This window comes from Pongo pygmaeus, chromosome 21 (assembly GCF_028885625.2).
Source record: "Pongo pygmaeus isolate AG05252 chromosome 21, NHGRI_mPonPyg2-v2.0_pri, whole genome shotgun sequence".
NCBI lineage: Eukaryota > Metazoa > Chordata > Mammalia > Primates > Hominidae > Pongo > Pongo pygmaeus.
The window spans coordinates 40,419,846-40,564,024 of record NC_072394.2 but is presented as its reverse complement, the minus strand read 5'-3'; the positions used below and the strand labels follow the sequence as shown (position 1 = coordinate 40,564,024).

General features: G+C 42.8%; 2 protein-coding genes across 5 annotated transcripts; one reads left to right on the top strand and one right to left on the bottom strand.

Annotated features, from left to right (window-relative positions):
* Positions 1–31,246: 31,246 nt before the first annotated feature.
* Positions 31,247–91,268, bottom strand: RPRD1B (regulation of nuclear pre-mRNA domain containing 1B). 2 transcript variants are annotated; one of them, XM_054467813.2, is made up of 7 exons: positions 90,618–91,268; positions 84,146–84,275; positions 76,249–76,382; positions 66,074–66,186; positions 64,207–64,333; positions 57,431–57,606; positions 31,247–33,884 (listed from the first exon to the last, which is right to left on the bottom strand). In XM_054467813.2, exons 1-7 carry the CDS (start codon positions 90,766–90,768, stop codon positions 33,735–33,737), a joined length of 981 nt encoding a protein of 326 aa, XP_054323788.1. In that variant the 5' UTR covers positions 90,769–91,268; the 3' UTR covers positions 31,247–33,734. The 2 variants fall into 2 exon arrangements, with proteins under 2 accessions (XP_054323788.1, XP_063515124.1); XM_063659054.1 differs by lacking the exon at positions 57,431–57,606 and having other exon boundaries at positions 90,618–90,768.
* On the top strand, positions 90,998–141,871 carry TTI1 (TELO2 interacting protein 1). Of its 3 annotated transcripts, XM_063659051.1 has the most exons (10): positions 91,214–91,312; positions 105,591–105,730; positions 108,410–108,476; positions 110,845–113,187; positions 118,304–118,501; positions 121,927–122,075; positions 125,431–125,571; positions 127,783–127,987; positions 128,274–128,361; positions 141,111–141,871. In XM_063659051.1, exons 4-10 carry the CDS (start codon positions 110,886–110,888, stop codon positions 141,292–141,294), a joined length of 3,267 nt encoding a protein of 1,088 aa, XP_063515121.1. In that variant the 5' UTR covers positions 91,214–91,312; positions 105,591–105,730; positions 108,410–108,476; positions 110,845–110,885; the 3' UTR covers positions 141,295–141,871. The 3 variants fall into 3 exon arrangements, with proteins under 3 accessions (XP_054323787.1, XP_063515121.1, XP_054323786.1); XM_054467811.2 differs by lacking the exon at positions 108,410–108,476 and having other exon boundaries at positions 91,217–91,312; XM_054467812.2 differs by lacking the exons at positions 105,591–105,730; positions 108,410–108,476 and having other exon boundaries at positions 90,998–91,312.
* The last annotated feature ends 2,308 nt before the right edge of the window (positions 141,872–144,179 follow it).

Below are 144,179 nucleotides of genomic sequence, written 5' to 3'. Positions count from 1 at the left end.
ATAGATAAATAGATACACACATATATGTGTGTGTATCTACCTATTTGTGTGTGTGTATATATATGCATACATATGTATACATGCGTATATATATGCATACATATGTATACATGCGTATATATATGCATACATGTGCATACATGCGTATACATGCATACATGTGCATACATGCGTATACATGCGTATATATGCATACATGTGTATACATGCGTATATATGCATACATGTGTATACATATGCGTATATATGCATACATGTGTATACATATGCGTATATATGCATACATGTGTATACATATGCGTATATATGCATACATGTGTATACATATATGCATATATGTATATGTATATATGTATGTGTGTATATATGTATATGTGTATATATGTGTATATATGTATATGTGTATATATGTATATATGTATATGTGTATATATGTGTATATATGTATATATGTATATGTGTATATATGTATATGTGTATATATGTATATATACGTATGTATATGTACATATATACACTCACACACATCTATATAGCTCCTGATATGGGCCAGGGCCAGGTGCTGATTTAGGTCCTGAGGACAGGCTTGTCCCAAAGAGCATTCAGACAGACCACCAGTGTGAAGTGAGAGGTGCCAGGAGGAAAGGACTAGGGCTCAGAATAATGGGGATCCATATATATACACACACACACACACCCCATATGTGTGTTTACATATCTACACACACAGTATATATGCACACATACACTGTGTGCATTGCATGGATGAACTAGGTCCTACCACACACACATACTGTGTATACCCACACACGCACACACACACAAGGTGTCAGTGAAGATGTGGAATGGCAGGACTTTCCTCCACAGCTAGGAGGAGAGAGGAAGCTGGTGCGGCCACTCTGGAACACAATTTGCAGTCCCCGAATCTTCTGAAGTGGAACATTCATCTCTCCCTGTGAGCCAGCAACTCCCCTCATGGATGACTCAACAGAAATGAGCCCTTATGTCCCCCAAAAGACACATGCAAGAATATTCATAGCAGCTTTTCCCCCAGATATCCCAAAGCTGAAAACAACCCCAAAATGCAACCCTTGCTGAGTGGACATAGAAGCTGTGGTATTGTCATTTCAAAGGCCGCTATAGGAATGAGAGGAAACAAAGTACAGCTGCATGCAGCAAACGTGGTTGAATCTTGCTAACATGTTAAGTAAAAGATGCCAGACTCTTGCCAGGCGCAGTGCTCACGCCTGTAATCCCAGCACTTTGGGAAGGCCGAGGCGGGCAGATCAGTTGAGGTCACGAGTTTGAGACCAGCCTGGCCAACATAGTGAAACCGCATCTCTACTAAAATACAAAAATTAAGTGGGTGTGGTGGCACACAACTGTAATCCCAGCTACTCAGGAGGCTGAGGCAGGAGAATCGCTTGAACCTGGGAGGCGGAGCTTACAGTGAGCCGAGATCACGCCACTGCACTCCAGCCTGGGTGACAGAGTGAGACTCCATCTCAAAACAACAAAAAAAGGTGCTAGACACCAGGGCACGCACTGGATGATTTCAAACACATAAAGTTCAAAACCAGGCAAAACTCATCTATGATGTCAGAAGTCAGGCGAGTGGTTATGTTTAAGGGATGGATAACAAGAAAGGGTTACCGAGAGGCTTCTGGGATGCTGGGAATAATGGTCCAATTCTTTTTGTTTGTTTGTTTGTTTGTTTGTTTGAGACAGAGTCTCCCTTTGTTGCCCATGCTGGAGTGCAGTGGGGCAATCTTGGCTCACTGCAAGCTCCGCTTCCCGGGTTCAAGCGATTCTCCTGCCTCAGCCTTACGAGTAGCTGGGACTACAGGTGTGTACCACCATGCTTGGCTAATTTTTATATTTTTATTAGAGACAGAGTCTCACCATGTTGGCCTGGCTAGTCTCAAACTCTTGACCTCAGGTGATCCACCTGCCTTGGCCTCCCAAACTCCTGGGGTGTAAGCCACCACGCCTGGCCTGATTCTTGACTTGAATGTCAGTTTACATGAGCATGTTGAGTTTGGGAAAATTCATCAAGCTATAGACACGATTTGTGCCTTCTCTGTATGCATGTTCTACTTTAATGAAACTCTCTCCTCCGATGGTATAAGGTTTAGGCCTCTTAAAACTTGACCTGGTGATGGGGGCAGGGAGTGAGACCTCAAGAACAAGAAAGGAATAGGGGAGGTGGGGGTGGGATTGTTTGGGCGAAGGCAGGAAGACTGGAATCACATAGGGGCAACCAATGGGGGTGGGGGGCCAAGAGCTAGAGGGAGGTTTGGTTTCTGATTGTTCTGCACTGAGAGTCAATCAACTTTTGCCCAGCCAGGCCTAAAGCCAAGATTTGTACACCAGCCCTGCCCAAGCTGAGCGCCCTGGCACCACCAGACCCCACTCCCCTTGGAAGACAACTCCCTTTTGGCCAACTCCCCCTTCATTCCTTCCCAGACCTGGCCAATCCTGCTTGTGGAAACTCTGAGGAGCCGCCCCACACCCAGTTTGTGGCAGCCACCCAAACACTCATCACCACTCTGACAATTTTTCCTCTTCAATCATGAGTCTGATTTTTCTTTTTCCTCTTCCCTGTTTCATGAACCCAAGCTTTTGTGAGGCCCTCTTGGAGGCAGACTTCAAGCTTGATGATGTCGCGTCTTGTTTCACTGGGGGCCCTGGTGGCCCTGGCGAAGTGGATGGTGCTAACCTATTTTACAGATGAGGAGAGTGAGGGCCAACAAGGTGAAGTGACTTAGGGCCAAGATCACCACCCAACAAGGGACAGAGCTGGATTTTAACAATAACTACAGGCTGGGCGCAGTGGCTCACGCCTGTAATCCTGACACTTAGGGAGGCCGAGGCAGGTGGATCACGAGGTCAGGAGCTCAAGACCAGCCTGGCCAGCATGGTGAAACCCTGTCTCTACTAAAAATACAAAAAATTAGCCGGGCATGGTGGCACACACCTGTAGTCCCAGCTACTCGGGAGGCTGAGGCAGGAGAATTGCTTGAACCCGGCATACGGAGGTTGCAGTGAGCCAAGATCGCACCATTAAACTCCAGTGTGCGACAGAGAGAGACTCCATCTCAAAAACAAAAACAAGCACAAAAACAAAAAAACAATAACTACAGTAACAACTTCACCCCCACATGTCAGCACTAAGCAGTGGCTGGCTCTGTGCTAAGCACTATGAGTATGTGTGCCCATCCAGTCCTCACGATGAGCCAGTAAAGGAAGCTGCAATTATTATCAGTCCTGTTTTTTACAACTGGGTTTTGAAGTCTTACAGGCACAGAAAAGTACAAATTATAACAGCCTGATGAGTTTCCACAAACTGAACCTGCCCATGGGACTCACCCCACATTACAAAACAGAACACAAGATATAATACCAAAAACATTGGTAATAAAGGAGAAGACTGATAAACTGGACTTCATAAAAATTTAACACTTTTCCATCTCATAGAATGTCATAAAGAAAGTGAAAAGACAAGCCACGGGATGGGGGAAACATTTGCAAATTATATATCTGAGTCTAGCATCCAGAATATATAAAGAACCCTTGCAATTCAACAATAGGAAGGTAAATAGTCTCGGTGCAGTGGCTCATGCCTATAATCCTAGTGCTTTAGAAGGCTGAGGCAGGAGGATGTCTTGAGGCCAGGAGTTCAAGGCCAGCCTGAGCAACATAGCAAGACCCCATTTCTAAACAAACAAACAAAGAAAACAATTAGCTGGACCTGTGGCACATAATAGTCTCAGCTACTTTGGAGGCTGAGGCAGGAGGATCCCTTGAGCCCAGGAGTTTGAGGCTGCAGTGAGCTATGATGGCACCACTGCACTCCAGCCTGGGTGACAGAGTAAGACCTTGTCCCTCTGCCCACAAAAAGATGGGCAAGGGATTTGAATAGGCATTTCTCCATAAAAGCTATACAAATGGCTAATAAGCACAAGAAAATGTGCTCATGTTCAACATCATTAGCCACTAAGAGATGAAAATCAAAACCACAGAGAGATGCCACTTCACCCCCAGCAGGATGCTATGATGTTGCTAATATGTTATGTGAGCTATAAATAAACTTTTGTGCAGGCCACTGAGATTTGAGGGTTGTTTGTTACTGTATCAGAACCCAGCAGAACCTGGCTGACGCAGTCTCTGACGCAACAATGATAATCCTGTAATTTATGGCTTCGCCTGAAGAGGATGAGTGTTTTCTTTTTTCCTGATGGAGAAGCTGTGGCAATCCATATAATAAAGCGATAGGAGAGAGGGCTGAGGTTTGTGGGGAGGAGAGCAACATAGGAAGAGGAAAGAAAAACTGTATAGGCTGGGGCAGAGGAGGAATGCTTTTGTCAACAGTAGAAGGAGGATGACGTTTGACTAAGGAAGGAGAGGAAAGGATGATAATAAATGGATGCTGAGGATATGGTTTCCCTTTATGTCCTTTGAGAAACAGTGTGGTGCTCCCTTCTAATTACTTTTGGCTGCTGAATTGGGCTTTGTGTGGAACATAGTCATGAAAACATGTAACTGTGATATAATAGTCAGTGCCATAATTAAAGCATTTACAGAGGCTAATGGGCCTCTGTAAATAAGACAGATAATAACAAGTGTGGGCAAGGAGGTGGAAAAATTAAAACCTTCATACACTGCTTCTGGAAACATTGAATGGTGCAGCTGTTTTGGCAACAGTTCGGCAGTTCTTCAAAAGGTTAAATATAGAGCTATCATCTTACCTATCAATCTCATTCCTGGTGGAATTACAGAATAAAAAACATATGCCCACATAAAAGTTGTACACAAATATTCACAGGAGCCAAAAAGTAGAAACAACCCAAGTGTCTATCAATGGATGATAGTAACATCCATTCTTTGAATGCAGTGAATAAAGGAGTAAACAAAATACAGTATGTTCATGCAATGGAATATTATTCTGCAATAAAAAGGAATAAAGTACTGATATATGCTACAACATGGATGAAACATTAAAACGTTATTGTAAATGAAAAGTGCCAGTCACAAAAGACCGCATATGGTACGATTTCATTTATATGAAATGTTCAGAATAAATAAACAGATAGAAGATGGATTAGTGGTTGCTTATGGCTGTGGTAGTGGGAGGGACAGGAGGATAAGGAATGACTTAATGAGTAGTTTTCTTTTAGGATGATGAAAATGTTCTAAAATTAAATTATGATGATGGTCACACGACTCTTAAATATACTTAAAACCATTGAATTGTACACTTCAAACAGGCGGACTTCACGATATATGAATTATATCTCAATAGAGCGTGTAAAGTAAAAAGATAGTCCATGCCTTTATTCATGCTGTTTTCCTACTTGAATTGCCCCTACCTTCTCCTATGTCTTTGGATATCCAAAAGTAACAGATTTCTAAGGCCTGACTCAGATGCCATTACAGATTTCCTTAATATGTTCCAATCAGAAGCAATTTTTCTCTCCTCTGAACTCCCACGCCAATTCACCATCATTCACTCAGAGATTATTTAAAAGGCACCAATCATGTGCCTGGCATTTTTGACATTTTACATGATTACTTAAGGGCCCATTCATCTCTGCTACTCTACTACAAACTTTGAGAGAGAAGATTGTATCTTACCTCCTGCATACTCAGAACCCAACAATGTGACCAGCACACAGTTGGCATTCAAAGAAGGTATGTGGAATTCATTCTAAATATCCTTTTTCTCATATCAGCCTCCCCCCAGGGAAACAGGTCCTTCATGGAAGGTTCCAGGCCTGATTCATTATTGCATGCCCTAGAGAATAGCCTAGAACTTAATAGAAGTTTGTTTGTTTCTTTGTTTTTTGAGTAAACATAAAATGATTAAATGATGATGGCTTTAGTTTCTACCATGACTGTCCAGCCAAAGGTTTTAAAAGGAGATGAGACTTACCTCCAGATTTGGGAGGATGGGTACAGATAAGTGAGGATTAGCAATCTAGATGGGGAACCGCAGGCAGGAAGGCATGTTACCTTACAAATATCTACTGGGAACAGAAACCATGAAAAGTACCAGCAGAATTAAAAGAGAACCAAATACTGATGGTTGCACAACATTATGAATGTATTTAGTACCACTGAACTATAAACTTAAAAATGGTTAAGATGGTAAGCTTTATGTTACATATATTTTACAACAATTTTAATAACTGAAAAAATAGAGAAATTCAAATAGAACTTCTAGAAATGAAAAATACAATAACTGAACCATAGAAGTCGATGGTTGGGTTTGATAGAAGATTAAACAGAGCTAAAGAAAAACATGAGTGAGGCAGAAGATAAATGATCCAGAATATAGTACAGAGAAGTAGATAGGTGTAAAACATAAAAGAGAAGTTGGGAGACATGGAAGACAGGATGAAAATATCTGACATCTATTTAATAGCAGTTTCAGAAAAATACAAGAGAGAAAATGGGGCAGACACACTAACTGAAGAAATAATGACAGAGAACTTTCCAAAACTGATGAGAGGTACTAATCCACAAATTCAAAAATCCCAACAAATCTCAAGGAAAGTGATAAGAATAAATCCATGTCTAGACATCACAGCAAAGCAGAAAAACATCACAGACAAAGAGAAAAATCTAATGAGCAACGAGAAAATATGAAAAATAACCTTTAAAGAAATGACAGAGTGATGAAGACTTCTCAACAGCAACAACGGAGCCAGGTGATAGTAACATGATACCTTCAATGTGCTGAAAGAAATTAACCACCCAACTAAAATTCCATGCTCATCAATATGTACTTCAAGAATAAGGGTTAAATAAAGGCATGCTCAGACAAAAAAGAATAGAGCACGTTCTGCTTGTTGAAACTTGCTAAAGTGTACACTTTATGTAGAAGGAATATGAACCCTGACGGAAGGCTTGAGATGAAAGGAGAAGTGAAGAACAAAGAAACTGATCAATCCATCTGCCAGTCTAGCTGAGCACTGATTACATAAAACAATAACATTAATGTCTTGTGGAGTTTATCTTTTTAAAAAAATAATTAGAATACACCAAAACTATGGCGTATATGTCAAATTAGAGTAGCAGTGTTCTAAGGCCTGGAAGAAGAGCAATGGTACTGATTATATTTAGACTTCAGTTAGTTAAATATTCATGTTGCAATTTCAATGATAACATTAAAAGAATAAAAACAGTGTGTAATCCCCAAACTAGTGGAGAGGGGAAATAGAATGAAAAAGTAATCAGTTCAAAATGGGAAGGAAGGAAGGAAGGGAGAAAAGGAGGGGGGGTAAGAAGAAAGGAAGGAAGGAGGAAGGGAGGGAGGGAGGAAGGAAGGAAGGATGGAAGGAAGGAAGACAGGGAGGGAGGGATGGAGGGAGGGGAGGGGAGGGGAGAAATCACAAAATAAGCTAGTGGGTTTGCACCCATATACATTGATAAATTATATTAAATATCAAAAGACCAAATGCTCCAGTTGAAAGATGAAGATTCATGAAGATTAATTAAAGAGAAACAGCACAAAAAAATTAGAAATAAAAAAATGGACATCACTATAGATGCTGCCAACATTAAGAAAAAAGAGGCTATTTTGAAAAATTTTGATCCAATAAATTTGAAATTTTAAGCGAAATAAGCAACATACTAGAAGGTACAACATTCCAATTTTGATTTAAGACAAAATAAAAAACCCTAGATAGTCCTTTAACAGTTAAAGAAATTGAATCAGTTGTTAAAACCCTTCCCATAAGAAAACTTCAACCTCAGATGGCGTCATTGGTAAGTTCTATCTAACATTCATCTTTGATAATCTCTTCCAGAGAACAGAAAAAGAGTGAATAAACTCCAGTTCATTTTATGAGGCTGAACTACCTAGGAGGCTGAGGCTGGGGTATCCCTTGAGCCCAAGAGTTCAAGGCTGCAGTGAGCTATGATCAAGCCACTGCACTCCAGCTTGAGTGACAGAGAATGAGATCCTGTCTCTAAAAAAATGAATAAATAAAAAATAAATATTAGCCTCCCAAAATTCAACATTATTAAAAAATACCACAACCCCCTAGAATTCATTCTCCTCCCTGCAGCCAGAGGGAGTTTCTCAAACATAAATCCAATCATGCACGCCCTTGCCTAGCCATTCAATGTCTCCCTGTTGTCCTTACCATGAGCTGCATGGTCTGGCACACTCCTGCCTCTCTCTGTCAGTTCCCCAGTCACCCATTCTACTGTAACCAGACTGGACTTTTGTGATTTCTCAAAATATCCCAAACTCTTTCCCTCTTCAGGGCCTTTGCACAAAGCTATTCTGTGGTGTTCTACTTATTTCTTATACTCTAAAAGTTAGAGACATAACATAGTAATTTATTGCTGGGCGCAGTGGCTGACGCCTGTAATCCCAGCACTTTGGGAGGCCGAGGCAGGCAGATCACTTGAGGTTGGGAGTTTGAGACCAGCCTGACCAACATGGTAAAACCCCGTCTCTAATAAAAATTTAAAAATTAGCCAGGCATGGTGGCGGGCGCCTGTAGTCCCAGCTACTCGGGAGGCTGAGGCAGGAGAATTGCTTAAACCTGGGAGGCAGAGGTTGCAGTGAGCCGAGATCACACCACTGCACTCCAGCCTGGATGATAGAGCAAGACTCCATCTCAAAAACAAAAACAAAAACAGAACAGTAATTTATTATGTTTCTGGGGTTGACTGTGTCCAGTTCAGTATTTCTTTCTGCAGTTGCAGTCAGATGGGGGATAGGGCTGCAGTCATCTGAAGGCTCGAGGGCTGGATGTTCAAGACAGCGCATTCATATGGTGGGCAGTTGATGCTTGCTGTTGGCTGAGAGCCCAGTTACATGGTTGGCCACTCCATGTGGCTTAGAATTCTCCCAGCATGGCAGCTGGATTCCAAGAGGAAGTGGCCTAAGAAACAGAGTCCTAAGAACCCAGAAGCAAAAGCTACTGGAGTAGTTAAAGGTTACATCCAGAAATAACACAGCATCACTCCTGCCTTATTCCATTGGTCAAAGCCATCACAGGTCCCACCCAGAATCAAGGCTGGAGAAATAGACTCCATCTCTTGCTGAAGGAGTGGTGAGTCACACTGCATAAGAGCGGGTGTGATGGGAGATACTGTTGAAGCCATCTTTGGAAAATGCAGCCTGCCATAGCTAGTCTCTTCTTGTCATTCATGCCTGCCCTTAAATGTTTCATGCCTTTCCCTGTCCACCCTATCAAGGGTAGTCACTGTGTCATGTCACTCTATTTTAATTTTTGTCATAGCACTTATTATCATCTGGCATTACGTGATATCATTGTATAATATTTGCCTTTCTACAGCTGAACCTAAGCTCCTTAAGAGCTGGGACTTTGTCTTGCTCAGTGCTATGTCGCTCCCTCCTCATGAGGGCAGGGCACATGGTAGGTGCCCAGAGACTTACTGAATTATTGAATGAAGCTTCTGGGGGAAGGTTTGCACTCGGCAGGCAGAAAGCTCTTTTGAACATCCAGAGATGAACCTTGTGAGAACAGGCTACTGCACACGTCATTGAGTTCCCTGTTACCGGCAGGGTTCATGCAGGGACAGGATGGGCTGCCTCCAGGAGTGCTAGAGAAAGAACTTGGACTCAGAGGGAGAGGCTGGTCCTTCCCCATGCTGGACCTCAGCTCTTCTCACCTTGGGAGCCAGCCTCTCTTCTTTTCTTTGGCTCCTCTTAAAGTCAACCTGATCCCTCTGGTTCTCTGGGGATAATGAGCCAGGATTTATGGCTCCACTTCAATCCCTAATATTGTCACTGTCCATTCAACCTCCCCTAGGCTCTGCTTTCACAGAAAACCCACAACGGTTATTTCTCCTCCCTTTCCCCTAACCCCGCCCCACCAGGCTTATCTTCCTATTTCAAGTTTTCTGGCAGAGAACACAGCTCCCCGTGTGGTGGGCATTGCGCTGGAGGCCTCTCCACACACAAACTTGAGGGAGGTCACTCTGTTACAAGCCTCCAAAGGCACCCTATTGCCTAGAGGAATGTTTTCTCCATACCACAGGCCCCTTTGATTAAAGCGAATCCTTCCTTGAACCACCACCACCACCACCACCACCACACTGAGCTCTCACTGTGTGCCTGGCACTGTGTTCTGGGCTTTGCCTGTTTGATCTCACTGAATTCTCCATAATTCCTCAGGAGAGAGGGGTTATTATTGGCTCCTCAGGTCACACAGTATGGGGACTTGGGACTGGAACATTCTCTGTTCAGACCACACATTTGTGAAACACTGCGTGACCTGGTTTTGTTTTGTTTTTGTAACTCTGTCTTCCAAACAAAATTGTACTTGATCCCCTAATGGCTCAGCACAGAGTAGTAGAGCTGCTTTCGGAGGAGCGGGGAGTAGGGGGGTCAGGAGCCCTGCCTCCTCAACTCTCCCATCTTCTTCCTCGAAGCAGCTCCCCCAAACCACGGAGGCACCACATCCATCAAGCTCCCCATGGTGGGGCCAAGGAAGCAGAGCGGATGATCAGGCGGACTCTGGAGTCAGAGAGCTCTGTGCTTTCCAGCTACACAAACCTGGGCCTCGGTTTTCTCCTGCAGCATGGCACTGATGGGCATGCTTACTTTGGGAGGGTTACCATGAGGATTAAACAAGATGGGGATGGCAGGGCCTTATCACCCAGGAGGTGCGCCTTGCATGTGGGCCTGGTTTATCAGCAATCTCTGGGGTTTAGGGGAGCTCCTCAACACCTCCCTCTGGACTCAAAACCACAGGCCCAGGGCCGGGAGCTGAGGAGTTAAGGCAGCCCTGACCCCTGCCGGGGACACAGGCCGATCAGCTGTGCCGGCCCTACTCGCAGCTGGTGCATCGTGGGCAGATGCAGGGAGGCAAAGCTGCTAATGAATCTGTCAGTTTCCAGAATGTCCCTCCTCCCGCCACCCGCCCCCCACAACAGAATGCTCCTGCCCTGACAGGCGCCACAGGACGGCTGAGGCCCAGCTGGCAGCAGACCCAAACGTTGGTTGAACCACTGGGTAACTCTGTAATGAACGGTCCCCCAAGCTGGAGGCATTAACCTTGCTGCCCACCTGGAAGTCTGGGCTCTGGGGTTAACCCTTCCCTTCCCAGCCCCAGCCCCAAGAGCTCAGCTCGTGGCAGAAGGGCTGTACTGATTACCCATTGCTGCTGAACTGATGACCCAAAAACTTAGCAGCTGGAACTAATAGTGGTTTCTCTGTTTCTTTGGCTTCGCTGGGTGGTTCTGACTCAAGGGTTTTCTCGAGGTGTTGGCCTTGGTTGTGGTCATCTTAAGGCTCGGCTGGTGGAGGGTCCAATTCCAAACTCATTTACTGCCGGTTGGCAGGCCTCAGAAGAGCTATCTCCAAGATCATCTGTATGAGTTCAAGGTTACAGTGAGCTATGACTGTGCCACTGCAGCCTGGATGACAGAGTAAGAAGAAAGAAGAGAAGAGAAGAGAGAAAGAAAGAAAGGCAGAGGGAGGAAGGAAGGGAGGGAGGGAGGGAGAAAGGAAGGAAGGAAGGGAGGGAGGGAAGGAAAGAAGGAAAGAAGGAAAGAAGGAAGGAAGGAGGGAGGGAGGAAGGAAGGAAGGAAGAGAGGGAAGGAAAGAAGGAAAGAAGGAAAGAAGGAAGGAAGGAGGGAGGGAGGAAGGGGAAACATCTGTTGAATTGAAAAAAAGATTTAAGTCCTTGTGCAGCTGATAAAACTACAACTTTGAAACATAAATTCGTTGGAATCACAGAACTCCGGGGCTCAAAGGGGACTCAGAAACCATCCGGCCAAACTGATTTTCTCATTTTCAGAGGAGGAAACTGAGGCCCAGAGACAGGAAGGACTACCCAGGCTGCAGTCAGTAAGGACAGAGATGAGAGGCCGGGCCTCTGGGGTGACCCCTTACCTGCTGTTTTCCATCAGTCACAAGCCCCATCTACCTTCTGTCACCACCTAACCTTCACCACTGGCATTTGACAAATGCTAACAGGTCACTCCATCAGCCATCGGCACAAAGGCTGGAAGTCACTGGGAAGCCTCCTTTCTGGTAAATTATTTTCTCAGTTTTGGAAATACCTAAAGATGCACAATCAGTCTAGAAAATAGGCCAGGTGCCGTGTCTCAAGCCTATAATCTCAACACTTTGAGAGGCCGAGGCAGGAGAACTGCTTGAGGGCAAGAGTTTGAGACCAGTCTGGGCAACATACGAAGACCCTATCTCTACAAAAAATGTGAAAATTAGCTGGGCATGGTGGTGCTTGCCTGTACTCCCAGCTACTCAGGAGACCAAGGCCAGAGGATTGCTTGAGCCCAGGAGTTTGTGGTTACAGTGGGCTATGGTCACACCACTACACTCTAGCCTAGGCAACAGAGTGAGACCCTGTCTCTTAAATTAAAAAAAAAAAGGAAAAGAAAGAAGGAAAGAAAGAAAACAATCATTTACCCCAAATCAAGAACCGGCTCTGCTTTGGAAAACTCTCCACTGTGAGCTTCTCCCAGGTGGAGGCCTAAACTTGTTGAGCTGGCAGGGGCCACAGACACTCTAGGCTAATTCCAGAAGGGGTAACTGAGGCCAGAGAGGGACAGAGACTTTCCTGAGGTCACACAGGTCATCAGTGTCAGGGCTGGGACCAGAACTAAGGCCTCTTCACCCTCAGGCCAATGTTTCCACACTAGGCTGCAGGTGGCAGGCCAGGATGAACTTGAAGAAAGCTACAGACTGTGACCCAAGGCTAACAGAATTTTCTTATACAAGGGGTTCTTACTAAGACCGCGGTCAGCTGCGTAGACTCCTGCCCTAGATACTCAGCAGAGAGTAACTCTACTTGCAAAAGTGGCAAACTGGTGTTCCAAAAAGATCCAAATTAGTTTCCAACATTTAAAATCGAGAGATTCTTACATACAAATCTAGGTTTTCAGCTTCCTCTTAGAAAAATCGGACAATCTGGCGATGCAGTCCGGCATGCCGACACCTGGCTGACCTGAGCAGTGGCTGTCTGCAGAGGCAGGAACACCGTCTGTCTCTCCTGTCCAAGTGGGCCAAATTCCCTCCTCCTCACTGCCTTCTCAGCCTTTGTAGGCATTGGAGATTACAGCCCCTCTTCTACTTGAGTTTGCAGAATACCCTCTATAACGTACTTCCCAGGTAAGTGGCTTCTTTTGCTGCCTCCAGGGACCAGGAGTTCACTACCAGTCTGTTCCATTGTTGGCCGCGTAGATGATGGTGGGGGGAGCTTGACTGAAACCACAGCATCTCTGAAACCGTGTATAACGGTCATGCTACAATGTAATCCCAGAGCCTAATAAACTTTATTGCCTCATAACCAGAACTCTCCGTGCTTGTTTTGGCTGAGGAGATAAGAAATCTACCACTAGGAATGGCTTTACACACTTGTAGGCCATTGAAATAAAGTCCAGACACCACTGCATTCCGGGTAAACTAGGGGTCAGGTCTGGATGGCCTTTTTGAGGTTTCAAAGGCAACCATGGCAAATATCAAAAGAGAGTTTGGAGGTCCTACCTACTTTGGGTTCTTAAGCAATGACGGCTCTCATATAAATTGCTTTCCCATGACTCAGGCCAGGCCGAGCTGACTCCTGACCTTGCCAGGAGCTGTCACCACCATCCCTGTGTCATAATCCACGGGAGGAAGCGGGGAGGGTCTCATAGCAATGTCAGGCCACTGTGCACTTCATCAGGAAGCGGCCTGGGAAATTTGAGCAGACACTCTTTATAAAGTTCTTGGCGAGCTTCAAAGTTTGGAATGTTAAAATAGCAAGTGTGTTCCTACCACACTTATCAGCAGTCCAATCTCAAAGCCAACAGAAATATGAGTCTGGACTATTGGATCTGGGAGGGGCCTTATATGCTTCATCTCATCCCATTCTGCACCTTAACCAAGAAGCTCCTTACAGCATCCCAGCTGAGAAGGGTCAGCCAGCCTCGGTGGGGGCAACATGTCTTCCTGGTCATGGGGCAGAAGCCCTCCCCACTGGAACATCCGTCTCTTGCCCCAGTTTTATCCTCAAGGCAAGAACCATTTTTGTGCTCCATGTTCATCCACAGCCATTGAGCCCCACTGTCCTTGCTTTTTCTTCACTTACAGGCTAAACTGTTCCCCATCATCCATTCCTTCCTGGGAGGACTTGGTTTTGAGGCCTGGCCACCCTCCTGCAATTGGCCAGGGTCCTTCTCCAGGATCTTCTTGCAACAGCTGTGACCTTAAGCAGACACAGTTCATACTCCAGGACCTCCCGACTGGGTCCAGCTGTGCCCCATCTCAGGCTGTCACTCTCTGAGTTTGCACAGATTGTTCTGTATCAGCAAACAACTTGTATTGATTTGGCAGATATATAGCTTGTTACTTGAGCAATAGCAATTCATGAAGTCCCCATAACTTTATGAGATAGAGCCTATTATTATCCTTCCCAGTGTACAGATGATGAAACCAAGACACAGGGAAGTGAAGTCACTTGGCCAAAGAGCAGGTTAGGTAATGAGATCCAGACTTAAACTCAGATCACTGGGGTCTGGAGCTGCTGCCTGTAAGCATCCCAGTGCTGTCTCTCATTGCAGTTGTTCATGTCAAACATGGGGAGAAGGCTTCCAGGGAGATGTGGAAATACTTAGGCCTTCCCGATACGTCAGCCCCATGCCAAGAAGTGATTTGTCCCAAGTCACCCAGTTCTGCAGTGATGAAGTAGGGACTTCAACTGGGTTCCAAATTCAGGGCTCTTTGCCCAAGACAAGAGCATGTGAGTGGACTAATCTGATTTAATTGAAGTAGAAACAAATCCTCCAGGGTAGCAATGTCACAGAGATCCTATCCAGGGAAGCAGAATGCATGTAACCTGGCTTTGAGCCCGGATGCAGATCTGACAGGCCATAATGACACAATGGGCCCCTGGGCCAAGGAGAGGAGAACTGCCCAATCTAAGTATCTGAGAGTTTGAAAGAGCACATGTTAGGAAATACACAGAAACCTCATTAATTCAGAGCCCAATAACTCAAAAGCCGTCATGATCTCTGCGGGCTGAAGTGCATATCACATCAATCTGGAGATCGGCAAACTCTTTCTTGTAAGGGGACAGAGAGTAAAGATGTTGGGAAAGGCAGACACAGCCTGCTGGCCCTTGTGTGGTTGCATAAGAGCCTGCCTCTGGCCTGGAATATTTCCATACAGGAAAGTAAAGAACCCTCAAAGCCTGTGCTGGGTATATCACCTCTCTTGGAAATGTCTTTTCCTGTTCTGGGCTTGATGTGTACTTTTTTTTTTTTGAGACAGAGTCTTGATCTGTCACCCAGGCTGGAGTGCAATGGCGCGATATCGGCTCACTGCAACCTCCACCTCCCGGGTTCAAGCGATTCTCCTGCCTCAGCCTCCCAAGTAGCTGGGATTACAGGCACCTGCCACCACGCCCGGCTAATTTTTGTATTTTTTATTTTTTTAGTAGAGATGGGGTTTCACCATGTCAGCCAGGCTGATCTCGAACTCCTGACCTCAGGCGATCCACCCCCCTTGGCCTCCCACAGTGCTGGGATTACAGGCGTGAGCCACCATGCCTGGCTGATGTGTACTTCTTTAGTCTGCTTAGACACGGGTGTCATATGACACCTGGCCAGCCCACTGCTATATGTGTTCCTGGCAGAGAGGGAACAGGAACAGAGTCCCTCACCTGCAGCACGAAAGGGGGGCTGCAAGAGTGCAATAGTGAGCACTGGTTCCCAAGTGAGACCCGCTGGCCATGGGGGACTGATGCTATTTTCTTTTTTTTATACTTTAAGTTTCAGGGTCCACGTGCACAACGTGCAGGTTTGTTACATATGTATACATGTGCCACGTTGGTGTGCTGCACCCATTAACTCGTCATTTAACATTAGGTATATCTCCTAATGCTATCCCTCCCCCCCTCCCTCCACCCCACAACACGCCCCAGAGTGTGATGTTCCCCTTCCTGTGTCCATGTGTTCTCATTGTTCAATTCCCACCTATGAGTGAGAACATGCGGTGTTTGGTTTTTTGTCCTTGCGATAGTTTGCTGAGAATGATGGTTTCCAGCTTCATCCATGTCCCTACAAAGGACATGAACTCATCATTTTTTATGGCTGCATAGTATTCCATGGTATATATGTGACACATTTCCTTAATCCAGTCTATCATTGTTGGACATTTGGGTTGGTTCCAAGTCTTTGCTATTGTGAATGGTGCCACAATAAACATAAATGTGCATGTGTCTTTATAGCAGCATGTTTTATAATCCTTTGGGTATATACCCAGTAATGGGATGGCTGGGTCAAATGGTATTTCTAGTTCTAGATCCCTGAGGAATCGCCACACTGACTTCCACAGTGGTTGAACTAGTTTACAGTCCCACCAACAGTGTAAAAGTGTTCCTATTTCTCCACATCCTCTCCAGCACCTGTTGTTTCCTGACTTTTTAATGATTGCCATTCTAACTGGTGTGAGATGGTATCTCATTGTGGTTTTGATTTGCATTTCTCTGATGGCCAGTGACGATGAGCATTTTTTCATGTGTCTTTTGGCTGCATAAATGTCTTCTTTTGAGAAATGTCTGTTCATGTCCTTCGCCCACTTTTTGATGGGGTTGTTTGTTTTTTTCTTGTAAATTTGTTTGAGTTCATTGTAGATTCTGGATATTAGCCCTTTGTCAGACGAGTAGATTGCAAAAATTTTCTCCCATTCTGTAGGTTGCCTGTTCACTCTGATGGTAGTTTCTTTTGCTGTGTAGAAGTTCTTTAGTTTAATTGGATCCCATTTGTCAATTTTGGCTTTTGGATGCTCACTGTTGAGGCTGATCTTGCTCTGTCTCTTCTCTACGTGAATAAAGCATTGTGCCATCCAAGGCCTGTGCAAGTGGCTTTCTTGGCAATCCCAGCACCTGCAAACCATGCAGTAGGTTGACATTCTCGGACTGCCGCTCCTAGTGGCAGGCATTAGTATGCTTTGCTATCCTCTGTGCAGTGGGACTGCTTACCCTGGAGGTGGTAACAGGTGTCATGTGCTCAAAATATTTTAGATATTGTGGGCCACCATACAGCCTTCATCTCAACCACTCAACTCTGCAATTGTATGGCAAAAGCCACCACAAACAACACATAAACAAATAGGTGGGGCTGTGTTCTAGTCAAACTTTATTTACAAGAACAGGCCAAGGGAAGTTTGCTGACTGGGGCACTAGCTATGGGAAAGGCACATCACCATAAACAAGCCAGGCTCTCACAGACTGCCAAATCCACTTATAAGAACTTATCAGGCCAGGTGCGGTGGCTCACACTTGTAATCCCAGCACTTTGGGAGGCAGAGGTGGGACGGTTGCTTGAGGCCAGGAGTTCAAGACCAGCCTGGGCAACATAGTGAAATCCCATCTCTACAAAAAATTTTAAAAATTAGCCAGGTGTGGTGGCTTGAGCCTACGAGTTCAAGACTGCTGTGAGCTATGATTGTGCCACTGCACTCCAGCCTGGCTGGCAGAGTGAGATCCTGTCTGAAAGAAGTAAAAAATAAAAGAACTTTTCAAACACTTAAGCAGTACCCGTTTGCCCACAATGGATCAGCAATCTTTAGTGACTCATTAAATTAATTAATTAATTGTGTCTTGAGACGGAGTTTCACTCTTGTTGCCCTGGCTGGAGTGCAGTGGCGCGATCTTGGCTCACTGCAACCTCTGTCTCCCGGATTCAAGCGATTCTCCTGCCTCAGCCTCCAGAGTAGCTGAGATTACAGGTGCCTGCCACCATGCCTGGCTAACTTTTGTATTTCTAGTAGAGATGGGGTTTCATCCTGTTGGCCAGGCTGGTCTCAAACTCCTGATCTCAGGTGATCCATCTGCCTCAGCCCCACAAAGTGCTGGGATTACAGGCGTGAGCCACCACGTCCGGCCGTCTCATTAAATTAAAACAGTAATATTTCTATAGAGAGAAAGAGAGAGAGAGAGAGAGAAGCAAAAAGAGCTCTACTTCTCAGCAACTTTAGCCCTAGTCCTTTTGACATAACACAATTACTACACTTGTGCCAACTCCATCGTCTTTGAAGCCCAGTGGCATTGCTCATCTTGCCTGAGCCCCCACCACACTGGGAGAGGTGGGTAAAGCACAACCCTCTCATGTGAGAGATGAGGACACTGGGGCACAGCGTAGTCATATATCCCAGATTCCAGAATTAATAAAGTACAAGTTAGTTCTCAAATTCACATCTTTCAGGTTATAAACTTGAATGTCCTTTCTACTGCCCAACATTCCTTCCCTCACAACTTTAAGAGTAATCAAATTATTTCTTTTAAAATAGATGATTGTTCATGTAACTTTGCATTAGATAAGCTCAGATGAGTGAGATTTTATCGTATAGGTTCCCTGTAGTTTGCTGTAACAAACAGCAACAAATCAGGAGGCAGGAGGCAGCAGCAGGACCTTGGAGAAATATTTCCTATCTTGGACCTCAGTTTCCCCTGGCGTAAAACAAGGCTGCAGATCTTCTACGTCTGGCATTCTCCAACAAGCAATACCGGGTGATGGAAAGAGAGCTGGAGACAAGAGGGACTTGGGGCTGAATCCCCGTTCTATCTATACCAGCATCACACTCTATTGGGAAAGTCACAACATCTCTGAGCCTCTGTTTCCGCCTCTGTAAAGTGGGGATATTGTGAAGTCACAGGATTATTGTGGTTAATAAATGGTGGGGAGGGGGGAGGAGTTTACAGTTATAGCCCAATAACTGGCTCATCACTTCACCGGTAGTCAAATGTTCATTACGCTTCGGAACCTCGCAGCATGATTTGCAAATATTCTGGGGTGGGGAGGGGGGTGCTGTCTTTCCTTTTTTATAGGGTCCAAATGAAGAATTTCTAGTTTTTAATTTTGAGAAAGTCCAATTTATGTACTTTTTTGTTGCTTGTGCTTTTGGTGTTATATTTAAGAAGGCTTTGCCGAAACCAAGGTCATGAAGATTTACTCATATTTTCTTCGAAGAGGTTTATAGTTGTACTTCTTACTTCTAGGTCTATGATCCATTCTGAATTGATTTTTACATATGGTGTGAAGAAGAGGTCAAACTTCATTCTTGTACATGTGAATATTCAGTCGTTCCAGCACTGTTTGTTGAAGAGGCTATTCTTTCCCCATTGAAGAGTCCTGGTGCTGTTGAAAATCAATTGGCCATAATGTGAGGATTAGTGTCTAGACACTAAATTCCATTCAGTTGATTTATGTCTGTCCTTATGACAGTACTACACAATCTTGATTGTTGTAGCTCTGTAGTAAGTTCTGAAATTGGGACTCACAGTGTGAGTCCTCCAACTTTGCTCTTCTTTCTCAAGATTGACAATTTCCATATGAATTTTAACATCAGCTTGTCAATGTCTACAAAAAAAAGGCCTGCTGGAATCTGGATAGGAATTGCATCGAATAGGTAGATCATTTTGGGAAGTATTGGTTTTTTTTTTTTTTTTTTTTTTTGAGATGGAGTCTCACTCTGTCGCCCAGGCTGGAGTGCAATGACAGGATCTCGGCTCACTGCAACCTCCGCCTCCTGGGTTCAAGCGATTCTCCTGCCTCAGCCTCCCGAGTAGCTGGGATTACAGGTGCCCACCACCATGCCCAGCTAATTTTTGTATTTTTAGTAGAGATGAGGTTTCGCCATGTTGGCCAGGCTGGTTTCGAACTCCTGACCTCAGGCGATCTGCCCACCTCAGCCTCCCAAAGTGCTGGGATTACAGGCATGAACCACAGCGCCAGGCCGTATTGGCATCTTAATAATACTGTTTTCCAATCCACAAACATGGGATGTCTTTCTCTTTATTTAGGCCTTCTTTTCTTTCAACAATATTTGTTATTTTCAGAGTATGACTTTTGCACGTCTATTGTTGAATTTATTCATAATTATTTATTGTTTATGATGCTGTTGAAAATGAAATCATTTTCTTAATTCTATTTTTTCTATTTTTTCCTTTTTGTTTTTGGATTGTTCATTGCCAGTGTTTAGAAATACAATTAATTTTTTTTGTATATTGGTCTTTTATCCTGCCGCCTTGCCGAACTTGCTTATTAGTTCTAGAAATTTTTTAGTGGATTATTTAGGATTTGCTGTACACAAGATCATGTCACCTGTAAATATCAATAGAATATCAATAGTTTTACATCTTCCTTTCCAGTCTGAATGTCTTTTATTTCATTTTCTTGCCTGATTGCCCTCACCAGAACATTCAGTACAATGTTGAACAGAAATAGAGAAAAGCATCTTTGTCTTGTTCCTGATTTTTTTTTTTTTTTTTGATTCGGAGTCTCGCTCTGTTGCCCAGGCTGGAGTGCGGTGGTGCAATCTCGGCTCACTGCAAGCTCCGCCTCCCGGGTTCACGCCATTCTCGTGCCTCAGCCTCCCGAGTAGCTGGGACTACAGGTGCCCGCGATCATGCCTGGCTGATTTTTTCTTTTTTGTATTTTTAGCAGAGATGGGTTTTCACCATGTTAGCCAGGATGGCCTCGATCTCCTGACCTCGTGATCTACCTGCCTCTGCCTCCTAAAGTGCTGGGATTACAGGTGTGAGCCACCGTGCCCAGACTTTTCCTGATTTTTTTTTTCTTTTTTTAGTTTTTAGGAGACAGGGTCTCACTTATGCTGCCCAGGCTGGTCTCAAACTCTAGACCTCAAGCAATCCTCCCACCTCAGCCCCCAAAGCACTGGGATTATAGGTATCAGCCACTGTGCCTGGCCTGTGCCTGGTCTTAGGGGGAAATTTTGTAGTTTTTTTGTCATTAAGTGTGTTGTTAGCTCTGAGTAGTCCATAGATGCTATTTATCAGGTTGGAGCAATTCTCTTCTATTCCTAGTTTGTTGTCTCCACAAATTCTGATATGTTGTGTTTTAATTTTCTTTCAGTTCAAAATACATTCTGATTTCCCTTTTGATTTATTTTTTATCCATATTTTGTTTGGAAGCATGTTACTTAGTTTCCAAATATTTGGGGATTTTCCGATCTTTTCAGTATTGATTTAAATTTTTTTTTTTTGAGATGGAGTCTTGCTCTGTCGCCCAGGCTGGAGTGCAGTGGCGTGATCTCAGCTCACTGCAACCTCCACTTTTCAGGTTCAAGCAATTCTCCTGCCTCAGCCTCCTGAGTAGCTGGGATTATAGGCACCCACAATCACGCCTGGCTAAGTTTTGTATTTTTATTAGAAACAGGGTTTCACCATGTTGGCCAGGCTGGTCTCCAACTCCTGACCTCAGGTGATTCGTCTGCCTTGGCCTCCCAAAGTGCTGAGATTACAGGCGTGAGTCACTGTGCCCGGCCTTGATTTTAATTTTAATTTCACTGTGGTTAGAGAATGTACTTTCTTTCTATGACTTGAATCCTTTAAAAATTTTTTAAATAAAAATTTAGTCAGCTTGCTAGAGAACTTTTGAATTTATTGTTTTATGGCCTAGAATATGGCCTATATTGGTAAATCTTACTTGGACACTTGAGAAGAATTTGTATTTTGCTGTTGTTGGGTAGAGCACTCTAGAAATGTCAATCAGGTCAAGGTTAACGGTGCTGTACAAGTCTACCATAATCCTGACTTTCTGCCTACTTATTGGTCTTAGTCTGCTCAGGCTGCTGTAACAAATACCATAGACAGGATGGCATAAATAATTAGCATTTATTTTTCACAGTTATGGAGGGTGGAATTCTGAGAACAGAGTGTTAGCATGGTTGGGTTATGGCGAGAACCCACTTCATGGCTTGTAGACAAGTCACCTTTCTGTGTCCTCACAGGATGAGGACAGAGAGAGGGAGCAAATTCTCTTGTGTTTCTTCTTATAAGGGCAGTAATCCCATGATGAGGGCTTCACAACCTCATTACCTAATTTTCTTCCAAAGACCCCATCTCCATATACCACCATATTGAGGATTAGAGTTTCAACATATGATTTTTGGAGAGGAAGGAGGACACAAACATTTAGTCCACAGCATTATTCTATCAATTATTGAGAGAAGGATATTGACATATCCACTACAATTGTGTATTCGTCTATTTTCTTTGCAGTTCCATCAGTTTTTCCATTATATTTTTTAAAACTCTGTTATTAAATGCGTGTTTAAGATTATCATGTCTTCTTAATTGACCCCTTAATTATTGTGAAATGACCTCATCTATCCCTGATAGTATTCTTTTCTCCGAAATCTAGTTGGCCTGATATTATTTAGATTTCTTTTGTCTAATGTAGGTATGATATATCTCTTCATCCATTTACTTTTAAACTATTTGTGTCTTTATATTTAGTTTGTTTCTTGTAGGTAGCATATACTTGGTCTTGCCTTTTTAAAAAATCCAATCTATTGGCTGGGCACAGTGGCTCACGCCTCTAATCCCAGCACTTTGGGAGGCCAAGGTAGGCGGATCATGAGGTCAGGAGATAGAGACCATCCTGGCCAACAAGGTGAAACCCCATCTCTACTAAAAATACAAAAAATTAGCTGGGCGTGGTGGCGGGTGCCTGTGGTCCCAGCTACTCGGGAGGCTGAGGCAGGAGAATCGCTTGAACCTGGGAGGTGGAGGTTGCAGTGAGCTGAGCTCATGCCACTGCAATCCAGCCTGGGTGACAAGGCAAGACTCCGTATCAAAAAAAAAAAAAAAAAAAAAATTTCAACCTAGCTCTGCCTTTTCATTGAGATGTTTAGACTATTTACATTTAATGTGATTACTGGTATGATTAGGTTTTAGTCTATCATCTTCCTATTTATTTTCTATTTGTCTAATCTGTTCTCTGCTCATTTTCCTTTTTCTGTCATCTTTTGGAATAACGGAATAATTTTTACAATTTCATTGTATCTCCTTTGTTGACTTCTTAGTTACAACTCTTAGTTTTGTTATTTTAGTGGTTGTTTTAGACTTTTAGTGTTCTTGTTACCTTAACATATTGTACTTTCAGGTGACGTAACACTTCACAAAGACTACAAGAACTTCACAAGTGTATAATTCCATTTATCCCCTTCTGACCTGTATGTTGTTGTTGTCATACATTTCACTTTTTTTCCCAAATGTATTGTTATTATTTTTGCTTAGTCAATTGTCTTTTAAAAATATTCCTATGTAGTTATCATTTTCAGTGCTCTTTATTCCTTTGTGTAGATTTAGATTTCCATCTGGTATGACTTTTCTTCTGTCTGAAAAGACATTTCTTATTGTTCAAGTCTAGTGGTGATGAATTCTTTCAGTTTTTGTTGCTGTGATAGTCTTTATTTCACTTTCATTTTTGAAAGAAATTTTTGCTAAATATAGAATTCTAGACTGATGGTGTTTTGTTTTGTTTTGCTTTGTTTCTTTCAGCACTTTAAAGATGTCATGCTATTTTTTCTGGCTTACATAGTTTCTAAGAAGTCTGATGTCATTCTTATCTTTGTTCTTCTGTATATAATGCTTCTTTTTAACCACTTACCACTGGTTCAGCAATTTAACTATGATGTGTTTTAATGTGTGTAGTTTTCTCATGTTTATTCTTTTTGAGGTTTACTGAGCTTCTTGGATCTATGGTTTTATAATTTTCACCAAGTTTCTTTGACATTTCTTCAAAGGTGTTTTCTGTCTCTTTCCCTCTTTCCTCTCTTTCTAGTATGTATTTTTGATTCTTGGTACTGTCCCACAGGTTCCTCCAGTTAGTCTTTGTCCAGACTTTTCTCTGTGTGCTTTATTTTGAATAATTTCTATTTATGTGTCTTTAATGTTGTACTAATCTTTTCTTTTGCAATGTCCAATCTACTGTTAATCCCATTCAGATTAATTTCAAATATTATTTATCTCTAAGAACTTGCTTTGGATTTAAGTAGTATATATCCCATGTCTTTCCTCATTATGTTCATGTTTTCCTTTATCTCCTTGAGTATTTGCAATATTGATAATAGCTATCTTAAGGCTTTTGTCAGCTAATGCAATAATCTGTGTCATTCTGGATCTATTGATTTATTTTTCTCTTAGCTCTGGGCCATAATTTTCTACTTTTCTGCATGCCTGGTGACTTTTTGTTGGATGATAAACACAGTGAATTTTACATTGAGTGCCAGGTTTTGTTGTATTTCTTTAAACAGAGTTAGGCTTTGTTCTGCCATGTAGCTAAGTTACCTGTGGATCTATTTAAGGTCTACTATTAAGCTATTTTTTTATGGCAAGCTGTGAGGAGCTTTTACTCTAGGGATAATTTAGCCCTACTACAAAAGCATAATCTTTCTGAGGATTATACCAATGCTGTCTGTATTACAAGGTCTCTCTCCACTCTAGTTAGTGTAAACCTCAACTGTTCCCAGACTTTTTTGAGCTCTGGGAATTATCTGGTCTATTGCTTTCTGTTTGATCTCATGGTGTTTCATCCCACACATGTACTGATTGGAACTCACTTAAGGGCCAGAGGCCCCTCTGCAGAGCTCCTGAGCTCTGTCTCTGTTCAGATACTTCCTATTATTTATCCCTGCAAGTTCCAGCCACCTCAGTCTTCCTGACTCACTTAAGGGTCAGGGGACTGTCTGCGGAGCTCCTGAGCTCTGTTTCTGTTCAGATACTTCCTGTTATTTTTCCCTGCAAGTTCTAGCCACCTCAGCCTTCCTGAACTCTGATTTCTATCTCCTCAACTCAGTGACACGGTGGATCTCTGGTTCCCTATCTTTGTGCTGCACACTGGAAGTGCCCTGAATAAGTACGGTAGGCAATCATAGCCTTCTCTCTGTTTTCCTTCTCAGGGACTTACAGTTCTGTGTTTCCTATTGTCCAATGCCTGAAACACTTGTTTTATATATTTTGTCTGCTTTTATAGTTGTTTATGGTAGAGGGCAATTCCCATAGCATTTAATCCTTCATCGGTAGGAATGAAAGTCTCTTTGTCGTTTTCATTATTGATTTGTACTCCAAAATATCATTTAACTAACAGATGATGCTTTATTAAAGATTGGTAGAGACTTTTAAGAAAATTGTGTTTGGCTGGACATGGTGGTGCACACTTGTAGTCCCAGCTACTCCGGAGGCTGAGGTGGGAGGATCACTTGAGCCCAGGAGTTCTAGGCTGTAGTGTGCTATGCTGTTTGGGTGCCTGCAATAAGTTTGGCATCAATATGGCAAACTCTTGGGAGTGGGGGACCATCAGGTTGCCTAAGGAGGGGTAAACCAGCCCAGGTCAGAAATGGAGCAGGTCAAAACTCCCATGCTGATGAGTAGTGGGATTATACAAATTAACTCATAACAGATCAAAGACCTAAATGTAAGAGCTAAAAGTATAAAATCCTGGGACTAAATCTTCATGATCTTGGATTTGGCAGTGTTTACTTAGATATGACCCCGGAACAGGCAAAAGAAAAAATAAATTGGAATTCATCAAAATTAAAACCTTATGTGTATCAAAGGACACTATCAAGAGAGTAAAAAGACAACACACAGGGTGGGACAAAATATTTGAAAATCATGTATCTGATTAAGGGTCCAGTATCCAGAACATTTAAAGAATGTTTACAACTCAACAACAGAAAAGATAACTCAATTCAAAAATGGGCACAGGACTTGAATAGACATTTCTCCAAAGAAGATATACAAATGGCCAACAAGCCATTTGGCCATGTTGTTATAGCCAACCTGACAAGATGCTCAATGTCATTAGAAAAATGCAAATCAAAACCACTTCACACCACTTCATGCCTATTAGGATGGCTGTTGTTACAGCTTCAATTGTGTTTCCCCCCACCAGCCCCCCTGCAAAAAAATGTATTGGAGTCCTAACCCACAGCATCTGTAAATGTGACCTTATTTGGAAATAGGGTCTTTGCAGATTTAATCAAGATGAGGTTATTAAGGTAGGCCTTAATCCAATATGACTGGTGTCCTTAAAAGAAGGAAATTTGGACACAGAAACACAGGGAAGATGGCCATTTAGGAAGACAGAGGCAGAGTTATAGTTATGTTGCCACAAGCCAAGAAATGCTTGGAGCTACCGGGAACTGAAAAAGGAAAGAAAAAAAAAAAATCCTCTTCTAGAGGCTTCAGGGGAAGCGTGACCCTGAAAACACCTTGATTCTGGATTTCTAGTTTCCAGAACTGTGAGACAATATACTTCTGTTGTTTTAAACTACCCAGTCGGTGATATTTTTTTATGGAGCCCTTGGGCACTAATACAGCTATAATTTTTTAAATGAAAAATAACAAGTTTTGGCAAGAGTAGTGGTTATTTTATTTTTTTAATTTTACATGTCAACTTGGCTGGGCCATGGAGCCCAGATATTTGGTCAAATGTTATTCTGGATGTTTCTGTGAAGATGTTTTTGGGATGAGATTAACATTTAACTTGTTGGATCCAGAGTAAAGCAAATTATCCTCCCTAACCTGAGTGGGCCTCGGCCAATTAGCTGAAGGCTTTAATAGAACAAAGACTGACCTCCCCCTAAGCAAGAAGGAATTTTGCCAGCAGATTGCCTTTGAACTGCAACTCTTCCCTAGGTCTCCAGCTGCCAGACTACCCCAACAGATTTGGGATTTGCCAAACCTCCACAATTGTGAGCCAATTCCTTAAAATAATTTTTTCCCTTTCTCTATGTATGTTTTTCTGGAGAGCCCTGGCTAACACAGTGAGGATGTGGAGAAACTGGAAGGCTCATACATCGTTGGTGGAAATGGAAAATGGTGCGGTGCAGCCACTCTGGAAAACCATTTGGTGGTTCCTCAGTAAGCTAAACGTAGAATTACCATGTGATCCAGCAATGGCACTCTTAGGTATATACCCAACAGAACTGAAAACAGGTGTTCAACCCAAAACTGGTATGTTAAATGTTTTCAGCAGCCCAACTGGCTGTCGCGAACAGGTAGAAACAACCCAATTGTGCACCAACTAATGGATAAATAAAATGTGGCATATCCATACAATATTACTCAACCATAACAAGGAATGAAATTCTGATATATGCTACAACATAGATGAACCAAGCTTAAAAACATTATGCTAAATGAAAGTGAGGCACAAAAGGTCATATGTTGTGTGATTCCATTTGTATTAAATATACAAATAGGCAATTTCATAGGGAGAGAAAGCAGGTTAGTAGTTGCCAGGGCCTGGGAGTAGGGGATAATGGGAGTAACTGCTTAATGTGTACAGGGTTTCCTGTTGGGGGGGATGAGAATGTTCTGGAACTAGATCGTGGTGACGGCTGCACAACATCACAGATGTGCTAAATGCCACTGAATTGTACACTTTAAAATAGTTTTATATATATATATAAATTTTTTTTTTTTTTTTGAGACAGAGTTTCGCTCTTGTCACCCAGGCTGGAGTGCAGTGGTGCAATCTTGGGTCACTGCAACCTCTCTCTCCCAGGTTCAAGTGATTCTCCTGCCTCAGCCTCCTAAGTAGCTGGGACCACAGGCATGCACCACCACACCTGGCTAATATTTGCGTTTGTTTTTTTTTATTAGAGACGGGGTTTCACCATGTTGGCCAGGCTGGTCTTGAACTCCTGACCTCAGGTGATCCACCCTCCTCGGCCTCCCAAAGTGCTGGGATTACAGGTGTGAGCCATCGTGCCCAGCTAAAATAGTAAATGTATATGATATGTATTTTACCACAATTTTGAAAAATATGTTCACATATACATAGGATTATGAATTCACAATTTAATGAACTGAGGTTGTGAAAATGAACTTTTTAAGTAACAAAAATGGAAAGGTGAACCAAGAATTAAAGGTCCTAAAATGAATCATATGTGTGTAACCACCATAGTACACAAGCAGGATTGGGGAACTGCAATTGCAAAGCAACTTTTGTCTCCTAATGTCCCTTGAAATCCAATTTGTGGGGCTAATGTATCCTGTAACTCTCAAAGAAAAAACCAGGCCTCCATAACTTCTCTAGTCATTTTTATTTAAAAAAATTCCTGTAGTCACACTGAAAGTATAAAAACAGTCTCATTTCAGAGATGTAAATGTGCAATCCTATGTTACAATCAAAATAGCCTATCATGTGAAGGTGACCTCTCTGGGTCTGCTGGGGGCGGGAGGCCAGCATCCGGGAAGGGAGGCCTCCCTTGTTTACCGTTTCTGACCCTTCCAGGGACACAGCAGTGGGAGTGAAGAAGCAGCAAGAGACAGTCCTTAAGGTGTGGTGGTGGTGACTGGGTGCTGCTGGGCAAAAGTTTAACAAAGCTTAAAAGCTTCCTTCCCCCATGGGCTCCTCAGATGCTCCTTGGAGTGGTTCCTCCCCTCCCTCCCCCCAGTCTCCCATCCTCATCTCCCATCACCTGGGGTCTCTTGGGGTGAGGGTTTCTCCCTGGCTCTTTGCTCTACTCCTTCCTCAGCACTGCGAGTCTGAAGTTCGCCTCCTTGAAACCCCGGGCCTCTTGCCCAGGCTCTATCACCCCAGGATGCAGGCCAGTTCTTCTACATGCATGCTCTGCCCTGACAAACTCTAGGAGTGGAGACTGCACCCAGCCTCTCCTTTGCTTCATCATCAAACACTTAGCCAGCACTGGCATCTCATCCTTTGGACTTTTCCAGGCAGGGGTCTGTTTAATCCACCAGATCAGGGACACATACTAAGCTCCATGGAGGCCCTTTCCCCTAGCCTGGAGACAAAGCGTAGGTGGCACCCACTGCTCCCACTAGGGAGATGCCAAACACACCAGTGGCCCTTTTCAAATAATTCTCACCCCAAATCTTCTTCCTTTACCTCTTAACTCCTGACTCTTTTCATAACCCTTAAGGTGGGTGAGGGGGGTTGAGGATGACAGGTTTTTGACCACTCTGTTGTAAATGCTGCAGATGGTCTAGCCATGTGGTCTCTATTGCTCCTTCCAGCAGACATCTATTTTAATCTTGTTACGTGTTTATAAATACCGGCATTCATTCTTTAACATAGTAACAGCCACCGAGTCCCTAATTTGTACCAAAGCACTAGGCCCTTTTTACAAACATCTCAGTTATTAACAAGTATGTTCGTAACTACTTTATTTCATAACTAAGAATTTGTATAGTGAGTATTTTAAAATCTATGGAGTACATTACTCAGGTACCGAGTTTATTAAGATTCTCAGTAGGAAGAAATATTCTGAAAACCTAGTCACAGGACTTCAGATCTGGAAAGACTTCAGAGGTTATGTAATCACCCCTACTCATTTCCTGTAAGAAGCAGCTGAGGTCCCCAAGGGCTGAGTGACTTGCCCAAGGTCATCACAGTGAGAGGAGATGAGAAGATATGAGTTATCACTCATCACAGCTGCCTCTTATTCATAAAAAATACTAGATAAATGGGTTCCTGCTAATTTTAATATTTATCAAACCAATGGTAGAAATGAATTTTTAATGCAAAATAACTATTTCAGAGTCTAAAAAAATTGAACACACTGGGCTTTCAACACTACATAAAGCTGTATGAATACCAACCTACTGTACAGGAGAATAATGGATTCTTAATTGAATCTGTGCCTCAGAGCGGAAGCATGACTTTTAAATGGAAAATCCTACAGAGGTAGCAGTGAGAGATAAGCTTTAGCCAGATCAATTATTCCAGGAGAAAGTAAAAGAGGAAACCATGCTAGCAAATGGCTTTTTCTTAAAGATCCCAAATAAACCAAACACGAATTTTGTGCAGTGAACTATTGCGTTTACCCCCATCTTCCCGGTCGTGGCACTGTCTCCTGTGTCCTTATCTTTACAGACTATGGTCTCCAGGGTTTCCTAGGTATACACAGCACAATGGTGATACTATTCATTTCTCTTAACAAATAGTACTGTGTGCCCAGGATATGCCATCCAGAGTTCTCAGACTTCAGTCCCGTATGCTTCTTACGCAGCACAACAATCATACACTTTTAGGGCTTGCAGCAAGCCTAGAAATAATTTAGTCCAATACTACATTTCGCAGATAAGAAAGCTGAGGCTGGCTGTGGTGGTTCATGCCTATAATCCTAGCACTTTGAGAGGTCAAGGCGGGAGGGCTGCTTGAGCCCAAGAATTCGAGACAAGCCTAGACAACATAGCGAGACCCTATTTCTAAAAAAAGTCAAGAAAAGAAAAAAATTGGCCAGGCATGGGTAGATGCCTGTAGTCCTAGCTACTTGAGAGGCTGAGGTAGGAGGATAGCTTGAGACAAGGAGATTGAGGCTGCAGTGAGCTAAGGTTGCACCAGCCTGGGCAAGAGTTAGATCCTGTCTCAAAAAGAAAAAAAAAAAGAAAGAAAAAACTGAGGCCCAGAGAGGAAAATACCTTGCCCAGGAAGGTGACACAGAGAGTTAATGGCTCTAGTCACAAAGGATAAGCATTTTGACAGATTCACGGACTCTTGGGTAGCTCCGTCTTCAGCTCTGAAGACCTCAAAGTCATTCTGTAGCCTGAAGTGCTAATTAAACCAGAAGAATCACGGACTTACTATTTATAGGGAGGAGTGAAGAAATTAGGCCATGAAATCTGGGGACACAGGAGATCTTGTCTCTTGAGATTCACATGTAACATCCAACTTTCATATTTTAACAGAACTTGGGTAATGCAGTCTCAATTTTCCTAATACTGGACTTATTTGGGTTGCAGTCTTGATGAACCACACCTACTACAAAGGTTTTTGCACCATAAGACAAACAGATAACCCCACTTCTGTCAGATGCTGCCATTACCCAGTGGACAGGTTTATGATCCTTCCAAACATATCACTTGCTTCAAAAGGACCTAATTCAAAACCATTTTTGTTATTTTGAGAGCTTTAACCAGCAATACACAGTCAATGTGCTTTCACTCCATGTACAAGTGAAAAGGACAAAGGAAAGCCATGACTGTTTTTAAGAGACACACCACTTGGGTTCGCAATTATCTCACATTTTTCGTCTTTTTACTGTTCAGCGTGGCTTTCCCTGTACTGCCAAAATCAAATCACTCTCAGGAGGCCTACTGGTGTGAACAAAGGCGCTAAAATCAAAGAACTTCCAAGTTTTAATCTGTCAGAGATTGGCTGTGAAGTATGGGGGAAGAGTCATTTAACCTCTCTCCATCAGTTCCCACTTCTGTACAATGAGGGTAAAACTATGGCGGCACCTCTCATGGGTACTGTGTGGATTGCCTAATTAAAGCTAATTAAGCCCCTGGAAAGAACCAGAAAACACTACGTAAGTACTGAGTATTTATGTGCCACTAACAGACACAAAAACTCCCAAGGGACAAGATTCTGTGCAGACAGCACATTCTCTATTGGTGATTACTAATCACCCACTGCTTACAAAGAAAGGCACTGTTTTCAGTAACAGGGTAGTTTAAAAACAAATCACACAATGTTGTTCAACAACACCATCTTTATTCAAAAATATATATCTATGAGACATTTCAGAATATACTGCTGCCGCCAATGACAGCCTATACTTCTAAATAGTCCTAAATTAATATACAAATTTAAGCTTTGAAAATATTCTTTAAGAAAAACAAACAAACAAAAACAAGGGAAGATTGAAGACTTTCTGAGGAATATGACCTAAAGGAAAGGTCCTTTGAGGCCTACAGATGCCCTAAGAAAGAAAAAACACAAAAACAAAAACCACCCACCCCACCCACCAAGTCACCTCATACATACAAGGAGGAAAGTTCATTTAAATTAAACAAATGAAGTAAGCACACTTTGGGAGGATGTGGACAGCAGAATTAAGATTTAAAAAACGAAAGCATTTCATCAAAACAAAAAACTAACTTCCTCACAGGAAGTCCACTAGTAACAGGTATTAAGAGGCCAACACATTCATTTACATAATTGCTACAGTTTCATTTCTTACTTTTGCTGTAATAATTATGCACCAATTGCTGGTCAGAGACTCAGTTGGATAAAACAGAGCAGTGGGCTAAATCCATTCTGTTATATTTTCATCTAGTTGATCAGAGCAAATATCTACGATCCTCTTTTGGCTGGATTGTGGCTGGTCAGATCTCACTTCCTTGGTGAAAGCATAGAGTGTCCAAGATGGGCCTGCTCCAAAACACGCTCATCTAGAAAGCAGCACACCACGGGGGGCGGGGGAGAGGTTGGGGAGTGCAGCAGCAGCAAAGATTACAATTTATCTTGCAATTTTAGTGATGTCACCTATGGCCTCTGGAAGAAAAACCTTATAGACTCATTAATTTAACAGTGACAGAACGACAGGCAGTGTCAATAAGCAAACAACACACAGTCTGAATTCAAATCTGAATAACAGCTCAAACACTACTAGGTTGTACACAGAGTTAAACTGAGTATCTGCTACGACTTTTCATTGTTCTCACTTCATGACAAGCAGGAGAGCTTCTGGAAGAGAAGCCCGTTATGCTTTATAAACATAGGTTATGTTTCAATGTGTTTAACATGTAAAATTACATGTAATTTTTGGTGATCCTGGAAATAGCAACACAAATTAATGGAGATTACAAAGCCCCCTCCACTGAATTCCTTTTTATATAGTTTGGGTTTCAGCCTCTGGTCTATAACTCCTATTACACTATTGGGGCAAATCGCTTTCTGCCCTTTCCAATGTCAAAAATAAGCCTGCCAAATTAGAATGATTTACAATTGGCAGGCTGAACCTTTACTATAAGCAAGATAAAAATTGTCTCTAACTACATTATATAGTCATAATGTCAGCTGACATGATAATAGAATTAAAACCCCCAATTAATATCCCCAACTCCCCGCTTCCCCTGCCCGAGACGAGCTATTCAATAACATCTGATGCAAGTACTCCCCGTCATGTGGGGACAAGGACCTGTGCAGTGGCGTGACATGACAGACGGACCTGCTCAGCGTCCTATTTGCAGTGATGTTCGAGTTTAGCCACCGTACTGTGGACATGCACCCAGACAGCGGATTAAACATTAGTGTGTACCTTACTCCCAGAAGAAAGGGTCCAAGAAACACCCACACAGTGCCCAAATGCAGCACACCTGTGTGTGGGGCCTTCATCTTTTGGAGCCCACCAATGCCTGCCACCCCTAACAACTGCCTTCGCACCCACCAGGGATCAAGGCATTCTGTTTTTCGGAACGTGCTCCGACAGTGGAGAAGTGCAGCATGGGAAGGTTGTATCTAGGAACTTGAAGCAAATAAATTACTTTTAATTCATGCTTGTGATCCCTGTTATTCTGTCTCTGAACTGTGCCTTTATGCTCCAGATTAGCTTTGAATCTTATTGCTAGATTCTCCAATCTGTTTATAAAATAAATGCACCTAATCTTCGTGCATCACTAGGAGAAGCAATGGAAAGGGAGGATCAGAGATTTGGCAAACTCTTTATGGCAACGCTACGACAGCTGTGCCTCCAACCTTTTGGGGCAGATGCAGCTGGGAAAGCCAACATCTCCAGGACAAGTGCCTTAGTGGAAGCCCACACCGAACCTGAACAAGCCCAGCTCAGAAAGGAGAAGCTGCTTTCATGACAAAATGCTGTCATGAGGGACAAGATTCTTTTGAAAGCTTCCAGAAGTACACATGATTTTCTTAACTTCTTGGGTATAAGGAGACAGTTAAGAATGGAAAACCAACAGGGGGGCATGAAAATATGAAGTGGGAGAAAAAGTCTGTAGTCTTTGCAAATATGAATATAAACCAGATTCCAGTCGCCACTGTTCTGAACTGTGCTCAAGATGAGAGGCTGAAGAGGAGAATCAGAGTCTGAGGTTCTTTCTTGAGGCTGGGGGGCTGGGCGGAAGAAGGGATAGAACCAGGGGCTAGAAGGTTATTTCCAACCATGACTTGCCCTCTTCTTTCTGCTGGTACAAACAGAAATCTGGGACACGACACCCATCCTAGTCAGTTGAAAACAGGTCCCCAGCAGAGGGCAGGGGGGCTAAGCCCCCTGTGACGTTGGGCAGCAGTGAGAGGTCTGGCAAGCTCTGAATATGGGATTTCAGTTCCTTGCGGACCTGGGTTACTCGCGCAAGCTTCTGTTTGTATTCCTAAGGAGATAAAGAGAAGACAATACCATTAAGTGTGCGTGCCGAGGGCATGGGCGCTGCTGGAGCCGGGCAGCTACTCTCATCCTCGTGTTCCTCCTTGTCCCCACCAGCCTGCCCACCCTGTTCAGCTATATCGCAAAGCTAGGGCTTCAAATGCTCAAAAGGCAAAACTTTCTATCAAAAAAGGAATGCAGAGTGCCATACTGGCAACAGTGAATTAAACGGTATTCAATTTAGGGCTTGAGATTTGGAAGTAGAAAGAAGTAACACTTGGTATTTGCATTCTCTTTTTGTTGGTTCTCAAGTTTCAAAATGCCTTATAAAATAAAATAGACACCTGAGCGTCACAATTTCTTTGCGGACTCCACCTAGACATGGCAAGAAAAAAAACACTGAAGTTATACTTCCTATGTTAAAGCTTGGAGATTAACCCAAATTTATCATGTTTTGCAAACAAGCACTATAGAAGCTCAAAATACCCCACTGCTACTCCCTGTGACCAGGGCCTCCTCATTCCATGACTGAGTCACTGCAGTAAGTCCCTGGTGAGGCCTCCTGACCCCTAGGGCTCCTAAAATGCCACTAGACTTCTCTCCCGAAAGCCCAGCTTTCATGAAACCACTCCCTTGAGAAAGTGAGGCACGGCACCCCACTAGCTCCATGATCTGGTCCTTCAGAGCACAGTTCAAGGTCTTGCAAAATCAGCCCCTGCCACGGTGTGTTTCTCACAACCTCCTAACCCTCTTTGTCTGTGTGGACCATTTTTTCAGGATTCCCCGCAAGCCTGGAGGGGGTCTCTCTCTTCTCCTAGCCCTAGCAAAGCCTGGCCTCCACTCCTCTGCTCCTTGGACTATCTGGACTCCACCTTTCTAGGAAAATCCTTGCTCTGCATCCAGGAGACGACTCCCCATCTCCTCCTGCTCCAGAGCTCTCCCTCACACAGGGTGTGTACCTGAGCCCCTAGCAAGCTGCTCTATGCTCTCTCCATACATGTGAGACTTCTATGTTCCTCTAGAATATGAATCCCCTAATGATAGGAATGGGGCATATTTTTTTTCTTTCCTCAGCTCTTGGAAAAAGGTACTCTTGATAAATCTGCCAAGATATATAGAAAACAACCCTAGGCCATGTGAAGTCTGGGGCTGTTGGCCCCCTTGGGGCTTAGTTTTTGTCCTCTCAGTGTCTCTGCAAGGGTAAGTAGGTCCCTGAGGCTGGGCCCCTGCTGACTTAGAAAGCCCTTCCTGCAGGAATGTAACAAGAAGCCCTGGGCTGAGATGCAGAGGCCTAGGCTTGGTCCTGGTTCTGCCTCTAACCTGCTGTGTGACCGTGGATGTGTTCCCTTCTTCCATATCTGAAAGTGAGGGAACTGGACCATAAAACTTCTTTTCAAGTTCTAAATTCCTTGATACCAGATCCCTGATGCACACCTGAAGAGGCAGAGAGTAGAAGCTAAAGAATGTCTGGGAAGAATAATGAGGCAGGAAAAAGGTCAAATGGAGAATACTTAGTTCAAGTTGTAAAGACAAAAGTCCAAGCAAGGAGTGAGAGGAGGGAACCAGGCATATCCTCTCCCCATTACTGCAGGCAATCAGTCTCCCACCCGCAATGAGAGCTCCTCACGCAGTCTACAAAGGAAGAGAAAAGGGTAGAGAGTGAGCTCTCCTAGCAGCCCGTTTCTTTCCTTTGTAAACTTACCACAACTAAAATTAAACAATGACTTACATAAATGATTAGCAATGACTCCCACATTTAACTAGTAAGCTCCTGGAGGCCAGGACCAGACCCATCTGCTTCCCCCAGCACCCACCAGGCTCCGCAGTGTCCAGCAAACAGTAGGCACCCAGCACATGTGCCGAATGAATGAGCCATATCTAAAACATAACATCAGGTAAAAGCATACCACATGAAGTAGCTCCTAAGACTCAGACTTTGGTTAACAGTCACCTTTCACGTTCCTGAAGTTGAAAACTATTTTCAAATTTGAGGATCTGAACCCCCTTTCTCCCACAAGTACTTTTCTTCTTTGGCTGTTTATACTTCAAGGGAAATTAATATAAAGGATGAAGGCAACTAATTCTCTATTTCTGGACATGGATTCATCTAATAAACTTCTCCTGAATGGAAGGTATAAAAAGGGTAAAATAGCAAAACAACTACAGAACACTGACTTCCTGCCCCCTGCCTGAATTCTCTGACCAAAGCTGACAAATCAAAGCCACCTCGACTCAGAACCAACCACTCTTGGCAACTAGGGAGCCCTTCAGTTGAAGGAGTCCCTCAAGAACAGTTTGAAAACCACCAAGTCTCTAGAAGCTGAGCTGGGATCAGAATCCAAGACTCCTTACTCTTGGGTTATCATCAGACCAACCTGGCAAGTTCATTGAAGTTAAAATGGAAGGCACTTTGATCTAGTTAGATACCACCTTAAGTTCAACTAACTCTCTCCTAGGCAATTTCTTAAAAATCCCAGTTGTGGCCAGGCGCGGTGGCTCATGCCTGTAATCCCAGCACTTTGGGAGGCCGAGGCAGGCAGATCACCTGAGGTCAGGAGTTCAAGACCAGCCTGGCCAACATGGTGAAACTCCATCTCTACTAAAAAATACAAAAGTTAGCTGGGCAGGGTGGTGGGTGCCTGTTAATCCCAGCTACTCAGGAGGCTGAGGCAGGAGAACTGCTTGAACCCGGGGGGGCAGAGGTTGCGGTGAGCTGAGATTGTGCCACTGCACTCCAGCCTGGGCAACAGAGCGAGATTCGGTGTCAAAAAAAAAACCCAAAAAAACCCCAAAAAACCAAACAATAGTTGTTTCTGTTTGGAAGGGGGTATAGGGTGGGGTACGGGGGATTCCATCATGCTTAGGCTGATATTATATTCTGGACATTACCGAAGAAACTCATTTAACTAAAAAGAAATGTGTTCCACTCTTCAGGCCACTCTGGAAGTGGACGGATCCTGCCCAGAGCTCTTGATGCCACTGGGTGACTCTTCTCGCAGGGACGCCTATTGTAAGAGCAGGCGTCGGAGGAAGGAATCACTAGAGAAAGAAAGAGGGAGAGTGAGACTGTCACTGAAAAGGATTAATAAACATCAAGGCTGGCCTGGGCATGGTGGCTCACACCTTTAATCCCAATGCTTTCAGAGGCTGAGGCAGACGGACTGCTTGAGGCCAGGAGTTTGAGACCAGCCTGGGAAACAGAGTGAGACCCTGTCTCCACAAAAAAATAAAAAACACAAAACACTGAGGCTGGTAAAAAGAAAAGATCTGTAGGCTAAGAGGTTTAAATGTATTGGCAAGGATAACTGGGTATATACTCTGAATAACCAAATACAGGTAGCAACTGCCTTTAAAACTGTTAAAACATGTACCTGCTTAACTGGGACAGTCAAATGACCCAGATTAATTTCCTGAAGAGAGGCAAGCAGGCTCGAATTCCTGGCAAGCTCTGATTAGGTTAAACTGAGGCTATAGTAGTTTTTATAGTCCACTAAATAGACTCAAGTAGTAACTACTGTGATTTTCCACTCCCCATCCCTGCTTTTAAAAATAGATTCAGGCTTTCCAAACAAACTCATCTGTAAACCTTGCCATGGACCAACAAAAGAAATTAACAGTGACTCCAGGCTAGACAAGGTGGTTCACGCCTGTAATCCCAACACTTTGGGAGGCTGAGGCAGGTGGATCACTTGTGCCCGAACATGGCAAAACCCCATCTCTACAAAAAATGCAAAATTAGCCAAGCGTGGTGGCACATGCCTATAGTTCCAGCTACTCAGGAGGCTGAGGTGGGAAGATTGCTTGAGCCCAGGAGGCAGAGACTGCAGTGAGCCAAGATCACACCACTGCACTCCAGCCTGGGTGAGAGTGAGACCCTGTCTCAAAAAAAAAAGACTGACTCCAAACAAAACTCCCCCAAATACAACTCCAGCCTTCACCTGCCTCCAAATTCTCCGGTTCTTAAGCTCTCTCAGTTGGGTCTTGCAGACCCTCACTAGCTGACTTTCCAGGTTATTCTCTTTGGGTCTGGAGAGATGAAGGAGAAAGGTCTCAGGAAAATCCAAGAATCTTGTGTCTCAACTTACCAGCCGGCCTTCTCACACAAGTGCAGTTCACGAGCTCTGCTGCCACAGGGCTCCTCAGCTACTCCTGCTCTCAGAAGAAATCCGGGCCTCTTTTCCATATCCCATAAAAACCAACTCCAACGTGATGAGACCCACTCAGATTCTTCCACCTCGTCTAAGTGTGCTGCATCCCATCATCTCTTTAGTACACCAAGTACCACTCAGGTAGAAAAATGATGTGCCCAGGTGGTCACATGCTTCTTGTTTCAGATACTTTATTCAGGACTATACTTTAGTCCTGTATGTAACACAGGACTAAACCTTTCATCGAACACCCACGCTCCCCTGCCTAGAACTGGAATTCAAGAGCTCCAGTCCTGTGCCATTTACAGCTGCAGGACGAGCCTGCTGCAGCGTTCTTGCCCATCAGTCTCCTCTCCCCACCAGTGCACTCTTCTCAACCACAGCGCACAAGGCTCTCTCCAGCACTCTCATCTTCAGAGGGTGCCTTTCCTCCACGACCAATCTTATGCAAGAGAAGACATGGCAAGCCCGAGAAGACATGGCAAGCCCAAGCAGTCTGGTTGCTATTCCTCTCCAGCGCATGCATTATTTATACTGAGAAGTGGGGGGCTGAGGTGGGCCTTCCATTCAGTGGCAAGTACCTACTGCGGCAACCCTGCCCTAGCCCAGAAGAGCCGTGGGGGGCCCCAAATAGGGAAGAATCATATCTGACTTGCTGCGGCAAACCTGTGTCAGGATCCTCAAGAAGGGGAGGTGGAGGAGGTGGCAGGCACCTTCGAGAAACTGCCTGGGTTTATTTGACTGCCAAGAAATGTTTACAATGTAGAGGGTAAGGCCCAATGTGTAGTTCTGAGATAAAGCCTAGGATTTATGCTCCTGGCAAAGCTTTGGAATCTTGCCTCACAGACTCTCTAAACTTGCAGGAGAAAATGTGTCTATAACATTTCCCTGCTTCCTGTGGATCCATCTGACACCGTGAACTCCACCCATCACGGAGCACCCAGACAATCTGCTGAAGAGAGCAGGGCTTACACATTCTTTGCCTTTTTTGGTTAGAGAAGTAAGCCAGACCTGACACACTGCAGATGAGCTCTGGGATAAGCGGGCTAGAAATGACAGGGGCTGGCATTGCAATGACCTTTCCACAGGAATTTCATTTTCAAAACAAACAAAACTATAAGCGTTTCCTCTAGCAACACATGTAAGAAACAATGATCAAAATGTAAACATTATTAAACCTATTTTCTTTCTTGCTAAGTAGACGACTCCTGGAAATCTCCATCATCTTGCCCTGTTGTGCTACAGGACATATGGTATATCAAAATCACCCACTGCTCGGCTACCCCCAATTAAGAGTCATAAAGGGTTATCGTGCACGAAGCAGTTTACGAAGGCCCCTGTTTTAAAGGTGACCTGCCACACTGAATTTAAGTCAAAGGACTGCTTCATAGTATGGAGGTTGAGAGAGCCAAGCCCAAAGGGGAAGCTGACCCACACCCCACCAATATTTAACACACCCGCCAAGCCCCCTCATCCTGCCAGGAGGCTTACCCCTTGCTACTAAGGCCACAGGAACTACACTTGAGAAGCACAGCCTCTTAAAACACAATTTCATTCACTCATTCATTTATGTTTTTGGAAAATACAATATATGAATATTTGGATTGAAAATAAGAGTGCCGTTTTAAAATTTTCTTCAAAGATCCAATGCGGGAACAAAAAACCATCACTGACCTACACCTCTCCCCCAGCCAGCTCCACGCTCCCATATGACCTAGTGGCAGCTGCAACATTTCAAAATGATACATTCTGGGGTGTCACAGCACGGCGGGAGCTGCTGAGTGAGACACTGGGGAAGACACAAAGAAGAGAAGAAATTGTGGCTCCAATCCCAATACTCGGGGCCTCTCAGCTCCACTATCAAAACCCATAATAAAGGTACACACAAAGTATTTCCCAAAAGGAAAAACGACAAAATGCCTATAACTGGAAGAATGTTCTTGGAGCAGTCCGGCCATCCACGGGAAACGAAATGGGAGCGGGCTTCTTAAACCTGAAATTGTACCACAAAGCATTTTCAGGGCATTGCTTTCTCCCCAGAGGCTCCTCTACACAAAAGGTGATAAGGGAGCTTCTACTGGCACAACAAAATCCCTGATCTCACAGGGACATGCGGAAGCAAGGGGAGAATGAAAAGTCAGTGTCTATACTAACTAAAAAAAAACTAAAAAAGGAAAATACACTTTAGGACTGGACAATTTTCAAGCCTTAATATAATCATAAAGCTAAATATTTTCCATTTAACAGATGCTCATAAAATGCTTTAAAAAGATACGGATTAATAAATGGACCTGGATCCTTCAAAAATCCATACATTTATGGAATTGGGTCCCTCACTACATAAAACCAGTAAAACCAAAATACTAAAGTATAAGACAAACTATTTAGTTTTTTTTAAAGTAAACCATCAAAAATGTATGCTTTGCACAAGTTAACAAAGACCCCACAAACTAGCTTCTTTAAGGACTATCTTAATGGAAAGCCAGGTTATTGATTTTTGTGCAGACAAACATCAAAGGTACAGACAAAGGTTTCTCATTTTAAGCCAAATACTGGTAGAGTCAAGCACTCCTGGACGACAGCTGAGAAACAAAGGGTAGAAAGGAAAAAGACAAACTAACAGACAAAATTTTTTTTTTTTGTGCTTGTGTATTTGGTTGTATCACATAAAATTCTTTTAAGCAATGTTTATTGTAATTTTTAGTGCTGGCAGATCTGCCCAGAGCAAGACAGTCTGTAGGTTACTTACTACACTGGAATACAGCTCTCTCTATAATAAAAAAAAATTTCAATTCCTTTCCATTAGCAAACAAACAATCAGGTTATGTTTCCTAGCACCTCCAAATGACTGGGAGTATATCACATCTTTTCTACTGGACGGAGACGGTTGTGGCAGAAGTCAGAAAATACAAGTTCAGGCCGGGCGTGGTGGCTCACGCCTGTAATCCCAGCACTTTGGGAGGCCGTGGGAGGCCGAGGCAGGCGGATCACGAGGTCAGGAGACCGAGACCATCCCGGCTAACACAGTGAAACCCCGTCTCTACTAAAAATACAAAAAATTAGCCAGGCGTGGTGGCGGGCGCCTGCAGTCCCAGCTGCTCAGGAGGCTGAGGCAGGAGAATGGTGTGAACCTGGGAAGCGGGGCTTGCACTGAGCTGAGATGGCGCCACTGCACTCCAGCCTGGGCTGGGGGACGGAGCAAGACTCCGTCTCAAAAACAAAAACAAAAACAAAACAAAACAACAACAAAAAAAGAAAATACAAGTTCAACCTCTATACACACAAACTAGAAAACCTAGAAGACATGGATAAATTCCTAGAAACACGGAATCTCCTGAGATTGAACCAGGAAGGAATTGAAACCCTGGACAGACCTATTAACGAGTTCCAAAACTGAATCAGTAATTTAAAAACCTACCAACCAGAAAAAGCCCTGGACCAGATGGATTCAGAGCCAAAATCTACCAGACATACAAAGAAGAGCTGGTACCAATCCTACTACTGAAAGTATTCCCAAAAAAATCAAGCAGGAGGGAGTCCCCCCTAACTCATTCCATGAAGCCAGCATCATTCTGATACCAAAACCTGGCAGACACAATGAAGAAAGAAAACTTCAGGCCAATATCTGTGATGAACACAGATGTAAAAATAAATGAAATACTAGCACATCAAATCCAGCAGCACATCAAAAAGCTAATCCACCATGATCAAGTAGGCTTTATTCGTCGAATCAAGGTTGGTTCAGCATATGCAAAACAACAAATGTGATCCATCACATAAACAGAACTAAAAACAAAAACCACATCATCATTTCAAATTTCAACAGACGCAGAAAAGGCTTTCGATACAATTCAACATCCCTTCATGTTGAGTCCTCAACAAACTAGGCATCGAAGGAACATACCTCAAAATAATAAGAGCCATCTATGACAAACCCACAGCAAACATCATACTCAACAGGCAAAAGCTGGAAGCATTTCCCTTGAGAGCCAGAATAAGACAAGGATGCCCACTCTTGCCACTCTCGTTCAACACAGTACTGGAAGTCCTAGCCAGAGCAATCAAGCAAGAGAAAGAAATAAAAGGCATCCAAATAGGAAGAGAGGACGTCAAACTATCTCTCGTTGCAGGCTATATGATTCCATAGCTAGAAAATCCCATAATATCTGCCCAAAGGCTCCTAGTTCTGATCACTTCAGCAAAGCTTCAGGACACAAAATCAATATACAAAAACCAGTAGCATTTCTATACACCAATAATGTCCAAGCTGAAAGCCCAATCAAGAACACAATTTCATTCACAACAGCCACAAAAAGAATAAAATACAGCTAATCAGGGAGGTGAAAAATCTCGACAACAAGAACTACAAAACACTGCTCAAAGAAGTCAGAGACAACATAAACAAATGGAAAAACATTCTATGCTCATGGATAGGAAAAATCAATATTGTTAAAATGGCCATACTACCCAAAGCAATGTACAGATTCAATGCTATTCCTATCAAACTACCAATGACATTCTTCACAGAATTAGGAAAAACTATTTTTGCATACACAGCATCTACTAACAAAAACAAAACAAAGAGAAAACAATATTCTAAAATTGATTCTGAGCCAATAAAAAGCCCAAATAGCCAAAGCAATCCTAAGCAAAAAGAACAAAGCCCAGGGCATCACATTACCCAACTTCAAACTATACTATAAGGCTACAGTAACTAAAACAGCATGGAAATGGTACAAAAACAGATACAAAGACCAATGGAACAGGGTAGAGAACTCAGAAATAAAGCTGTACACCGGCTGGGCACGGTGGCTCATGCCTGTAATTCCAGCACTTTGGGAGGCTGAGGCAGGTGGAGCACCTGAGGTAAGGAGTTTGAGACCAGGCTGGCCAACATGGGGAAACCCCATCTCTACTAAAAGTACAAAATAAGCCAGGCGTAGTGATGCACGCCTGTAATCCCAGCTACCCACGAGGCTGAGGCAGGAGAACTGCTCAAACCTGGGAGGCGGAGGTTGCAACGAGCCAAGATCGCGCCACTGCACTCCAGCCTGGGAGACAAAGAGAGACTCAAGACTCAAAAAAATAAATAAATAAAATAAATAAGTAAATAAATAAATAAATAAAGCTGTACACCTTCAAGAATCTGATCTTTGACAAAGCTGATGATAACAAGCAATGGGGAAAGTATTCCCTATTCAATAAATGGTGCTGGGATAGCTGGCTATCCATATGCAGAAGATTAAAACTGGACCCATTCCTTTTACCATATATAAAAACCAACTCAAAGTGGATCAAAGACTTAATGTAAAACCTCCAACTATAAAGACCCTAAGAGAAAACTGAGGAAATACCATGCCTGACACTGGCCCTGGCAAGGACTCCAAAAGTAACTGCAACAAAAACAAATTGACAAGTAGAATCTTATTAAACTAAAGAGCTTCTACACAGCAAAAGAAACTATCAACAGAGCAAAAAGACAACTTACAGAATGGGAGAAAATATTTGCAAACTATGCCACCATCAAAGGCCTAATATCCACAATCTATGAGGAACTTAAGTCAATAAGCAAGTAACAAAAAACTCCATTAAAAATAGGTAAAAGACATGAATTGACACTTTTCAAAAGAAGACATACATGCAGCCAACAAGCATATTTAAAAAGCTCAGTATCACTAATCATTGGAGAAATGCAAATCAAAACCACAATGAGATACCATCTCATACCAATCAGAATGGCTATTAAAGAGTCAAGAAATAACAGATGCTGGGGAGGTTGTGGGGAAAAAGGAACACTTATAAAGGGCTAGTGAGAAGGTATATTAGTTCAGCTACTGTGGAAAGCAGTCTGGAGATTTCTCAAAGAACTTAAAACGGAACAACCATTCAACCCAGCAATCCCAATACTGGGTATATAACCAAAGGAATATAAATTATTCTACCATAAAGACACATGCATGCCTAAGTTCATCACAGCACTATTCACAATAGCAAAGACGTGGAGTCAACCTAGATGCCCATCCACAGTAGACTGGATAAAGAAAATGAGTACATATATACCATGGAATACTATGCAGCCATAAAAAAGAATGAGATCACGTCCTCTGCAGCAACATGGATGAAGCAAACCAAATACCGCATGTTCTCACTTATAAGTTGGGAGCTAAACATTGAGAACACATGAACACAAAGAAGGGAAAAATAAGACACCCGGGACTACTTGAGGGTGGAGGATGGGAGGAGGGTGAGGACTGAAAAACTACCTATCAGGTACAATGCCAATTACCTGGATGACAAAATTATCTGTACACCAAATACCTGTGACACACAATGTACCCATGTTAACAAACCTGAACCCCCTGAATAAAATAAATAAAAGTTGGAAAGAAAAAAAAAAAAAAAAAAAGAAAATCCAGGTTCCTATCCTACACTTCCATGTGCCTAGGATATAACATGTGACAAACTCACTGGGCTCCTATATATGAGATGGGAATGAAAACAACGCCTATGGCATGGGGGAAGCTTGGGTGAGAACAGGCACTTGCTAAACTGTTCCATTTGAATCAACAGATCTGATGGAGAAAGAACACTCACCCCTCCCATATTCTATTATTTTATGAGCAATACTTAATCTTCCTGATTTATAATATGTCAAGAAAAGACATGCAGAGTTGAAGAAAAAGAATGATTAATGGGATACAAGATCCTTTCTCCCAGAAACCATTTGATTATATCCTTAAAATTTAGCACATTTACTAGAAGCTGCCTTGAGAAAAGGAAAGGATCTTCGACTGAGGGCACCTCTTTTTCCTTAAAGGTCTACCTGTAATACTGGAAAACAAAAAAATCCCAGAATTTTTAAACTTGGTGGTACCACAGTCCAGTCAGTCCACCAAGCTATAGGCTTAGTGAGAAGAAGTCCATCGAGCAACAACCCCACACTGGAAAGAGTCCCCATCAAAGGCAGACACTGACCTTGTCTAGAGATGAACCAAGTGACATCGGTACTTGCCACCCTGAGATCAGGACAGTGGGCCAAGTATCAGGAGTGGGTTGGACATGCCTGAGTGACAATACAGACAGAACTTTATGGTCTGGTAATCATCTACAAACAGATTGACAACCTATGTGGTGCTCTGAAGGAAAAAGCTAGGGAGCTAAGACAGTGTATGGGGCTGGGGGGTTGGGGTGGGGTCTGAGGAAAGATTGCCCTGAGAAAATACTGTTTGACATGAGATACAAATGGTGAACACAGGAATTAACTAGGTAAGGATAACTGATGGAAAGTAAACAAGGGGAAGGGTGTCTTGGGCAGAGAGTGGGAACAGCATATGTAAGGCCTGAGATCAAAGAAGGCCAAGTGCAGACAAAATGCCATGGGACACAACAAGAGATGTGGCTGAGGAAGTCAGCAGGGGCCAAGTCATGGGGTGTAGGAGGGGGCCAGGCCAGCAGTTGGGCCCATAGTCTTTTTTTTTTTTTTTTTGAGACAGCCTGCACTCTGTCACCCAGGCTGTGCAGTGGCACGATCATGGCTCATTGCAGCCTTGGCCTCCTGGGCTCAAGTGATCCTCCTGCCTTAGCTTCCCCAGTAGCTGGGCATGAACCACCATGCCCAGCTAATTTTTTAATTTTTGATAGAGACGGGGTTTTGCCATGTAGCTCAGGATGGTCTCAAACTCTTGGACTCAAGTGATCCGCCTGCCTCAGCCTCCCAAAGTGCTGGGATTACAGGCGTGATCCACCACACCTGGCCACTGGGCCCATATTCCAAGAACTAGGAATAATGAGAAGCTACTTAAATGTTTAAACAGGGGAATGACATGCTCAGAGCTGCATTCTGAACACATCATAGGGCTGCCATGTGAAGAATGGATTATAGGGCCTAAGAGCAGATGTAGATGATCAGTCATGAGGCTACTGCAAGGATCCGGGGGTAGAGATGATGACAGAGTGGACTAAGGTGATGGAAGTGGAGACAAAGACGCAGAGAAGGGAGGTAGATTCACGAAAAATTGAGAGGGAGCAAAAACCACACTGGCGTGGCACCTACTCAGCTATGGAAGATGGTGATGGGAGGTCAACCTGGCAGAGGCATAGCAGAGGAACTGAAGGAGAGGCTGCGACAAGGAGGCCAAAACAACAGATTTGGGAGCTGAAAAAAAAATCAGGAGAAACACTGGATGAGGCCTAGTGTCTGATTTTGATGGATGGCACTGCCACTCTCCAAGCCAAGGAAAGACAAGGAAAGGAGAGGTGAGAAGGAAGGAGACAGTCTGTCACAGCCATACTGTTTGAGGTGTCTGTGGAAATGAGATACATGAGTCTGAAGTACAAGGAAGGGGTCTGACCTAGAGATCTAGAGGTAGGCCATCAACGTCCAGTTGGTAACTGAAGCCAGCCTAAGTATAAAGCACTCAAGGAAAAGGTCCAGGCCTGGCGCAGTGGCTCATGTCTGTAATCCCAGCACTTTGGGAGGCTGAGGCGGGTGGATCTCCTGAGGTCATGAGTTCAAGACTCGCCTGGTCAACGTGGTGAAACCCCGTCTCTACTAAAAATACAAAAATTAGCCAGGCGTGGTGGCGGGTGCCTGTAATCTCAACTACTCAGGAGGCTGAGGCAGGAGAATTGCTTGAAGTCAGGAGGTAGGAGGTTGCAGTGAGTCCAGATCGCGCCATTGTACTACAGCCTGGGCAACAGTGAGACTCCATCTCAAAAAAAAAAAAAAAAAAAAAAAAGGCCCAGAATGAGAAAAGGCTAAAGGAATGGCAACATTTACAGTAAAAGCATGGAGAAAAGCTTATTGAAGGATGAAAAAGCAGAAGAACCAGCAGAGGGTGGTACACAGAAACCAGAAATGCAAACACATTGTAATACAGTAATATTAAATGCTGCAGACAGGGCCAAAAAGAGAAAGGGAGCCAAGAGGCAGAGACTAAGAAGTACCTTTTGGGTTTTGAGATTAGACCACTGGGGACAGGGGTGGGGGGAAGGGGGGAAATTCTGAAGACAGCCACTTGGGTGGAATGTAGACATGCATGCCAAGCTGCAACAGGCTGAGAAGCAGAGGCAGCAAGGGAAGTGGATATGGTGGCAGTTATAAAGGGAGGGTGGTGCAGAGGGTATGCTCATGTGCATGTGATGATTTCTTTTAAACACTGGAGAGACAAAGCATGCTACATGCTGAGGACCTTCAGCTAGTTTACTGGAGACTTCTCATGTGGACAGGAAAATAAATTGGCCCTAAAGGTCCCATGTGACGAGGGAAGGCGGAAGCTAACAACTTCACATTAGTTAAGGTGTTGGAATCTGTTGTCCCAGGAAGGTAAATTGTTACTTTATCAATGAAAAGCCACATCAAAGATAAAAGGCTGGGAGGACCACTGGCTTCAATGGAAAAAGCCAAAAAGAACCTGGAATATGCAAAGCAGATCATCATCACTGCACCATAATTGGGGTAAATGGTATCTTAAAGGGAACAATTCCTACTGAGTCTATGCCCCACAGAACAGACACACTGTGAGCAAAAGGAAAGGACTGGGAAAACGACATCATGAGTAAAAGTGGGATTTGTCCATTCATAATTACTGTCCAAACCCCAATAATTCTCAGAAAGGCTGCTGGTAAATTTTTGTTGCATTGAAGTTTGCAAAGTTATTGTGCTTGAAATTCTCAAAGTAGCTACTGGCAGAATTAAGCAAAGAGAGCTGATCATACTTCTTCCTACAGATGTTTAAAGATAAAGGACCTCAATAAGGAAAAAAACAAATAAGGAGGCTTGCACAGCCATCATGACAGCTGGCTAGTACCATCCTCTTCACATAAAGCATGACGTATCTTTGGGGTTCATGGCTTTCATCTGCAAAGGTTTCACTTGACTCCTGATTATAACCAGAATACTTTGCCCTGGTCTCAGAAAATGATTCTTTCTGATCTATTTCAAGTCTAACATTTTAGAGACAGAAAAACAAAGTCAGAGATTAACTTCCAAGATTGCAAAGTATGCCACAATCCAATTTTAATTTTCTTCAAAATCCCAATTTTAAGTGGGAGTAGAAGGCCCACCTTAACAGTAGTAGGAACATTCATAAAGACTAAAATAGAACCTTGCTCAAAATAACTTGCACCCACTAGGTCAAATAGGCAGCTCAAATTTCTGCAATCTGAACCTTGCTCTCAAAATTATGCTCACTCAAGTCAATGTTATAGTAGAAGTATGTGCTATTTTCACACAGCTGTCTCAAATGTAAACAAGATCATTTAAAAGCCAGAAGAGAGCTCCATTAGTCTAATTAAACTATTCTGTGTTTACTCCTTCATAAAACAAAAGACTAATCCTTAACTTGTATAGAGGTTTATACAAAATAAGCTCACAATGAAGTCCTAGACTGATTAAGATGCTTTGGAAAAGACAAGAACTCCTACAGCAGGAACGCATTCTGGTGGCAGAGACCGTGAAATGTATATGACCTTCAGTGTACTTAAAAGAAAAGCAGACATCTGCACATATACATAGAACCACTTCTAGAAATCTACAAGAAAATAATCCAAATACTGAAAGTTAGTAGCCTAAAGCTAAGAGACAGAGACAGAAACATACAAGTGCTCAATACAAATAATCATTGACTATCCAACCACCGGTATTCAAGCAATCATTTACAATGTTTATAAAGTTTTTATTTACAAGGAAAAATAATCATGTTAAGAAAAAAGCATGACAGAAAATTATCTGCACGTTATCATTCAGTTTAATTTTAAACTAAGAGGAAAAGGAAATATGCAAAAATTAAAAATAGTTATCTCTGGGTAATGAAACTAATTTTCTTCTTTATACTTATTTGCTAAGTTTCCTCTGATGTATTACTTTTACAATCAAAAAAAGAAAAAAAACAAAAACAAAAACCCTGAGTACTAGTTGAATCAGAGTGAATGTTCTGGCAGGCAGGAGTAATAAGAGGCCCAGGTGCTGTTTTAACTTCATATTATATGCATTTCATAAATATGAAAAATTAGTGCTACATACACCAGCTGAAACTCAGTGGCACTGTTCCATCAAGCAGGGGTTACACTGCCTACAGAAGTTGGGCTACAAATATGAAAACGGTACTATGGATAAAGGCATGAATTCTTGCTGAGAAAGCCTTAAAACCGTGTCACTTTTTCAATGTAAAGTCTCAAAGTCTCAAATGTTGGCAAATCATGTTCTTAAGTCACTAAGTATGTGAAGTACATTATAACGTGGCATTATTTTCCTGGAGTGAAAAATAAGTATCATAGGTTTCACATTGTAATAAAGAAACACACACACACCCAACAGATAAAAGCTCCAGCTGTAAATTGGGCCTGAGCAACAGGGTCAGTAGACTAAAATGAATAAAAGAAATCCAAGGAACTCCAAATCACTCACAGAAGCCCACGCATCAACTCAATAAAAGTCCTCACATATTGGAGGGAAACCGGTGGAAAAAAAGAAAAGTAAAAAGAAAGAAAACTCCCACATCAAAGTAGGGGATGGAAAGGCAAGGGAGAGCAGTGAGCACACTACGGCCTGCTTCATGGGAAGGGACAGAGTGCAAGGCCCCGTAATCACTTGGCAGCAGAATGACCTGTTTCAACAACTATTCTAACAACCTGGGTGCTGATAGAGCTGCCAGCCTAGGGAGGACAGAGCTGAATACTACGGAAGGGCAGTGAGTTTAGGGGACTGAGGGGAGGGGGCCAGCACTAGGCAGGGCCTCTCAGCTCCCAGGAGAACACAGTGGATGATCACTGTAGTTAGGAGTCAGAAGATCCAGGTACTGGTCCTCACTGGCTTCCTCTGTGACCCTGAAGTGCTCATATAAACCCAAGGGCTCTTACCTAAAATGACGATTAGATCACCGGCTCCCATCTGTCCTTCCCGTAATGGGACACTGAGATACTGGCTTTGATCATCATAGGAAAGACGAATTTACTCCAAAGTTGACAACAAAGGAGCTCTCTATCTCCCCCTAGTGCCTGGCCTAATATTGAAACAAAAGCTTCTAACCATCTGTACCCTGCAGGGAGGTGCTGCCAAAAAACAACAATCTGCCATCGTTTTGGTTTAGCACCCCCTCAACCGTAGCCAAAGAATTTCTCAAGTTGTTATAACCACAATCAAACAGAAATATGAAGAATCATAAGGCAATGTTGGATTCTGAACCATTTCCCCCTTCCCAGCTGTATTGTCTGAAGTCAGAGGCTCTACTCCTGAGTAGTCATTACAGCCAAGGGGGAGGTGCCAAGCGAGGAGAAACACCAGCAGCTTTAAGTTCGTGAGCCAATTTCTCCCCTCCTATCAGAGCAAGAGCATGAGCATGGGTACAGCGAGGCAGGTACTTAGAACCTTGGTGGCAGAGTAGGTTCTTTCACACTTAGAATGCTTTCATGCAATCATTTTATGACCCCACATAAAATGTCATTTCTCTACAACAAGATTCTGGGGAATTGTTTAAATGATTAAACTTTGGCTACTATTCTGTGTAAGATGTCTTCCTGCTGTTGATGTTGCAGAATCAAAATTCTGAAATCAAAACAAAAGTACACATCTGATGAAGTTACCAGATGTCTGCCTTGGACTCTATTCTGGTCTGCAGCTAACTCTCTCTCTCTCTAGGTTTCTTCACCAATTCAGAAGTCTGATTATATGATCTCTAAGGTTCTGTCCAGCTCAATGATCCTGCTAATCACTTTACTTAGATATCCAGGCCTCTATGTGTCACTTTACTTTGTAAAGCTGATGTTGTGACTGTGCCCTGGTGACTCTGTTGAGTCCATACACAAAATACTCATATCTTCTAGAGGTGGGGGTTAACACTATTGAAAGGTGATACCACTGCCCTCCATCTGTGGTCCCAAAACCTAGACAGGGCCTTTATAGTATCAAATGCATCAGTAAATGACACTCTCCTAGAGTGCTTTTTAAAATTCTGCAGCAGAAATTGAAGACTTAAATAAATGTGAAGACATCCCCTGTTCATGAGCTGAAACACTTAAGATTGCTAAAATGGCAATACTCCCCAAAGTGACCCGCAGACTCAATGCATTCCCTAGTAAAACTTCAATTACCTTTTTTGCAGAAATGGAAAAGGTGATTGTTAAATTCATAGGGAATTGCAAGCGATCCTAAATAGCCAAAACAATACTGAAAAAGAACTCTGAGGACTCATACTTACTGATTTTAAAACTTACTACAAAACTACAGTGATGGAGATAGTGTGGTATGAGCATAGGATAGACATATACATTAATGGAACAGAACTGAGAATCCAGAAATAAACCAATACATCTGTGACCAATTGATTTTTGACAAGGGTGCTGGGTATTCAGGTGGAGTAAAAGAGTAGTCTCTTCAACAAATGGTGCTGGGACAAACAGATATCTACAGGCAAAAGAATCAAGTTGGTGCCCCCCACATCACACCACATACAAAAACTAACTCAAAACAGATTAAGAACGTAAATTTAAGACATAAAATTATAAAACTCCTAGAAGAAAATACAGAAAAAAATTGTCATGACCTGGGATTGGCAACAGATTATTACATGTGACACCAAAAGCATGAGCAACAACAACAAAAATAGATGAATTGGAACTCATAAAAATAAAAAACTTTTACACATCAAAGGATATTACCTAGAAAGTGAAGACAACTTATAGGAGAAAATAGTTGCAAATCATATATGTGATAAAGGTATATTATCCAGAATATATAAAGAACTTTTACAACTCGAAAAAAGCAAATAACCCAATTTGAAAATGGGCAAAGGAATTGAACACACATTTCTCCAAAGATACATAAACAGCCGACAAGCATACTGAAAGATGATCAGTATCGTTAGTAATTAGCAAAATGCAAATCAAAACCACAATGAGATAAACCTGCACATGTAGCTTGTCGAAAATAAAGAGACAACAACAAATGCTGACAAGGATGTGGAGAAACCGGAACCCATGCACATATGTAAAATGATGTAGCGGCTGTGGAAAACAGTCTGATGGCTCCTCAAAATGTTAAACATAGAATTACCATATGACCCAGCAATTCCACTCCTAGATTTATACATACCCAACAGAAATGAAAAGATATGGCCACACAAAAACCTCCACATGACTGTTTATAGCAACACTATTCATAAGAGCCAAAAGGTGGAAACAACTCAAATGTCCATAGACAGGTTGTAAACTGTGTCACATCCATACAACAGATTAGTGTTCTACTATAAAAGAGATGAAGTACTGATATATGCTACAACACGGGATGAATCTTGAAAACCTCGTGCTAAGTGAAAGAAGCCAGACACAATTATGTTTTGGAACTTGATACAATACTTTGAATGTACTAAATGCCACCAAAATGTGTGCACTTTGAAGTGCATGGTTAATTTACGTTATATGAATTTCACCTCAACCAAAACAATAAATCTGCAGCTTGGAACAAATTTCTCAAGAGCTCTTCCCTGTGTGGCATATCATCTTTGTGTGTGTGTACCATGTGGCATGTGTGTCAACACAGGACTATCTCCTTTCAGTTCTAGATCACTGACAGTCAGACACCACGATCTGAATAAAATTCACAGTTAAGGCCAGGCATGGAGGCACATGCCTGTAATTCCAACACTTTGGGAGGCCAAGGCAGGTGGATCACCTGAGACCAGGAGTTCGAGACCAACCTGCCCAACATGGCAAAACCCCATCTCTACTAAAAATACAAAAATTAGCTGGGTGTGGTGGCATGCGCCTGTAGTCCCAGCTACTCAGGAGGCTGAGGCACAAGAATCACTTGAATACGGGAGGCAGTGAGCTCAGATTGCTCTACTGCACTCTAGCCCTGGGCAACAGAGCAAGAGTCTGTCTCAAAAAAAAAAAAAAAAAAAAAAAAAAAAAAAAAATCACAGTTAAGGTAAAACTGCAGGTTCCTGACCTTTTTTCTTTCCTTAATACTTGTACAAATAGGTTTCTTTCTCACACACACACTCTTCCACATGCACTGATCATGCTAACAGAACGTCTGTATCATGCTTTATTCACGCTGACAAGACAGGAACCCTATCCAACCCACTCACGCTATGTCTTATGAGCTTTGAGCAGACATCTGGGAGTAATGCAGTCACCTCTGTCAACCACAAACAAAGCTTCTCTTTGCTCTGGAAGTGAAGCTGGAAGGCTTTTCTGGTATCTTTGGCCTTTGCCTTTCTGAATGGGCTTTCTTCTATACCCTCCACATTCTCTAACCTCCTCTTTGGGCTGCCATTTGTGCTTCCTTCCACGCGCCTTCTCCATTTCTAGGTTTTCTCATGTTCATGACAAAAACATTACCCACAGATTTTCAGCAGCATTCCTTCCACCCTTGCCTGGTGTTTAAGGGCCAACATCATAGGCCAAAGTCAATCATGACACCCTGAAGCAAAAGTCAAAAACAAACAAACGAACAAAAAAAGATGATTATCTCAGAACAAAGCATAATTCTACTTAAAGGAAAAAAGAAAAGTAGTACAAAGGAGAAAACCTACAGAAACTTCTAAAAATGGTTACCTTTCCGTACTAACATATTATTTACAACCAATCATTAAATCAGATTTGTTAAGCCACTTTAATGCAACCTTAAAAAAAAAACCCTTTTCTCTATAGAAAAAGGTTACATCAAGTGATGGATTTCAGTCACAGACCAAATATTTATTTCAGTCACAGACCAAATATGTTCCTGGCACTGTGAGAGCACTCAAAGAGCATACAGTCTAGCAAACTTTGGGAGACCTGCTGAAGGCACTGCAGTTTCAGAAACTGTCCATGATTTGATAATTCTCACATTTTTAATAAGCATCTGATCAAATTATTATTAGCATCTTCATTTTTTTTCTTGGTCTATTTCAAGGTAGACACAAGTGAGAATATTTTCCTTACTGACAACCTTTCTTGAATTCTACCTTAACCCCTTGTTTGCTGCTATTTCCCCCTGACTAGAGCATAAGCCCTTTGAGGGGAGAAGTGCATCATGCCCATCTTTGTACATCTGGCTGGCACAGGCTTTGCTGACTCCCTGAATGAATACGTAGCTTCTTAAAGAGCACAGACCTTAATCTCCCACTGGTGGTCTCCAGCACCTCCTTCCCACATCTGCCTTTGTCTTTCTTCAGATACCTGTCTGGTCCAGTCTAACTGTTCCCCATTTATAAACACGCTTCTCTTCTTCAACTGCTAGTCCCTTTTATAAAAAGGTTTTATTGCCTGACAGTAAGTTTGGACTTACCTTAAACCACCATCAGAATCGCCAAATGCCTCCTTAATCTACATTATGTACGATCAAGTGGTTTGGTTTTATGTCCACCTGTGTTTTTTATGCCAGAATATGATTTCCTTGAGGGAAGAAACACAATCTCTTACTTTGAGCCGTAATTCCCTCTCCTACATCCTAGGCTCTGAATCATCCCACGCCCTATCCTGATATGCAGGAGCCACCGACATAAAATTCCCAAGTGAAAGAGAAAAAGATGCTTATTACATAAAGCAAGATACGAAGTTAAAAAGGAAAGCACAAAAAACCTAAGTATATTAGAGCTTTGGGAAGAAAACAGACTCCCAAGCAAATAAAAACTTCTCCAAAGAGTTCTGAGAATTTCATGTATGTATACGCTAAAGGCAATGAAAGGATTAAAAAATAAAATCTTTAATTAGCATTCTGATTTGGAAGTTTTAAAACGGACTGGCTGTGTTACAAAAATGAATGTTAAAAAAGTGGGTAAACTTTATGTACTGCCCCATCACGCAGAGAGACTTTTTGGGCAATCTGCAGGAATTCACAGTACTCACGCATCTTTCAAGTGGCATACATTTATCAAGTTGGGCCACCACATGGATGTGATGGGACAGGACCAGTCTATTACAAAATGTGAGAGAAAAATCTTAGGTTCAGGAGAGCAGACTGCCTACATTTTTAGCAAGCGTGGATAAATAAAAGAACTAAAACCATCTCTCAAATCTTATACTGTGAAGCAGCCAGATCACTTGACGTCAGGAGTTCAAGACCAGCCTGGCCAATATGGTGAAACTCTGTCTCTGCTAAAAATAAAAAAAATTAGCCGGGCGTGGTAGTACATGCCTATAATCCCAGCTACTCAGGAGGCTGAGACGGGGGATTGGTTGAGCCTGGGAGGTGGAGGCTGCAGTGAGCTGAGATCACGTCACTGCACTCCAACCTGAGTGACTGAGCGAGACTCCATCTCAGAAAAAAAACCTTATATTGTATCTAGTCATTTGCTTTCTTTAATGCAGCAAATCGGCTCCATTTTTTACAATAAATGGTTCTGCTCATGTGCCTCAGAGACATGGTTTGAGATAAGAACCTTCAGTTCAGACTCTGTACTTTGGTTCCAGTGGTGGGGCCTTTCTGTTCCACTTCTTCAGCAATGGAATGCCAGCCCCATTCCACTGAATGAACCGGGCAGAGCAATGCAGACGGGAAAGTTACAGAACGCATCCAAAGCTCTAATCTGTTTCTCCATCTTAATGCCCTCTCGTGGTGTCCAGCAAACCACTAGTTCTACAAAAACCAGACTGATTCCCCAACAATACACAGAGCAGAGTGCAACTGTGGGGAGGGAAAACAGAACAAAGAGTTAACCAGCTCTACCAACCCGATCTCCTCAAAGACTCTGTCCTCTATGGTTGCTTGCAACGTTCTACCCAGCAACAGCTGCTCATGATAATCAATGTCTGACAGATCAGAGAAAGCCCTTAATGTGTCGCCAAGGGGCAGTTCAACAGATGGCATGGTGACTTACAACCAGAATCATTAATTACACTCTCTTATTAGTCCCGGGGCACAGTGCTGAAAATGCTTCCTCAGTGAAAGATGAGCATTTCAGATAAATGACCGTCTGGTACTGCCTGTAAAACTCCCTTTAGGATCTCTGGTCAGTGCCGATGTCTAAATCTAAGCCGTAGGATTTTTACAGCCCTTTCCCATCTTCCACATTCAAGCAGGCTACGAACGTGAAGTTCCTGCTACCACTACACAACACAGTTCCCAGAATCACTGCAGGTAAGGATACGGTAAAAAGTGCCTGCCACTCATTTCCCCTCAAGTCAGATGACCGTGCTGAAAGGCAAATACAATGATCTCAGCCTCAGAGCTAGCTCAATGTTCCCTCCTTCTGTGCCAGAGCACGTTTCCTGAGCACGGAGGTGACATGGCTCTCCCTGTCCCTTGTCTACTCTGAGTGGGATTTAAGAAGTATTTCTTGAAATACAACATGACTGGCTCTCTAACTCAGAAGTGTCCTCCTTCACAAAACCACTGGCTGCAACTCTTTTCCATATCTCTTAAAAAAAGAAGAGCAGACATTCCTGAAAAGGAAGTGCAGCAGCCCAGGGCAGCAAAAGTTCCCAAACATCCACAGTGCTGGCTCTGTTATCCCACGGGACCAAGTACTGAGGGTAAACCACCATGTACTTAATTACAAAGCCAAACAAGTGTATGGTGAGGAAATGTTTCTGAACTCCCTCCCCAAGGTCACTCGGACTAATGTCCTCAACCCAGGGTAGAAATGTGGTCTTCTTCTACAGTTTTGAGAACTGTGCTATATAAATACTACTGTGAAATTTAAGAGCTAATTACAGATAGATCTTGGAGGCAGACAACTTCTTGGCCGCAGCATGGATAAAGTCAGAAATAAACCTCCGAACAGCTGGGTGAGGTGGCTCACGCCTGTAATCCCAGCACTTTGGGAGGCTAAGATGGGCGGATCATGAGGTCAGGTGATCAAGACCATCCTGGCTAACACGGTGAAACCCCGTCTCCACTAAAAATACAAAAAATTAGCCAGGCGTGGTGGTGGACGCCTGTAGTTCCAGCTACTTGGGAGGCTGAGGCAGGAGAATGGCATGAACCTGGGAGGCAGAGCTTGCAGTGAGCCGAGATGGCACCACTGCACTCCAGCCTGGGGGATGGAGCGAGATTCCGTCTTGAAAAAAAAAGAAATAAACCTCCAAATGACTTGAAAGAAACATTTTTCAGCACTTCCCGAATACTACCAAACATACTCTTTGGTTTTCACTGATTTGCTATTCTTTTTGTACCTCAATTCGTAATTTTTTTTTTTAAAACATGAGTTCAAATGAAAGCAATATTAAGATCCTAAGGCTGTGATTAAGAGTTCACTGTTTGTTTCCTACAATCCAGTTTGTTCTGTCCTGGACAATAAGAACATGACTTCAATTTTTAACTGGGCTCAAATAGTTACAGTATCTGATGGATGTTCAGAATTCACATCTTGAATTTTTAAACAATAAAAATGTTGTTAATTAAAGCATAATAAAAACCTCCTAATGTGGGCTACAGGAAGGGAGACGTGAGCAGTCTGGGTCTGCCTTTCAATGCACTCACCTCTAGCTTTTTCTCCTTCTCCGACAAAACATCTTTCTGATTCTGGGTATACTCCACCAACATCCGAGCCAGCTGGCGACGGTCCTCCAGTTCTGCCGCCAGGCGCCCATTATATTCTGCTAGTAACAGACATGCTTCATCTACTGTTTTTGAAAGACGTTCAGCTGCCTCTTTGTCTAAGTACAAATGAGACCAAAAAATAGAGAAAATATACAAATCACATAGGTATGATTACAAACGTTTCTGGGGGAGGTTAACGGTTTCTCTCCCAATATACAGTCTGAGAATAAGCCAGAACCTGTGGACAAACAATGAGTTGATTGAGCAAGAAATCCAAAGGCATTCACTCTGTCAACAAGACAGGACACTACTCAATTACCTGAAGTGAGGAAGTTGTATATGGGGGGAATCTGGAAAAGGCTTTCTAAATGCCTGTTCCTGCAAAAGCTCTCCTGACAAAACAAGCATAAAGAGATACTGAAGATCACCTGTGAAAAAATCATTCCTTGTCTCTGAGAATTTCAAGTGCTTTCATTTATATTACAGTTGGCCCCTATATCTGTGAGTTCTGTATCTGTGGATTCAACCAACCATGAATGGAAAATACTCAGACCAAAAAACCCCACAAACCAATAAAAATAACAATTAAAAACCCACAATTTTAAAAATACAGAATAACAACTATTTACATAGCATTTACATTGCATTAGCTATGATAAGTAATCTAGAGAGTATTTAAAGTATATGGGAAGATGTTCGTTGGTTATAGACAAATCCGACACCATTTTATTATTTAAGGGCCTTGAGCAACCTTGGATTTTGGTATCCTCAGAAGGTCTTGGAACCAAACCCCCATGGATATGGTGGGACCACTGTATTTCATTAAGTAGTCTTTTTACTTTCCACTGGAATAAAAAATAGCATGCACTTATTTCTTGGGTGTGGGAACTAAGACCCCCTCCCTGCCAAAAAAAAAACCAAAACTACATGACAGGTTTCTATATGCAGTGAGCTGAGATGCTGGGACTCGAAGCCAGATCTCTAAAATGATCTATAGTACTCTGTCTCTTAAACTACGTAAGCCTTGGACCTGGGGATGAACTTCTTCCTACATTCGACAAAATGTAAAGTCTGATAAGAAAGAGGTTTTTAAATGTTTCTGAACATGACCCACAGCAGAAATACACTTATGTAAATACACAGAAAAATGAAAGCAGCATTTCATAAAATACCCATTCTTACTATGTGTGCTCTATCTTCTATTTTATCCCCCCTTTTTTTTTTTGAGATGGTGTCTTGCTCTGTCACCCAGGCTGGAGTGCAGTGGCATGATCTCGGCTCACTGCAAGCTCCGCCTCCCAGGTTCATGGCATTCTCCTGCCTCAGCCTCCCGAGTAGCTGGGACTACAGGCCCCCGCCACCACGCTCATCTAATTTTTTTGTATTTTTAGTAGAGACAAGGTTTCACTGTGTTAGCCAGGATGACTTTATTCCATTTTTCAAAAACTGTTGGTCATCAGCTACCAGACTGACTTCATATCCAATTAATGGGTTGTAACTCATGCTTTGGGGGTGGAAAAACATTAAGGGTATTTTTGGGAAGAAGTGATGAACAAAGGCTCATAATTAAGAAATGAGAAGAAACAAAAGCAGGATCTGTATTTACAAAGAACTGATATAATTAATTATGTGTGGGTGGTGGTGAGATTAGAATTTTAAATATGTATACCTCATTTTTAAGAGGCCTGAATGAATCAAAAGAGTAGGTTGGTGCTTTGAAACAAAGGGCACCAGAGACTCCGGCAGTACCATGGGACAGTTCCATGACACTCCCTATGCATACAGGCTGTCAGAGGTGAGAGCTCGCATTCTCCTGGGGAACTAGGATTTAAGAATTCCCAACACAGTATCTCTGGCAAATAGCCATCTGGCTTTTCGATGCCTTCTTAATGTGAATATTGCAAGAGGAACCGCTGAAGGATTCCAGATTGGGTGTGATGCCAAAGATTAGGCACCTCTACCCTCCCCAGGGATGGGAAACAAAAGAATGTCCTTGGTGAAGGGGGAAGAAGTGAGCGGAACGGAACACAAAGGAAAGAGATCTCCTCAGTCACAGAGGATAAAGGACCGCCAAACTTCTCCTTCCTGCTCAGGGGCTCAGTCCATGAGCAAGCTCCTGGGGTGGTTAGGTTGGTTTCAGTTTTGTTATTGCTTGACTGATCGTTTTTAAAAAATGGTTAATTCACTAAGATGTTTAGGTGCCTGTGGCAAAAAATGGCAAAAACTAATTTTTAAGATTAAAAAGAAAATCAATTTGCAGCCTCAATAACTTTTACAAAGGAAATAATTCATTTACACAAATAATTACAACCCAGAAAAGTAACTTATAATAGTTTAGTCAGTTATACAAAATACGCAGTGCAAATGCAGAAGCCAGATGCTCGCTTCGGGGGACCTACCCATGCTGTCCTCACGCTCCCTGCTCTCCTTCACCCATCAGAGTGGCAAGTGCCTCTTTCGGCCAGTCCTCCAAGTGGCATGCACATCCCATTCCCTCTTGTTTCCTCAAAGACTAAACTTCTGCAGCCGTCCCATGTCTTCTCTACCTCAGCAAATTCTCTCTCTCCCTCCTGAAGAACACCACTAGCACACAAACCTGCTGCCATGTATTCCACCCACATACCACTCTCCCACTACTGACCTGCTTCCCTGCTCCCCCTTGCAGCTAAACTCTTTTCATAGAAGTGTAGCCACCTGCTCTCCTCCTGAGCCCACCCCAATCAGGCTTTATGCCCACCAATCCTCTGCTCAAAACCTTCCAATTAGTTTAACAAATTTGAGTTCTTATAACTAGGCTCTTAGAAACAGCAGAGAATAAAAAGGACAAAAAAACTCTGCCCTCAAGTTTATATTATCAGGTAGGAAGAGAATGAATATACAATATTATGCTTACTTATCAGCTGAAGAGAACTACAGACAAAAAGAAGGCAGAGGAGAAAGGGTGGGGCACTGGAAGGGGGGGGGGTCAACATTTTCAAAAAGGTGGTCAGGGTGAGCTTCGCTAAGGTGATACGTAAACAAAGGCCTAAGAAAATGAGAACCAGCTACGTAACTATCTGGGAGGAACGTTTCAGGCAGAGGAGACAGCAAGTACAAAGGTGCTAGGAGGAAAGAGTGACTGGCAAGGAGCCCATATGACCTGACCAGTGAGTGAGGGGAAAACAGTAAAAGTCTATGCAGTAACAGAGGCCAGTGAAAGACTCTGCTTTAAAGCCAGGCAGGGGGCTCAAATCTGTAATCCCAGTGTTTTGGGAGGCCAGGATGAGAGGATTGCTTGAGTCCAGGAGTTTGAGGTTACAATGAGCTATGATCATGCCACTGACTCCAGCTTGGGCAACAGAATGAGACTGTATCTCAAAAAAAAAAAAAAAAAGGGCTCTGGCTTTTACTTTGGTGATGGGGGCAGTCGTGGGGGTGTTATGTGGAGCAGGAGACATGATCTGACTTCTACTGAAGAGGATCACTTTGATTACTATGTTGAGAATAGAATGATGGCTGAGCAAGAGGAACAAACGAAGCAGCAAGACCAGCTGGGAGGCTACTGCAATAAATCAAGTGAACACGGTAGAGACCTGTACCAGGTGGCAGTAGTAGAGGCGGTGATAGGCTATCAGATGCCGGTTTTGGTCCCAATCAACAGGAACAATGAGGGCCATTTACTGAGAAGACCATGAGTGAAACAAGTTTTAGGAAAGGTCAGAAGTTCAGTTTGGGGCAGAGTAAGCTTGAAATGCCTATCAAGATATCCAACTAATAAAACTGAGTAGGAGGTTGGATATACGGGTCTCAAGTTCAAGGTGGAAGGGTCAACACGAGATGTAAATTAGGAAATCATCCGCAGAAAAACTCTTATTTACAGTCATGAAATTGGCTGAGAATGGCTGCCGTGAAAGCAGCTAAAGAAGGGGCCAATATGAAGAGGTCAAGGAGGAGTGGAGAAACCAGCAAGGAGGCTGCACAGACACAGAAAGAAAGGAGGAAAGCTAGAATAATGCAGGGTCCTAGTTCCCACTGCTACTGCAGCAAATCACCACAAATTTAGTGGCTTAGAATATCACCAATTAATTATCTTATGCCTTATCACAGTTGCTTCCTCCATCTTCAAAGCACATCGCTCCAACCTCTGCTTCCACGGTAATACCTCCTTCTCATTCCCCCTCTCCTACCTTCCTCTTACAAGGACCCTGTGATTACACTGGGCCCTCTTAAATAATCCAGGGTAATCTCCTCATCTCAAGATATTTAATCACATCTGCCAAGTCCCTTGGCCATATAAGATTACATATACACAGGTTCTGTGGATTAAAACATGGGCGTTTGGGGGGTGGGGGGCCAGGAGGCATTATTCCAACTACTACACCAAGTGAAGAAAGTATTTTCAGGAAGAAGAAATAATCTACTGGGCCAAATACTACTGGGGTGAAGTTAAGATGGGGGCAGAGAATCCACCACTGAGTTCAGCAACAAGGAAATCATCAGCAACTGGGAGGACGGGAAGTGGAGAGACAGCACAGGCAATCCATTCAGGTGGTTTGGCTAAAAAGAACAGAGAAATGAGGCAGTAGCTAGAGGAAGACATGGGGTCAAGAAAAAAATCTTCCCAAGTGGGGGAAAAATTCATGTTTTTATGCTATTGAGAATGATCCAGTAAAGAGTAAAAAATGGAAAATGCAGGAGAAAGGGGGAGCATTGTTGGAGCAATGGCCTTGGCTAGATGGGAAGGAGCAGATCTAATACACAGAGAGGCGGGTTTAGAAAACACCATGTCCATGCAGAGAACTAGGAGGAAAAGTCAACTCAGACATGTTAGTTTTTCCCAGCCACATTCCGCTGCACAGGTTCGGGAAAGAAACAGACAAAAAGCTAAATTTAAAGAATGGTGGTTGCCAGGTGATATGGGAAGTGAAAAATGATGAGTTATTGTTTAATGGGTATAGAGTTTCAGTTTGGCAAGACGAAAAGAATTCTGGAAACTGGTTGTATAACAACATGAGAATACTTAGCACAACTAAACTGCACATCTTTACGTTTTATGTAGCTTACCATTTTATATGTAGTTTATTTTAATGTATTTTACCACAATTAAAAATCAAAATAAAACAAGTATTTTAGAAGGAAGCTATGTGAGACCTTTAGGTCAGTGAAACAGAGAAACGAAATTACATACATGGCTAGCTTTACATTAACTTGCTTGCAATTTTTGCAGATTATGATTTTGACAGTAAGAATACATGAAGTGGTCCTTTTAGTAGCAAGTATTTTTAAAATGTGATTTAACCTATTTAGGGATTTTGCCAGGAGACTACACTGAAGGGATTTTGCCAGGAGACTACAGTGAAGGGAGAAAGAGAAGAAAATGGGTTGAAGGTGTGTGTGAGGAAGTGAAAAGAGAGACTCCAATCTGAATAAAGAAGAAAATGAGGACTCGAGGGCTAGGAAGAGGTGGGGGAGGAATCAAGAGACTACGGGTCCCAGTGGGGTGAATTCCTGGGGTGGGAAAGCAGAGTGAGGGGCTGAGATGCTTCTTGCATGACTCAGAAGGCCTCGGAGCTGTGTTCTCCAACCCAGTACGCCCACTGCCTGAGGTCTTTCCCTGTGCTGCTTCCTCTGCCTGGTGGCACTTCCTTCCCTTGGATATCCTCATGGCTTGCTTCCTGATTTTTCGGGTCTCTGCTCAAGGTCATCTCATCAGAAAGACTTTCCCCAAACACCTTTAAAATACCATTAATACCGCCGGCAATCATTCTCCGCTCCCACCGCCCGGCTTTATTTTTCTTCTTGACACTTCACATGAGGGGATATAGGTAGGCCTCAAATATTTGTTGAGGGAAATATTTCATCAGTGACCTTGATTTCCTTTAGATAGATATGGAAGAAGTTAAGAGAAGCAGCCAAGTCAAGGGACTGGAGTGGGAAAATGGTGGCTTTTGGAAGACAGCGGAATGAAAGGTCTGAGCTTTTGTAAGGGGAGGAACATAGGCTTTGCAGCCTAGATTAGAATCCCAAGATCCACTACTTGTGTGACCTTGGACAAGACACCTATCTTCTCAAAGCCTCAATGTCCTCCTATGCAATATGGAGACACACATTCAGTCATCTCCAAAGACTATCACAAACAACAGAAGTACCAGTGCAAAGCCTACTGTCAATATTAGTTCATGCTTCATTCCTTCCTTTCAATTTTCCATACGGAAAGCAGGAATCGTGTCAACTGCCCCTCACTGTTTAACTAGGGAGGTCACGATTAGGGCAAAATGACATGTCTAACACACACCTGAAATTCCTGGCATTGAAGGCACTATCATCTACAGGGCTTGTCAGAGAGCAGGGCATAAATCACACAGCCCTGAATCATAATTTTTTTTCTTTTAGTAAGAGGGTTATGAGTCTAACAGACAGAATAATACCTAATCTCCCCCACCCACCCCACACGCACACAATTTGTACTATGTTTTTAACAGACCTTATTTAGAGAGCCACAGGTTGTGGCACACCAGCATTTCTGCAATAATTCCTAGAATCACTATTCAAGCTTTGACTATTTCAGAAGTTTCTTTGTTCACCATGTGAGTTATGTTTGCAAATCCCAAGATGGTAGAGCAACCAATACAACATGGAAAGTAGTCTATACCTGCAGACGTAAGTATGGCCTAGGGTTACTGCATTACAGTTATGTCCCTCTTTCCTCACCTTTTACCTAAACTCTACCTTCTCACCTGTTATTTTTTCCAATAGAGAAACATCTTGCACTTCCTGGGGCAGAGAAGCAATTTTCTGTCGGACAGTAGCATCCCCTGATGCGGCATTTTCCAGATCCTGCAAAGCTTTGATTAGTTCCTCAGTCTGTAAGATGAAAACACAAACAACACTATCCATTAAGACATGGGGTTTAAAGAAAATTAGTTGGAGTTAAATGAGGTGGAGGCAAATTCTAAGAACAGTCATTCCTGCCATTTCTTAAAAAAACTGTTCTTAGCCCCAGAGCTTAGATGTAAGTCAATGTCACGGACTCTAACAAAATCTACAAAATTAGTTTATCTAAGTCCATGGCAGAACATGAATGAAATTCTGAATTTTTTTTTAAATTCTAAAAGAACATGTTTTTGGCAATTCAAAACAATGGAGTTTGGTTCATGTTGCTTAATTTCAAATGATGTATCATTTCCAGTATAGAATAAAGGTATAAATATCAGATGTTAACAACTGGGTGCTGTGGCCAGGTGTGGTGGCTCGCGCCTGTAATCCTAGCACTTTGGGAAGCCAAGGCAGGAGGATCACTTGAGCCCAGGAGTTCGAGACCAGCCTTGACAATATAGCGAGACCCTGTCTCTACAAAAAAATAAAAATAAAATAATTAGCCAAGCATGGTGGCATGTCTATAGTCCCAGCTACTTCGGAGGCTGAGGTAGGAGTATCACTTGAGCCCCGGAGGTTGAGTTTGCAGTGAACTATGATCATGCTACTGCACGCCAGCCTGGGTAACAGAGCAAGATCCTGTCTCAAGAAGAAGAAGGAAAAAATTATATGTTGACTGATCAACCTACTTCAATTCTTTCTTGGGTTTTCTTGACAAAATGAATGTCACTCCCAAAATTAAATGTATCAGACTTATTATAAATCAAGGGGGAAAAAACAAGAAAAGTAAACCAGGGATGCATTTTCTGTATATATCAAAAAGGAGTTTCTTAAAATTGTCAGAAAACAATGCTAACAGGCCACTCCATAATCACCAAGGAGTAGCTAGCTCTGTAGATGGTAGTCAGATTACCCTGAAAGGTAATAATCTAGGCTGTCGTCTTTAAAGTGTTTAAATCCAAAGATATATGACCCAACACTGCTGTCATTTAATCCCTAGTCTAACTCAACACCGTAACATAACACAAACTAGACATGCTTCCTATTTACATAGGCTTTAAGCATGACCATGTGTAATAAAGCTGTTTTAGGCAAAATAAGATGAAGCCCCCCCTCAACCCTTGAAAAGAGCATGGGCTCTGAAGTCAGACACCCCTGGATCTAAATTAAGACACTGGTCAAGTTACTTAAACTGTCACCTTGTGCCCAACTTCTTTCATTTAGATTTTGTAAACTAACCTGTATAGCCAAATAACACAAACACATGGGTAAAGACTAACTCCCTGTTTTAATATTTAATAGGCTACAGTGCAGCAAATTTGCTATTGACACATAGACTGTCTTTAAATATTAATGAGTTATTTACTTTATAAAACTACCATGCTACTGGAGACAGGCCACGGTAGAAGACTTTTGAATGTCTTTGTAATATTATCTATCCCTTTCTCCAAAATCTATTTTTAAAGAATATTCTTAATTTCTAGGACTGAAAAAACCAAGTCCAAGTACTTTAGAAAACATAAGCCCATCCCAGAGTTATGGCACTCAAAGACACAGTGACACCTGCCATCCGGCAAGCTCCTTTGGGCAGGATGATGCACGGGGCCCCTGAGAGGTGCCCTCTGATGATTCCATACCAGTGGTCACTGGTGCCACCTTGTGGCCATCGTCTTCAACTAGAGGTCACTTTAAGCCACTCTTCCCTACTCTCTGGGGGTCAAGACCTACCAAGAGGGGTCCTGCAGAAGGATCCTGAGGAGAGTAGCTGCCAGGGTAGTCGTCATCCTCCTCCTCTTGAATTTGCTGAAAAGTTCGTTTCAGAGATTTCTTCTCTTCTGTTGCTAGAGGAAAGAGAAAGTGATAAATTTGAGTCACATATCCTGTAGTGATAAGTCACATGCTATGCACAATGGGCCACATGTAAAAACAGGGCAGAAGGGGCACACATTTTCAGAATGGCTTAATAGTAACCTTTATGCTAGTTATTTTAAATTGACTGTAGTTCCCTACATTACTGAAAAGCGTCAAACAGGTCTTTGTCCGTCATCTCAGATTGATTCTCTGGTAAAATACTATGGAAAACAGGCATCTAAAGCGAAACTTACCCAACTATCACACTTGAGTAAGAAACTGATGGGACAATACAATGAAGCAAACCGACGCGTGCTAGGGTTTACAGAGAACATATTGTCTATAAAATGAGATACGTTATGCTTTCCAGGGATCATTTCAGAAAATAGGAGAGAAAATTTTATCAATAAAATTGTGTCAAACACAAATATTCTTTACACTATTCCCCTAAAAATAAAATAAATCTAATTTTACCTTAAATTTAAAATAACCATTACTGAGACATGTGATTGATACTACTGAGAAAAATTACTTAAGTTACCATTTTAAATTTAACCACTTTTGAGGCTGACAGGTTACATTATTTATGATCTATCTGCATCGTATGTTTTTACATTGTTATGATAGATGTGTTAATTCCAAAATCATTCTTTTTGCATCAAATTAGACAACACAAAATAAATGCCAAACAACTGTGGGAAATAAATCTAAATGATAAATTCTAGTTTAGAAAGTAAAGAAATATTGGACACAGCCTGTGCCTGGCATTGCAATAGTTTCCTTTTAATCTTTCCAACAATCTTAAGATACAGCATCTCCATCTGAAAGGAGAGAAAACAAAGGCCAGGGAGGTTAAATGACACACTTACAATATGACTCCAAAACCTGTCCTCTTTCCACTGCACTCAAATTACTTAGCACCACACAGGTACCCTCTCATTTAGAAAAAAAAGGGGGACACCAGGCACCTGCTTCAGATACATACATTTTTTGCTTACACATTTTCTTCTGGAACCAAGCCATGTAGCTCTTGTTCTCTACATTATATACTAACTGACCAAACTTGTGTTTGAAGTGAAAGCCAGGTCAATATCATGAGTTTTATTTTTATTTTATTTTTTTTAGATGGAGTTTTTGCTCTCTTGCCCAGGCTGGAGTGCAGTGACACGTTCTCAGCTCATTGCAACTTCCGCCTCCTGGGTTCCAGCAATTCTCCCACCTCAGCCTCCTGAGTAGCTGGGATTACTGGCACTTGCCCCCAAGCCTGGCTAATTTTTGTATTTTTAGTAGAGTCAGAGTTTCATTCACCACGTTGGCCAGGCTGGGCTCAAACTCCTGGCCTCCAGTGACCCACCCGCCTCGGCCTCCCAAAGTCCTGGTACAGGTGTGAGCCACCACGCCTGGCCAAGTTTAATTTTTTCTTAATGATTTTGTCTATTACAAAAAAAGGAGACAGGAACATCTGCAATACAGGCCGTTCTCACTTTGCGCATACTATTATACACAGATTTGTTATCATGGCTTCGTTAAATGACACCAGTCCCTCAATAAAACAAGTTCGAACTTCAGTTACCAGGGCATATTAACTCTTGAGTAGTTGCATAAAGTACAAATTTTGCTGCTAACTTCAGCCCCCAAATCATGATCAGTGACCAATCACATCATTCTTCAAGTCTATCAGTGATTGATCACTGCACACCTGTTATGCAGGTGACACCAAGACAGCAAAGTACTTCGCTGTACTGTCTCCTTATTGCCCAGTGATAACACCCACGACATTTTATAAAAATGAACGATCAGAAGAGGGTATTGATCATAAAGACGAATGTGGAACAAAGAAACTGAAACAAAAGCTAATGCTGGAACTGAAATCCCAATGGCACATCAGTGGAATTACAGAAGAAAGAGCACGCTGCAGGATGCTGCCACTGTCAGCATCAGAGGGAGCTTAGATCCGTGGCCAGAGGAACTTGTAGAGGCCAACTTAGCAATGAAGAAAGTGGGAGTGATGAAAAGAATGACAACGTCCTAGAGGAAGAGACGCTAAAAAAAAAAAACAAAAAACTGCATGCTAAAGAAACTGAGAGGTATTTTACAATACTGAAAGCATAAACGATAAAATGTTGGAAGCTGATCCAAACAAAATACAGTATGACAATTTGCAAAGCCACAGAAAAGATGTTTGCTCTATATATGTATATAAATTATACCAGAAGAAGGCAACCCTTGCTCAAACTACTCTTGTTAAGTTTGTTACAAAGAAAACACACTTTAATTCTCAATGTTTCTAATTTGTTGTTACAGCATATTAAATAACTATTAGTTTATTATCTCTTTTGTTTCCGTACACATTTGGAATCAACAGTGAGTTTTTAATTCTTTGATAAAAAAAATTTTTAAAGTCACAGAGCAATCATAATTTTCCCCACTGATTATAAAGATTGCTTTGCATGGGTTCAGCTTGCACGGTCATGGTTACAGTCCTGCACTACTATGCAAAGCAAAGATTGCTGTATTTTTAATACGAAAAATCTATTAGGATAAAATGTACATAAGAAACACCTAACAGTACTTTGTACATAGCAGCTGCCTAATGAGCGTGTGCCGTGGCCCATGCAGACACTCAGCCACTGTGGAAGGACTGGCCATTAGAAGGTAAGTACAAACTCCAAAATTTTTTATACTGTTCTGTTTGCTTTCAAGCACCTAGAAGAGTACTCAGTAAGTAACTATTAGATACGCTAAAGAAGGTAGAAAAAAATTATAAAACTTGAAATCCTTCCGTTTTCAAACTCTCACACAGAAATTATTATATATAAACATCAAACACTACCTCGACACTTAGAATTCCTGAATTTTGGCACCGGGAGGACTTAGACCTATGCCTTTGTTTCCTCCAACTCAAATTTTCATGAAAATATCTAAGTCCACAGGTTGCAGTTTGCCCAAAGTCAGAGAGTTTGTTAGTGTAAATGTGGGTGCTACAGATCAAAGGCTCCTTATCTGGAGTTATCTTTACCACTTCACACTGCTGCTCATGAACAGCATTACAAGACTTAAAATAAGAAATCATTTCAGGACAACTTATGTCTTTTGCCATCCTGATGGCAGAGGGCACAATAGGTGTTAACCATTACCCTACTTTTCCAGTTTCCTCCTATTTCCATTTGGAGGACCTACTGGTGCTACAAACGTAAGATTTCTGGATATGAATTACTAATCATTTCCCCCACAGGGCTCCTCATTCCCTGAGCTACCTATTTCCATTATGAACACTTTCACTGACCTGTCTTCCAGGTACAAGGCCTTGGAAACCATTAGAATCTATCGCAAGGTCCCAGTTTCTAGCAGATTCCATACCTCAGAAGGATGCCTTACATACTGCCTCCCTCTGCTCCTTCACCTACACAGCCTCTTATCAGCAATCTGCCCTTTGTCACAGCTGGTTGAGACCACTGTCTCCCCACCTCTAGTTTGCTCCTTTCCCAAGTTAGACTATACAGTTGTCCCTCAGTATCCATGGGGGATTGGTTCCAGGACCGCCACGGATATCAAAATCTAGGGATACTCAAGATCTCATTAAAAAATGGCATAGTATTTACATACAACTTACGCACACATCCTCCCGTATACTTTATGTCTAGATTATAGTACCTAATACAATGTACATGATATGTAAATAATTGTCACACTGTTTCGTTTTTAAAATATGTATTATTTTTACCCAAAATATATTCAATATGCAGCTGGTTGCATTCACAGATGTGGAACCTGTAAATATGGAAGACTGTATTCTATTATTAAGTTAATCTTCCTAAAGCGGAGTGCTCACTCCATCATGTCCCTATTCATAAACCTTAAGGGGCTTCTAATGATTTTACAGATTCCTCCTAAGTTCATAGCCTAATGATGACAATGGCCTCCAACTCCCATGGCACTCAGGCCTCTCTTAAAGCACCCGGCCTTGCTACTCTGGCCACTGGCAAGCGTTCTTCTCCGACAGGAGCACTTTGTGTCTTATTCCTCTACATCCCTACAGTACCTAGGAAAGGGCTGACAGGTCGGAGTTTGAAACTGCTTGAAGGGAGGAGTCACAGAGCTTGGAAAATGCTAGTGCTAGGCCAGAAATGACTATCACTGCTACGAAGTCAGCAGTTACGGTGCCCAGTATTGTCAGTCTAGTCAGACAGCCATTAAAAATAACTTAGGATTTCCAGGTTTCCTTTTCAAAAGCTATACATTTTTTAAAAAATTAAAATTATTTTAAAAACTAGAATATTTGTCAGTCCCATTTCTACATCTGAATTTAAGGTAAGCCTTCCACTATCAATTCAGCTTCTACGACGGTATATATTTACCCTCCCTTTTTCACTCACTCAACCACTGTTTACAGGCAGGACAAACTGTGGGGGGTAGCCAAAGTCCTTCTGTCCTCATACTGGGCACCTTCTCGTCTATCCTCCAACTTGTCCCTGTGTCTCCAGCGGGCCTTGTACTCAGCTAATCTTAAGTAATCCTCGTTACCTAAGGGTTTATGGTATGCCTCTTACAACCTGATTGTGGGAGAATTTCAGACACTATGGCAGACTGTGAAACTAATCTTAAGGCAAAAAGCTGGCCTGCAGGCTCCCAAATCACATTATAATATGCAGCCATCTACCGTAAAGCTGGATCTTCTAGAGGATCCACTTGAAATTTTCTGTGATTTAAAAAACAAAACAAAACACCCTGTGTTTGGTCCGAGTGCAGCGGTGTTTACAACTAATTGATCGCAATCAGTTACAGGTTTTTTTGTTCCTTCTCTACTCCCACTGCTTCAATTGACTAGTTAACAACAACAACAACAAAACACACCTATAGATTTTATATTACTTTTATAATGAGAAAAGGATCAGGAAATACTGTTTGCAACAGCTCCCTCATTCTTTGCTCCATCCCTGCATAGTAAAGGACATTTTAATAAGGCATATTAAACTTTACTTGTGGAAAGAAAAGAACTTGCAACAGATAAAGGTCTAACATTTGAGGCACAGTTCTACAAGCTGTCTACCCTTATCATCTCACTGAACTGAGCAGCCAAATCCAGGCATAAACCCAGGGAAGTTGCACCTAGAACTCATACTTTTAGCTACCATGTTCTCCAGCCTCGCACAAAAACTGGGGGACTGAAAATATTAAAAACCTCTTCTTACTTTTGCTACCAGTTCATATATAGAAACTCAGCATATTAGATACTAGAACTGGCAGGGGCAAACAAAACTCGTATCATCGCCCCACTGATAATATCCTACCTGCATTATCTCAAGTAATCCTCATCACAATCCTAGAAGGTATCACCATTAATAGCCATATTGTACAGTGAGGATCTGAGCTTCAGAGGGATCAAATACCATGGCCAAGGTCACAAAGCTTTAGAAATGACAGCTAGGGGCTGGGCGTGGTGGCTCACGCCTGTAATCCTGCCACTTTGGGAGGCCGAGGTGGGCGAATCACCTGAAGTTGGGAGTTTGAGACCAGCCTGACCAACATGGAGAAACCCCATCTCTACTAAAAATACAAAATTAGCCAGGCGTGGTGGCACATGCCTGTAATCCCAGCTACTTGGAAGGCTGAGGCAGGAGAATCACTTGAACCTGGGAGGCGGAGGTTGCGGTGAGCCGAGGTCACGCCATTGCACTCCAGCCTGGGCGACAGAGCAAGACTTCATCTCAAAAAAAAAAGAAATGACAGCTAGGATTCATACTGTGGAAGCCTCAATAGCTAAACTACATTAAGATCCAGGAAAGCTGGGTAACCTACTCACAAATTCCTACCAAAACTCAAGTTTATTGAAACCATGTGCTTTCAGGAAATATGACAGTGTGAAGAATATCAGCTTTAAAGTCATATAGACCTGGGAATTCGCCACTTATCAATTATCTCTCTCTGAACAAAATTACTATACCTTTTTGAGCCAGTATCCTCATCTAAAGTATGAAAATAATACCAAATTCACAGAGTAGTTGTAAGGATCTAAAACAAATTAACATGAAAAGCAGCCAGCAGAGGCTGGTACATAATGGATGCTCAATAAATGCTAGTCCCTTTGTATCTACCCTCTCTCTCTAAATCCTCCTACAACCGTATACTACGTGAGTCACATGTGGCTCAAATAAAAAAGTTCCATTTAGGATCTACAATGAACTCAAACAAATTTACAAGAAAAAAACAAACAACCCCATCAAAAAGTGGGCAAAGGACATGAACAGACACTTCTCAAAAGAAGACATTTATGCAGCCAAAAAACACATGGAAAAATGCTCACCATCACTGGCCATCAGACAAATGCAAATCAAAACCACAATGAGATACCATCTCACACCAGTTAGAATGGCAATCATTAAAAAAGTCAGGAAACAACAGGTGCTGGAGAGGATGTGGAGAAATAGGAACACTTTTACACTGCTGGTAGGACTGTAAACTGTAAACTAGTTTACAGTTACATCGCCACCAGTGTGGCGATTCCTCAGGGATCTAGAACTAGAAATTCCATTTGACCCAGCCATCCCATTACTGGGTATATACCCAAAGGACTCTAAATCATGCTGCTATAAAGACACATGCACACGTATGTTTATTGCGGCACTATTCACAATAGCAAAGACTTGGAACCAACCCAAATGTCCAACAATGATAGACTGGATTAAGAAAATGTGGCACATATACACCATGGAATACTATGCAGCCATAAAAAATGATGAGTTCATGTCCTTTGTAGGGACATGGATGAAATTGGAAATCATCATTCTCAGTAAACTATCACAAGAACAAAAAACCAAACACTGCATATTCTCACTCATAGGTGGGAACTGAACAATGAGAACACATGGACACAGGAAGGGGAACATCACACTCTGGGGACTGTTGTGGGGTGGGGGGAGAGGGGAGGGATAGCTTTAGGAGATATACCTAATGCTAAATGACGAGTTAATGGGTGCAGCACACCAGCATGGCACATGTATACATATGTAACTAACCTGCACATTGTGCACATGTACCCTAAGTATAATAATAATAAAATAAAATAAAATAAAAAGAATACTGCTCAAGCATTTACAATGGCTTTATTTGAAGAACTAATGGATATATTAGCAATCTAGTCTAGATTCTTCAAATCATGTCTTTCATTAAATTAAAACAAAAACGTATACAAAAAAAAAAAAGTTCCATTCAGTCAAGCAACACCTTAAGTATTCTCAAGAGTAGAGAACTTTTCTCCTTTTCTTACTTTTTAAATTTTGTTTTTAACTGACAAATAATAATTGTATATATTTATAGGGCACAGTGTGATGTTTTGAGAGACACCTTTAGAACACCTTGAGAGACAGGTTTATAAACTTAATACCCAGTTCTAAAACAGAATTCCTAAGCTCATGCATTCTCTAATGTTGTAAGAACTGTCAAAGTTCCATAGAAAAATTTTTATTTCAGAGGTAAACTCCATGAAGTTGCCTGAAGACAAAGAATTACCCATGAATCAGAGCTGGAATATAAAAGGACTACTCAAATTTGGAAATAAACTTCTTGAGAACTCATCAACATTTGAAAGGACTGTGGTAAAATATTCTGATAACTCAGGTCCAGAGAAGAGAGTGAAGACAGAGTGAGTCAGCTGGGACTAACACACATGTTGAAATCTTTTGATGTGTGTTTTCATCTTTATAGAATAGAGAAAGAGACATTATCTTCAGATCAGCATTATCCTCTACCTAGAGGAAACTGCCTCTGTTATTGTTAATGTCTATCTAGACTCTCAAAAAAAAAATCAGAAACCCAATGAAGCTATTTCCAATATTCTCACTGCCACAAATTCCACACATTGCCAGAGTGCAAACCTATTCCTTACTCTTTTCTCCCTCTTTCCTATAGCATCTAGCATAGCTGTTTATTCAAAGTATGTGTCCAGCAAATGTACATTAAATTGAAATTCAACATTAGCTTCAAACATCCTCTTTCAAGGCTCTCCTACTTGCCCAAAGGTGTTCTTAAAAACCAGCACTGTTTACCAATGAACTGTAAGGCAGAGTAAAGAACGCTGAGTAACTCCCCAGTAATTCTTCAGCTGTACGGAAGACCTCCAAAGGACACAATACAAACACCAGAATCCAAAGCAGGAAACATCTTGCTTTTCAGAAGCTACCAATCACCTGAGTGATCCTAAAATTATCTTCTAGCAACACCAAGTAAAACAACAATGACCTGCAGTCTGAAAGCACTTATGTCATTCACAGAAAGCCTCTAACCTTTGGTTTCACAGGAAAGTTACCCACTGTAAAATGCAAATAATTCCAGACCTGGAAAGGATCATGAAGGGTACACAAAAGGATTGCTCAGTGAAGGATACTGTCACATGCTAATCATGGCTAGGTTCTATAGCAGATGCATGTACAAAGTACCAGAGAACAAGGAGGGAATGACCACATGGGCCCAGACAAGCCAGGAAAGAGGTCAGAATGAGAGTTGCCTTCTTGGAGAATGAGTTCACCACACAGTGAAAGCAGTAGAAGGACATCAAGTAGAGGTAACAGCAGATGGAAAGGAAGCAGTGCCAACAGAGCATCCAGAGGGGAAACTGTCCGCAATTCAGTTTGGCCAAAGAATACAGTGTAAGTGAGGAAGTGGCAGGAGAAGAATCTGGAAAAACAGGTTAGTTCAGATAGAAAGGGTCTTCAATACTATCAGTACTTGGACTTGATCCTCCAGGAAACAAGTATGTATGCAGGCAGATCAGATCTGTAGCTAAGAAACACGTCATGCCAACTAGAATTAAACCACAACTAACCAGAAGCCAAGTAACTAAACAACATTTGATCTTACTCTTTAAAAATAGGCCAGGTGCGGTGGCTCACGCCTATAATCCCAGCACTTTGGGAAGGTGAGGTGGGGTGGATCACGAGGTCAGGAGTTCAAGACCAGCCTGGCCAAGATGGTGAAACCCTGTCTCTACCAAAAATACAAAAATTAGCTGGGCATGGTGGCAGGTGCCTGTAATCCCAGCTACTCAGGAGGCTGAGGCAAGGAACTGCTTGAACCCGGGAGGCGGATGTTGCAGTGAGCCGAGATCATACAGTGCACTCCAGCCCGGAAAACAGAGCAAGACTCTGTCTCAAAAAAAAAAAAAAAAAAAAAGAAAAGAAAGAAAAAAGAAAAAAGAATATAAGCTCTTATTAAGGGCTTTGCAAAATTCACACACAGATGCACTTCCTAAAGATATCCTGGGTTCAGTAAAGATCAAAATCAATTTTAAGCTGGGCACAGTGACTCACACCTGTAATCCAGCACTTTGGGAGGCCGAGGCGGGTAGATCACTTGAGGTCAGGAGTTCGAGACCAGCCTGGCAAACACAGTGAAACCCCATCTCTTCTAAAATACAAAAATTATCCGGGTGTTGTGGCAGGTGCCTGAATCTCAGCTACTCAGGAGGCTCAGGAAGGAGAATGGCTTGAACCCAGGAGGCGGAGGTTGCAGTGAGCCAAGATCATGCCACTGCACTCCAGCCTGGATGACAGGGTGAGACTCTGTCTCCAAAACAAACAAACAATCAACTTTAGACACACACCATGCTGACAATCCTAAGGATATGTTTCAAAAGCACATCTACATTTAATTAAACCAAGTTCTTAAAAAGCTAAGAAACTTATCCAAGGTCCTATTGTAGTTAATGGCAGAGCAAGGACAAAATCTTAGTCCAGGCTACCTCCTAGTTCACCACAACTCTAAACAACTTTGTTGTTCCTTCCCTTGTGCAAGGAAAGTCTCTGAAAGACAGAAGCAAGCCAAGGAGAATAGAGAGCAAAAGTCAGGGTATGAGAGGATGGATAGCATGAATACTAGAACCAGGCTTACACACTGTGAGCACTACATAAATTCTCACCATCATTCATGATCATCTCTCTCTCTCTGAAGAATCATAAAATCGCTGGTGGTTCACAGCAAACCCCACTGCAGCTTTTCATATTTGATTCGAAAGTAGGCAAAGACCAAGAGCTGTAAACATGTGGTGATGTTTCTACCTTTGGGGGGAGGGCTCTTGGAGTCCTCCATAGACAGCTTCAGCTGCTGTATGAACTCGCCGCCATACACACTTCGTTCTTGCCAGATGTTCAGCAATCTTTCTAAAGGTTTTTTACAGCCTTCATCTGCCTCTCTGCCCAGAAAAGATGAAAAGATATATATAAGCTTAAGATTTTTTGTTTTTAATTAGGACAGACCTACTTAAAAAAAAAAAGAAATCAACAACTGACTAAATGATTTACACATTTAAAAGCAAAAGAATAAGGTACATATTGTAATACCTGGATACCCAAAACTTGACCACAAACTACATTCTTCGTGTAGTGGGAGGGATCATGCCATAATCGAAATCAAATAGGACCAAAAGTCAATGGCCAATTTTTAGACAGAAAATTATCAAAACTCCATCTTATCAATTGTGATAGCTTGCTTTTTAAGAAGATGTTAATAAAATGTACTGCCAGACATTCTGCTGGAAATTAAAAGTGGATCAGAACTCTTAAAGATAGAAAAATGATTTTAAAAAACCAGATGTTTAAAACAGGAAATAATTCACTGCAACTCATCAATTCTAACACACCAACACTTCTACATGTATAAACACAATCACATACATGTATATGTCAAGAATCATTCCAGTTCTAACCACTTCATAATTATTTTAATTCTGGGCTAAGTCCATAGTCCAGGTTCACACAAAGGTATCTGATAATCTTAGAACACACTTAATAATGCAGTCCTTCATAACTTATATCAAAGGATATGAATTAGAAGTTAGAAAATGTTTTCCCCTGACATGTTAACTCCTGAAACAGGATATAAAGGACTATAACTAGCACTCACTGAGAACCAATTGCCTACAATAAAATGTCAGAGAGCAAGCAGAAGATTGGGTTAGACTTTCTGAAAGCAAAGTGAATTCAGCCACCACCCACTGTTAGCATGAATTCTTCTGTTTTGTGAGGGGGTTTAAATGGCAACGATCTTACACTGAATGACTTTAAACAAGAAGGGATATCTCGACATCTTAGTATCTAAGTTAAATGGCTTTTAGTAGAAACTTCAAGAAGAAATCATGCCAAATTCAACTGAGATGGGAACTCTATTCACACCCGACCGTGACAATGCTTTCGTAAACTCAAGGAGAACTTAGGTTTCAGCCTAGCCCGGTCAGAATGTCTTTCTTATGAATTATTAGTGGTAAATTTCACTGACTAAAGGACTCAATCAGGGTACATAAAAATCAATTCTTTTTTTGTTAAACTTTTTAAAGTCAGAAGTGAGGGTTTGGGAAAAAAAAGAAAAACATTTCTATTGCTAAGTTTATAAAGCTTAAAAATATGACCCAATTACTTGATACTTGTGATAAAACACTTTTACTCCACCTACAAAATATATCCAGAAATTAGTTATTTCTCATCTTTTCCTCTGCTATCAATCTGGCCCAAGGCATTATCATCTCTCACCTGGATTACTACAGTAGCCTCATTACTGGTCTCCCCGCTTCCACCCTTGGCCTCCTACAACCTACTCTCGAGTTTTCAAAATACAATTTTAGCTGCTGTACTAGGGCAGACCACATCACTCCTTTGTTCAAAATTGCCAACATTTCTTCCCAGTATCCCTCAGAAATAAAAGTCCTTATGAAGACTCCAAGGCCTTTCCCAACCCAGCTGTTATTTCCCTGGCCTCATCTCCTACCCACTCTTCCCCACCCCCGTCCTCCAACCTCCTGCCTCAACAGCTACCCTAGCACTGCCTCAGAGCCTTAGCACTTCAAAAGTTTGCTTTGCCTGGAATCACATTCCCCATGTGGCCACACAGCTCAATCCCTCTCCTCCTTCAGGCCTATGTTTAGTCAAACCACCTTCAGTGTGTCATTCCCTAACCTCTATGTTGAAAATGACACTCCCTGCCCCTACTCAATTTTTCTCCATACAACTTTTCTGGTATGCTGTATATTCAACAGTTTACTTTGTGTTTACACGCTTTCCATTTGAATGTAATTTCCACAGGGATGGAGATTTGTCATTTTCTCCCATTGCTATATGCCCTTGAACAAGCACAATAAATATCTGTCAAATTGTAATCTTTTCCAAAAAAATGTATATAGGTTTCGGTAAGTTATACAGTTACTTAACTTTCAACAATCATCTTACTGTATCAAGGTCATGTCAGAAATCAACTAAGCACTCCTCAGCTCGATCAATGAAGGTTTATAGAATACAAAGAATAAGAAGGCCTGGGTCCTGACCTCTAGGGCTCAACTCAGCAACCCCTCAGACCTGTTTAGTCTCCTTTCCCTACCCCACCTGGAACTTTGTGTTCCAGCAACACCCACCCGTATGTATTTGCTACTCAGAATTTGTTCTCTCACTTGCATGTGCCTTTGTTCATGCTATCTCTTCTCCTTCAAATGGAACAGCCAAAATTGAACAAGGCAAAGAGAAAGGAGTAATTCAGGTAGCTCAAGTATATGGGGGAATGTGCGGAAGAATCTGGAAGGAGAGGGTGGAATTCAATTACAGCGAGCCCTGAATGCCATATTGAAGCATGTGGCCTGCAGGCAATGGGAGGTCCCTGACGTGATCAAATGTATAGCTTAGAAAAATAAAGTCATTATAATTAATAAAACCAAATTGCAACTAATCAGAACTTTGTTAATGAACTAGCTGGTACTTTTAGCATAAAATCTGTTTGCTGCAGATTCTCTGTTCGCTTAAAAGAAAGAGAAACCAGTCTCATGAGAATAAATTCTTATCAAGGATTTAGTTAAAAAGTAGGTGGGTATCACAACACACACCCACCACCCACCATTCCTGGAGATACTTGGGACTCCATTCAGGCTAAGACTGGTTTTGTGTACAGTTTCAGGCACAGTGGAAAATGACGCTCAAACCTGTTATAACCACAAAACATTTTCAAAAGGCTTTTACTACTAAAGGCCAAAAGGGGGGTTCTAGTTTAATTAGTGAATGTAACTAACCAGGACAGATATTTCCTTGAACATTGTGGTAAATCAAGGTTTTGCTAGATAAGTTTCAAAGCTATACATAAAATATTCAAGAAATCTTTCTACTGATTAGGTTTTGAAGGAAGTAGCTCCAGTGAAATGGAAGTCACTTTGGCATCTGGAATTAGATACAACCAAAGTAATAAAGCCGTTTTATAACAGAAAGAGAAATATTTTCAGGTTGTACTAACTCCAATCTAAACTGAGAAATCTTTAAGTGGAAAAAAAGACTGAACAATCTTTGCCAACAATCTATGAATAAAGTGGAAGATGGCAAATAATTACATACACAACTTAATATTACGTTGAACACTTGGTATTTTAATTCTGATTAATTACAAATTCAATCACTTTATTTTTCAATATAGACAGCAAAACTGACCTTTAAGAGTGAAAAATGTGTACGATAGACACCAACAGACTTGCTGCTTGACGTGTCAGCTGGACACCTGAGTCCCTGCAAAGCCAGCCTTGGGGGCCTTTTCTTCCTCTACAGTTCTATGGCACTTTTTTGGTACAACCACAGTAATTTGTACAACTCTGTCTTATCCCATGCACAGCAGGCCTATGGTAGGCCTCCTAAGGGCAGGAATTCTAAGTATTCCCTACACTTCCAACAGTACCTCATGTAAAGTTGGTTCAGAAAAGAGTTAACACAGAAGGCCAGACTGCTACCCTTAGGGAAGTGCTTGGCTGGCGTCTGGGAACTTGGGATTTCAAAGTGTCCCTACCATTTCCTAACTGGTAAGGGTGGTTTACTGGGCCTAAATTGTTTGTGCAAGCAATACGGTTCTTAATGAACACCTGAGCCTGGCGTGGTGGCTGACGCCTGTAATCCCAGCACTTTGGGAGGCCAAGGAGGGCAGGTCACAGGTCAGGAGATCAAGACCATCCTGGCTAACATAGTGAAACTCCGTCTCTACTAAAAAATACAAAAAATTAGCTGGGCATCATGGTGGGCACCTGTAGTCCCAGCTACTTGGGAGGCTGAGGCAGGAGAATGGCGTGAACCCGAGAGGCGGAGCTTGCAATGAGCCAAGACCAAGCCATTGCACTCCAGCCTGGGCGACAGAGCGAGACTCCGTCTCAAAAAAAAAAAAAAAGTGAACACCTGATTTATTTCTGGGAGCTTAGAATTTTGGCAGAGGGTGTCTACATGACCAATCCAATAAAAACTCTGGGCACAGAGTCTTTAAAGAGCTTTCCTGGTAGGTTACACGTCATACACATCACAATTCAGTGCTGGAGGAATTAAGTGTGTTTGTGTAATCGCACTGAGAGAGGACTCGGAAGCTTACACCTAGAGTGCTCCAGTCTGCTGCGGGCACTGCACGCACATCACCCTCTGCTGCTGCTGCTTTGGATCCTTTAGCTGTAATGAATCACTGCCCTGACTATGACTACATGATGAGTCCTGTGAGTCATTCTAGGGAATCACCAAACCTGGGAGTGGTCTTGGGGCCCACAACAATAAATAAATATCATGTGGGTAACTCTCAAATTTATGCCTCCAGAAATCAAGTCTCTACTGAGCTTCAGACTATTTTATCCACCTGCCTATTTGGCATCACTCCTTGGAATATTCACTAGCCATCTCACACTCGGCCTGGCCAAAACAAAACTCGTGATTTCCTCCACCAAATCTTTTCCCCAATCTTCACTTCAGCAAAGGGCACCATCAGTCATTCACTTACGTCAAAAACCTAGAAATCGTCTTTGATTTCTCTTTTCACTTACTACCAGCTCCCACTCAACGCCTATAAATCCTATCAGTTTTACACTGGAGAGGTGGGGATCCTCCCACGAAGGAAGCATTCAATAAATGGAAGCTATTAGTATCTTCCCATTGCTTCTGAGTCCTAGGCAATGTCACCTCTAGCCTGCACCACAGCAACATCCTCCAAACTCATGTCCCCGCCCCTCCCTTGGCCTTTACAAACCATCCCTCTACACTAAGCCATTTTTAAAGAGGGATGTTTTAAAAATGTATGTTGGAATATACCATTCTCCTGGTTAAAACTCTTCAATGACATTCCATGAGAAAAAAATCCTAACTCCCAAGTCTTACAGGGTGTACGTGACTGGTGCATGTCCACCTCTTGGACCTCATCTGGATATCACTTTTCCCTTTGTGCACTACATTCTAACCACACCAGCCTTTATTCTGTTTCTCTTAGCAGGCCAAGATTATCACCGCCTTAAGTTTTTCTTAATAGCCGCTCCTGCTTCGCACGATTACCTCAAATGTCATTTCCTTAGAGGCCTTCCTGAACCACACTACCTGCGAGATCCTACTCTAGAACATCACTCCATTTTACTATGTCCATATTATCCTGCTCTGAAAGTATCTTGCTCATTTGTCTTTGCCTGCGTTGTTCACTGCTGCTCCCCCAGTGTCTGGATCCATACTTGGCACATACAAGGCACTCCAATACATGTTGAATGAAAAATGACATGGACAGCTGTCTCCTCATTGGGAAGAAAACAAGGCACTTGTATGAAAAGCAAGTTTGCAGTCTGGTTAATTAAATTGTGCTATTCAAATCAAATCTATCCTATGAACTTGGCAGCTTTCTCTGACTTGAGAGTTTTTTTACTGTTTGTTTGTTTTGGGTGTGGAGGTGTCTTTTATCATAAAAACATCCCTCATCAATTTAGTCAACAGTAATGGGTCAACTATCTTTGTTCATCAACTGACACAGAAAGTATATGTTAATTAGGCTACTCCTACTGTGGATGAGCTGCATCATGGTTGAAGCAGAACTGTTGGACTTTCTGTCCCAATAATGGGGTATAAGAAAGGAGATTGGAAACATGAGTATCCAGAATTTAATACCCACGCAGAATCTTAAAACAACCAGAAGAATGCAAACAGAAAGGAATTTGGGCTATTTTATTGAGAAGGACCAGGTTTATCTTCCTCACACTGCCACTGAATCTGCCAAGACACCTAAAACCTGGCTAGTTTTTAAGGTGTTCCCAAGTAAAAAGGAATTTTTAACCCTGGTATTGCCCATCCCCTTTTCCACCCCTTTCTATTTACTTTTTGGTTTCAGGACAGCTAAAGATTACAGATCGTTTGTCTGTTTGTAATTTAGAGACAGGGTCATGCTCTGTTGCCAAACCTGAAGTGCAGTGGTATGATTATAGCTCACTACAGCTTTGAGCTCCTGGGCTCAAGCAATCCCCCTGCCTCAACCTCCAAGTAGCTAGGACTACAGGTGCACACCACCATGCCTGGCTAATTTTTAAAAAATTTTTTATAGACACAGGGTCTCACTATGCTGCCCAGGCTGAAATTTTTGAATAACATTGTTATGTTTACTATCCCTACAAGAAATCATTCCAGCCAACTCCCTAGACCAAATCTCTTCCATAATGAGTTAACATTAATTAACTCATTTAACAAATATTTACTGAACGCCTACTCTGTGTCAGGGCAGACCATAATGTTGCCCAGCTCCTGGGACACCAACATGGAGGCTATATAAATGGTATTCCTTCAAGCTACAGAACTCAGCAGCTCTGTGCCAGACACTTTACTAGGTGCCTGGAATATAGGAAAAAACAAATGACCCAATGAATGAGCAAATGTGGAGCAGGCATTGTACTACATACTTTTAAACATATTGTCTGTCTCTACCCTCAAAACTCTTATAAGGGGGAGTGGTATCCTCCCCCTTTAGCCAGTTAGGAAATTTGGGCTCAAAAAGTTAAGTAACACATCCAAGGTCACTCACATAGTGTCTGAGGCAGAGCTACCATCAATTTCTAAGCAACTGTGAACTAAATCTCATCAAAGCAAGAAAATCTGTCTATTTCAGATAGCTCCTCTAGCAGTCTGTTCTAAGCTTACTCTGTTATGAAGATTCAGTATTTTTTTCAAGTTAATAACACATTTTGCTACTTGTGTCCATGTTGATCAAAAGGTGAGCCAGTTATGTAGCTGACCAACAAAAACCATCTTTTTCATCTCTAGAAAGCTAGGTGTCATTTCTTTCTCTTGGATTTCTAATTTTATTTCTTCAAACTTTTCAAATCCTGCAATGAAAGCAGGACTTCATTTCTCATTTAAGGCCTTTCACTATATTTTAGACCTAATAACAATTTATGTTTAACCTACTAGTCTCCCAATCATGTTTCCCAATTCCTTTTGCAAATATCTGTTTATATATTTACTTACAAACATAATATTCTAATGAACAATAGTTTTTCTTTGCTTTTCCTGGGCACCTAATTTGAGCCTACAGAAAGCTTTTGTTTTTACATGAAGTAAAGTAATTTATAAAACTTTTAATCCAATGTATGCTTTCTATGGTATTAGTTGTATGTGTGCCACTCCTCTCTGCCACAAAACACAATACCATCAGGCTTAATACAATACAGCCAGAGCAAACACCTACTTTCCACACTAATAATTACTATTATTGCAGTTACAGTAATGCCCACTATTTTTAGTAAACTAGACATCTAGAAATCCAGAAGGAAATAAAAAGGAAGGCATTTGGCAATTAATTTCTTGCTATTAAGTTTTGTTACTAAAAGGTTCCCTTACTAGTTAGCTTTGTTTTTTGATCATAAGCTAATGAGACAACTCAACCAAACCAAGGAAAATACCATAACCAAGAAATAAATTCAAAAAATGAAAATGAATATATCTAGAAGAAAGATAATGCTAGGCTGAATCTCTCAAATGTATCAGAATGTTTACATGTCTCGATAGTTCTTGAGGGCTCAACAAAACATAAAACCACAATTTGGCCTCCGCAACTCTCTGTAAAGTAGGAAGTTGTCAATTTACAAAGGCTATCACAGAAAAGGAAGAACAAAAAGGTGGAAAAGGCAATAAATTTAAAAACAAATCCAAAAAACAAACAACATACCTGGCAACATGAGAAAAAGCATCCACAAGGACAGATTCAAATTCTCTAGTGAATTCAGGTCCTTTCCTTTTACTGTTTTGGATGACATCATTCGCTAAATACAGAAAAGTAAGCTTTCTATTTGATTTGGCTGTAAAAAAGAAAAGAAAAGAATTTAACTTACACCAAAGAAATTCTCTATTCACAATTCTTTTGCCCTGGGCTGCTCCTAAAAAAACATTAAGACAAGTATTATCTACCTGGGGGGTCAAGTAGATATGTTTAAAAAGACCATCTAAGGAATAGGTTTGGGAATACCATTTTGGAAAAGGAAAAGAAAAAGAATGGGCCATCTTCATTGCTGTGTTGTTTAAACCAGAGTAATTAATTGATAGTAAAAATTAAGATAATCCAAAGAGAATTCCTAAAGGATAAGCAGTCAATATTAATGTTGAAACTAAGGCTTTTATTTATCCTACTGCAAAAAAGAGCAACTTCTAACTCACTTTTAATTATCAAATATTCCAGAATGAAAGACTGAGTTGGCTGGACGCAGTGGCTCATGCCTGTAATCCCAGCACTTTGGGAGGACGAGGTGGGTGGATCATTTGAGGTCAGGAGTTTGAGACCAGCCTGGCCAACATGGTGAAACCCTACCTCTACTAAAGATACAAAAATTAGCCGGGTGTGATGGTGGGCACCTGTAGTCCCAACTACTCAGGAGGCTGAGGCAGGAGAATCGCTTGAACCCAGGAGGTGGAGGTTGCAGTGAGCCGAGATTGCACTACTGTATTCCAGCTTGGGCAACAGAGCAAGACTCTGTCTCAAAAAAAAAAAAAAAAAAAAAAAAAAAGACTGAGTTAGGTTTCAATTTTAAAATGGTTTCGCCGAGCGTGGTGGCTCATGCCTGTCATCCCAGCACTTTTGGAGGCCGAGATGGACGGATCACCTGAGGTCAGGAGTTCGAGACCAGCCTGACCAACATGGAGAAACCCCGTCTCTACTAAAAATACAAAATTTGCCTGGCGTGGTGGTGGTGCATGCCTGTAATCCCAGTTACTCAGGAGGCTGAGGCAGGAGAATCGCTTGAATCCGGGAGGTAGAGGTTGTGGTGAGCCTAGATCATGCCGTTGCACTCCAGCCTGGGCAACAAGAGCAAAACTCCATCTCAAAAAAAAAAAAAAAAAAAAAAAGATTTCTTGTAATTTTGCTCCTAAACTGAGAATTTCTCTGATACTCCAATAACCATAATCAATAATATAGAAGAATCTCTAGGTGCACCAATAGATATTAGCTCAAATACCAGTATACATTAACACTACATTCTTATTGAAAATTTACACACGCGTGAAATCTAGATATGCAAAATTAGGGCTTTCACAAAAACCGTAATTCTCTCTTATTTATATGAAATGTGGTTATTCCCTATTACTCTATATGGTATCATATATTAAACCATAAAAACCTTGTGCAATATGTCTGAGTTACAGTTGCTTTGGGGAACATTACTGAATTCCCTGGCTTCTATGCACATAATTTCTCAACTATAAAGTTACATCACTATGATTTTTGGTTCCAATTTTCTTTTAAAAGAAATAAATAAGAACAGAATTAGATGTTTCAAAACACAAAGTTTTCTCCAATGCTAAAGTACCTGAAAAACACAAGCTCTTTATCAACCTTAACACACCTGAGTAACTCTATTTCTCTCAGTTGTTTCTTTTGAAATGTACAAAGCATTGATATGTCTGACATAGCAGGCATAAGATCTGACATTTTAAAATGTAGCTACAGGAGGCTGGGCACAGTGGCTCACGCCTGTAATCCCAGCACTCCAGGAAGCCAAGGCAGGTGGATCACCTGAGGTCACGAGATCAAGATCATCCTGGCTAACATGGTGAAACCTTGTCTCTACTAAAAATACAAAAAATTAGCCAGGCGTGGTGGCGGGCGCCTGTAGTCCCAGCTACTCGGGAGGCTGAGGCAGGAGAATGGGGTGAGCCCAGGAGGCGGAGCTTGCAGTGAGCCGAGATCACGCCACTGCACTCCAGTCTGGGCGACAGAGCGAGACTCCGTCTCAAAAAAAAAAAAAAAAAAAAAAAAAATACAAAAATCAGCCAGGCGTGGTGCCAGGCGCCTGTAAACCCAGCTACTTGGGAGGCTGAGGCAGGTGAATCACTTGAACCTGGGAGGCGGAGGTTGCAGTGAGCCGAGATCGCGCCACTGCACTCCCACCTGGGCGACAGAGTAAGAGACTCCATCTCAAAAAAAAAAAGAAAAAAAAAATGTAGCTACAGGAGAGTAACCCAAGTTAAACACATGATTTTAATAGCACATTACAGTTTAAACTGATGAAACTGTTGTCTTAAATGCTCATAAAATTAAATATGGATACCCTGAATTGTCTTAACCTTCTGGTAATAACCTAGTTTAGATGGCCAACTGATAAGAATACTAAGAACCTGGAGCTTTCTTCAACTTTCTAATTATTATTCAAAAGCAGAACGAAAGCGTCAGTAGTTACAATATCTACTGTTGCTACAAAGGTATGATTATGGCAAAACGTGCTTTTCTGTTAAAGCAAACCTTGCTCTGCAAAGTTGATGTAAGTGAAACTACTACACCTATAATCCCATGCAAGTTAGCAGATTCAAAAGCAAAACAGAACTTCAACAAAGCAAATTTCATCAAGTGGAGCTTTACAATTCCATACACTTTATGTTAAAAAAAAAAACCTAGAATCCATATTGTAAAATGTCAATGTGGACATTCAAGACCTGATATACTTTTCAGTAGACAAACAAGGTATCTAAGGGGCTTGAGACCCAAGGTTTTCACTGTTTACAATGCCAATTAATTTTCATCACCCCAGAACTTAACAATGGGGTTTTATTTAGGATAAATTGTATCCCTCCATATTCAACATCCTCAACAGTCAACATAAGCACCATGTGTGCCAAGGTGATAGGACAAAACCCTACAGCTCTTGAGCACACACAGTCACAATACACACAACACACACACCCCTCCATTCCAATCCTGGGGGACAACTCACTTGTTCAGATGTCCTTCCTATACGACAGAAATAGGTCCTTTCACTCACTACCCATGCCCATTCCAAACTAGTCAAACTAGTTGTTGAGTAAAATTTAAACAACTGGTTAATAAAAACTTTTCACTTGTTTGGCTGGTTTTGGCATCTACAGAAAGTCTTAAAGTAATTCTGGGATAAAAGCCCATTAACTACATTCAGGCCAAGATACAAAACACCATTAAAAATACTCATTTAAGAGCACTTTACACCAAAACTATTCCATAAAGAAGGGGACGTTCTACTTAGAACAGAGCTCAAATGGGATAAATTAAAAATTATTCCTAGAAAATGGAAAGATAACACATCAGGAATAGAAGTATTTAAGCAAGAAAAAAAGTTAATTTTTGTAAATCTCATGTATTTTGAAGGCAACTCAGAGACAGTCTGTGAGCATCTCAGCTACGGAAAATGACTTCACCCTAGGTAGAATCTACAGGGCTAATCAATCTGAGTATCAGGGCACAGAATCCTTTTCCTTTAGTGTGGGGGCATTTTCAGTTCATGAAAGAAGGCTGGATATTTGGAAGCTAGGTCTTGATGCTCGGAAGAGCATCTTTTTTTAACTCTGCACTGTCCAGTAAGTTAGCCACTAGACACGTGTGGCTATTGGAACACCTGAATTGCAGCTGGTAAAATTTGGAAACTAAATTTTCAATTCTATTTACTTAAAACTTTAGTTCCTTAGTCACACATTTTAAGTACTCCGTAGCCACATATACCAAGTGGCTACCTGTTGGATGGCACAGATAGAAAACATTGCTATTATCACAGAAAACTGTATTAGATAGCGCTGTTTATATCCTTTATGCTGTTATCATAGAAAGTTGTATTGGATAGCGCGGTTTAGATCCTTTACTCAACCATGAAAATTCTATCAGAGACCATGATTTAATTCCTATTTTTAAACTATATAACAGGCACCATGCTATATCCTGTGGTGCTGCAAATAAACAAGAAGGCCTAGTTCCTCTCTCAAAACATAATCTAATGACAAAGATGTAACCAGTTCAAATGAACAGCTAGTAGGAACAAATTAAATGCTAAACCGGTATGATGGGGTGGGAGGCACTCATTAATTCTAATAAATGAAAGCACCACAGTTTGGTTGGAGTCAGGTGACCACCTTCACTTATTAAATGCATTGAGGCACTGAGTACTTGAAAAAGAACACATTTTGGCATCAGGCAGCCCTGGGCTCATGTCCTAGCTGTATGTCTGTGGACAAGGCACTTAATCTCTCTATACCTTTATCATCTCATCTATAAAATGAGGATAATAATGCTGGCCTACTTGCAACATAAGGCTCTACCACGTAAGATTAGGGATAACGGAGCTTCATACACAAATGTACTCTCTAATTTGCTTTTTTTCAGTAACTCAACTAGGGTGAGGCAAGGAATCAAGAAAGCATCACAAAAGAAGTGACACTTGGCCAGGCGTGGTGGCTCACACCTGTAATATCAGCACGTTGGGAGGCTGAGGTGGGGGCATCACGAGGTCACGATGTCAGGAGATCGAGACCATCCTGGCTAACACGGTGAAACCCCATCTCTACTAAAAATACAAAAAAATTAGCCCGGTGTGGTGGCGGGCCCCTGTAGTTCCAGCTACTCGGGAGGCTGAGGCAGGAGAATGGCATGAACCCGGGAGGTGGAGCTTGCAGTGAGCCGAGATCGCGCCACTGCACTCCAGCCTGGGCGACAGAGCGAGACCCCATCTCAAAAAAAAAAAAAAAAAAAAAAGACACCTGAGATGGACTTTAACTGCCTCTTGAGGTCCCACCCAATAGAATTCTGTACAGTGGCAATTCACATTTCAGCACACTCTACAAATAATTTCTGAACGGCACAGTGGGGTACATGAACAAGGCCCCATAAACTCCAGGCTCTACCTCTTCCCGGAACTGCCCGAAGGGCTGAGGGGATCCCTATCTCAGTACAGTCCGCGATATTTGGGGGGGTCCCTGCTAAAGGGCTAGAACTGGGTCTCCTGAAAAAAATCATGGATTTTGGTGTTTGCCAGCCTGTTGTAGTCTGAGCCTCATCAGTTCAAAAGCCTTGAAAATACCACTTAGCCACTTCAGTTTCCTCACCTGTAGAGCAGGACATCTGTGGTGTCCCCAAGTCACAGATAGTATAGAACACTTGTAAAGCCACTTCGCTATAAAGGCCTACCACATATAGGGTGTCTGGAGCAGCTCTGAGCTTCATTTCTTCAGTCTTCCATTATGAAACTCATCCGGGAGTGTAGGTGCCCATCTTTCCCCACCAGACTGTAAGCAACTTGAAGGTAAAGACCATGCCTCACAGTGAGTAATCAAAAGTCTCATCTCACCATAATCTGCTGAATGCCTACACTGTGCTTCACCCCATGCTAAATGTTCATTTGGATTATCCCGTTTACTCCTCACCACGAGATGAGTCTCAGTTTTTCCTCTTCTGCAAAGTTCCTACTTCATAGGGCTCCGATAATTTTTTTTAATGGCAATGTATGTAAAGATATCAGTACTGCACTTCGCATGTAATAAAGAAATAGTAAATATCAGTTATCCACTCTGTAGATAAGGAAATTAAGGGACAGACAGGTTAAGTTGCTGGGGTCAGTAAGGCGGCAAAGTCAGGCTTACATTCTAGGCAGTTGGCAGAGGCAACATGCTACAAGTGTCCAAGCCAGTGCCTGGCACATAACAGAATGAGTTCAATGAATGTCTGTCAGAACCTGAGCAGGGCCTGAAATCAATGACAACTGCATGAGAGAGGAGAGAAGAGGTAAGGTCTGGGTGGGGTGGCCCCTTAACCTAAGATGGGGGAGACTACCTACTTCACAGGGCTGTTCTATGGACTGAGTGCGACGATATACACAAAGGTCTTAGTATAGTGACTGGTATGAAGTAAAGGCTTTGTAAGGGGTAGCTATCCTTGCCTCCCTCTTACAGATGAGAAAACGGAGACACAGAGAGATGAAGAAACTCTCCCAATATTATTCAGCTGGCAAATAGCTGAGCCAGGACTCGATCTGCAGAGTCTGACTCCGGAGCCCACTGGCTTTTACTCCAAATACCCAGCACTGGGCCCGACATGCTAGGGCCGGTACCGCAGTGAATGCAGCCGAGATAATAACAGCCACAAATGTCAGGGGGAAACTGAAGGGAAAATGGCTTGACGAACTAGAAGTCTGGACACCTGGGTCCCAGTCCGTGGACGCTCAGGCAAGTACCTTAAACCTTCCCGGGCCTCAGTTTCCTTCTTCGAGAAACGGGGCTAACTTTGTCTCCCATCTCAGAAGCTCGATCAGGCCTGGAAAGCAAGGCTCAATGAAGAGGCTTAGAGGGGCCTAGGCTGTAGGTGGGCGAGAGGACAATCCGGGGACCGTCCAGGGGGTGGGGGAGTTGGTGTTTACCTTTGCGGAGCTCGCGGTGCCACACGGAGACGATGGGTCCCGCGTGCTTGCGGTGGTGGATGAGCCAAAGGGACAGGGTCTGCACGCTCTGCTGAGAGTTGCTCAGCTCCGAGAGCTTCTTCTCCAGCGCCGACTCAGAGAAGGAGGACATGGTGGCGGCAGTGAGGCCCGGCAGGGAGCGGCCTGGGCCGCCCAGTGCGGCGGGAAGAGCGACGGCACGAGGCCGGGGCCTCACCTGACAGGCTGCGGGACTTTTTACCGACTGACAGACTGCCAGGGGTGCAAGGAGGGGGAGGGGATGGGTCTCCGCAGTAACAGCCGCCCGCGCCGCCGCCACAAGATGGCCACCCGACCTCTCACCCTGCCGCGAGAGCAGGGTCAAAGGGCAAGGGCCGGAGCAGAGGGGCACCGGGAGGCGTCGGAGCTCTAGAAAACCGTCCCTTTGGAGGCGGCGGCCGCTCTGAACCTCGCGCAGAGCACTTCGAAGGAGACAGAGCGAGGAAAGGAAAGTAGTTGCCCAGGCCCCCGGAAAGCGCTTTAACCGCTCGAGCCTGCACACCGGCGCAGTGGATCTCGCCGGAACCCTTTTTCCCGCTCCCTCGGAACCTTTCTGGCGCGATACGGCGCGCTACTTAGCGCGTCACTTCCGGCGAGGCAGAGGAGGCGGGAGAGTGAGAGAAAGGCTGGAAGACGAGGTAAGGGAAGAGTGGCGGGAACCAGAGGGAGCCCAGCAGCTGGGACCCCGTAGAGGGGTATCCTGAGGGGACACTGAGGCTGAGAGATCATGATCTGGGTATGGGAGGGGGATTTCCTTTCTAATCTGGCGGGCCCCAGGCCGCATCTTTCCTCCATATGTGTTCGGCTCTCTGGCTGTCCCCTGAAACACTTAGTTTTGGTTCTTCCAGGCCACCCACGTGCCCTTTTCACGCCTCCACGCCCTGGCGCTCGTTCTCTCTCCGAAAGTGACATCCCCTTTCACACCTGGTGAGCTCCTACTCAGCCTCCCGGAGCACCCTTTAATGTCCTATTTTGACCTTTTAGTCTGTAACAGCGCCGTCATGAAACACACATTTGGGCTCTCGGCTCTTAAGTGGGTTCTCACTCAGGGTATTATTACATGCTGCTTTTACCTTCTGCGGGTCCAGTTGACTTTTTCGAACTTAAGTGAGGTGTTAACTTTAGGGAAGAGGTGGAGGGAACTAACTTAGCCTTCCCAATGTGTCTGTTGACCTCATGTTAAGATACACTCTTTGAGGCCTGGCGCAACGGCTCTTGCTTGTAATCCCAACCCTTTGGGAGGCGGAGGCGAGAGGATAGCTTGAGGACTGGAGTTCAAGACCAGCCTGGGTAACAGCGAAAATTAGCCGCTGCAGGTGGTGACGCTCACCTGCAGTTCCAGCTACGCGAGAGGATCCCTTGAGCCCAGGAGTTAGAGGTTACGGTGAGCTATGATCGTGCCACTGCACTCCAGCCTGGGCGACGGAGCGAGACTCTTCTCTGAAACAAAACAAAACACTATCTGAGACTCTAAACCTTGACCCTATTTTTTTTGTTAGTTTTAAATCCCAGTTATCAAAGCAGCAGAGAAATTTTGTTTTTCTTACTGCCACGGGGGTGATGGTAGGGAGTTAAGTTATAGACATAAGAGGGTTTTAAAATTTCCTGATCGTGGTATAACTTCCTAGTTGTGGGCAAACTCTAATTTAGGAGACGTTCTTCTAGTTGATGCCTGCTTTTGCTCTTATTGCACTGTATTGCAGTTCTTTGCTTACATGCTTTTACCCCTCCTCCAGACTAGAATCATAATCATAGCTAACACAGTGAGAGGTTACTATGTGCTAGACACAATTTCCACACAGTAACTCATTTAATCCTCACAACAAAGCTGTGAGGTATTATATTATCCCCCTTTGGACAGCGTAGGAAACAGGCTCAGAGAGGTTAAGTGACCTACCCAAGATCACATTACTAAGATTTGAGGAAGGGGCTGCAACTTAGCCATCTTTTTGGCCCCAGTTCCTGATTTATCAGGTGAGTTAGTATAAAAGAGGTGAGTAACCTAAAATCATACAGTGAGTATCTAGTCATAACTGAGGGCTTTTGTGTCGAAATCTAGATCATCTTTCCATATTAATAACACTGTCATATGCTGAGCACTTTTATACCAAGTCACTGTCTATTAAGCACATTACATACTTTTTAAATTTAATTCTTACATCAGTCTTAGGGGTTGAAATTATTACAATCACTATTTGATAGACGAGAAAATGTAAAGCATGGTTAAATACCCTATGTACTTGGACATAGTTAGGAAATAGCAGAGCCAGGAGTCAAATTAGGGTTATCTTACGTCTGATCCCAAATTCGTGACTCCTGAACCAATAGTTTATTCATTCATTCAGGAAATAATTTTTCAGCACCTATGTCCAAAGCACTCTTCTAAGCTAACAGACAAAATCCATGTTCTCGGGAACTTACTTTCTACTGAGAAAGATAGAAAAACAAACATGCAAGTTTAGAATGTCAGAAACTGGTAAGTAACTTCAGTAAAAATCAAGGAGATAAGGAGGATAAGGAATGTATATGTGTAGGTGGGTAGTCTTTTACTTATGCTTCTCAGAGAAGGCCTCACTGATAAGATGTCATTTGAGAGACAAGCCATATGCAATGCATTGTTCCAGGAAGAGGGAAAACCAAGTTTATACCATTGTTGGCATTTTGGAGGAACAACAGAGAAGACAATAAAGCTGGAGTGATATGAACTAGAAGGGTGGCTGGAAATTAGTTCAGAAAAGTATGAAGGGACTGCATCACGTGGGGACTTGTAGGCAATAGTATAGACTTTAGATGTTACTCTGAATGAAATGAAGTCCATTGGGCAGTTCTGCACAAAGAAGGAGCATTGTGGCTGTTAGGTAGAAAATAAGACAGTAAGAGTGCAAAGGTAGAAGCAGGAAGGACCAGTCTGGCAGCTGTTGTAGTAACCCAGGTGAAAGGATAACTCAAACCAGGGTTGTATCCGTGGAAGTGGTAAGAAAGGGACAGTTCTGGGGATATTTTAGAGGAAGAGGTAACAGGATCCGCTGATAGATTGGATATGGGGTGTGAAAGACATATGAGAGTTCAGATAGCTCCAAGGGTTTTGGCCTAAGCAACTATAAGAATAGAGCTTCCATTTACTGAATTACAGAAAAGAGTGGGTTTGGGGAGTAAGAGCAAGCATTTGTATTTGGACATGTCCATTTGGAAATGCCTATATGAGTATAGATGTCTAAGGGGCAGTTGGGTTTATGGGTCTGGAATTCAAGGAAGAGCGATCTGGGTTAGAGATAAAAATGTGAGAGTCAACGGAATAAGGTGTAAAAAGAGACTGAGTCCTAGGACACTTCAACATATAGAGGTCTGAAAGATGAGGATTATATGATTATGTGATTTTTCTTCTTAAGCTTGTTAATAGCTTGTTAATATTAACAACTCTAATTGATTTTCAAATATTGAGCCAGCCTTGCATCTCTGAAATATACCCCACTTTATCATGGGGGGGGGGGGGTGTGTGTGTGTGTGTGTTTTACATACTGCTGAATTTCCTAATATTTTCTTTAGGATTTTTGCATCTATACTCATGAGAGAAATTGGTCTATAGATTTTTTTAATTTTTGTATTGCCTTTGGTTTGGTATCAGGATAATACTGGCTTCATAAAATGGATTGGAAAGTGTTTCTTCTTTTTCTAGAAGAATATGTGCAGAATTGGTGTTAATTCTTCATTAAATGTTTAGTGGAATTCTCCAATGAAACCATCTTGGTTTGGAGATTCCCTCCACTCCCTGCTTCCCTCCCTCCCTCCCTCCTCCTTCCTCCCTCCTCCCTCCTCCCTCCCTCCCTTCATTCCCTTCTTCCTTTTTTTTCTGGAGCTTTTAAGTGACAAATTCAGTTTCTTTAAAAGTTATAAAGCTGTTAAAATAATCTCTTTCATATTGTGGTTGTGTTTTTTGAGGAATTAACCACTTCATCAAAGTTGTCAAATTTATATGGGTAAAGCTGTTTGTGGTATTCCCTGTCTTTGTTTTCTGTTGCTTATAACAGAATACCTGAAACTGGGTAATTTATAAAGAAAAAGGATGTATTTCTTACAGTTATGGAGGCTGAGAAATCCAAGGTCACAGGGCCACATCGGGTAAAAAACTTTCTTGCTGGTGGGGACTCTGCAGAGTCCCAAGGCAGTGCAGGATATCACAGGGCCAGGGGGCTGAGTGTGCTAGCTGAGGTCTGTTTTGCTCTTATAAAGCCACCAGTTCCCAGGATAACCCATTAATCCATTTATGAGGGCTTATAAAGACTCCACTTCTTAATACATTGGGAATTAAATTTCAACATGAGTTTTGGAAGGGACAGATATTCAAACCATAGCATTCCCATGTTACCCTTTTGATGTCTGCAGGGTCTGTAGTACTATCCCGTTTCATTACTGATATTGGAAATTTCCAGTATCAGTGTCTCATCTCTTCTCTCTCTTCTCTCTCTCTCTCTCTCGCTCACTCACTCCCTTGTCAGTCTTGCTAGAAGTTTGTCAATTTTATTGACCTTTTCAAAGAACCAGTTATTTATTTCATTGACTTTCTCTGTTTTCAGTTTTATCAATTTCTGCTCTTTATTATTTCCTTCTTCTGCTTGCTTTATTTTGCTCTACTTTGTCTAGGTTCTTGTGGTAGGAGTTTACCTTTTTTATTTGAGACTTTTCCCTTTTTCTAATATATGACTTAGTACTATTAATTTACATCTCAGCATGGCTATAGCTGTATCCACAGATTTTGGTGTGTTATATTTTCATTTTCATTCATTTCCCTATTTTTTTTTCTAATTTCCCTTAAGGTTTCCTCTCTGTTCCGTGGATTATTTAGAAACGTGTTGTTTAGTTTCCAAGTATTTGGAGATTTTCCTGTTATCTCTATGTTAGTGATTTCAAGCTTGATTTCATTGTGGCTGGGGAGTGTCACTCTGTATGATTTCAGTTCTTTTAAATTTGTTGAGGTTTGTTTTATGGCAGGATAATCATCTCTCTTATGTTCTATGAGCACTTGAAAATAATGTGGGCCAGGCACCATAGCTCATGCCTGTAATATTAACACCTTGGGAGGTCAAGGCAGGAGGATCACTTGAGCCTAGGAGTTCAAGGACAGCCTGGGCAACATGGCGAAACTTGGTCTTTAAAAAATACAAAAATTAGCTGGGCATAGTGGCATGCACCTGGAGTCCCAGCCACTCAGAACGCTGAGGTGGGAGGATTGCTTGAGCTCAGGAAATTGAGGCTGCAGTGAGCCATCATCGAGCCACTGCACTGCAGCCTGAGCAATAGAGTGAGATCCTGTCTAAAAAAACAAATAACAACAACAAAAGAATGTGTAGTCTGCTATTGTAGGATGGAGTGTTCTATAAATGTCATAGATCCTGTTGGTTGATGGTGATGGTTTTTCTATATCCTTGCTGATTTTTGGTCTGGTTATTCTATCCATTGTTGAGAGAGGAATATTGAAGTCACCACCCTCTATTCTTGTGAATTTGTCTGTTTCTCCTTTTAGTTTTATCCATTTTTGTTTCACACATTTTGCAGCATATACATTTTAAGATTGCAGTATGTTCTTAGTAGATATACCTGTTATTCATTGTACTCTGTCTCTGGTAATTTTTTTCTTCTTTTGCTCTGAAGTCTACTTTATCTGGTGCTAATATAGCTACTCATACTTTCCTTTGATTAATGTTTACATGATAATATCTTTTTCCATCCTTTGATTTTCAATCAGCCTCTATAATTAATTCTGCATGGTGAGTTTCTTATAGACAGCGTGTAGTTAGATCATGTTTTTAAATCCACTCTGCCAATCTCAGTCTTTTAATTGATGTATTTAAACCTTTTATGCTTAATACAATTATAGTTGACCCTCTATATTCATGGGTTCCATCTCTGTAGATTCAGTCAACTGTGGATTGAAAATACAGTAGACCCTTGAACAACACAGATTTGAACTGTGGCCATCTATTTATATGCAGATTTTCTTTCCCTTCTGCCAACCCACCTCCTCAGCCTACTCAAGGTGAAGACAAAGATGAAGACAGACCTGTGTGATGATCTACTTCCACTTAATGAGTAGTAATTGTGATTTTCTTTTCTTTTTTTTTTTTTTTTTTTTGAGTTTTTTTTTTTTTTTTTTGAGATGGAGCCTCGCTCTGTCACCCAGCCTAGAGTGCAATGGTGTGATCTTGGCTCATTGCAACCTCCGCCTCCTGGGTTCAAGTGATTCTCCTACCTCAGCCTCCTGAGTAGCTGGGATTACAGGCACCTGCCATCATGCCTGGCTAATTTTTGTATTTTTATAGAGACGGGGTTTCACCATGTTGGCCAGCCTGGTCTTGAACTCCTGACCTCAGGTGATCCACCCACCTCAGCCTCCCAAAGTGCTGGGATGCAGGCGTGAGCCACTGGGCCCGGCCTGTGATTTTCTTAATAACATTTTCTTTTCTGTAGCTTGTTTTATCATAAGAACACAGCATATAATACAGCATAAAAAATTTATGTTAAACAACTGTTTATGTTATCAGTAAGGCTTCCAGTCAACAGTAGGCTGTCAATAGTTAAGTTTTTGGGGAGTCAAAATTTATAGAGATTTTTTGACTGCTCAAGGGGGTTGGCACTCCTAACCCCCACATTGTTCAGGGTCAACTGTATTTGAAAAAAATAAAAAGTAAACGATAACAACAATAAAAATAATACAGATTTAAAAACAATATAGTGTAACAACTGTTTACATAACATTTACATTGTGTTAGGTTTTGTAATAATCTAGAGTTGATTTAAAATATATGGGAGGATATGCATGGGTTATATGCAAATACTACACTATTTTCTATAAGGGACTTCAACATCCTCTGATTTTGGTATCCATGGAAGTCTTGGAACCAGTACCTCGTAAATACCGAGAGATGACTGTATTTTGTTTCTTTCTGTTTATTCTCTTTTTCATTTATCTGCTTTCTTTTTCTAGCCTTCCTGTGGGTTACTTGAATGTTTTTTAGAATTCCATGTGGTTTATCTATGATGTTTTTGAGTGTATCTCTTTGTATGTAGCCCTTTTAGTGGTCCCTCTAGGTATTACATTGTGTGTACATAACTTACCTTTACCTAGCAGAGTACAGAAACTTTATTTCCTTTTATGTCTCTTTACTCTCCCCATTTATCGTATAAATGTCTTAAACATTTTCTCTACATACATTTAGAACCATGTCAGACGGCATTACAATTTTTGCTTCAACTGTCAAACATAGTTTTGAAAAGGAAAAAGGAAAGCCCGTTGCATTTACACATATTTTTGTATGCCATGTTCTTTCTTCCCCCGTAATGTTCCAGGATTTCTTATCATTTTCTTTCTGTTTAGAGAACTTTCTTTAGCCATTCTTTTACAGTAAGTCGGCTGGTGACAAATTCTCTTTGTTTTCCTTCTTCTCAGAAGTCTTGATTTCCACTTCATTCCTGATGCACATTTTTTGCTGGGTATATGGTTCTGCGTTGACTGTTTGTTTGTTTGTTTCAGCATCTGAAAATTATTGTGTAACTTCTTTCTGGCCTACATGGTTTCTGATGAGATTGTCATTAGAATTGTTTTCTCCCCTCTGGGCATGGTGGCTCACACTGTAATCCCAGCATTTTGGGAGGCTAAGGTAGGTGGATCACTTGAGGCCAGGAGTTTGAGACCAGCCTGGCCAACATGGTGAAACCTACCTCTACTAAAAATACAAAAATTAGCCAGGAGTGCTGGTGCCCACCTGTAATCCCAGGTACTTGAGAGGCTGAGGCAGGAGAATCATTTGAACCTGGCAGGCGGAGGTTGCTGTGAATGGATTTGGCGCCATTGCACTCCAGCCTGGGTGACAGAATGATACTCTGTCTCAAAAAAAAAATTGTTTCTTCCCTGTAGACAAGGTATAATTTTTCTCTGGATGCTTTCAATATTTTTTGTTATTAGTTTTCAGAAATTAAATTATGAAGAGTCTTGGGATAAATTTCTTTGGGGTTCACTCAGCTTCTTGATATATAGATTTATGTCTTTGCCAACTTTGTGGCATTTTCAGCCATTATTTCTTTTGAGTACTTTTTCAGCCTGCCCTCTTGGTCCCACAGGTTCCCTGAAGCTCTGTTTATATATTTTTCAGTAGTTTTTTCTCTATTGTTCAGATTGGGTAATTTCTATTATTCCATCTTCCAGCTCACAGATTTTTTTCTTCCCTCCATTCTGCTGTTGAGCCCATCCACTGAGGTTTTTCTTTGTTACTGAAATTTTCAGTTCTAAAATTTTCACTTGTTTCTTTATATCTTCTATTTCTTTGTCGAGGCTTTCTATTCCTTCATTTGTTTGAAGTATATTCATAATTGCTTATCGATACATTTTAATCATGCTGTTTTAATGTCTTCATTAGATAATTCTAACATCTTTGTCTCTTTGTCATCTTGGTGTTGACATGTGTTGTCTTTTTTCTTTTTTTTTTTTTTTTGAGATGGAATGTCGCTCTTGTTGCCCAGGCTGGAGTGCCATGCCACAATCTCTGCTCACTGCAACCTCCACCTTCCAGGTTCAAGTGATTTTCCTGCCTCGGCCTCCCAAGTAGCTGGGATTACAGGCGCACGCCACCATACCTGGCTAATTTCTGTATTTTTAGTAGAGATAGGGTTTCACCATGTTGGCCAGGCTGGTCTTGAACTCCTGACCTCAGGTGATCTACCAGCCACAGCCTTCCAAAGTGCTCGGGTTACAGGTGTGAGCCACCACAGCCTACCGATTGTCTTTTTTCATTCAGTCTGAGTTCCTCCTGGTTCCTGGTATGAGTGATTTTTATATTGAGATTTGGACATTTCTGTATAATGTTCTGAGACATCTGTTGAGGCTGTTTTGTCTGTTTAGGCTGTTTAGTCTAATGTTTAGACTAAACAATCTCTGACACCATTCCTGGTAGGAGAAGGGGGTCCATACCTCATCACTGCCAGGTGGAGGTAGAAGTCCAAGTTCCTCACTCAGCCTCCATTGATACCCAAGAAAAAGGTCCCCCACTACTGCTGAGTGGAGGTGTACTGCTGGGCGGGTGTGGCAGTCCCAACTCCCCACTTGGTCTCCACTGACATTGGAGTGGAGGTGGCATCCTTACCACTGGGCAGTGGTGAAAGTCCTGACTAGGTCTCCTGTGATGCTACCTCATTACTGCCAAGTAGGAGTGGAAGTTTAGGCTTCCGTGTGGTCTCCACTGACACTGGGGCTGGTGGGGATGGAATGCCTGCTCCTACTTTGTCTTCCTTCACACCATCCCTGCAGGAGTGTTGAGGGTGCCTCATTACAGACTTATGAGAGTGGGAGTCTAGGCTGTCCAATCAGCCTTTGCCACCATGGGTGGAGGCCGCCTTATTTTCTGTAGTGTTTGGCTGGAGTAGAGGGTTTGTTGTCCAAAAGTTTTTTGTCTTGCGAGGGTGCCCATTCCCCTACTCCTTTGGCTAGGGAGAGCAGGTTTTTGTTGGGGTTTTTGTGTCTGTGCCCATTGGTGCTTCCAGGTTGCCAGCTTCTTCAGCTCCAGGGCTTGGGTCTATGAGGCAGAAAGAAAACCCAGGGAACTCAGCACTGTGTCACTCCCCAGGTCCTGGGGTCCCTAACCAGTCTGCTTTCTTCTTGTATTTGCTTTATATATAATGTCCAGGGGTTTTAGTTATACTTAGCAAAAAGAATAGGGAAATGTATGCCTACTCCATCTCCCCAGAAGCTTAAGTTTTCTATTTATATTCATGTGTGTGTGAGAGCAGAATTTTTGTTTATATTAATATTTATAAATAAGTAGAATATGCAAACATACTTTAGTTACCTGAAGAACTTACCCAGTTTCCAGTGCCAGGTCATAAATGGGGGGAGGGCAGGAGGTCGTTTGTATATGTATTCTATGTACACCCTCTTCTAAGTTAAGAATCCCTTTTTTAGAAATGTACTGCCTAGCAAAAAAGGTCCTGTCTAGTGGAGGGAACAGGCACATAGTATTAGTGTAATACAAGGCACAGCTTCACATATTTTCTATAAGAGACAGCTGTAAACTAAGCATTATGTGAGCCTAGAGTAATTTCCGGAAATATGTATGGTAAGTCTCCTTGATTCCCCTCCTCCGCATGTTCTTCCTGTTCTGCAATACACTTCCCTTACAGTGTTAGCGTCTCTGGTTAACATTGTATCTCTCTTCCCTTGTCAAGAATTTAGCACACTGTATGGCAAATAGTGTATGCTAAGGAAACATTTCTAGATAGAGGGAAAGATGAGTAGCAATCAACAAAACTTCAGAATATGCTGAAGGGTTAGTGTTTATCCAGCTTCTTTTACTTATTTATTAAACAAACAGTGAGTGGGAACTGCTTGGCAGACACCAGCAGATGCTGGGGAAACCACAAGTAAAGCTGTAACACTATACTGTTCAGCTGGGGAGAGAAATAAACTCATCATTTTAACCCAAGATAGTAGTCCTCGAGTGTACTCTGAACACTGCAACCAGATGGATTATTGAACAAGAACCTATTTCATCATATGACTTGTTCTTCAGAAGGGAAAGCACATAGAGAAGAATATATACAGTGCAAGGTTCCCACACCTCACTGGCCATGGGACTGACCTTGCAAAGTTTTAAAATTGTAGATTCCCAAGCATACCTGCTCCCCCACCACATTGATTCTGATTCCGTAGATCTGATGTGGGGCCCAGGAATCTGTACTTAAATTGTTCCTCCTTGATTCTGATAAACAGCCAGGTTGGGAACCTCTGGTATAGTGGAAAGAGTACATACAGCCTTTGGAGTCAGGCAGGCTTGAGATGAATCCCAAGTCTGACACCTGCTTGCTGTGTGGACATCACTGAACCTCTCTGAGCCTTGTGCTGCTCAGCTTGTGGATGAGGAATACATTAAATACCTAGCACATTGCCTGATGTATGATGGGGGTTTTTTCAGCAACAAAAGAAAAATGTTTTCCTCCTATTCAAGAACTTGTATTGGCGATTCTTACATCTGAACTCCTATCTCTGGGCTCTAAACCCAGTCATTCTTTCCATAGGCTAGTTATTCAAAGGTGGAAATTTTGGAGATTGTCTTATCCATAAGTTTATTTTATATTGAAGAAGATAAAATTCATGGAAATCACACAGCCAAGTACTGTAAGAGCCAGGGCTAGAACCCAGATCAGTCCTCCAGTGTACTCTGAATACTGCAACCAGATAGATTATTGAACAAGTACCTATTTCATCTTACGACTTGTTCTTCAGAAGGGAAAGCATATATAGAGAGAATATATACATGTTCCCTCTGTCCCAGTTCTGGAAATAGCCTAAAAGTGGGCTGGAGTACAGCCAAATCTAGAACTATGATTACCCCATGAGAATGAATCTAGCAGGACCCTCCCAGTGTAGATGAGATCAACTACATGTAGGAAAAACTCACCCCAAGAGAAGAAGAGCATGGCAGGTTTTATCTAGAATCCAATTCAGAATAGCTGATATCAGCACTCTACAAATGACAGAACCAGATCTTGCATTATGACCACTAATTCAACGAGCATTTATTGAATACTTACTCTGTGCCAAAAGCAATTAAGAAACCAGTCAAAAATCACTGATTCTAGTATTCTAGTGAAGGGAGAGAAACAGTAAACAAGCAGGTAGATAATCTAGTTTGACAGCTGGTGTGAAGTGCTAAGGAGGAAAATTTTAAAGGCAAGGAAAGGAGAAGAGGAGTAAGCATGGGTAGCAGTGTTAATAGGGGTGATCAGACCAGGCCTCGCTTGAGCAAAGCCCTGAAAGTGGTAAAGGAGCGAGCCCTGGGGACGTGGGGGAGAGAACAGCAAGTGCAAAGGCCCTGAGCAAATGATTTCATCTGAATGGATGTGTGAGGCCTGGCTCACCTGCCACAGTGGCATCTCTGTCTCATCTCTGCCTTTATTAGGTGCTATGACTTTTCTCCCTTCTGGCCTTTGCTTGTGACAGGCCTTTTACCTTGAGCAGCCTTCTCACATAGCCCAAAGTATATACTACCCCAGCTCAACACAGATCCTTCTCCCTCTTCCTTGTTCGTATTCATTCTGTTTCCAAACTCCTTTTGCACTTTTTTCCCTCACTTTTTCACTTCTTGATTGTGTGATACAGTAAGTACCTTGGGATCTAAGTATCTGTAAAGTATAACACCGTCTCCTGTACAGATTGTTTCATTTGTCTTCACCACCTTTACACCATGGCCCAGGGATCTTACATAGCCCACCCCTGTTACAAGGCAGGTAGAGGGGAGGGGAAGAGGCTTGCCAGGGGCAGTGAGTTCATTCATGCTGTCCAATCACAGATCTCATCTCCCACCTCTCCATTGCCTACTTGCCAACTACTTTCCAGGACCACAGCAGAGGGCCACTAAACTAGAAAGGAATTAGGTGTCCATTAGCAGTCAAGAACTGTTTGCTCATGCTTATGTTTATTCATGTTTATTCAGTCACTCTCTGAGCTCTGGGTGGTTTTGTCTACTCATCCAGAGAATCCATTTGTTCTGAATGCCTCATCCCAGTATAACTTTCTGGACCAGAATGCCCCTGTTGCTGTTGGTTATAAATATCAAACTTTGGTGCAGCACCACTCTAAGTAATCAGGGTTGCATTTTATAGGAATAGAATCTAGGATTCCTAAGGCTCTAAATCTCTAAACAATTCTTTCTGTAATTGACATACTGTCACACAACTGTGATTTCATGGCCATCCCATAAAGCTATATGATTGCCTTTTATAGTCATGTCAAAGTAGCAATGTGTTATGCCAAAGTAGCAATGTGTTATGCTGTCTTCCTTAGAGAAAGCTGGTTTATATATTTCTGAGCCTATAACCCAGTCTTTTGAAGATCTCTGATTGTGGTAAATCTTCATCTGTATAGTATTTCATAGAGAGAATGTACTACAGTTTATTTATCCATTCTACTACAGATAGGCATTGGGGTAGTTTTCATTTTAGGGTGATTGTGTATAGTAAATTCCAGGATACATCTTTCGATAAGCTTATATATACATTTCTATTGGGTATATATCAAAGAATGGAATTGCTAGATCATAGAGCATATATATATTCACCTTTGAAATAATAGATACTGCCAATGAGTTTTCCGTACTAGCTGCACTGATTTATATGCCCACCAGCATTGAATGGGAGTTTTAGTTGCTTTGTATCCTTGCCAGCACCTAGTATTTTCCCTTTTTTCAATTTAGCTCTTCTCATGGATGTGTAATGATATTTCATTGTGGTTTTAAATTGCATTTTCCTGACTAATGATATTTAAAGTCTTGTCATATGTTTATTGGCTATTTGGCTATCCTTTTTTGTGATATGTCTATTCAAGTCCTTTTTTGTGTTTCTATTAGGTTGTCTTTCCTTTTTTAAATGATTTTTAAAAAATCTTTCATATATTATAGATATGAGTGTTTTGTCAGATATATAGCAAGTATCTTCTGTCACTTTATGAGTTGCCTTTTCACTCTTAATTTAATAGTGTCTTTTGATGAAGAGAAGTTCTTAAATTTTAAGGTAGTCCAATTTATCAGTTTTTTTCTTTTTGTGTCCTATTTAAGAAATCTTTGCCTACTCCAGGATCACAGAGATGTTCTTGTCTGTTTCCTTTGGAAAGCTTTATTGTTTTACATTTCACATTTAAATATGATGTGGTGGAATCAAGATACATACATATACATATATATATATATTTTTTTTATATGAGTAGCCAAGTGACATAGCACCTTTAATTGAAAAGGCCATTCTTTTCACCCCTTCATTTTACTGTCACATTTGTCAGGTGTGTAGGTCTATAGCTGGACTCTCTATTCTATGTGTGGTCTATTTCTGAACTCTGTTCTGTTCATTTTTCTTTATGCCAAGTATACACTGTCCTTTAATTATTATATCTTTATAGTAAACCTTGAAGTCAGTTAGTATAAGTTCTCTAACTGCATTCTTCTTTTTGAAGGTTGTCTTTTCTATTTTAGGTCCTTTGCATTTCTCTATCAGTTTTAGACTCATCATGTTTCTGCAGAAATCCTGGGATTTTGATTAGGATTATGCTGACTCTACCAATGGTACCAAATCCAGGGACAATTTTTGTCCTTGACAGGACATCTAGCAATGTCTGGAGACATTTTTGTTTGTTACACCTGGGTTAGTGCTACTAGCAGCAGATAGGTGGATGGCCAAGATACAGAGGCCAAGGATGCTGCTAAATGCCCTGCAGTGCACAAGACAGCCCTCCACCAACAAGTAGTTATCCCACCCAAAATGTCAGTAGTGCTGCTGTTGAGAAACTCTGCACAAATGTAATTGCTGTTTTAGTTGTACTTCAGACTTCTGTCTGCCATCTTACTTTTTGTTTTCAATTTGGCTCACTAGTTTTATTTCTTTTTTTTTTTTTTGCATTTTTGCTCTTTTTTTGATTAATCAAAAATAATATCCCATTTTTTACTGCCCTGTAATCGTGTTAGGTAGGTATTCTTTTACAATTATTTTAGAGCTTACTCTACAGATTTCAACATGCATTTAACATCTTGACATGTTGTGGTCTAATACAGATTATTTTACCACTTCATTACACTACTAGACTCTTAGACACTTAACTCCTTCCCCCTCCCTACCTCTTGTGAATTATTCTTGTCTTGCATTTTAGTTTTATATATACATAAACTACAGAAGACATAATAGTTACTGTTTTGTACAGTTAATTTTTTTGTTTACCTATTTCATTTTCTTCATTCCCTCTTATATAGTTCCATGCTTCTGTCTAGGTTTATTTTCTTACATTGTTTTTTCTTTTAGTGTTGCCCTGATCGCAATGAATTCCCTCAGGTTTTGTTTGTTGTAAATATCTTAATTTAACCCTTGTTTTTTTTTTTTTTTTTTTAGACTGGCTCACTCTGTCACTGAGGCTAGAGTACAGTGGCACAATCACAGCTCACCGCAGCCTCAACCTCCCAGGCTCAATCGATCCTTCCAACTGAGCCTCCCTAGCATCTGGGACTATAAGTGCACACCACCACACCTAGGTAATTTTTGTATTTTTTGTAGCGATGGAGTTTTGCCATGTTGCTTAGGTTGGTTTCAAATTCCTGGGCTCAAGTGATCCACCCACCGCAGCCCCTCAAAGTGCTGGAATTATAGGTGTGAGCCACCCATGCCCAGCCTTACCTTTTTATTGAAAGGTTATTTTTATAGGCTGTAAAATTCAAAGTTGGTTCCCTAGTCCATAGATTAAAAAAAAAAAAAAATCAAAGTTGAGAGTTATTTTCTTTAGATAGCATTCTGTTGACTCCTGGATTTTGTCATTTCTTTTGAGAAGTCAGCTGTCATTTTTATTGCTTCACTGCTTTTTAAGATTTTCCTCTTTTTCTTTGTTTTTCAGCAGTTTGACTATGATGTCTGTGTGTTCTTTTCTTTGTATTGGCCAAATAATTGGGTTGCTGAGTTTCTTAAATCTGTGGGTTGATCTCTTTCATTTGTTTTGAACATTTTAGTACTGCTTCTGCTCTATGCTGTCTTCTGAGACTCATTTATTCACATCTTTTATTCCACATGTCTTTTATGTTCTTATCTGTGTTTACCATTAATTTTTCTAATTGAGTTTGAATATTTTTTATTGACCTGTCTTCCAAATCATTAATCTTGTCTCCTGCTAAGTCCAATTTACTGTTAATATCTTATATTAAATTCTTAATTATAGATACTGTAGTTCTCAGTTCTAAAGTATCCATTTGATTTTTTTTATAGATTTCAGCCAATTCTGTGATAAAATTATTTATCCTTTCATTTACTTTGGTCTTTTCCTCTGTTTTTTGACTTTATTAATCTTGGTTATTTCAAGTTCTTGACTACTAAACTTCTGTAATTGGGCCATCCATAGGTCTGCTTCTAATGTCTGTTTTTTCTCTTGATTACTAGCTGTGGGCATTTACCTCCACACATGCTTAAAAAACTTATTATATACCAAACATTATATAAAAGAATCATAGTGGCTGCATATATCTTCCACCATCAAGGTTTGCCCCTTTCTTCTGTTAACTAAATACTTCAGTCTAATCTGACATATTTCAGGGATTGAGCTGGGTCACTGCTGGGTTGCAATCCTGGTAAGCCCCAAACTTACTTTGATTCATCCTTATTAGAGTATGGTCCTCCAGAGCTTTCAGTTGAAAGCCTAGTAGGCTGTTTGTCTCCTTAGACATGAAAGCCTTTAGGAGGTTCACTTCTGCCCCTAAGATTTTCAGCTTAGTTATTTAGCCTACCACTACTTCACATCATTTCAAAATTGACTAAATGTCTTGAGGAAGACCCCAACCAAATAAGTATTTCAAGTCCATCAAATCTCCAGTTTTGTTACCCTAGCTTTGAAGAATACCAAAATCTCTACTGGGTTGTCTCCAGCAGCAGCCTTCTTCCAGAAGTTGGGTATTTTGAGGTCCCTCAGGATTGTAGTTTTGTCTCTCCAGCCCCAGGTGACCATTAAAAGCATTGTGGTTTCTCTTTCCCCAATGATAACCACACCCTAATCCCAAGACCATGTCCAGGATCAACAAATGCACCAAAGGCTCGTGCGCACACACCAAAGGTGCACACACACACACACACACACGCAAGCTATTGATTGTTGATTCCCTCTGAACATTCTCAGTCTGTTAGTCCATCTAGTCCTTGTTGCTTCCACAAGTATTGGATGCTTTAAGAAATGATTTTTGTAATTTATTTGGCTTTTTCTAGTCATTGGCAGGAGTATTATCCTGCCAAACCATACTATATCCTACTTGGAAGCAGAATCTTTACAGATGTTTTTGAGGGCTTGCCATGTGCCAGATGCTCTTCTAGCTTCTAGGTATAGGATTGCCCTGCCCTCTCAGAGCCTCTAGTCTAAAGTAGGTAAAACAGACATATACACAAATAATACAACATGCCAGATACTGTCATAGAGGTGTGTACAGGGGTAGGAAAAAGGAGACAAATGTGAACTGGCACCACCTGTTTAGAAAATTGCAAGTTTTATAAATTTTACATGACTGCAGGTTAGAGATCAAAGTGGTAGAATAATGAAAAATGAGGTTGGCAAGACAGGCAGAAGCCTGATGGTAAAGGGCCCTGTATGCCATGGTGATGCTTAGGTATAGCTTCTACCTAGAAGTATCTGCCCTTCAAGCAGGATGGAGAGCAGTTTAAGAATTAAGCCTAGAGAATTGTGATCAGATTTTTCTTTTAGAAAGATTACTTAAGTGTCATTGTGAAATGTGAATTCGAGGAGGGCAAGAAACAAGCCAAAGGGCCAGAGAGGAAACTGTGAGAGTTGACCCAATATGAAACACATTGGTTATCATCATCAACAGATTTGAAAGGTGTCAAAGGGGTGGAATTGATGAAATGTAGGGAATGTTGGGATTAAGAGGGGGTGAAGGAAAACAGATTCTAGGGTTTCTAGCTTGACTATAAATCACCAAGGGAATATGGCAGAAAGCAATGAGGTCAATGTTAGACATACTATGTATTCCCATTTCATTAGCTCTATTATGGTTTTTGTTATATAATCTGAGAATGTGGTTTAGGAACCACCACCTTGTCGGGGGGTGGACCCCAAGTTATCTTCTTGAAACTCCTACAGTGAAATAAGAGAGAGAGCTCTAGGCCATTGCCTTCACCCTAGATTTTACAAGACACCCTCTGATTTTGTTCATTTTGTATACCAGGCTTCCATTTAAACATTGTATTTGAAGAAAATTCTCCATACTAAAAGAAAAAAAATTCCTCAGCAGTGTAAGTATCTTCTTCTGGTGGGATATGTGGGTGATACCCTCTCTTGCATGTTGTTCTTCCATCTTGACAGAAGAACATCTTCAGTGGCATTTGGGGGCCACAATCCTTTATTTGCAGTAAGTAGGTGCTATTCCACTGTCTTCTAGCATCCATTGTTGCCAATGAGGAGTTCAAAGCCAGTTTCTTTTTCTTTTATTTGTTATTTGTCATTTCCTCCTCAAAGCATGTGTGATTTTTCTCTTCATATTTAGAGTGAAGGAGTTTTACCAGAATGTGGTCAGGTGTGTATCCTTCAGGCTTTTCGGTCTCCAGATAAATCTTTTTGCAGCTAAGGGAAATGTTTCTCCTTTCAAATTCCCCCTTACATGCTGGTTCTTCCAGATCCGTCCTCCAAGTCTCACAGTTTGCGTCTCTGCATCCCTGCTTTGGGTAAGACAGGTCTACTTGATCTTCTAGGCCACTAATTGGGTTTCGGCAATTAACTATCTTTTTAAAAATCTCATCGGTGGAGCTTTTTTGTGTGTGGAAAATTATGCTTTTAATTCTAAGAGACATCTTTGGTGTCATAATTGAACTTGGTCTTTTATTATTATTATTATTAAAATTCTTATCTGCCTCTTTTTCTGGTTCTGTTAATCTAAGATTCACCACCTCAAGGAGTGCTCAAATGCTTTTTGTACCCATGACTGCTGGATCCCATTAAGCAGTTCTCTTCTTTTCCTGCTTCTTGATCCAACTACCAGTATCTCAGGCAGGGAGGTGGCAAAGCAGCCTCTGGTTCATCAGTGTATGAGCCAGTACACATGGGATGTCATTAGTCCCCAGCCAAGCTTTGTGGCTGCCACGCGTGGCATTTTTCTAGCCTGAGATAGGGAAGAGTCAAGCTTCTTCCCTTCTCTGGCTTCTTGGGGCCACAGAGAGCATGAGATACACCCCAACGAAGCCTCACAGAGACGAACAGTGCCCTTCCTCATAGGGTTCCAGGGAGGTCAGTAGACCAGACTCTCCAGCGTATCAGAGTCCCTCCAAGGGGAAATTTGGCACCAGCTCTCTCTCTGGACTGAACAGGCCTTGCTCACGCCCACTGGCATGACTTGCCTGCCAGTCTATAGCCACTGAGTTCAGGAGTGTTCATGGAACTGGAGGTAGACGGAAGCAGCACAAGCACTTTCTTATCATCTCTTCAAAAGCCCCAAGCAAGTAGAGAAAAAAGAAAGACCACAAGACGACCAGACTAGATGATCTCTAAGCGTCCATCCAATGCCGACATTTTACAGTTATACACATTTATGGTCTCCAACTCAGCTCAGTCCTCAGTACCCTTGAGCCACACTTTTGTAAGTCTTCCCAGCATGCTCTGCTTCCCCAAAGGGAGTATTTGAGACTTTTATTTCTCTCCTCAAGCCCTCTGTTTATCCTTCTCCTTGTTCACTGTCAGCCCATGACTTTGAATTTCTCTTCACAAAAAAAGACTCTCGGATATTGAGTTGCTCTTTGCTTTCTATAATCCTTTCTCCTTTGCCTGCTTGCCTGCCTGCTGTCCGTCTTTCCATCTTGCTGGACTCTGTCTTCTCCTGTGTGTTCTGTGATAGTGTGTGCTCCCAGTTTTCCCATCTCTCTGGGTACCCCCTTTCGCTTTATGTTGCTGTCAGTCTCACCCAGTTCTGATCCTTCTCCTATATTACAGGCCCCTGGGGGATCTTTTCAGTGCATAAAGTTGACCATATCACCCCTTGCTTTAAACCTCTTAATGACAGGAACAGGCAAAACATGTCTATAGTGATAGAAGTCATAAGAGTGGTTACCTCCAGGCAGGTGAAATAGGAATCAATTGCAAAAGGACATGAGGGAGCCTTCTAGGTTGTTGGAATTATTCTGTATCTTACTTCAGGAAGTGGTTACATTGTTCTATACATACACAAAAATTCACTGAGCTGTACATTAAAATAGTGCATTTTACCATACGTGTACCTCAGTTTTAAAAGGATGAAACCTGAAGGTTTAAATCCAAACTCCTGAAGGTTAAAATCCAAACTCCTGAAAATAGTCCACAGATTCCTATTCCTTCCTCCCTCAAGTCTTGCCTCGAGCATAATTTTCTTGTGAGACCCATCCTGGCTTCCTCAGGATATGACTTCCACACTCAGGACTGTAAGCTTAGGCCTGTCCTAATCCTGAAGAGACTTTATTGTAACTATACATGTACTTCCCTCACTAGACGGGGGGCTCAGTTTCATTGCACCCCTAGTGCCTTGTGCAGTGGCTCGCACATAGACCCCAGGTAAATGTCTGTTGAATGAATGAATGCAAGTTCACTTCATACTTGCTTTGAACTTGACATTTTTACTGAACAATTTCCTTCCTCCAGCCTGCAGGATGTTTCCTCAGTGAGGGGAAGGCTGCTGCACAATGGCAGTTTTTGATACTCCTGAGGAGGCCTTTGGTGTCTTACGTCCAGTCTGTGTTCAGCTCACAAAGACCCAGACAGTGGAGAATGTGGAGCATCTGCAGACACGACTACAAGCTGTGAGTGACAGTGCCCTTCAGGAACTTCAGCAGTACATCCTCTTCCCTCTGCGATTTACCCTGAAGACCCCAGGTCCCAAAAGAGAGCGTTTAATCCAGAGTGTGGTGGAATGCCTCACATTTGTCCTTTCTTCAACATGTGTGAAAGAACAAGAGCTTCTCCAGGAACTCTTTTCAGAACTCTCTGCTTGTCTGTATTCACCCAGCTCCCAAAAACCTGCAGCTGTGTCCGAGGAGTTGAAATTGGCTGTGATCCAGGGACTTAGCACATTAATGCACTCAGCTTATGGGGACATCATTCTGACTTTTTATGAGCCCTCCATTCTGCCACGTTTAGGATTTGCTGTATCTTTACTGTTAGGCCTTGCAGAACAGGAGAAGTCAAAGCAAATTAAAATTGCTGCCTTAAAATGTTTACAGGTTCTACTCTTGCAGTGTGATTGTCAGGACCATCCAAGGTCGTTGGATGAACTTGAACAAAAGCAGCTGGGGGATTTGTTTGCCTCTTTTTTACCTGGAATCTCAACTGCACTGACCAGGGTTATCACGGGAGACTTTAAACAAGGTCACAGCATTGTCGTATCTTCCCTAAAGATCTTTTGCAAGACAGTGAGCTTCATTATGGCTGATGAACAGCTCAAAAGAATCTCAAAGGTCCAAGCAAAACCTGCAGTTGAGCACAGAGTAGCGGAGCTGATGATTTACCGGGAAGCAGATTGGGTAAAAAACACTGGTGACAAGTTGACTATCCTTATTAAAAAGATAATTGAGTGTGTTTCTGTTCACCCACACTGGAAGGTGAGGCTGGAACTGGTAGAACTTGTGGAGGACCTTCTTTTGAAGTGTAGTCAATCATTGGTCGAATGTGCTGGTCCCCTTCTGAAGGCCTTAGTGGGACTAGTAAATGATGAGAGTCCTGAAGTCCAAGCCCAGTGCAATAAAGTTCTGAGACATTTTGCAGATCAAAAAGTAGTGGTGGGCAACAAAGCCCTCACTGACATCTTGTCAGAAAGCCTGCATTCCCTTGCCACATCTCTTCCTCGCCTAATGAACTCCCAAGATGACCAGGGCAAATTCTCTACTCTTTCCTTGTTACTTGGTTATCTGAAACTTTTGGGCCCAAAAATAAACTTTGTCCTCAACTCTGTGGCCCATCTCCAGCGCCTTTCCAAAGCACTCATCCAAGTTCTAGAGCTAGACGTGGCTGACATCAAGATTGTTGAGGAACGGCGTTGGAACTCTGATGATCTGAATGCTTCTCCAAAGACCTCAGCCACACAGCCTTGGAACCACATCCAGAGGAGATATTTCCGCTTCTTCACTGATGAGAGAATCTTCATGCTCTTGAGGCAGGTTTGTCAGCTACTTGGTTATTATGGGAATCTTTATTTGCTTGTGGATCACTTTATGGAACTTTACCATCAATCTGTGGTTTACCGGAAGCAAGCTGCCATGATCCTTAATGAACTGGTTACAGGGGCTGCTGGGCTGGAGGTCGAGGATCTTTACGAAAAACGTATTAAAACAAACCCAGAGGAACTGAGAGAGATTGTGACATCTATACTTGAAGAATACACAAGTCAAGAAAATTGGTATTTGGTTACCTGTCTTGAAACTGAGGAAATGGGAGAGGAGCTGATGATGGAGTACCCAGGCCTCCAGGCCATCACGTCTGGTGAACACACCTGCCAAGTTACATCTTTTCTAGCCTTCTCAAAGCCAAGTCCCACTATTTGCTCCATGAACAGTAACATCTGGCAAATATGTATTCAGTTGGAAGGAATTGGCCAGTTTGCTTATGCACTAGGAAAAGACTTCTGTTTGCTCTTGATGTCAGCCCTTTATCCAGTACTGGAGAAGGCTGGAGACCAAACCCTACTCATTAGTCAGGTGGCTACCAGCACCATGATGGACATTTGCCGTGCTTGTGGCTACGACTCCCTGCAGCACCTGATCAATCAAAATTCAGACTATTTAGTGAATGGGATCTCTTTAAATCTGCGTCATCTGGCTCTGCACCCTCATACCCCAAAGGTCCTGGAGGTCATGCTGCGGAACTCAGATGCTAACCTGCTTCCTTTGGTGGCAGATGTGATTCAAGATGTCTTGGCCACCCTGGACCAATTTTACGATAAGAGAGCTGCTTCCTTTGTCAGTGTTCTGCATGCTCTGATGGCAGCATTAGGTACATTGAGAGCCCTTTTTAATGCTGATATGTGGGGGACGGGACTCAATCTCCTAGTTTGCTTAGCCTCGTTTTTTGCATTGTTTGTGGTGATGCTATGGAGGACATTTTAATCATTTTCTCACCAGTCCCATAGGTTATGGTGGGGTTTCACTGTTTATCTTTTATACTTTCAGTAATCTCTACCATTTATTGAGCTCCTGCTCTATGCCAGGATATAAACCCTGCAGAATAAATGTAAATATTATTTCTATTTTATAAATAAGAAAAACTAAGGGTCAGTGACATCCTACTTAGCCAGGGTCACACAATTAATAAATGATAAAATCAGGATTTATGACAGTTTTGTTCTTTCCAATATACCAAACTGCTTCTGATGATGCATAGCATTAGCAGTATCTATGCTAATGAAGAACAGATATAACATGAATTATTCAGTCACATATAGTCTAGAACAGTACTAAGAGAAGTTTCTGTGATGATAGAAATAATCTTTATTCGTGCTATCCAGTACAGTTACCACTATACACATGTGGTTCGTGCACCTGAGGAACTGAATTCTATATTTTACTTAATTTTAATAGCCACATGTAGCTAGTGACTACCATACTGGACAGAGCAGGTCTAGAAACTTCCTTTTAACCTTTTAATTGTGTGAGTTGGTTTGAGTTTCTCTTCTTCCCTTTGATCCTATTGGGTGCTTGCCAAAGATGTTAGCTACCATTAGAATGGCAAAATTGGCTGGGGGCGGTGGCTCATGCCTGTAATCCCAGCACTTTGGGAGGCCAAGGCAGGCAGATCACGAGGTCAGGAGATCGAGACCATCCTGGCTAACACGGTGAAACCCCGTCTCTACTAAAAAATAAAAGTAAAAAATTAGCCAGACGTGGTGGCAGGCGCCTGTAGTCCCAGCTACTTCGGAAGCTGAGGCAGGAGAATGGCTTGAACCTGGGAAGTGGAGCTTGCGGTGAGCCAAGATCGCGCCACTGCACTCCAGCCTGGGCAACAGAGCGAGACTGTGTCTCAAAAAAAAAAAAAAAAAAAAAAAAGGAATGGCAAAATTTTGGACTTCAATTATAAGGAAAGGAATCCTTCAACTGGATAGTCAATCTTTCGATGAGAAAATAATAAGCTGTATAGCTGGGTCCCTTTTATTTAAAGAGCATATTTCCAGTATTTATCTCAGTACTGCTGATAGCCTCTGAGGCAGGTGGAATGGTCACTGGCCTCATTTTGTCAGTTGAAAAAGCCAAGACCTTGTAAGAAACATTCTCATGGAAGGTAACTGGGGCAGGGACAGTGCACTGCCCTGTAGCTAATGCCATTTCCGGTGTTTGTTTATTCATGCATGAGCATTCACGTTCAGCATAAATGTTCCTTTTTCATTCATTCATTCAAGAGTGCCTGCCATACGTCAGACACTGTGCTAAGTAATGAAGATAGAGCAGAGAACAAGACGAATAAACTCATGGAACTTCCCTGCCACTGCAAGAGAGATGATAAACAAGTAAACAAATCATTAGACAAGCTCACTACAGATTCTGATAAACACTGTGAAGGAAATAAACACCTCGATGTAACAGGCACAGGCTCCTATAAGTTCAGTGGTCAGGGAGGGCCTCTCTGAGGAAGCAACACTAAAGCCAAAACCTGAAGGATGAGAAAGGCCCATCAACACATAGGGGGCTATCACATTTTTTTTAATTTTTATTTTTAAGAACATTCAGGCCAGGTGCCGTGGCTCATGCCCGTAATCTCAGCACTTTGGGAGGCTGAGGTGGGCGGATTGCTTGAGCCCAGGAGTTCAAGACCAGCCTGGACAACCTAGTATGGCCTCATCTCTACTAAAAATGGAAAAAAATTAGTTGGGAGTGGCGGTACATGCCTGTAATTCCAGTTACTTGGGAGGCAGAAGCAGAAGCATCACCTAAGCCCAGGGAGGTCAGGGCTGCAGTGAGCCGTGATTGCACCACTGCACTCCAGCCTGGGTGACAGAGGAAGACTGTCTCAAAAATAAAAATAAAAATTCAGGTGGGAAGGCCCAGAAGGAAGAAGGGGCATGGGTCTTTGGAGAATGGAAAAGAGGCCTTTGTAGAGAGTGTTGCAAGATGAAGTTGGAAAGAAGAACAAGGACAAATCCTGGTAGGGCCTTATGGAGCAAGAGAAGGAGTTTGGATTTTATTTTGCAGCCACTTGGAAGCCTGTGTAGTGGGCTAGTCACTGGGGAGTCAGCCATGAATAAGACCCACTTAGGCCTGCCCTCGTGGAGCCCCTCATAGGACCGATTGGTTGCTTATGCAGACTCAGACTGGCTTCCATGGGCCAAATATATCCCACCTGTACTGCTTTAGCGACCTATGCTATGTTTCAATTTGAAATTTTTAAAAAGTAGGTTAAGAAAAGCCCTGTGAAATATATCTCTCGAGAGGTATCTGAATTTGGGCCTTCAAAATTGAATTGTCTTAGATTGCTAATGTCTTCGGTCATCTCTGAAGGAGGAATGTCAAGACTCCTGTGTAGCTTTGTAGTGCTTTTAAAAAAAAATGAGGTGGAGGGAGAGGGTCTCCCTTGCAGAAAGGAAAATTGAATGGTTAAGACTGACTCTGGGGCTTCCTTGGAACAGAAGCAAACTTAGAGCTAGCTTTTCTGAAAGTTTTGAAATAACCCAGAATATGCTCGCTTTTTGAACAGGAAGTAGTACTCAGGTGGAGTTGGTATAGTCACTCATAAATCAGAGTAGCACCTTTTGCTGTCATTTCTGTTTGTCATCGAATTATCTAACTGACGTCCACTCGTTTAAGATGGGTGTGGAAATGTGTTCTCAGAGAACTTCTGAAAGGCCTTAGAAGAACCCAGTAAGAACTTTAGGAAATTGAGTTATCATTAACATAGTGTGTCACATGCAGTGACTAAAAAAGCATTAGGTGCCACGGTAAGGGCAAGAGGCATCAGTTAATTACTGCTTAATCCCAACTGCTGGTTAGCTGATTATTCATAACAAGAAAAAAATAGGGTAGCTTTGAAAATAAGTATTTATGTCACATATTTCACAACTTGAAGAATGTGCTGCTGCGTTCTTTTTATGGCTGCATAGTATTCCATCATGTGTCTGCACCGTAGTGTATTTAACCAGTCCTTTTTTGGTAGACGTTTTGGTCATTTCCAGTCTTTGGCCACCACAAAAAATGCTGTATTGAATATCTTTGTAGGTCATTTTGGACATGTCTCAGTATATTAATAGGATGAATTTCTGAAAAAAAATGCTGGTTTAAAGGGTATTACGTTTAAATTTTTGAGAGAGTATCAAATTGCTCTCTAAGAGGTTGTACCAATTTAAACTCCATCAGCAATGTACGAGAGTGCCAGTTTTGCCACACCCTCACCCACACTGTGTATTATCAAGCTTTTGATCTTTGCTAATCCAATAGGAGAAAAATAGCACCTTATTGTAGTTTTAATTTGCATTAAACGTGAGATTGAGCTTCTTTTCATATGTTTAAAAGCCATTTGTGAGCAAAGACATTTTAATGTCTGGCACCAGCCTTTAATCTAGAATCTTTGCAGCATATCAAGTCTTAGCAGTGTAAATGCTGGGTCCAGGTTTTGACCATTTGGGAACCAATCCCTTAGAGTGCACTAAGTAGCTGATAGACAACTGGGGATGCAGTTTGAAGAATGTCATAATGGATCCCTGGGTGTAGGAACCTCCGGCTCACACCTCACACATTTGCTCTCTGGTACTCCCAGTTGCCCGGCCCCGTCATCTCCCATCTGCTGCTGCTCTTGCTCTGTGCAGATGCTCTTTGATGAAAAGGAGATTAGCAGGTGCTAAAGGTTATCAGAGTTTTTTTCCCAGCTGTCTGCAAAAGGAGGGCACTGGACCAGAGCAGTGATTTTCAGGCTGTGGGATTTGTTGTTGTTGTTTTATTCTTTAAGTGTTAAGAGCCTTTTTTGAAATGAAGCCTTTGGGGAACACTGATATACAAAAATAATTGAAATTAGAGCTGAGTTGTCTGAAGGAATAGAGACCCTGGAACCCATGCCTATAGCCCACCGTCTCTTGGTTCCCTCCCTGTTGTGATCCATGAGACATTTCTGTGAAGCCCTAATGCTCCTCAAGGCACAGTTTGAAAACCGCGGGACCCAATGATGTTTGAAGTTTATTCTGTGGTGACTTACCAGAGGTATTTGAGCACCACCGAATAGGGAAGACTTTGGAGAGAAAATGGCCAGCTTTCTGAAGCATTTTATGTGAGAAATACAATGTGAGACCATCCATTCTCAAGACTCTGTAAAGCCTGTATTCTGCTAATGAGTGGTATATTCTGTACTCAGAATTTTGTCACTTGGACGTGTTTGCCAGTCTTGTGTATTTTTTCTTTTGCACATACTTTGAGCACCCAATATCTTTGTAGGTCATTTTGGACATGCCTAAGCATATCAATAGGATGAAATCCTGGAAAAAAATGCTGGTTTAAAGGGTTTATGTTTAAATTTTTGAGAGAGTATCAAATTGCTCTCCTAAAAGCCTTTGTGGAACGCTGACATACAAAAATGATTGCAGTTAGAGCTGAGTTGGTTGAAGGAATAGAGATGCTGGAACCCACACTGGGCATATTGGATTTCCAGTGGTGACCAATGGAACATAGAGTCTGATGGGAGGCTCAGACACTGAATAGTACACACAAATAAATAGATATGCAAATATATAATCACATATTGTGATGAGCTGATATGGAGAGAAAGAGCAGAGTGCTATATAAGACATCATGTAAGTGACCTAAGTTAAACAGGGGAGTCAAGGGAGGGCCTTATCGGGCAAGTTCTATGTGTTCTGAGATGTGAAAAGTAACTTGGAGTTAACCAAATGTGAAGTAGATGGGAGGTATTCCAGACAGAGAGAACGGCATATGCAGGAGTTCTGAAACAGGAAAATGCTTGCTGCATTCGGGGAACTGGAAAAGGATGAGTTAATGGGCAACTGGGAGGCCGGGGAGCCAGGCAGGGACTGAATCGTGGGGGCTGTGCAGGCCAGGGCAGAGAGCTTATTCTGTGTATAAAGTACTCATGCCTGTTGTTAATAGCCCACGTGATCATTGTAACACTTTATTTACAGCCCAGTGGTTCCCAGACACAGGTAATCTCGGGCACCTCCAAGAGCAAAGTTTAGGAGAAGAGGGAAGTCATTTGAACCAAAGACCAGCAACTCTTAAGAGCAGCACCACAGCTGAAGACATCGAACAGTTTTTGCTGAACTACCTCAAAGAAAAGGATGTGGCAGATGGAAATGTCTCGGATTTTGATAATGAAGAAGGTAACTTGTTTATTTTGGCTTAGCTGGTTTTTTCTTTCTGAAACAGATTATTGTAAAAATTGGTGAAACATCATTACAGAAGGGGTAGAAATAAGAAAAGTTACTCATCACCTTACCAGGCTAACATGGCTATTCTCCTGTTTTGTGTAATCTTTTTCCATTCTTTTCTGTTACAAAACTGTTTTTACGTGGTTGCAGCTGTGTACCCTTTTTGTGTTTAGTTATAAGCAACTCTGCTTATTGCTGTTGAATTTTGATCATTAATGTTTTATTAGCTGTTACTAAGTGTCCATTCCCCTGTAGGACATTTAGGTGGCTTCTGGCTTAATAATGACTCTAATAAACAGTTGCTGCAGTGGATGATTCTGTGCATGTGACCTTTTCTGGTTTTTTTTTGTTTTTTTTTTTGTTTTTTTTTTCATATTTCTTTAAATTCCCAGAAGTAGGATTTCTGGGTCAAGGATATGAACATAATTTAATGCTTGCCAAATTGCCTTTCAAAAAGGTTGTGTCAATTTATACTTTTCCTTCGGCAGTGCAGGATGAATACTGGTTTCACCACAGCCTTACCAACATTGGCTATTTCCAGTTTTCTTCCTAAATTAATAGGTGAAAAATGGTTCTTGTTATCTACCTTGCATTTCTTTGATTACCAGTGAGGTTGGATGTCTTTCTATAAGCTTCTTTCCAAACAGGTTTTTTCCTTATTCCCATTGTCTATTCATGTGCTTTGTCCATTTGTTTGTTGGTGGGAGGAGATTGCAGTCTTTTTCTTACCAATTTATATGATAAAGAAGAAGGGAGTTCAGGCTAGTTGAAGCTCTGGCCTGTTGTTTTATTCACAAGCTCAATCTGGAGCTTCAGGTCACAGAAGGATTAATAAATTATTAGAATCTCCTCTGCAAATATAAAATGCCAAGTCATAATGAGCTTGGTGGTCTCAGAACCATCCTAAATCGAACCGAGTCCCAAATTAGTTTGTTAGGTTGGAATAAAACATTTTCTTTTCTTTTCCTTTTTTTGTTTTTTTCCTCCTTTTGGTGATCTCCACTGTGAGATTCTGGTGAACTGAAGCCAGTACTTCCAGCAGTATAACAGGAAATAGTAGCTTGATGCCACTCACTACAACAAATTCCTTCTAAACAGCAGAAAAGCATCACAGGGCCCAAATGACGATTTATGCAGAATTGAGTCATTGCTCTCCCCGAGGACAGAGTTTTCTGGTCAGAAATCTATCAGGCTTTTTCTTCTCAGATTTGTTTCTCCAGCCAATCCAATCCTTTTTGTGAACTGCACCCTTCACCCAAACTTGGAAATGCTGAAGCAGGGGAGGCATTCTGATCTCTCATAATCCAGATTTGCCATTCTTGTTTAAAATTTGAGCACTGTCAGTGAATCCATTCCTTCATGATTAGGATCTTCTGGTGTTAGTTGATGTTCACTTAGAGCAGACTGAAAGAGTCAAATGCTTCTTCCAATAACAGGAAAATCCACATCCCTCAAATAAGATTCTGCAGTAGGTGAATTTCAAACAACAAATTCCCCTCTGGGGAAAAAAGCACAGGCGTATCATCCTTATGCTTATCATTCATCAAGTACACACCACACACTTGGCATTCTAAGGAATGTTTGCCTCAGTGCTGGCTTGACATGAGTTTTTTGTTTTAAGCACATAAAAGCACCTTGTATATCTGAGGTCCCTTTCTCCAAGAAATCCAAGCATTCTACAAATGCATTTTCATTTATCTTTTCAGCATCTGTTAGAGACAGGTGCAGCCTCTACTGTAAGAGTCTGTCTTTCCAGCAGAGGGAACTGAAATGGGAAAAAGTTAAGGGAGCAGTGCTCTGCTCAGTGGAAATGAGCACAGCTGGTGATCAGGGTTGGGATGAGGCTGGGGGCTGTAAGTAGATCACGAAAATTTTTCAGGGTAGGGATTTTGACCTGGGTTTCATGCAATTCTCAAATCTTGTGGTGATGTTTCCGTTTACAAACTTTCATCTATCTCATGCAATGCAGCACTCTAGACAGTGAGAATGATAATGGCTGGTAACATCTCATTTAATGCTCTCAGTAGCATGTGAGGTATACATGCTGTATCCCTTTTTTCCCAGATGAGGTAATGTAGGATGAAAGAAGTTGCTAATAGGTTTTAGAGGCAAGACTTGGTCCAACCTCCTCTAACCAAACTCCACGCCCTATGAACTACACCAAGCTGCCCTTGTTACCTCACCTACAAAGATAAATAAGGTTTGATTCTGGCCATCAGAAGTTCTTACAGGCTGGTGGAGAAGACAGACGTGCACCCCTTTTAATCAGAGGATGAACCAAGAGGAGACAAAAAAGTGAAGGACAGAGCAGAGGCCAGCCATGGAACTTCCCAGCTTCAAGGCTCCTCCACACGAGAACCCTGCTATCTCTCTCTCTCTTTTTTTTTTTTTTTTTTTTTTTTGAGACAGAGTTTTGCTGTTGTTGCCCAGGCTGGAGTGCAATGGCACGATCTCGGCTCATTGCAACCTCTGCCTCCTGGGTTCAAGCGATTCTCCCGCCTCACCCTCTCAAGTAGCTGAGATTACAGGCGCCCGCCACTATGCCCAGCTAATTTTTGTAATTTAGTAGAGATGGGGTTTTGCCATGTTGGTCGGGCTGGTCTCAAACTGCTGACCTCAGGTGATCCACCTGCCTCAACCTCCCATATATCTTGTTTTTATCTTAAATATTCATTAATGGAAATTTAGAAAAGACCAAAGGCATAGGGAAAAAACTGAAGTCATCTGTTATCTCATTACCCTGTCACTTTTAATATTTTGTGGTACTTCCTCCCATGCAAAAACGTATATAGTAGTATTCATGCTGCATATGCAATTTTGTGTTGTGCTTTTTGTCTTTTTAAGACAATATTATTTTATAAGCATTTCTCTTGTCATTAAAACCCATGCTAAGCCTGGTGTAGTGGCTCATACCTGTAATCCCAGCACTTTGAGAGGCCGCGGCAGGGGGATTGCTTGAGCCCAGGAATTGGAGACCAGCCTGGGCAACACAGTGAGACCCCCATTTCTACAAAAAAATTTAAAAATTAGCTGGGCATGGTGACATGCACCTGTAGTCCTAGCCACTCAGGAGGCTGAGGTGGGAAGATCACTTGACCCCATAAGTTTGAGATTGCAGTGAGCCGTGTTCACACCACTGTACTCCAGCTTGGACAGAGCAAGGCCCTGTCCCTAAAAAAAATAGGGACCTCATAAAATGCCGTTATATGGCTATACCATGGTTTCTGTACCTATTCCCCCTTGAATGGAGGTGTCTCAGTCCATTTGTGCTTCTGTAACCAAGTACCTAAGACTGAGTAATTTATAAAGAACAGAAATTTAGGTATCTCTGTGTTATCACTCATACAACACTGCCCCCAGTTGTGCTCTTTTTCCAGAGGAACAGTCAGTCCCTCCCAAAGTGGACGAGAATGACACCCATCCAGATGTGGAGACACCACTGCCGTTGCAGATCCAAATAGCCATGGACGTGATGGAACGCTGCATCCACTTGTTGTCAGATAAAAATCTGCAAATCCGCCTGAAGGTCAGTGCGCAGCTGCTTCTCTGCATTCCCAGAGTAGCAGGACTAAGGTGTGGCCTGGTTGGCAGTGGCTACACAGATGAGCACGTAGCTCCCCTTATCTCCTGGTCCACGTGTGGTGGCCAAGAGAAGGCATCAAAAGGAATTTGTCTGTGGGGTGACAGTTTTACATCTTTCTGTGTCTGCTGAGATGCCCAAGGGAGCTGAGTCTCCTGCATTAAAAACCACAAGTTTTGGGGATTCACTGAATCTCCAAGGAAAAGAAAGCCATGTGCTTTGGAAAGGATATTATTTTCTCAGCTATGTAGGATGCAGGTTTTAATACTTTAATGAGATCATTCTTCCAAGCCTGACACTAGCCCTTCTCTCTCTGTTTTCATTCTAAGGAAAACCTGAACACTTCCTAATATAGCCTGGCTTGCTGGCAGTTTGCCAAGCAGCACCCCTATCAGCAAGGGTTGAAAGTATGTAGTAGTGACTGCAATAACAGGACGCAGTGGGGTGGGGTAGAAGTGGGGGCAGGGCTTTTAGAATCACCCTGGAGAAGACCTTACACCCAAAGGGAAACAGCATTCCTCCCTACCCCCAAGCAGGAGTGAGAAACACAACTGTCGGCCAGCCGCGGTGGCTCATGCCTGTAATCCCAGCACTTTGGGAAGCTGAGGTGGGCAGATCACCTGAGTTGGGAGTTTGAGACCAGCCTTACCAACATGGAGAAACCCCATCTCTACTGAAAACACAAAATTAACCAGGCATGGTGGTGCATGCCTGTTATCCCGGCTACTTGGGAGGCTGAGGCAGGAGAATCGCTTGAACCCAGGAGGAAGAGGTTGTGGTGAGCCAAGATCGTGCCATTGCACTCCAGCCTGAGCAACAAGAGTGAAACTTTATCTCAAAAAAAAAAAAAAAAAAAAGAGAAAGAGAAACACAACTGCCTTAGTGACTCACTGTTAGTAATGAGTGTACATTGCTTTGCTCAGGGGTGATGGGCTAGGAAACCCTGATCCACAGATTATCTCAAATCTCAGGGTCTGTGTTGTGTGGAGTTTGTTTAGTCTTCCCAAGACAGCTCTTAGCATTCATCTGTTGTTCCATTCAGCATGCACTTACCTTTTACCTGCACGGCTTTAATGTAGGTGTCTGGCTGATACATTCAATATACTGCTGTATATCCTTCAAGACCTTCCTTTTTGTAGAGGATTTGTAGCAGCTGTATACATACCATAATTATTAAGAACATCAGTGTTGGAGTCAGACCTACATACCTGAGTCAGTCCAAATCCTGTTTCTGCCTCTTATTAGCCATGTGACCTTGAGTAAGTTAATTCATCATGTTGAGCCTTAGCATCTTCATCAGTAAAATGAAGATGATGGTACCTACCTCACAGGGTTGTTGATTATAAATATAAAACAGCATGAAATAAGACACATACACTCATTCATGTGCTAAATGCTTATTGAGGACTAGTGCAGGTCAGGCAGAGGGTGTGTAGAGGGGATGATGCAGATACGATCTCTGTCTTCACGGAACTCCCTGTCTTTTGTGGGGAGAGAGGCAATACACAGACTCATACATATTGGAGAAAGGCTGTCAAGGTAATAGCGCATTCTATTTGATAGAAAATAGTAATTCACCCATGCAGCAGATACATGTTGGGAACCTACTCGGTGCAAAACCCTGCTGACTAAGACAGAGCTTACCTTCTGATTTAGCCTAGGTCATCGGGGAAGGCCTCTCTGAGGTGGTAACATTTCTCAAGGCTGAGAAGGAGGCAGCCCTGCAAAGGGGCAAGGAGAATATTCCAGGCAGAGGGGAAATGTGCATCTTTGAGTCAATGAAATATAATGTAACTTGTCCTATTAATGACAGAGCTCAAATTCCAAGCCTGTCAGTGATACCAAAGCCATTTCCACTCTGCTCCCCTGCTCCCCTGCTCCCCACTGTGCAGCTGAGCTTTCTCTTACTCCCTTGCCTAATTATTCACCCCTCAATGGCAGGGTGTCTTCTGTTCCAGTCTCAGTGTGGACCAGCACATAGTAGGCGCCCAGTAGGGTTTACTGCTTTGTGTTGGCTGGCTTCTCTCTGTCTTGCAGACTAACGAGTGCCTCGCCCTGTGAAGGTTGGGCATCCACGCGGGAGGGAAGCCTGCACTGGCCGCCCACGCGGGAGGGAAGCCTGCGCTGGCCGTCCACGCGGGAGGGAAGCCTACGTGGGAGGGAAGCCTGCGCTGGCCATCGTACTGACCACTGCCTGTGACACTGATGCAGGCAGTCTCTTTTCAGTGAGTTTGAGATGTAAGAGATGAGGAAACAAGGAAGGTAAAATATCAGTTTATATGTAGGGTAGCCTAACCCTTTCTGATGAGATTAGCCTGTACCTCAACTGCCTGCTGGGCCTCTCCATGTAGTGGTAACAGAACTTGGTCTCCCCTAGCCGCTCAACTTTCTCCTCCCGCGTGCTCCCCATCTCATTCAGTGGCATCTGCATCTCTTCAGTTGCTACCCCTGAACCGAAGCAGCTCTTTTCAAACCCTCACTTCCCCTCCCCAGTATCCAGTCCTTCAGCAATTTAAACTATGTCATCTCCAAAACAGATATCCAGTCCTTTCACTTCTCTCCTCTGCCGCCATCACGTGGCCACATCACTTTGCTCCTCTCATGTGGATCCTAAAGGGCCTCTTTGTTTCTTTGTCACCCTTCAAGTCTCTTCTCCACTCAGCAGCCAGAATGACCTTTCTAAAACATGAATTGTATCATGTCACTTTCCTGCTTAAAACACTTTGACGGCTCCCCACTGCACTTAGTACAAAATAAAAAAAATTCCTAACAAACCCCTTTGTAGTTGGGCCCCATTTTACCTCTTCTCTGTAACGCTCCACGCTGCCCTTCTTTCACTTCTTATGAAAGCTCTGTTCCACCTCTGAGTCTTCCTCATCACGGTTTCCGGTTGCATGAATCTTCACAGAACTAACTCCTACTCATCCTTTGTGTCTTCTTTTAGAAGATCCTTCCCCAGCGAAGCCTTCCCAATAGTCTGTGGTTTAGATCCTTCCCCTCGTTTCTTTGCATTTCACCTTTGACTTCCCCTCTTGTCCCAATTGCTAATCATCTCTTCATTTAGGCATTATCTAATTAAGGTCTTTCCCCAGCTGACCATGAACCCTGCGAAGGCAAGGAAACGTGTATTTTGTCCCTGTGTGTCCCCTCAGTACCTAGCTAGTGCTTGGCATGTAGTCAGCACTCAGAAAACAATTATCCAATTAATACGTTTCTAAACGTTATTCTTTGAAAATTGTGACTTGATCCCAGGTATCTGTTTTCAAGCCTATACCATCTGCTGAAATCTTGTCTCTTTCAGGTCTTGGATGTGCTGGATCTGTGTGTGGTTGTTCTTCAGTCCCACAAAAACCAGCTGCTTCCCTTGGCTCATCGGGCCTGGCCCTCGCTCGTGCACCGACTCACACGGGACGCCCCCCTGGCAGTGCTTAGAGCCTTCAAGGTACTGCACCAGCATCCCCCATGGTCTGTTGTGAGGGTAGAGTTAGTAGGCACAGAGCTCACCGGGGCCTTTTGGATTGGTTCTCTTCACCTGATTGCAATGTCACATACTGTGAAGAAAGTATAGAAACATAAGAAAAGCACAAAGAAGAAAGTAACAGTCTCCTTTTGAATTTGAAGCAGATGAACTAGTAGATGAAAAGGCCAGGCAGTAAGCTCAGCACTCCTCCACACAGGAGTTTGTCTCCTTACAACCACTTTGCAAGGTAGGTATATTGTCTTACTTTTGGCAGAGGAAGAAAGCAGCTCAGAGAAGTTAAGGAATTTTCTCACAATCGAACAGCTAGTAAGTGATATGAACCCAGAGCAGTGAGTTCACACTATATTCTTTGCACTGCACAGGAGTCAAGGTGAAGGGGCTGAGGTTCTAGCAGTGGGCATCCTCTGCCCAGCTGAGTGGTGCTGGCAAAACCCAGGACCACCCATTTTCGTGTTGGGCTTAGGAACACCTAGCCCACCTTTCTCATAGTGTTGTCAGGGATAAAATGGGACTGTTTGGTGAAATGCTTTGAAAAGCTAACAGTCCTATATATATGTAAGGTATTATTCTCCCTGGCTTAGTTTGGCTTACATTAGCACGGATATTTTAGCTTATTTATATCCTTTCTTGTTCTAAAAAGCCCTTAAGGCAACCGGCAGAGATACATACCACAGCAAGCTGCCATAAATTAGAAGAAGGTGCACAAGATGAGGCAGAGAGAAAAGATGTGTAGGGACACAAAATGAAGCTGGTAATGCACCAGAAACCGTTGGCCAAAGTAGTTTGATCTTCTGTAAATTCTTCAGCATATACTAGACCAAATTAAAATATTAAAAATTGTTAATGTTTTTTTCCCAAAACAAAATGCACAAAATGATACGTGTGCGTGTGTATGTATGTGTGCCAAAGAAAGAGGAAGATTAGGCCGGTCGCTAATCTCACGCCTGTAATCCCAGCACTTTGGGAGGCGGAGGCAGGTGGATCACAAGGTCAGGAGTTCAAAACCAGCCTGGCCAAGATGGTGAAACCTTGTCTCTACAAAAATTAGCTGGGCGCAGTGGCAGGCGCCTATAATCCCAGCTACACAGGAGGCTGAGGCTGAACTCGGGCTTCAGAGGTTGCAGTGAGCCAAGATCGTGCCACTGCACTCCAGCCTGTGCGACAGAGTGAGACTCCATCTCGAAAAAAGAAAGAGATTAAGGGAGAGCGAGGTGGTATTGCTAAATCTTATCCAGATGTACTGCGGGGCGGGGTTTGGTGAGAATTAATAGGTTGTCTGAAATAACAGCAAGCATAGAAAAATGAAAAAAAATAAAGATGTGTACGCAATAACTGGGCTGCTTTCCCCACGCGCAGACACGATGATGACACTGAGGTCTATAGAAGCTGTGCCATTCAGCTGAGGGAGCTAAAATGAGAGCCTTGTTCTCTGCAAAATCAGCAAACACTGTGCTGGTTATGACTTGCTTACCAATTTTTAAAGAAATTCCTGTTATTCTGTATACTCAGTCTTGTGCAGCAGGGCAAAACATTTCAATATGTTCTGCTAGAGAAAGTTTAAAACAAGACATGCAAAGAAACTTCCTGTTCTGAAAGATAGAATGAGGGTGATGTGCATAAGAGATTGTGCAGCTGAACAGAAGGAACACCGAGTCGGCTGCAACTTCAGGGACCCTGCCTTGGTTCAGCCCAGGGACCTCGGCCCAGTCACTAACCTCCTGATGCCTGCATGTGGCAGCAGCTGGGCCATAGTGTTTGTGTTTGCTCAGCTAGCTACAGTTGAAAGCCTACGTATTTTCTCAAGGGATGTTAGGAAGGTTCAAGAAATGATCTATGTGAACTGCTTTAAGCTCTTCTCTTTTTTTTTTTTTTAACAAAAATGGGAGGGAAATCAAGATATTAATCATATTATTCATCCAACCCAAGATTCCTTTGAATTATTCCCCATGTAATCTGTATTTATGGGTAGAAGCAGCCATGCCTTGGGAGCAGAGACCTCCAAATTCATAACTGTCAGAATCACAAACCATGGGCAAGGAATTAACAGCAGTAATTCTAGTTTGTTTTTTTTTTCCAAGCAGAGACCTAGATGAAATCGAATTACCAAGCGTTCTTTAGCTCTTTTGCTGCCTTGGCGATGTTCACTCACCAGGTTGGGGGCTGTTTCTGCAGGTTTTACGTACCCTGGGAAGCAAGTGTGGTGACTTTCTACGCAGCCGGTTCTGCAAAGATGTCCTGCCAAAGCTGGCTGGCTCCCTAGTCACCCAGGCCCCCATCAGTGCCAGGGCTGGACCAGTTTACTCGCACACGCTGGCCTTCAAGTTGCAGCTGGCTGTCTTACAGGGCCTGGGCCCCCTCTGTGAGAGACTGGACCTAGGTGGGTACCAGGCAGTTCCACCTGAACACACATGCTTACCATCTGTCTCACCCCTGCCATCATGCCCTTTGCTCAGTCGTGCCCCCCTCCCCTCTCCTCTGTGTACCTCCTTCCGTCTTATTTTGGCCTCATTTGTCCATTTATCTTGATGTGTTCTTTGGCGGGATGGAGTAGAGAGCCCAGGGCATCTTGCCTAGCTGTTGCAGTTTCTCCAGACACAGTTGGTCACTGCTTGTCCCAAATGAAGTGTGAGGGCTGATGCTTGTTTTGTTTTTCTTTACTGCAGGTGAGGGTGACCTGAATAAAGTGGCTGATGCCTGCTTGATTTACCTCAGTGCCAAACAGCCCATGAAATTGCAAGAGGCTGCCAGGAGGTATGTCTGCCTGATCACCCTCATCCCTTTACATTTGTTCTAAATTACAGATGATTTGCTAATGGCAAGCAGAGTTGAGGCATCTCTGCTCTTTTCTCTCTCTCCCTGCCAGGTTAAGATAATTTCTTTAACTGTGCCAGCACTAGAGATGGTATTTTTACTAGATGTGTTTCTCTTTGCCAGTAACCTTTTCCTCTGCTGCAAAGTCAGCAACAATTCCAGAGGGTCAAGAAGCAGAAAGACGGTGTGCTAGAGAGGACTCAGCACCCGCCTGGTTGGAGGGGAATCTGCTTCTAGGCCTGGAGACCAGGTGCCTGGCACTTCTTCATGCCTTGGCTTCTTCAACAGCAAAGTGAAAGTGCTGGGTTCCTGATATGGCATACGTCGACTCCACGGCAGGTCTTAGATGGGCATCGGTGCCATGAACCCTCACAAGTGCCAAGCAAAATTGTTTGTGTGCAGGCAGGTGTACATGTGCCTTTTTTCTAATAGGAACCATTCATGGGTTCTAATAGGAATCTGTGACCTGAAGAACATTAAGAGCTGCCAGACTAATGGCTTAAAGGGCCTTTTCTGATTCTGAAACTAGATGATTCCAATTTCTGAGTTTGACCATGCTTATTTGAGAAAAGCTGTATCACCTCTAGGAGAAGAAGCTGTTGCTGGTTACTTTAGGACTAAGAGCTGAAACTCTGAGCACAACAGCATTCCCCAGACATGAGACCCAAAATCTACTCCGCCCCTCTTCTCCAAGCTTTCCTTCCAGGTGGGAGCAGCCTGCATCCTGTAACTGCCATCCCAGAATAGGTCTGCTGCTGGAGCGAAAGCTGGGCCTGGCACTCTGTGCCGCTCTGAGCCCTGCAGCTCCTTCAGCCTCACCAGCTTCACGCCTGCAATGGAATCCCTGCTTCTTCCTAGCTTCTAGAGGCACATCTCTGATCCTCTTCAGTGGGGTGGGAGTTAGGAGTCAACTCATTTCCTGAGGGGCGGAAAGGCTGCTCGGACTGTGCAGTGAGGAGAGCCAGCTTGCTCCTCAGAAACCTTGCACTCTCTGGGAGTGATGGTAATATCTTCTTGAATTGATTTATTGTCCTTTGCTGTTTTTTGCTCTTGATTTCCCGTTTTCTTTTTTCTTCCTGTCCCTTTCCCGTCACATCCCTTAGTCCCAGAATCAGTCATAGTTTCGTGAGCACAGGGGCGCATCCTAACCAGCTTCTGTCCCCAGGCATTTTTATTCCGTACAGAATCAATTTAGGGTGAAAATAGTCCTCCCTGGGCGGTGCCCCTGGAGCTGATTGTGCTGTCATTTAAAGTGCAACTCAAGAACATAATGAGTTTATCTTGAAGTAAATCCTTTTAGATGCCTATTACAACCAGGAGTTAAAGGTCTGATTTTCACATTCCCCATTCCATTCTATTTTTCCTACACCCACCCCATCCCATCCTTCAAGTTTAGAACCATCAAATAAGCTAATATTCTCAATTCATTATCTTTTCATTTCTAATTCTCTTTTTGCTGCTGAAAGCAATTAAACCCGGAATTGGACCTTGCTGAATCTTGAGCTGGTGTTCAGGGAGCCTCAGGTGGAGGAACACGCAGCCCCACCACTTGACCACAGCTCCCTTTGTTTGCTCCAGCACATTCCGTTCAAGGGTTGAGTCAGATGGCCTCCTTCCTGATGGGCAGGGAGGGGGACGAAGAGCTAGGTGGATTGCTTCACACATGTCACTTGCAAACTTATCTTGAAGTTGGGAAAAAAAATCTGATCAAGAGCTGACTTGGCATCTTGATGCTGAAATTAATAAGCTCTCTAAGTGGGAAAAGAAGCCTGAGACAATAGGAAACCTGGTCTCTGTGAGCCTCATTACCACATGGAGAGGGGTGGGTGGGTCGGCCACTTAGTATTGAAAAGTCATACCTGGCGGCTGGGTGCTGTGGTTGGCTCACGCCTGTTATCCCAGCGCTTTGGGAGTCTGAGGCAGGCAGATCACGAGGTCAGGAGTTCAAGACCAGCCTGGCCAACATGATGAAACCCTGTCTCTACTAAAAATACAAAAAGTTAGCAGGGCATGATGGCGGGAACCTGTAATTCCAGCTACTCGGGAAGCTGAGGCAGGAGCATCACTTGAACCTGGGAGGCGGATGTTGCAGTGAGCCAAGACCACACCACTGCACTCCAGCCTAGGTGACAGAGTGCAGTCTGTCATACCTACTAGTACTGAGGAACCAAGTCCCGTGCATGAGGTGGCGTCCCCATCTCAGCACATGGCCCTGCCGTCCATCCCTTTGTTCTTAATTCTTCTCTTTCCCTCACACCCTACATCCATGACCAAAAGTAAAGCCCGCCTACCTCACTTGGAAAATTGCTCTCAAAACGACACCTCCAAGCCACTAGGCCAGGCCAGGCCACCATCATCTCCCACCAGAACGACAGACCTCACCACCGGTCCCACTTCCACTCCTGCCCCTCTAGGTATTCTTCATACTGCAGTCAGAGTGACACACTTACAGACGCTTACCCTCATGGGAGAAGAGAAAGCTGTGTTCTTTGCAAGGGCCCAAGCGGGAACCTTGGCTTAGTATTCAGAAAAGCCAGAGGTAGTGAGTTTCCGACCCTAGGCAGATGACCAGCTTGCTTTGGAAGTGGCTCTCCTGTCTGCCAGAGGGCTGGTGAAGGAGCCTCTCAGGGCAGGAGGCTGCTCCGATGCCTCCTGCCTTCTGGAAGGAGAGGGATGTGCACCAGCCCTGTAGAGCAGCCATGTCTGTGGGCCCCTCTGGCAGGTGGGCTTAGGACCTCCAAGGGGTGCCTTCATGGAGGTGAGGTGGAGGGAGACTTAGCAGCCCCATGAGAGTTCATCTTTATGTGCATCATGCTTGGGTTTTTCCTTGCTCCCATTTGCTTTTCCTGGCTCCAAAGAATGACCAAACCAGTGTTTGCTTTTTTAATTTGTCATATTAAATATAGCCTTTGTGGCGGGCTTTTACATCCAGGCTGTAAACTCTAGAAATGGAAATTGATCAGGGGGTGGTTGATATAACTGAGGTTGTAAATGCTAAGAACGGAGGTGCCATTCCAGTGTAATGCTTTTATCTAGCAAATGTGCCTTGTATGGAGGGGGCATAAATCTTCCAACTAGGGGAGGCATGGGGAGGGGCAGAGGAAGGTGGGGGCAGGGTGTGACCTTGCTGTGTGTTACCACCAGGTGTCACTGTTAACTGGCAATGCAAAAAAAAAAAAAAAAAAAAAAAAAGCCAGCTCTCCCAAAGTCCCTCTAGTTAAGTAACTTCAATGGATAACAAATGTGCAAATCATATTTGTGGTGTGGGAGGAGGGCTTAGCATACCAGGAGCTAAAAATAAGACAGTGTCCCTGAGGGTAGGCATTGGATTACAGACAACAGGTCAGATCAGCCACACCCCCATCTCAGCCGACTGCAGTGGCAAACTTTGCTGATTGAAATTCTCAGTCTCCAAGATGTCTCCTGGCATGCCCTGGGCCTTCACAGTTCTGTGCCTTTCTGTCCATGTAGCTTTTCCCTCCTGTACATGAAACGAATTTGAAAAGAGAGCATACACCCCAAATTTCTGTTTGTCGTTCAAGTCCATACATGTACTTAGCCTAGTTGAACTCCATTAAAACCATACTCCTTGGGCCAGTCTCTTAGCAGACTCTGAGACTCCCTGGCTTTTGCAGTGAGGTTTTATATCATCCAATGAGCCTTTTACCCTGGGCTAAAAGGAAACAAAACTAGACAATACCTATTTTTGAAAAGATGAAGTCAGGCCATGTGCTGTGGCTCACGCTTGTAATCCCAGCACTTTGGGAAGCTGAGGTGGGAGAATCACTTGGGCTCAGGAGCTCCAGGCCAGCCTGGGCAACATGGCGAAACCCTGTCTCTACTGAACATATAAAAATTAGCCAGGCGTGGTGGTGTGCACCTGTTGTCCCAGCTACTTGGGAAGCTGGGGCAGGAGGATCACCGGAGCCTTGGAAGGTTAAGGCCATAGTGAGCCGTGATCACACCACTGCACTCCAGCCTGGGCAACAGAGTGAGACCCTGTTTAAAAAACAAAAAAAAAAAAAAAGAAAAAGATGAAGTCAGTGCCCAACAAGTCTCATAATAGAAAAATAAAGCTTTTAGGATGCTTGGCCTCCACTCCCAGTCCTACCCCCACCTGCTAACCCCAGAGCCCAGATAGGGATGCAGGGTGCCAGCAGGTGGTGACCAGCTGGTGTACCTTCTGGCCACACAAGTCCTGGATGCTGTTATTGCTGTAGCCCCTGATGGGGCGCTGGGGAGGTTGCCATTCCAGCTCCCTCTGCCTCGCCATTGTGTGTGAGAGAAAAAGTAGCAGTCTTGCTTTGGACAAACCGAGGTTCAGATCTTACTGGCCATGTGACCTTGAGCAAATGATTTAGCTTCATTTCATTTTCTTCCTCTGTAAACTGGGGGTGATGAAAACCCCATTCTCATAGGGTCCTTGTGGATGAATCACATTAGTATATTCAAGGAGTCTCCAGGTACTGTTCTAGGGACTGGAATTAGAGGGAACAAGATAGGGGCCTCTACCCTCTGCTTATGTTCTGAAGGTATATTTACATCTGTGTACACACCTTTGTGGGGTACATTGTATGTAAATTTCCCAAATATGTTATACATGATGTGTATGTTACACAGACACATAGACACTGGCCACAGAATTTCTAGTTGTAAGCCTGCTTCATCTTTACTAAAATCTGAACTGGGGATTTCACCTCGAAAGGATCTTTTTCATGTTAATTGTGCCACCACTGTTTGCAGAAGTCAGGACCAGGTTTGAAGGTTCATTTACTGACTGACTTCCCTGCTCTCTTTCTAGCAGTAGGATCCCATCCCATCAAAGAACCAGCTGGTGCCTTCAAACCCTGGACGAACACAGACTGGCACAGGCTCATTCATTTCATCCCTGTCAGAGCCCCAACTCCTCTCTTTACCCACACATGAGCCTATTATATTTGAACGGATGAGGAGCCACAGAGGTGATCCATTAGTTCAGCTGAGCTTGAAATTAGTAGCTCATCCCCTTAAATGGTGTGGGCAGTTTGGTTGAGCTTGGACTGCAAAGCTGTTCCCCCTTGGATTGCACCCAGCATGGAAATGAGGACACACCTAATATTTTTTCCTTTTGACACTTGATTAGTAGTTGACAAATCCAAACCCAAGTAGTTAGCTTTCCTATTATCCATCTTTTGACAGGCATTGCTGCTTTTCTTTTTGAGTCCCATTGTTCTAAAAATACACTCAGATCTGAAGCTGTTCACTGTGCATATATAGGCCTGATTTCATGGTGTCAAAGATAAGAGACATCTGGCAGGCAGATTACAAACCAAGTGGGTTGCTGGGTTTCAGAACTGAAGGCAGGGACCTCTGGGCTACTTAAATCTACTTAAATTCAATGCTGCCAATTCTGTCCCTACTTCCTTGGTGTTGTCATGTCACTGATAACCTGCCAGGGTCAACCATCTTACCACCCGGTAGGAAAGCCAAGCGTGGGGTGTGTGTACAGTGTGTGCCGTGCCAGGTTGGGAGCAGAATGCTCTCGATGACAGATCGAGCCTGGTCGCAGCACCGCCTGCACAAAGTGGATTTTGGTCGTCAGAGGCTGTGGTCGACCACAGGGTAGTCATTTCCTCACTCTGCAGGCTCTGTCATCCCTCTCAAACACCTCAGAGGCATGGAAGTCAATGTTGTCTCAGTACTGAGTAAATAAAGTAGCCAGGGAGATGATCTCTATTTGTCTTATTGTATATATGTATTTTAAAAGATTTTTATTGGGTCTCTTATGATGAGCCAAGTGCTGTGTTGAGAGTTGAAGATTTTCAAAGATAACTACCAAGGCCTCACATTGTTGTTCAATAGCAAGATAACCTTGGCAAATTAATTCACTTCTCAAAGTCTCTGTTTTCTCATCTATAAGACCGATAAAAGCATATATATTATTTTGCTTATTTCACCTACTACAATGACGACGAGGATTCAGTAAAGTCAGGTAGCACAAAATAACACCACAGAGTAAAAGTCACTAAATAGTTGTTCATCATTATTTAAATTTCTTCTTATTCCAAAAATGACTTGGAACATCTTATGAATTGTTTGCAACAAAGAAAAAAGGAAGTGAAGAAATTTTTTAAACGGAAAAATAACAGCAAAAACAAGATGAGACCAAGTTGAGGTTAATATAGACATACAGTTAGAGCCCTGCACCCTTGCTAGAGAGGAGCTTTCAGAGTGGCTCTGTGCTTCCTGACAGACGGCAAAGAGGAAAATGGTACAGGAAGTACCTGAATAAGAGTTTTTAAAAAGAAAAGGAAAGAAAGCTTTTCAGAAAGAAGCATAGCTTTCCTTATTACTGATGCTTGAGGAAAATTTCTCTGTGGGTCATCTTAAAAGAACACTGGGTACTGTTGTGACTAATATCCTCAACGTCCTTGCAGTAAATACAGAAGTACATTTCCTAGAGCTGTTTCTGAAGGCATCTGTGAGTGGAGGCTGCTGGCTTAGTGCCAAAGCACAGGTTACAGGAAAACAGTTCAGGCAGGAGGTGGGCAAGCCTACCTAGGCTGCTATGAAGATGTCTTTATCTTCAAGGGTACATACCTTCCAGGGAGGGGTGGGAAACAGTGTGGCCCGAGAGTGCAGCCAGCTGGAGGAAAGGTCCAAGTCAGCCCTCATAGTGCTCAGCACAGAATGCCACTTTGAAATCTGTGCCCAACACACTGTCGTGGGATCTAGGCTTGCAGGGTTCCTGGAGGCAGGAGAACTGGCCAGATGGAAAGGGCTGCTTTTAAATCTCGCCCCAGTGGGATTTAAACCCTCCTAGATTCTGGCTTATTTTTGGATTGTCTATAGCAGATTGGACCTCTCAGCACCATATCCTTTTAAATATGCACAAAGCAATGGAATCATTCCTCTGCATTTATTATACTTTATCTTGTGGCACTTCAGGGGTATGGTTAGCATCATTTGCTTCTACTGGTGTTTATGGTTTTAAGTCCTGCCCTTGTTGCATTTAAATATTTTTGATATGGGTCTCTGAGTATGCATGTTGGCGTTAGATCGATAGATGAATGGTTTTGAACAGGTAAACATAGTTAAGTCTAACGAGCATGTATAGCTGCAAAGGTAATTGGTAGTATTTATTTGGAGAGTAAATCGTTGCTTCAAGTCATAATCCTCCATTTCCAACATTTAGAAACAAAAAACGACCTCCGTGCGGGGGAAGATAGCTAAATTGAATAGCAAGAAAGGACAGGCTTGAAATACTGGTTAACCAATGAACCGAGACCCATTAGAGTAAATTACCAAGTACAGAAACATAGCCCCACTGCTTGCTGGCTAGGACGCATCGACACCCTGAGCATCCATTTGTTTAAAAGGAAACACACAGCCTCCTTTGCAGCATCAGCATGCACAGAGTGATGGGAGAAGAGATGGCCAGAGAGGAGGAGAGTGTGGAGGATGTGCTGCCAGAGAGGGAACAACGGGAACACCAAAATAACTTAGTGGGTATGCCTGCTTTCCCACAAGTGAGCTTACTTTCCCACTGCATTTAACTGTGCCCACATAGAGAGAGCCTGTATTGTGTTCCTAAGGAGACATTTCTGAGTAACTTCTTTAGAAGCCCCAAATAAGTAAGCAAACAAACAGATCACAAAGCCACATGTTCTTTACCACTGGCATTTACCCTGATGGCTCATGAGAGCATTTTATAAATCCAGAAAGAGAAAGAGAATAGCAGATCCCTCAAGCAAGTAATTGACAGAGGAAGAATAGCCTGTCACCCAGGAGAGCTGGAAGCCCCGCATTTCAGTTACAGTTTATTTAGCTTCACTGGGCCTTCGTTGGCTGGCGGTTTTCTAGATCTCCCTTTGAGCACATGTTGTCTAGACAGAGATGGTGAGAACATATTCTGTAATATTCGCTCCTGCAGCAGAGCAGAGGGGGTTCTTTTTGGTTTTGCCATATTGGGAGGGTGGGGGTGGGTAATGATCCATTGCCCATGATTGAAAACTCTCGTGGTCTGTTGGAGCTACCAGGGATCTTAGAACTGGTCTGGTCCACTCGCTCTTTACGGAGAAGCAACTTGCCGTGCCTCTCCTCAGGAAGCCATGCCTGGTGCCACCCGCACATCACTTCTAGGATGGCCCTTGCCACGGTGTGCCATGGGCCTCTGTGATCCCTTAGTCTACCCCAGCAGACAGGGAGCCCTGAGGGCAGAGCCTTTTTTGTCCCTCTCTGTTTGTGCCTCAAGCACCTCAATTAGTGCCTGGGCTGGACCAGACTCTAGTAAATGTTTGATGAACCACGAAGAGACAAGACTTAAACCCAGCTGACCAGATTCCGGGAGCACGTTTCCTCCCTCCCCATTCCCACCTCCTCGCCCCCAGCTTGCTCACTAGGAGCACCCCCATATTGATCACGAAGGAAGGAGCCGCTTCTGGTTTGGCATCTGGAGTTTATTAGGTACTTACTGATAGCCGTCAGTTGTAGATAGGGCTGAAGTGCAGGCAAATGGCTGCCTGCATGGAGTGAAATTCAATAAAACCGCATTTTAAGTGAAAAATCAGTATAAACACCAGGCTTCTTTGCCATGGAAACAGGTTGCTTAGAAACTGCCTAACAGCGAGTTCTAAATTTTTTAAAGTCAAGTTATCATTTAAGCTACACGGCCCTACAGGTTATTGAGAGATAATCACTTGCCTCAGGACACTCGGAGGCATGCGGCACAGCTGAGTGCCTCCCGATACTCTGGGGACCAGATAATCTCTTGATAACTGTGCTCTCTGGAGCCACTGATTTTGGCCTGGGGGGAGGGGAAAGAAATTTTTGTTCAGGAGTTAAATGGTGTACATATATTTTTTAAAAAGTGTTTCTCTTTGGGTTTGAAAAAAGATGGAACTGGCCATTTGGCGTGTTCAACAGCCATCCCTGCGCATCGCAATATGTAGTGGGAACATTTTCCAGGCAGTTACCCCAGTCACTTCAAAGCAGAGGTCCTGTCTTTGTCTTCTGGCTTTGGCTTATGCAAAAAGAGTTTTCAACAACTTTGGCTTTTAGCTGTTCACTCCCTGGGAGTCCCTCTTCCCAGCTAAGGCTGGGCAGGAACTGGCCCCAGGACAAAGCGACACCAGAGTTTGGAACAAAGCCTGGCGCTAAGCACTCAGATCAGACCTCCTGGGCCTCAGGCTTAGCTCCCAGGGGCTTAAAGCCAACAAGGGTGCGGTTCGAAATTTGTCGTGTTTAGAGTTCAGCAGGCCGCATGCCTCTCAAGGAGTGAGAGCACAGCTACGCCTGCCAGCCATCTGGTTGCATGGCACGGTATTTGCTCCCCACCTCAGGCATGCAGAGGACAAAGTATATTGCATTTGTTTCTTCCTGAAAATAATGGGTGAAATTAGAACACCATTGGCTGAGAACTGGGACACCCCCGCCAAGTCAGTATGGAGAAAATTATGAGTGAAACAAAAGACAAATGTTTTGCCCTTTTCAGGGTATCTGAAAATTATCCGTGGCATGGCAGTGCTGCTAAGATTGGTAGTGATAATTATGCCTCAGACTCTCTGTCTTTCTCTCTTTCTGAAAGAAAAGAAGGAATACTGTTTTCATCATATACTTCAGAGTGTTGTCCTGCACCTCCCCTCCTCAGAGCCCCAGAACAAACCTGGGAGGAGAGTGGGCCGGGTGTGATCATCTTTGGAGAAAGAGGAAACAGGTTCATGAGGCAAAATAACTTGCTCCAAGCCACAGAGGTGGGAGAAGGAACATGCATTCCTGCCGTTCTGGGGCATCTGCCCCTTTAAGAGCAAAGAAATGAGACCCAAAACAGTCCTTCCAAGAGTTTGGCTCTTGCTTAATAAAAGAAGGTGAACTTTGCGCATGTTTTTCCTTTGCTTTTCTGTTAATATTTTATGTGGATATCTTGCAGGGCAAAAAGAGTGGCTTATTTTCTTTTCCTTTCCTGCCAACGAATACAACATTCATATTTAGCATGTTAAAAAGAGCTCAGAAAATGAACATTGCAGCATTTTCATGCTGTGTAAGTCAGAGCGCAGCTATGACTGAACTGGGCCGTGGCACCGCTTTGCTGGGTGTTGCCCAGATAAAAATATTCCTTGAAGCTGGGAGAGCACCATGCTGTAGCTTGAGAAATTGTTCCAGCTCTTGAAAGGGGAAAAAAATCAAATGAAACCATTTGCATTCTAACAGTCTTTGGCACCAGGGAAAACTGTCAACTGTGTCACGTGTAAATAGAAATCTGCTCCCCGCTTTTGGTGCGTTTTTTCATAATTTCCCTTGCCACTCTAATTATCAAATATATTTTTATTTTTAAACAAAAATTGTCTCCCACACAGGCCTCATCTCCTTTCTGCGGTGAAGTGGAAACGATGAGTTAGAATATTCTAATCACTTCTCCAACAACCACTGTGGAGGTTATAAACACAAGATTATCCTAAGCAAAGAAAACTAAATTGTTTGGGCACAGAACAGGCCAGGAAAAAATTCAGTAGGCCGGGCCCGGTGCTCACGCCTGTAATCCTATACTTTGGGAGGCCGAGGAGGGATCACCTGAGGTCAGGAGTTCAAGACCAGCCTGGCCAACATGGTGAAACCCCATCTGTACTACAAATACAAAAATTAGCCGGGCATGATGAGGGATGCCTCTAATCCCAGCTACTCAGGAGGTTGAGGCAGGAGGATCGCTTGAACCCAGAAGGTGAAGGTTGCAGTGAGCTGAGATCGCGCCATTGCACTCCAGCCTGGGCAACAGAGTGAGACTCTGTCTCAAAAAAAAAAAAAAAAAATTCAGTGCCCTTTTCCACCCTCCCCACTCCCCAACTGCCTCCCTGACCTCCTTAGTGTATATCCATTACACCTAAGGATGATATCAAGACTGGCTTCACAGTAAGACCCAAATCCCCTGAGGGTGCAGGTCTTTCATATTAGTGAAATTAAAACCCAGAATTTACTCCCACTTAGCAGGCGTTGAAGTTCCTATTTAATGCCCAGCAGTATGCAAGAGGCTCCTTAGAATAATGGCCAATAATAAAATGTGATTTATCAAACAGATACTGCGTACTGTTAATTGGTAAATAGGGATCACGTGTGCTAGACTGTGTAGGGCTTGATCTGTGCTTTAAACCTCAGCAAAACCCTGAGTGAAGTACATCCCCCATTTTTGAAATGGAGAAACTGAAACGGGACAAGTTGAATAATTTCCCAAAGCCACATAGCTAGTGATGCCTCTGATAATTTGAATCCTGTTAATAATCTTCCTTGTTCCTTCCTTGGTGGTGAGAGTTTAACCCCTCCTTCAGATCCTTTCATAGAATTTAAGTATTCTAGAGAGGGTTGTCATCTAAAGTCATTCATGTGCAATGTAGTAACTCACCACGTCCTCATTAAAATGAGAACTCGTTCGTTGTTACATGGACACATTGCAGGGGAAAAAAAGAAAAAAGAGAAATGAGAACCTGTTCAGTCAATATTAACTGGATGCTGACCACATGCCATTCCAGGTGGCTGAGATACAGCAACCTACAGAACAGATGTGGTCCCTCGTCCCTGCCCTTGGGGAGCTTATGTTGTGAGGGAGACAATCAATGGTCAATATGTGCTGGGAAAGGTGTCCTGAAAGAAAAAAGTAAGGGGCAGCCTTACTTGGGCACAGTGGTATGGGCAAAATGGCATGGGGAGCCCAGCCTCCGAGCAGGCGATGGTGAGCTGAGATGGGCAGACTGGCTGGGAGGCGCTGCCCACTGCGGGAGGGCCCCATTCTTCCAGGGATTGCCAAGTCAGACTGAATTGCCACCATGTATGCAGTTTACGCTTAGATTGCCCAACACAGTGGCCCTGGGCACGTGACTGATCTTTCAGAAATAGTATTTGAGCAGCTAAGAGGCAAGAGTTGTGACCCCAAAGTTCAGACGAAGATAAAAACCACCCTCGGTGGCTGTGGGGTGTCCAGTAGCCCAGGGCCCTTGAGCTCTGTCCCTGTCATGCGTCAGAGGACATCAGTGCTCTAGCTCTGCCAAAGGTTACAGAGCAGGGCTCAGCCAGTCCTGCCCCAAGATAATAAAGGAACCCTTTGACAGCCTGCCAAAGGCGGCATATTCTGTGGATCTGATCCCTGTGGGGAAACGGGCTCCTCACACAGGAGCCATGAGTGTCTGTTCACACCACCAAGTATCCATGGCTCTCGGCCAGGAAGGGTCCAACTGCCCAGTTCAGCAGCGTGCTGGAGGACCATAACATTAAGGCTTGCTCAGGGCCCCCGAGCAGGACAGGGAGCCCCGCCCTGGGCCTGTCCCCAACCCTGGGCTGGGCCTGTGAGCTGAGCGAAGCCTTTAAGAAAGGGTACACTCTGTCATTTTTCTTCTTTGTGAAAACTCCTGCCTTCTACTCTGGAACTCAACCTCTTTCTTTGCCAAGAGCTTGTTTGCTGTCGATACTGTTCTGCTCAGACTAATTACTGGTTTCTGTATGTCAATGGATATGAAACTGTTACCTGTATTTCTGTTGGGCTTTGGGACCATCTTACTGGTCCTGTCTTAGGAACTCAAGTGGGTTTTTTCTACTATTTGAAGTGGCTTGATATTGTTATCAGTTTCTTCTCAAATAGCCCGGTAAACAGCCTCCTGGTTGGGGCTGTAGCATTCCCCACCTTCCCTCCCTGTACCCTCTACTCACTCCTTTCCATCTCTCCACAGCGTCTTCCTCCACTTGATGAAGGTGGACCCAGACTCCACCTGGTTCCTCCTGAACGAGCTTTACTGCCCCGTGCAGTTCACACCTCCCCACCCCAGCCTCCACCCCGTGCAGCTGCACGGGGCCAGCGGGCAGCAGAACCCCTACATGACCAACGTGCTCCAGCTGCTCAAGGAGCTGCAGTGACCCTGCTCCCCCACCACAGAGGCCACCCATCCCTCCCCTACTGCCAGCCAGAAGTTGGGCTGACCCCACCCCGGCCATAGGCGGTGGCAGCAGCAGCAGAGAAGGTGAATTAGTCAGCCAATCTATTTATAAATTGATCGATCACACAACTGCTTAGAAATGGATTGAAGGAAAGTAGCTGACTGTTATTTATATTTCATACCTTGTGTTTTCAAGTGACATTGTCTGGTGGCTCTAAGGGTTTAACTCCTTAGCCTACCATCTCTATAGCCCCAGCTCCCTCACAGGCGCCACACACACACAGACACACACACGCGCGCACACACACACACACACACACACACACGTCAGTTAACTCCTTAGCCTACCATCTCTATAGCCCCAGCTCCCTCACAGGCGCCACACACACACACACGCACGCACACACACACACACACACACACACACACGTACGTCAGTTCCCCTCCATCTGCATACACCTCCCTCCCTTCAAATAATGAGATGGAACTAATTTGTTTTACCTAACCTGATCTTTGTGAAACAAATGGAAATAAAGACCCTTCTTGGATGAAAAGTATGATCAAGAGCTCACTTTGAAGTTTTTTATTTAAATTGGGTGGTTTTTTAAAATGAGTTTATATTCTTGAATGGTTACTATAGAACCATGGTATAAAATTCAAATCTAAGCAGTACAAAACAGAAAACAGTGAAGAGTGAATCTCCCCCTCCCCATTTCCCAGCCATCTGGTTTCTCTCTCCAAAGGCAACCACTTGTAACAATGTTTTGGATACTTTTTAAGCAGGAGGTTAATTTTTTTTAACTTTTTACTATGGGTAATAGTGTAAATTCCCATGTCCCCATGAACCCGGCTTCCCTGGCAGTCAGCATGTGGCCAGGCTTGCTTCCTCTGTGCCCCACCCACGTACCTCTCTCTCCACACCCCGGATTTTTTTGAAGCAAATCCCAGATGTTACATTGAAACTTTTTTTGAATGTACAACCACAATACCATTATCACACCTAACCAAATTAACAATGACCCTTTAATATTGTCAGATATTGTCAGTGTCTAAATTTCCCCAGTGTGTTTGGATCAGGATCCAAATAAGTGATATACATTGCTGGTATCAGTATATTCCCTAATAAATCTCTTTTAGGCCAGGTGCGGTGGCTCACGCCTGTAATCCCAGCACTTTGGGAGGCTGAGGTGGGTGGATCACCTGAGGTCAGGAGTTTGAGACCAGCCTGACCAACATGGAGAAACCCCGTCTCTACTAAAAATACAAAATTAGCCAGGCGTGGTGGTGTATGCCTGTAATCCCAGCTACTCAGGAGGCTGAGGCAGGAGAATCACTTGAACTCAGGAGGTGGAGGTTGTGGTGAGCCAGGATCGCGCCATTGCACTCCAGCCTGGACAACAAGAGCGAAACTCCGTCTCTAAAATAAAAAATAAATCTCTTTTAATGTGTAGATTCCCCCTCCACCTCTCTCTCATTTTCCTTGTAAGGTTTTTGGTGGAGAAACACGGTCATTTTTCCTACAGCATTTCCCACTGTCTGGATTTATTGATTGCATCCCTATGGAGGTCATTTCATGGGCCCCTCTTCTCACCTGTGTTTCCTGGCCATTGGGAGGCAGAGTCGTGATCAGGGTTGAGTCTTTTAGCTTTGTTTTTGGCACTTCTCCATAGGTGGTGTTACATACTTCCATCAGGAGGTATGTAAGTCTGATCTTACTGTGTTATTAGCAAGCATGGTGATCTCACTGGAATCCACACACTCATTAGGGATTGCAGAGTAATGCTGTTCTAATTCTGTCATGCTGGCTTGATGTTAGCCAGAGTCCTTGTGTAAGGGGAACCTTCCCTTCATCAACCATCTGGTAACCTACTGGTACAGTTTGTATAGAAAAGGCAAGATGGCACATGCCTGTAATCCCGGCTACTCGGGAGGCTGAGGCAGGAGAATGGCATGAACCCGGGAAGGTGGAGGTTGCAGTGAGCAGAGATCGCGCCATTGCACTCCAGCCTGGACGACAGAGCAAGACTTCATCTCAAAAAGAAAAAAGGCAAGATAAATACTTGATTTTTTTCTAGCTGAGAAATTTAAACACACAGATTATGTAAATTGAGGTGCATATCCCACCCCAGGGCTCCCATGTATGCTGAAGGATCCCAGGGATGATGAATGCTTCCTCACAGGTGCATGGTAAGGCACTGGCTGGATCACAATTCCGGTGACATAGATAATCCCCAAACTCTTAAAAAGCCCAGAGGGTGCCTGGCATGGGGACATATTGGTGTGAGGGTCCCCAGCCAGCTCTGGAGAGGCCCCCACTCACTTCCTTCTCCACTCCGCCCTGCAAGGGCAGAGTTATGTCCAGCTCCAGTCTCAGTGGCAGCAGCCTGGCTCTGGTCTGGCTCCTGAGCCCTCAGGGAACCCTTCTCTTGGGGCTTTTTTCAGTTCTGCAGCCTGTAAAGTGGAGAGATTGGGCCAGAGGGGGAGCTCTTCATCTGTTGGGATTGTGGGGACCCACTCCCCAGAAACTTGCTCCCGCTCCTCCCTTGTTACCCCAGGAGGGCACTGCATCCTCCAAGACTGCAGTGGGCACTATCTCATCTGCTGAGGATGCTTCACTGACCTCACAAGATTCCATGTACAATTCCAGAGGCTTCACCTGTGACCCCGCAGGGAGCCCAAGTTAAGAACCCCCTCAAAGAGCAAGATAATCACTTAACTCTCTTTGAGCTTTAAAATTCTGGTATGATTTCCTTTGGAAAAAGGGAGGGAAATGCCTCTAATTACGGAGATGGTAAAAGGATTCACAGCATTGTTCCTAATTCCACTGGGGACCCAAAGTGATAGGCTAATTCAGTCTCCAGATTC

Excerpts from the sequence above, each read along its gene's own strand:
- TTI1 (XM_054467812.2), top strand. The coding sequence starts at position 110,886 with ATGGCAGTTTTTGATACTCCTGAGGAGGCCTTTGGTGTCTTACGTCCA. Across the intron at positions 118,502-121,926 it reads GGATTTTGATAATGAAGAAG|AGGAACAGTCAGTCCCTCCC; the intron begins GTAACTTGTTTA and ends CTCTTTTTCCAG. Across the intron at positions 122,076-125,430 it reads ATCTGCAAATCCGCCTGAAG|GTCTTGGATGTGCTGGATCT; the intron begins GTCAGTGCGCAG and ends TGTCTCTTTCAG.
- RPRD1B (XM_054467813.2), bottom strand. The coding sequence starts at position 90,768 with ATGTCCTCCTTCTCTGAGTCGGCGCTGGAGAAGAAGCTCTCGGAGCTG. Across the intron at positions 64,334-66,073 it reads CTTCTGCAGGACCCCTCTTG|ACTGAGGAACTAATCAAAGC; the intron begins GTAGGTCTTGAC and ends TTCATCTTACAG. Across the intron at positions 57,607-64,206 it reads TCTATTGGAAAAAATAACAG|ACAAAGAGGCAGCTGAACGT; the intron begins GTGAGAAGGTAG and ends ATTTGTACTTAG.